This window comes from Callorhinchus milii, unplaced genomic scaffold (assembly GCF_018977255.1).
Source record: "Callorhinchus milii isolate IMCB2004 unplaced genomic scaffold, IMCB_Cmil_1.0 Scaffold10, whole genome shotgun sequence".
In the NCBI taxonomy this organism is placed as follows: Eukaryota; Metazoa; Chordata; class Chondrichthyes; order Chimaeriformes; family Callorhinchidae; genus Callorhinchus; species Callorhinchus milii.
This window is the reverse complement of record NW_024704751.1, coordinates 3534196-3650920: the sequence shown is the minus strand read 5'-3', so window position 1 is coordinate 3650920 and position 116725 is coordinate 3534196. Positions and strand designations below refer to the sequence as shown.

Sequence of the window (116725 nt, the reverse complement as noted above, 5' to 3'; positions counted from 1 at the left end):
CCCTCTCTCTCCTCTCTCTCCCTCTCCCCCCCCTCTCTCTCTCTCTCTGACTTCCTTCACTCCTCCCTCTGCTCTGTCTTCTCCCCCCCCCCCCCCTCTCTCTCTCCCCCCTCTCCTTTCCCCCCTCTCTCTTCTCCCCCCTCTCCTCTCCCCTCCTCCCCCCTCTCCCTCTCCTCTCTCCCCCCCTCTCCTCTCCCCCCCTTCTCTCCCCCTCTTTCTCCTCTCCCCCCTCTCTCTCTCCCCCCTCTCCCCTCTCTCCCCTCTCTCCTCTCTCCCCCTCTCTCTCTCCCCCTCTCTCCTCTCCCCTCTCTCTCCCCCTCTCTCTCCCCCCTCTCTCTCCCCCTCTCTCCTCCCCCTCTCCTCTCCCCCCTCTCTCTCCCCCTTTTCTCCCCCTCTCCTCTCCCCCTCTTTCTCTCCCCCCTCTCCTCTCCCCCCTCTCCTCTCTCCCCCTCTCCTCTCCCCCTCTCTCCCCCCCTCTCTTCTCTCCCCCTCTTCTCTCCCCCTCTTCTCTCCCCCTCTCTCTCCCCCCTCTCTCCCCCTCTCTCTCTCCCCCTCTCCTCCCCCCCTCTTCTCCCCCCCTCTCTCTCCCCCTCTCTCTCCCCCCTCTCTCTCTCCCCCCTCTCTCCCCCCTCTCTCCTCCCCCTCTTCTTCTCTCCCCCTCTCCTCTCCCCCCTCTCCTCTCTCCCCTCTCCTCTCCCCCCTCTTTCTCCCCCCCCTCTCTTCTCTCCCCCTCTTTCTTCTCTCCCCCTCTCCTCTCTCCCCCCTCTCCTCTCCCCGCTTTCTCCTTTCTTCGCTCCCCCTTTCCTACCCGCCCTGTCTCTTCTCTCCCCACTCTTCTCTTCTACCCCCTTTCACTTCTCTACCCCCCCCCGGCCCCTCTCTTCTCCTCCCGCTCTCCCTTTGTCTCTCCTCTTGTTGTTTTGCAAATCAAAAGAATATTAAGATAAAATCAAACGTAAAAGTATTAGCATCAGTAATAAATATATTATTCCTCGCATTTAAAATAGTGTGTTACACGTAAGGATGACGTCTCAAAGTGTTTTGCAGGATTCACTGTAAATGTAGTGACTGTATTTTTGTAAGCGAACTCTCCTTGTATATTGTTGACCTGGATCACTGTAGTTTCTGAATTATTATGACATCCTTGCATTTCACGTCAGGAAGAGGTCTCCAAGCGCTTCGCAGGATTGACGTTAAATGAAGTGACTATTATGTGGGGAAACAGCAGCCAATTTGCCTATATGTAAATCTGCATCTAAATGCACGAGGGAAGCCTCGGGGACATAATCCCAAGCAGTGCAGCTGCTTTGCGACAGCGTCTCGGATCTACTGCACGCTGACGTGGAGTGCGCTTTTCTAACTCGAATAAGTAGTTTGAAAACTAACAACACAGGTCACAGACCACCTGAAGGCTCCTCGTGTTATTAACCATTCGGTGCTCTCAGCTGTTAAACAACTGTTTTCAAAAATTGGACATTTTGGATTTAGGAGACTTCTATATTTTTTGCGCTCAGTGGAGCTCTCATACATGGCCTCAGCTTTGAGTGATGTGGAGTGGGCAGAGAAACTGCAGCTTTCCAGCTCCTACTGTGTAGTAAAACTGCACGTCAATTATGCACAAGAAAAGATAATATCAGACCTCAAGCCATGATTACGCCCTCTGTCTGTTTTTAGATTTGGCAGAAGGCGTCAGCTCTTAAGAGTTACGGGTTTTTTTTTTTCTTTTCTGCACTTTTCAAGGATGAAAAAGGTCTCATCGAGAATCTCTGTCTGTGACGTCGCAAGCCGGGGAAAGATCTTTTGCAATAAGCTGTGTATGAAGTTGGAGAGTGAGGTTGGGTTTAATACGTGTTGCTGAGTCACAGGAGAGGGAGCTTTACTGTGGCAGAGCCTTAGGACTGGGAGTGCTTAAATCTGAGAATGGAAAGGGCCTTCTTCACCCAAAACAATCTTATTTACATTTAGTGCATTTCGCAGCTAGTACCAATTTGGTGTCTGTGAAAGTATGGTTTCTGTTTCTGGTTTACTTTCTCGATCCCTTTTAGGACCTTACACGTCTTCTGTAACAACCCCTTTAACACTTCCTTGTTCGTCTTGTTCCTTGCTCGTGGCTCACCATCTGTTGTTGTTGATTAAACATCCTCTATAAAAAGGAATAAAGGGCCTATTTCGCCCACAAAATACACAAGTCAATTCACTTTGCAGTATATTCTGTGAAGCGCTTTGAGACGTCTGGAAGACTTGATGAGGCGCTGTATCAAAAGGATTATTGTAATTACTTGTTGCTGAGTCCAAACCGAGAAGCAGTCGATATAAGTGAGCCAGTTCAGCGGGTCTAACAGGTAGCTTAGGAGGAATTTGCAGAGAGGTTGGTGAGGATGTGGAATTCGCTGACGGAAGCTGTTGGTGAAAACAAAAAGCGTTGATGTATTTAAGAGGAAGATTGACGTTTGCACGAGGGTGAAGGGAATAGAGGAGTGTTGGAAACCACAGAGCTTCTTGTGAAGTAGAGACTAGTTGGGTCGAATGGCCTCTTTCCACGCCGTACAGTTCAGTGTAATTCCACATAAAAAGCTTTCACTAAAACCTCGCAGAAAATGTTTTTTGATATTTATGTTACCGCCATCCACTACCTGGGCAGGACACAGACACCGAGAGGGGTGGAGCCCCTTTAATGAAAGACAATGTGGGGTTAAGCCCCTGTGCACAATTGGCTGCTGCGTTTCGCCCACAAATATACAGTCAATTCACTTTACAGTATATTCTGTGAAGCGCTTTGAGACGTCTCGGAAGACGTGATAAGGCGCTGTATCAAATGCAAGGATTATTATTATTTATTTTTATAGTAGCAAATAATTCACAGGCGGAGGGAGGGAGATCCCAAGAAGTTTTAGCGAACTGCCTGTTTTCTGCCGATCCCTTATTTCCACAGCACAGTCTCTGTCCGTCTCAGGCCCGGCAAGGCCAATATATACAGCACTCTCAATAAAAGCGGTTCAAAACAAAATGCCAGGGGGTTAGAACTTCTGAAACTATTTTCTTTTTGTTTTAACTTTAGCTCCCTCGCTCCTCCCCAGAAACACCAATTTTATATTGTCACTGAGCCACAGCGCCTCTGAGACTCTTAGGCTTTTGCTAAATTGGATTACAGTAACGGCCCTACCTCCCCACTCCCATCCCCTCCCCACTCCCATCCCCTCCCCACTCCCATCCCCTCCCGCACTCATAACCCGGTCGCACGTATCTGGAATTCGTACTGAGCCAAACCCGGCTTGGGCTTTTAAAAAGATTCCACTCGTAGCCTCCCGCCAGCCCACTCTCTGGCTCTCTCCCCCACCGTGATCAGGGATATCCACTTTGACTCCGTTTGAATCCCCTGAGCAGCAGGCAGCTTCTCCTTTCTGCTCACAAGATTCAAACAATTAGACCGCCAGTCCCGAACCCCTCCAATGAGACATTAAACCGAGGTCCCGTCTGCCTGTTCAGGTTGGACGTTAGAGATCCCACCTGAGAAGAGAATGGACTTTCTCTCTCTCTCCCTATGTCCTGGCCAACAGTCTCCCCCAAATAAAATTGGTCGCTCGCACTGAAAAAAGGCCAAGTCGATAAATGCCGATACCGGCATTGTAATTACACTAAGTCAGAAATACCAGCTTGCCAGACCCCCCCCACCACCCCCCATTGGTCTGGCCATTCGGGGTTTTAGTGTAGTTTTTAATGCAAACACCCTCCCCCGCACACACACACACACAGACACAGTCTGCACTGCCTGCTGCATTCATGTTCTGCAGCTACTCAGTGTAAAGGCTGTGTTTTTCTTGGCTCGGCTGCAGGTTTCAGTTATAAATGCTAAGCGCTCGGGCCAGTTACAAACCATTCACAGCCTTGGCTCAGCCTGAATTCCTCGAGGCTGCATTTTTTTGTTAAAATAAAGGAACAAAACTTTCCATGTTAGGGGGAGGGGGGAGGGGAGGAACGGGGATACGGGAGGAATAAGGGCTGGTCGTTTTCTCAAAGCCTCTCGCTGGTAGCCTGGACGGTGTCCGTGTTCCGGGAGAGAGGAAAATAGCCCGGAACGGTTAAGACATGACTTGTTGTTGAGTCCCTGGTTGTCTGCTGTTTGCACGGGGCCATGGATGAGAGTTTTGGGCGATTAGCACTCGCTTTCCCTTTGCTCGTTGCGTAGGGAAGGATTTTTTGTTGCGGTGTTTGTGTGCGTTTGTGTGTGTGCGTGTGTGAAATAATAATTTCCACTTGATGCAGCAAGTTTCACATCAGGGGGATGTCCCAAACCATTTCACGGGATACACTGCGGATGTGCAGTGACTCTACTTTTACTATTACAATAATAATCCTTGAATTTGATATAGCACGGACCCGATCTCAAAGCGCTTCACAGGAGACACTGTAAAGTGTAAAGCCAGGTTGCGTTGTGTTGGTTTTGATAAGTGACCTGCAGCATGTGGTTCATTCTCCTCCTCCCTCCCTCCTCTCTATCCCCACTACCACCCCCCATCCAATGCCCCGCCAGCTCCCCTCCCCGATCAGCCCGTCCCATCGCAGCTAATTAACCCGGATTTCCAGAATGCGAGCTGGCCAGAGCAGTGAGGCCACTTCCTCCTAATCCTTGGACTTGACTCAAGAATTTGGGGTGTGGGCACATGGAGAGGGGTGGGGGGGGGGGAGGGAGGGAGGCCCGGGGAGGGGAGAATCTTTCAAAAAGATGATTGTTCCTTTTATGACGATTGTTACACTGGAATTGAGAACAACTCCTCTGAAAAAAAATTCAAACATAACAACAAATTACATTTGTACAGTGCCTTTCACGTCGGGCTCGGCTCAGTTGGTAGGACTCTCGTCTCCCGAGTCATAAGATTGGGGGTTCAAGCCCTACCTTGGAACTTTGAACTCACATAGCCTCCACTACTGTAAAGTGTAGTGACTGTATTTTGTAGGTGAACACAGCAGCCAATTTGCGCTCAACAGCGTCCCACAAACAGCCATGAAGTGAATGACCAATTTTTATTTGGAGAATTGTTGGCTGTGCGATCTTCAACAGGCAGTCGAGGGCTTGGTTCAATGTCTCATCCGAAGAACAGTAATCCCGACAATGCAGCACGGACCCTAGACTATGAACAACAACAAATTGTATTTATGTAGCGTGTTTTAGGTCGGATGGACATCCCCAGGAGCTGGGAAACGACAAAACTCAGCGTTGAGAACACAGCTCAGTTGAAGAGAAATTCAAACATCACAACAGCAACAACAAATTATGGCGTCAGCCTAGACTATGTGAGTTCAAAGCCCTGATGTGGGGCTATTCTCTTTGGCGTCTCAGCCGGGTGTCTGACACTCGCAGGGAAACGTGCTTAAGAGTTTCCAGACCAGACTGACAGGTCCATGCATTGCCATGCATTGCCCCTTCCCTCCCCGCCCTGAGACGTATCATTTCTGCCTCGCTTTTGTCCAAACTCCCACTACTCTAACATCCCACCACTTCTCGCCCAGCACCAGCTTGGATGCCCAGTCCTCCGTGCTGTGAAGAGCTTTGGGAGCCGTCCGTCCTCCCGACGTGAGAGGCGCAACGTAAACGTAAGCTGTTGCTAGTGGCGAACGACCATGCTTTTTATAGCTTTGAAGCAGAAACGTGTTGCATCTGTTTAACAGCTCCCAGTGAAGTCTCCTGAGTTTCCAAAGTTTCTACTATAGTTCTCTCCTCCACCCCATTCTCCCCTGAGAGAGAGAGAGAGAGAGAGGTCATCGTTCTGAAGCATTGCAGTGCAGCATGTAGGTTGCGTGCGGGATGCTGTTTGGATAGAGGGTTTAACCTAGTTAGAACAGCAGTTTGTAGCTGGGTTTTGGCCCCTGTCCAAGCTGGGAAAGATTTCCAAGCCAGCTTTGTTCCAATTATTACATCAGTGACACGTTCAAATAGGATTGCAACTGCTCCTGTGTCTGACCGTTTCCATGCTGCAGAGAAAAAAAAAAGGAAGGGGGCACTTTTGTCCATTATAAAAGATTATTATTGATAAGAATTTACGGCCATATTATTGCTGCTGCGAAAAACATAATACTCTTCGCGATTGATATAATAATAATCCACGCATTTGATATAGCGCTTTTCATGTCTTCGAGACGTCTCAAAGCGCTTCACGGAATATATTGTAAAGTGAATTAACTGTATATTTGTGGGCGAAACGCGGCGGCCAATTGGGCACAGCAGCGTCCCAGAAAAAAGCCATGTATTGAAATGACCAATTCTTTATTTTTTTTCGAGGGATTATTATTGAAGGCTCATATTCGCCCCTTTGTTTTTTAAACAAAAACAATTGTGAGATACTCTGGAGACAGGGAGGGAGGGAGAGAAGGGTGAAATATTCCTGCTTTGATGCAAACAATTTCACAGGCAGTCTTTTTATTTTTTTTTTAAAAAAAAACACCTCTCCTGAATGCAAAGCAGCAAAATTAAAGACTGCGGGAAAAGGTGAGAGTTAACCCTCCCCTCGGCTGTCAGCTTCCATCAGTGACGCCTTAGTGAGCGGCCGTTACTGTAGAAACATCATCCCCTTTGTTACCATGGCATCAGGCAGAACTGTAGGCAAGTGTTGAAGCCAAGGCACTGTGTATTAGAAGGGGTGTTTCCCCTTCTCTTTTCCCCTCCCCCACCCTCTTCCACGCGCGCGTCGCATACACCCCCATCCTGCGCATACGTATATGTGCAGACATACTGTAATAATAGACGCCCTCTAAACACACGCTTTTACAGACATGCTCTCTGATAACATATAGACACACTAACACAAACGCTGTATACACACACGCGCACACTTTATACGCACAGCCACACTTTGGATGCAAACATTCTGTATATACCCTGTGTACATGCTTCATAGATGCACTCTATTTACATTCACACTAGCACTCTACATACAATATACACATACATACACACACGCACATACATACATACATACATACAAGCTTCTTAAAATCCTATCCCTAGCTTTTAAAAAACCCCATCCCACTTAAAAAAAACGTAAGAATATAATTTGTTCGCAGAAGCATCGATATGAAACTACAGAAACCGTGTGCAAAGTGAAAAGCCCCTTCCTTGCTAGTTCCGTGTTTCCTTTTTGTATTTTTGATCTCAGTTGAGATGAGGCAACTGCCAGGATTGGCCAATGGTTTCGTTTTTGGAAATCGACCAAATAGGAGTACGAGCCAGAGAGCGAGTGTATGAGCCACATTTGCCTTCCAATGTTACGCACGCCTGAAGAATTAGTATTTTAACAGCACCAATAGTGTGGGATCATCTCAAAGCTCTTAACAGCGACTTCCACCCTTAACCTCTGCAAATTCCTGTCTCTGTCCCCCTCTCTACCTGCCTTTAAATCTCGTCTTAAAACCCACGGTCACGTCCCCCTTGCTCGCCGTCCAACCCCACCATTGTGAAGCGCTCTGAGACATCACCCTATGTGAAGGCTGGTATGTGTGTGTGTGTATAATATATATATATGCAAGTTGTTGCTGTTGTTTACTGTATCCACAGGCAGACTAGATTGCTGATTTCTGAGCAGCAAAGCCTCAACCAAACAGCCCTGGGTTTGACTGACCATTTTATTTGGAGGATTGTTGGCCAGAAGAGTGGGAATTTTAAGCTGCATCTGAACAAGCAGATGTGACCCTTGATTTAAGGGCTCATCTTAACGATAGCATCTCTGAAAATGCAGCACTGCATTACAGAGGTCTGTTTCATAATATCACACGGGATGTGCTCGTGAAACTTTTATTGTGTATGGTGGGGTGGAGTGGGGTGGGGGGGCGGTGCATGACTTTTATCACCGCAATACTTCTCCCTCCCTCCCAAATCACATGATGGTATTTTGTGCAACACTCCGCTCAAAAAACATTTTTCAGCGCATCTTAAATTCTTTCCAAACCACTGGTTATTAAACATCTGTCTGTGGCGCCCCTCCACATATTCCCTTAATGTAATTTGCTTGTTTACTCATTCTTTATGTTGGTTTTCCTTGCAAGGGGGTGGGGGGGGGGGAGACTTTTGCATTCCGAGCTGTGTTGGAGGCAGTGTTGCGACTCCCAGCTCCTTATTTGTTGCGCTGTTTAGATAATAATCCTTGCATTTGAGACAGCGCCTTTCACTTCAGGAGGAATGTCTCAAAAGCGCTTCACCGGATTTGACTGTAATGTGAGGCGCCTGTGTATTTTTGCAGGCGAACGCAGCAGCCGATTTGCGCGCAGCAATTTGCCACAAACCGTCATGACCAATTTTATCCGGGGGAATTTTTGGCCAGGACACCAGGGGGAAATTCCCTTCTCTGTTTTATTAATAACGACATAGGGTCATTAACATTTGGCTGAAGAGGCAGATGGGACCTCGGTTTAAAGTCTCGTCCAAAGTACAGTGACAATTGTCGCACAATACACCGTCAATTCAGAATTTACAGTACATTCTGTGAAGCGCTTTGAGACGTCTCAAAGACGTGATAAGGCACTATGTCAAATGCAAAGATTATTATTATTTTTATTATAATGCTGCACCTCATTGGACTGTGCTGCTGTTTGGAGGCATTTTGGGCCAAACTCGGGGACTTTCAAGTTGGGGAAGTTCTTCTTGTGATGTCCTGTGTGTTGTTGTTCTGTGGCAGAAGGGAAGGGAATGAAGTGGAGTGCTGGTGAAGCGCTGCTCGTTACGTCAGCTCTGTGCTGTCTGACTAGCTGCTAGGAGCTGGGCGAGAGAGAAAAGCCTTAACGTGAAACATTTCCTGTGTTAGAATTCCCCTCCCAGTGGGGACGTGTCTCCTCTCACTGTCTATCTGTGGCTGAGGAGCTGTCGGGTTGGGCGGGGCGGAGGAATCGCAGCAGCAATAACAACTCCCAGTTATACAGTGCGTCACGTGGGATAAGTGTCCTTAAATCCCACCTAAAAACCTACTCTCCGAAGAGCTAGGATTTCAGGCGGGATTTAAAAATGGATAGAGATGGGGGCGTCGAACCATAGGAATTTACAGCACAGAAGAAGGCAATTAGGCCCATCATGTCCAGTGCCGACTGCTTCAAACCCAAACACTGTACTCCAAATACTATACTCCAAACAAATCCACGGGTCCTGCCCTCTCTACCATGATAATAAAATAGTAATCCTTGCTATTTGATGTAGCGCCGTATCACGTCTTCGAGACGTCAGAATATACTGTAACCTGAATTGACTGTATGTTTTGTGGGCGAAACGCAGCGGTCGATTGAACGCGCCCAGCGTCCCACAAACAGTCGTGGATTGAGTGACCAAATTTTTGTTATTTAACTATTACTATTCCAGCTGTTTATTAGCCTCTGCGTGAAGAAACACGACCCGGTGCCTGTCCTAAAGCAGCCTCTCACAGTCATTGCGCATCATAATGTGTTTGGAATGACTGGCGACGGGCCACAGCTACAGACTTGCTTTGAGAACTGCCAATTTTGGCGTGTGAGCCACTATGGCTTCGCAGACGAGCTTGGACTCTGCAGAGACACGTGTTTCCGTTCCCAATTTAGGAGCTGGGTTTCAATCTTATCTCTGTGGTTTTTGAATGTGTCCTTTATATATATATATATACATATATATTATATATATTTGTTTGTGTGCACGTATGTGTGTGTGTTTGTATGTGCGCGCAGGCCTTCTGCCGGTCTGCCCCCACCCTCTGGAACTCCATCCCGCAGCCCCTCCGCCTCGCCCCCTCCCTTGCCTCCTTCAAGACCAGTCACAAGACCCTCCTCTTTGACCGTGCCTTCAGTCACCCTCCTTCCCCCCCCCACCCCGCCCTCCACCCTCCCCGATCCTGATCCCGACCCCCAGCTCAGATCCAGAACACTGATTGTCCAGTGGCTTGGGACGTCCTCCCGACGTGAAAGGCGCTGTACAAATGTAATTTTGTTGTTGTTTTGTGAGTGTGTGTGTGCGAGTGTGTGTAAAACCAGAATGCAAAGAGGTTCTAGAAGGCTGGCAAAATAACAGCGTTCCAGAGTAAATGTTCGAGTACAATTCTGGGTCACAGAGTCACAAAAGTCACCTGTGACCCGGGCTGTTGGATTCGTAGTGTGCTTTGAGATAAATTTTGGGGCAAGCTTATCGCTCATGTGGTTTTACTGGCGGGCATTTTTGTGCCGATTAATCACAATTTCTGGCTTGCACACAGTTAAACCTGCAAGAGTTTCTGCCTCTAATGCTGAGTTTGGTGACTGCAAGGGGTGTGCGTGCGTGTGCACTAGTGCAAGTAGAAATGTCACAGCCATTGAATGTGCATTTGCAGATCAGCAGGCAGACTGTGTGTGTGCAATATCACCAGGATTCCGCAACTTTGATCTGATACGAGCAGTTATACTCTGTGTCATTTCCACACAGATGACTGTTTTGCAGAGCCACCTGTAATCCTTACACTTGAACAATCTTCGCGTTTCGTTTTAGCGCCGATATCATTAAAATGTCTAAAGTGCGCTGACTGTGTTTTTGGCGTCAGCCTGGGTCTGTTGCCTCTGAGTCAGAGGATATGGGTTCGCTCTGGGACTTTGAACTCTCAGCCAAAGTTGACTTTCCAACACAGCACCGGGGTAGGTAGGTGGAAGGGGGAAAACTGCATTGTTATACACACCGTCCTTTGTATTAGATGTTAATCTGAGCTCCCGTCTGCCTGTTTGGGTGGGCGTTAAAGGTCCTGCAGCACTATTTGAAAAGGGAGGGAGTTTTGTCCGGTGTCCTGGCCAACAATCCCCCAGATAAAACTGGTCATTCACTGCATGGCTCTTCTGAGAGACCTTCATGTGCACAAATTGGCTGCTGCGGTTTGCCTGCAAGTACACAGTCACTACATTTTAAGGTATACCCTGTGAAAAACTTTGAGGTGCTATATCAAATGCAAGGATTGTTATTATTATTTATAGGCCAACGTGGGAGTCAGTGTGAGCGCAGCAATGTCCCACAAACAGCCATGAAAGTGAGTGACCAACTTGTAAGGGACAAGGGCTCTGTTCGGGTCAATATTTATTGCAACTGATCGAAGGTTTCCATCCCAGATTTCCTATTTTTTTCCCCAGTAGATGCTGCACGACGTTTAGTGGGTGAGAAAGATTAGAAACATCAGATAAGTGCAAGATAACAGAGACAGGTAGCCTGTGTGTTCCCCTCACCTCCTGCCCCCCCCACCCCATCACGCAGCACACCGTATAGCACCTGGTATGAAAACGCACAACAATAATAATCCTTGCATTTGATATAACGCCTTATCACATCGTCGGGAGGTATCAAAACGCTTCACAGTGAATTGACGGTATATTTTGTGGGTATAAAGCGAAGAAAACAAATGACGTCTGACATCCCTGACATACCTGAGCCAGACACACGGTCAGCGGCCTAACCTGTGGCATCTGTTAGATTTTTGTGTCAGTTCCGGAGCAACTTGGAACAGGATAAACTGTTGAGGAAAATTCCTTCTCCTGTTGAAATCCGGACAACCTTCGATTGCCCTGTTTTTTTTTGTGTGTGTGTGTGTGTGGTATGTGTTGTCAGTGAGTGGCAGCTAGTTTGAGATATATATTACAACAAGATTCCATTCATAAAATATATCATGACCCTTGCGTTTGATGTAGCGCTTTGTACATTCATTGTCGAAACGTCTCAAAGCGCTTTGTGGGATTTCATTGTCCGGTGACTGCGCGTTTTGCGGGCCAACACGGCGGCCAATTTACGCACAGCTATGTCCGTAAACCGTTGTGAAGCAAATGGACATTTTTATTACGCAATGCAAAATTACAATTGTATAGTGCGTTTCACGTCGGGAGAACGTCTCAATTATCCGGGTGTGGAGTGTGTGCGGGGAAGCGGGCGGGCGGGTGTGTGGCGGAGGAAGAGGGATTCCTGACTGTTGTCCAGGACTCCGGGAGAAACTCGCTTCTCTTTTCGATCAGAGCCAAAGGATCTTTAAACGTTCGCCTGAAAGGGCAGACGGAACCTCGGTTTAACGTCTCGCCCTCATTGACAGTATTGATGATGAACCTTTACTCGCGGCGCTGCTCCTGTGTGCAAGGTGTCGGAGGGCAGAGGTACGGTATCATTTGCTCCGACCCGTGTTCGAGGAGTGGCGCAAGGTCAGGTGCTGCACGAAGGGACATCTTGTTAATCTGCAGCTCAGCACAGGACATGGCAGCCCGACTTAGCACTTCTAGGAAATCTGCTGCAATCTGATGCCTGGGTGTAGCAGAAGTAGCACAAAGTGGACCTTGGTGACCGTGAGCTAATGGGATTCATTTTGTGTAACGTGGATGGTGTGGAGCTCCTCCCAGTGCTCTCTCTCAATGGCAAGCTCTGTGGCTTTAGCTGGTCAGACTCCAGCAGTTACCTCTGGGGTCTCCAAGCCATCGCTCCTGATAACCCGCACCCAATACTTTCTGGAATTAGATATCGCTCCTTCCTCTGGTCTTTTTGATGGCGCGGGGGTGAGTGCGCCACCCAGCGGCGCCCCCCACCCCCGACCGGTTGGAGACCCCCTGGCCTAGACAGTGAGCGAGCTCAGCATTGGGCCTGAACCCACAAACCTTCTGACTCAGAGGCCAGAGCAGCTAGCAGCTGAGTCAGGCCGACCAAACTCAGCTCTTTGTAAGGTTAATTCCGGTCAAGGCCGCCTCCGTGCCCCCTGAGGACCGCGACCACAGGATTCTTTCATGTCTCTCTTCCGCTGAGGTTTGAAGAGGCGGTTGGTCAGCTGGTACGTCAGGAGGGGTTTCTCTGTGGTTCCAGCTTTGCCTTCCTGTAGGAGGGGGGAGAGTGCCGGGAGGCAGACCTGCGCCTGGCAGGATGTCTTGATTACGCTTCCCAGCCTTGGCTGGTTTGTGACAGCGAAGCTGTAAGTGTTAACGCAGGCCTCGTCCGTCAGGTGAGACGTTAAAACCGAGGTCTGGTGGTTCCTGCTCAGATGGACATTAAAGAACCCATAACACTCTGAGGGAAGACAAGGGTGTTTCTTCCACATACCAGCCGTGTGGCATATACGACCAGTTTATCTGGAGGTTTCTTGGCCAGGACACCGGGAGAAATTCCTTTCTCTCTTTGAATAGTGTCATGGGTCTTTAACTCACCCCATTTCCCCCTCCCTCCCACCCGGCTGACGAGGCTTAGTTTAATGTCTCATCTGAAGCACGGTATCTCCCTGACAATACAGCACATCTCCAGCACTGCACTTATTTGTGAGTTCAAATTATAATAATCATAATCCATTCATTTGACACAGCACCTCAGCCGGTCACCGAGCCGTCTCAAAGCGCTTCACAGAATATGTCATCGAGTGGAGTGACTGTGTATCTCGTGGGCAAAACTTGTCAGGCAGTTGCGCACAGCAGTGTCCCCGCACAAACAGTCGTGGGCTCGTAATGTGGGGCTTGAACCCACAACCTTCTGCCTTGGAGGAGGAGGAGGAGGAGAGAGAGAGAGAGAGAGAGAGCCAGGCTGGCCAACATGGTATTAGCAATAGCTTTGTAGCCAAGATGGTGACACCCTTGTGCACCTCACCCTCACTTTGCACAGCGTGCTTGTCACACACAGAAAGTGGTGTGTGCGGGGGGGCGGGGGGGGTGGGGGGGGGGGAGGAAGAATAGTGAACAAACAAAAAGACACCTGGAAGCTGGCTTCTTCCTGTGTACAAACTGGTTGTTACTAACTACTACTGTGCTGGTTAAGCGTGGGTGTGGTGGCGTCTCAGCAGTGAGTCACAGGTCACCAGCCGCCGAACTGAACACAGACCAGGTCTCCGTGCGTGCGAGGCTGGCAGATATTTTTTTTTTTTTTGGCGGTGCTGGTGTGGGGGGAATTAAGCAAAGTGCAAAGGTCGGTGCGGAAGGATTGCGCAAGTCAGGAAGAAAGCACGAGACTGGCCGGGCATTTAGCAGCTCTTAAATGTTCCTGTCCAGGGCAAAGCCCCTCTCCCCCTCCCAACAACTTGCGCCAATCACACGGTTTAACGGAGCGACCGAGCCCCCTCTCGCAGATGATTGCTGTTTCCTGACAATTTCGTACGTCAAAAGGACAGCTAAACCCTTTAGCTGGAGGGGACAACTCTCGGCCCAAGACGTGTAATTATGCAACGCGTGTGGTTTAAAGGGCAGCTTCCGTGCAGACATTGTGTACAGAGGAACCTTCCTGCCATGATCAGCGTCGCCCACCCGTCAGTCAGTTTATAATGAGAATAATCCCTGTATTTTGATACAGCGCCTTTCACGTCGGGAGGACGTTCTAAAGCGCTTCACAGAATATACTGTAATGTGTTGTGACTGTGTGTTTTGTGGGCGAAACGCGGTAGCTAATTTGGGTCTTGGTTTAACTCCAACCTCCCCTCCCACCCCCACCGCGACCCCCCCCACAACTCTTGTCCTCCCATCAGTTACCTCACGACAGACTAATAATGGATCAATCGTAATTGAACCTGAGAGCTTCCTGGTTAGTATGGCTTAGTGCAAGACTGGGCTTGTGTAGAGCTGAGGAGGGAACAACTGGCTATGGTATTATTGTAATTACAACTCCTTATTATCTTTTAGAAGATGGTGGTGGGGGGTGTGTGGATGTATACAGTCAGGAGAGATGGAACCTGTCTTTTTTCCGTTCCAATCTCCTCCGTAGGTTTAAGTAATAATAATCCTTGCACTTGATATAGTGCTTTTCACGCCTTCTCGACGTCTCAAAGCGCTTCACAGAATAGACTGTAAAGCGCATTGACTGTATGTTTGTGTGTGAAACACGGCAGCCAATTGCGCACAGCAGCGTCCCCACAAACAGTCGTGGATTGATGTGACCAATTTTATTATTGTTGTTTTTTGAGGGATTACTATCAGGCGTGTGGAGTAGGGCAACTTGACCAAGGTTTCACCCCCTGCCGGGAATCGAACCCAGGTCTCTCGCTTGCAAGGCTAGTGGTCTAACCACTGAGCTACAGGACACCACCAACATTGTGCCTTATCACGTCTTCGAGACGTCTCAAAGAGCTTCACAGGATATCTGGTAAAGTGGAGTGACTGCGTACTTTGTGGGCGAAACTTGCTGAGTTCAGCTGCGATCTCAAAAGCCCCGTTTTCTGTAAGTTTCGTAAAAGAACCTTTCTTGGCCCTTTTGTTTTTTGCAGAGAGGAGGCTGCGAACCCATCTTTAGCATTTGGCCTCAGGCAAAAGCAAAAGTGGGCCAGGCTGGACCACTGCAAGCTCCAGAGCTTAAAAGAGAGGGAGAGAGAGAGAGAGCGAGAGGGAGGGAGTGTGTGGCGTGTGTATTGATTCGCACCATGGCAACATTTTTGGTTCCTAAACCCGGCTCTTGATCTTTAAGCAAATGAGGGCGATGAACAGGTGGAATGGGATTCTCTTTACGCAGGAGGGCGGGAGGGCGAGGAGCCACGATGATTCCTTGTTTGCAGTTCAGTGAATCAACCGTTTATTTTTTTTGCTTCCCCCACCCCCAAGGTTCGAGGCATCGAGGGGGTGGGGGCAGGTGGGTGGAGGTTGGGGAAAGGGAAACGTTTTTAGAAAAAAACATGCATATGTTTATCGGACGCAACTAATTGTGGATCGGTTCGAATGGGGGAGGGAGAGGCGGATAATCTGAGAAGATTACTGTGGAGGGTGCTGTGTGTGTGTGTGCGTGTGTGTGCGTGTCCAGGTGTCACGCTTGTCCTCCGCGTCCCCTGGGTTCGGGGGTGGTGGGTGGGTGAGGGGGGTGTGTGGTGGAAATCACTGAGTTCTTCAGGACATAAACACTCTGCGCTGTCTGTCCCCCGCTGTAAGCTTTGTGCGTCTTTGGGCTGGTGGGGGGGGGGGGGAGACGTGGGGGCCGGTTGCCTGACCCCCCCCCCCCCCACCGCTCACTGCAGAGGCTTGAACACTCCGAGACACCACCCTGCGTGAAAGGCGCAATGTAAATGCGAGTTGTTGGTGTTGTTGAACGTAAGATGAAAAAATTCCTGACTCCTTTTGGAAAAGCTCCAACACCCCCCCTCCCCTGCCCCCCCCCCCCATCACCACGAACCCCCTCCTCCACAATGCACCATTCCCTCCTAGAAGCTGGAAAAAGGAGTCTCAAAAACACGTTAAGAGGCAGAGGTGTAAAAATGGGTGGGGGTGTAGGTGGCGAGAGGAGGTGGGGGGGGGGGGGTCGGGGGGGTTAAGGGAAGAGAGAAATCTGCTGCACTTGGAAAATCCGTTGAGCCAGTGCCTCCTCGTACATCAGCCGCTCTGTTTTTGTCGGCTTGGAGCGAGCGGGAGAGGCAGAGCAGTGTTGGGAGGGAGTGTTCCTCTGTGCTGAGCCGCTCGTGTGCAGTCATTGTGCGTTGGCATCGGACCAAGTGGTTTCCTGTAAGACGAGATCGACCCGCGGACACGTGCTGTGTGTACGATAGCAGACTGGCGACGAGGAGGTGGAGAGAGAGTGTGTGTGTGTGGGGGGGGGGGGGGTGTGGGGGTGGGGGGAGGGTGCGGTGGGGGTGGGAGCGAGCGAGAGAGAGAGAGAGCGGAGGGGGGCGGAGGGGGGCGGAGGGAGGGGGTGGCGAAGGGGGAGGGCAGAATTAAATAATTACTGTGTTTGTCAAACTGAAAGTGCAAGGGATTCCTGGTGCTACATGAAGCCGGGAGGAGGAGCTTCTTAAAAAGGAAACGCAGCCCTGTAAAAAGTGTCGGTGGGGTCTGCCTGCTTGCCTGCCCTGCCCTGCCCTGCCCTGCCTTGCCTTGCCCTGCCCTGCCTGCTCGCCGCTGCTGTTGTGTTTTGCGCTTTTGCCTTTTTGCTTTTATTTTATTTTCTCCGCGCTTTACATAAACATCGCAGGTTTCGATTCGTGATCTCGGAGTGCGTGTGTGCGCCCGTGCATGTGTGTGCGCGCCTATGTGTGCACGTGGGCGCGTGTGTGCACGTGCGCGTGTGTGTACGCGGGTATGTGTGCGCGTATGGGTGTGTGCGCGCGGGTGCGGGCGTACGTATATGTGTGCACGCGGGTGTGTGTGTGCGTGGGTGTGTGTGTGTGTGTGTGCACGTGCGCGCGCGTGTGTGTGCACGCGGGTGTGCGCGTGCATGTGTCTGCGCGCGCGTGTGGCTCAGACTCGCCTCGCTCGAATCGCAGCAATAAAGGTTGAAGGAGGGTTTGGTCGAGTTTTAATGAATGAGCTTTAATCAAGTTTAAACGTGTATCCACATCTCATCCCAAATTATTCCTTCGCTGTGCATTTCCCCGACCGTGTTGGTTACCTGGCTTTCGGGTGTCAGCCTGGCACCCAGTTGGCAGGTCTCTTGCGACTGTGAGTCAGAAGGTTCGTGGGTTCAAACCCCCACGGGTGGATTTTGATCTCGCAGTCTAGACTGACACACCCAACAGAGTGCTGAGGTGGTGCTGGTGGGGGGGAATGTGGAGCTGTGGTATTGGGATGCACCGTCCTTCAGATGAGACGTTAAACTGGGGTCCCCCGGTCAGCAAATAGATCCCGTGGCGCAATTCAAGAAAAAAAAGACTTTTTCCTGGTCTCCTGGCCAACAACCCCCACCAAGTGGAATTTCATTTCCTCCCTGTTGTTCGGGCGCTGTCGTGCGCAAATTGGTCCCCGCGTTAGATTTACTGCGTCTCCTGTGAAGCATTTTGCCACATCCTCCCGATGTGAAAGGTGCCGTATCTAATGCAAGGATTATTATTATTATTTTTAGTGTTGTCTTGGTACTCGCTTTATTCACTGAGCGTCATCTGGAGATCACCCTTAAGTCTAGAGACGTAAAGCAGCTTACTCCTACCAGGAACAATTGAGATCAGGCGTAAATCCTAAATCCGGGGTTTGTAGGGATGAACCTCAGCGGTTTGTTTCTCACTCCCACCCCCTCCCCTCCCCCCCCAACTCCCCACCCCCTGTGATAATTATCGGTAGGAAAAACCTGTTGCATTTCAAACAACGCCTCTAACGTGTCGGCACTGTTTGCAGGTTGTTGCTGTCCTGTGCAGCGACTCTGTATTTGCAGGCGAACCCGGCAGATGTTTTGTGCCCCACATTGAGCTGTGAAGTGAATAATAATTAATAATAATAATAAAAATAATAACAATCCTAGCATTTGGTATAGCTCCTTGCCATCAACAACAACCGATTGCATTTGTATAGTTCCTTCCACGATGGGAGGACGTCCCAAGGCGCTGGGCAGTTTGGGATTTGGACCTGAGCTGGGGGTTGGCATCAGGAGGGGTGGAGGGCAGGGAGGGTAGGGGTGGGGGTAGGAGGGTGACCGAAGGCACAGTGGAAGAGGAGGCTCTTGAGACGTGCCTTGAAGGAGGCGAGGGAGGGAGAGAGCGAGGCAAAGGGACTGTGGGATGGAGTTCCAAAGGGTGGGAGCGGAGAGGCTGAAAGCCCGAGCACCGATGCTGGGGTGGGCCGGGCGGGGGACGTGGAGCGTTGGAAAGACGCCTCAAAGCCCTTCGCAGGATTTACTGTGAAACAAAGTGACTGTGTATTTGTAGGCAAACGCGGCAGCACAAATGCGTACTGCACCGTCCCACAAATAGTCGTGGAGTGAGCGATTTAGTAATATTTGGGGTGTTCTTGGCCAGGACACTGGGAGAAACTCGGGAGTGTGTGCGTGTGTATGCGAGTGTGTGCGTGTGTATATGCATGTGCCCCTGTTTACACGAGTGTGTGGGTGTATACGAGTGTGCGCGTGTGTCTACGAGTGTGTGCACGTGTATAAGAGTGCGTGCATGCATGTCCGAGTGCGCGCGTGCGTATACGAGTGCCCGCGCGCATCAGACGAGGCTCAGTTTGGACTTTGCTGTGATCACCCGTAAATGAGCCCCTGAGGCTCCCTGTTTGCTCAGGTGAAGATTAGCCACTTGGGTGGGGTGTCGGAGGTGCCTGGCCAGAGCCTGTACGCCAACACCCTGCTCTTTCTTGGGTGGGAGGGGGGAGGGGGGGGGGGAATTAGATGGGTGGACGGGGGGGGTGGGAGATGTCTAATTAGTAGCAGTTATGACATACTGTACCTTCCGTTTGTAGAAAGTTAAACCGACGCATAAAAGACATTTTCTTATCAAATACTCGGTGTGACCGGCTTCTCACTGTTGAGTCCAGGCCTTGCCTGGCGGAGGGCAAAACACTTTCAAACCTTCAGCTGTGAAGCGTGAACTTCTCCCCCTCTCTCTATCTCTCTCTCTCTTTCTCTTTCTCTTTCTCTTTCTCTCTCTCTCCCTCTCAAAGCTGCGGACTGCTTTTTCCTTTCCTCCAGTACTTCACAGGCTGACGCACGGCACCAGACCACGCCGCGCTCATAACTGGGTAGGGGTCAGGGGCAGACACCCGGCCCTGGCTGCGATTTGCCACCCTCCCTCAACACATCCACCCACACCCCCACAACCCCCATCGATGCCCTGACTGAGATCAGAGGTTGGGTTCAGCTCCGGCGTTGGCTGGTTCTCAGCTGGGAGTTAGTGGTGAGTCAGTGGTAGGCTGCAGTGACTCTCCTCTCTTGACTCTCTGTATTTAGGGCACTCAGATAAGAGCTCTTTGTTCGGTGCGAGTAATTGCGTAATACGCTGTCTTCTTTTTGTCATCTCAACTCGAGCTAAATCTCCGCCAGCTTATTTTTTTTTTTTGCTGTCGTCGTTTTGCTGGAGAAATTCCATGTTCAATTTTGTTTTGGGAATCTTTCAGCTATTATGCTCTCGGAAACTCTCTCTCTCTCTCTCTTTCTCCTCTCTCTCTTTCTCTCTCTCTGATCTCCTCTGTCTCCTTGAGCGTGCACCCAACCTTTAATTCTACGTCCTCTCTTCTCCTGCCCGTTTCCCCCCCCCCCACACCACCCCTCTCTCCGCGGAACACTTCAAAGAACGCCTATCCTACGTGAAAAGCGCAGCGTAACATAAGCAGTTCTTCTTGTTCGCCAGTTGGCTTTCACTACAAAACACACAGTTTTTATGGTAAACCCCGCAGAGTGATTTGAGATGTTCCTCTGTATTTCCTCTTCCGCTTTTCCTCTCTCTCTCCCACTCCCCCCACTCAAACCACTCCCTCCCCACCTTCAAATCCAGCCTAAAGTCCTTCCTTTTTGATCGTGCTTACGGTCACCTCCCCGCGATGTAAGCGCAAGTTGTTGCTGCTGTTCGTTACGCGGAGGGATAGCTGAACGGTAACGTGGCGCCTGTCCCTAAACGAGACTCAAAAAGTCTTGTCCGAGTCGGTCCTCTCTTGTGACGACCGTTGCACCTCAGGATCTCCCCTCACCAGAGGACACGGCCCGCGACTGACGGGGGTAACTTGTGCGGAGTACGCTATTTCGGCGTGAGCGAGGAGTGAACGTGTGGAGCAAGCTCCCTCGCAAGACAGTGGAAGCAGAAAGTTTTGATTCTCTCGAAAGCGAATTAGTTAGATTTCGGTTAGGAAACAATATCTCGGGGATACAGCATTTAGTTTGGGACGTGACACCTATACACGTGAGGGATGGCGGAAGGACCTTGGTCTTCTTTCGCTTAGCGTTTCTTAACGTGTGTGTGTTTTTGTTTTTTTCTCTCTCTCTCTCTCTCTCTTCACCCAGACCTTGAAGAGGAAAGAGAAGGAGTACGAGCACGAAATGGAACGCCTGGCGAGGGAGAAGATCGCCACCCAGCAGCGACTGGCGGATCTGAAGAACGAGATGAGCCAGTGGATGGATATCTTGGAGGTGGATCGCATCCTGCGGCAAACAGTCCAGCCGGAGGACGACCAGGCGTCCACCTCCACCGCGTCCGGTGAGAACAACAATAACAACTTGCATTTTACCCAACAGCCGCCTCCATCTTGACAATTGGAATGGATCCAAAATCCACAGCCTTTTGGGGCAGAGAGTTCCGGATTCCCACTACCCTTTGGGTGAAAAACTGCCTCCAGGTTTCACTCCTAAATGACCTCGCTCTAGTTTTAAGATTATGTCCCCCCCCGCCCCCCATCAGAGGAAACAGTTTCTCTGTATCTACTCTGTCGAATACCTTTATTATGTTAAAAAATAAACCTTAAATTGGATCACCCCTAAACCTTCTAAACTCAAGGGAAGGGAAGGCAGAGGGGAGGTAAAAGTGTCTGAAAGCTCACCCGCTGATTGCAGATGGGAGGGGGCCGAGGAGGGAGGGAGAGAGAGCGACAGAGGGGAGCGCAGGCGGGATATGAAGCAGGTGTGAGTTGGCTAAGTGGAAGGAGTAGGGCTGCAGGAGATCACAGAGGTGGACAGGGCAATGTGGGGGGCAGAGGCACTTTGAGAGTTAGAACGAGGAAGGGTCAGCTGGGGCTGTGTGGGTTTCATTTTGTTTTAATCAAAAAAGTAACGTTCTGTCTTCGCCGTGACAACCTCGTTGGATGACTTGGAGACGGCAGAGGTTTTGTGTCGCCAGCTGTGTTCGAGGGCATTAGCACCTCCGTGCGACTGTGCAGTGTGCGTCCGTTTGCTCGGGAAGCAAGAGGGGAGGCTTTGCAGCTCGTGAAATGGAGAGCGGGATTCGGACATTCAGCAAACGCTGAAAACAAATGCTGCCCTGTATCTCGGTGGAAGGTGCTCTCTGCCATCCGTCTCTTAGTCTTCAAGGGAGTGATTAAATCCCCTCCCCCTCCCCTTCCTCCACCCTCCCCTCCTCCTCTCACGTTAGTTCCCATTACTTTATGAATTGGTAACCAAGACAATCCTAATGGAAGCTCGAGTTAGTCATCCAATGGCTCAGGTGGTGTCTTGGTTGGTTAATGGTCCATATTCCTCCCCCCCCCCCCCCCCCCCCGCCTCCCACCCCTTCCTCCCTGAAACAAACCCAAAGTTGGGATTGGATTAAAAGGTGTTCTGCTATTTGGTTGCTATACAGTTTGTGTTATTCGGTGTTTTTGCTGCCAGCTGGGCACCTCTGGAGGGTGCGGGGACTCGAGTTTAAATTGCCTGTAACTCTTTGGTGCACCTGGCCCAGCGTTTCACGGCCTTTCCCACACCGGGCATGTTTTCTTCCCCAGCTGTGACCACAGACTGTTTTGGCAAATGAGCCTGTGGACTTATGTTGTTCGGGTGTGTGCTGATGTCAGCGGTGCTGTGTGCTGTTTGTTTTTTTCGTGGCCGTTTCTCTATGGGTGCTCATTCTTCTACCGAAACAATGGGCTCCCACCAGCAAATGTCACGCTGCCCCTGGGCAAGATGCACTTTGCTGGCTTTTCATGCTTCTATTGTTCGGCAATGAGAGTACATATTCACTGTGTGTAATGCCGTGCCGTGCCAGAAGTCATTGCTAGAGATGTACAGTGATCTGGTTTAAGTCCTGGAGACCATCTGCCCAAGTTCTTGGGTAATTGCAGATAAGAGAGCATTGATGTCTGTCACCCAGTATTGGAGGGGTTAGCCTTCGAGGAACAACGAACCTCTGATCTTCAGCCTTGACACAAGATATCTCATGGGGGGACCTTGTGGAGTCCTGCAGCACATTGGTTAGAGTGCTCGCCTCACAAGCGAGAAGCCCCGGGTTCGATTCCCGGGCAGGGCAAAACCATAGGCAAGATTCCTGACTCTACACGCCTCCGTTTACCTGGCAGTAAGTAGGAACCCGGTTGTTAGTTGATTGGCGGATCGTATTTCCAAGGGGGTAACAATCCCTTCAAAAAAATAAAAAGAATTCGGTCACTCAATCCGCGACTGTTTGTTGGGGACGCTGCTGTGCGCGATCGGCTGCGGGTTTCACCCACAAAATACGCAGTCAATTCACTTTACAGTATATTCCGTGAAGCGCTTTGAGACGTCTCGAAGACGTGATGAGGCGCGAGGCCGGGTGCAAGCATTAGTATGATTACTACGAGCGCATGTTGCTGTTGGAATGATCCCCGGTCAAGCCTAACCCGTGCGGGCAGGACAAGAGCAGCGAGTAACGTTTGCCTTGCATCTCCCTTCATTTCAGAGGGCGAGGACAACATCGAGGATGACATGGAAGACATGCGGCCGATGAACTCTTTGGCAAAGGCGCCTCACCGCTCGCACCAGGACGTGCTGAAGGCCGTGTCGTGCGCCATCGCCCATCAGCCGCCGCCGCGCTTGTCCATCCAGCAGAAGCCGCCCCCGAGCCAGGGGCCGACGCACATCCAACCCCACGCGTTGGTGCCCCCTCAGACGGCAGTCCCGTCCCAGACTCACCTCGTGACTGCGGCCCCCATGCAGCCCACGGTCATTGCTCATGCGGCCCCCGCCTCCCACGCCTCGGTCATCCACACGGCCGTCAACCACGTGATCCAGGCCTCCCAGGCCAAGCACGTGGCCCACATCGCACCTTCCACCTCCTGCTCCGCGCAACCTATCAGCCACATCACTGTGCACCCAGCCACCTTAAGCCACATGGCTCACCTCGGGCAGTCGCTGCCCGCCATCTACCAGCAGCCCATGACGGTGAGCCAGCCGGTGGTCAGTCACCTGGCCCACAGCATCGCCCACCACCAGCAGGTCAACGGCACCAGCCCCGCGATCAACCCGCAGGCCGTCCTGACAAAGCAAGCCCTAGGGCCTCAGCTGGTCCACCAGCAGATCGTGGGCTCCACCGTGCTAAACCCTGTCACCATGGTGACCGTGCCATCGTTTCCCGTCGGCACCCTCAAGCTAACCTGAGGCCTGAGCCAGACAGACCGGACACGGCCCCCGGAGATCAGGCAGAACATTGTCACCGAGACCCGCTTTCCCTTGAATCCCCGACACATTCCTGGTCCGCAACGCGAGGCTCCTGCCAAGGGGACAGAGTGCGAGACAGAGAGAGAGAGAGAGAGAAAGAGAAAAGATGGTGGCTTCGGAGAGCTCAACAGTGGAAACGAGGGGAGGGGGAAGTGGGGGGAGGGGGAGAGGCTGGCCACCGTCGGGCTCGTCCAAAACGTCACCGAGGTCGCCCTGGGGGGGGGACGAAATTGCAGACGTCCACTGCGCTAGAACCGTGCTTTTATCAGAGGAACCTGATTTGACGGCTGTCCTTATTGACCACGCGGATGTGCGCGGGTGGGAGCGCGAGCGAGTGAGCGTTTCCCTTTGTAACCCGTGAATTTACAAGTTGTCGGTAAGACTTATCTCCCACTTCCTTCCTTCCTTCGCTCGCTCGCTCGCTCCCATCCCTCGCCCTACCCCTCCCTCCATCCCCACCTTTCTCTTCCCCCCCACCCCACCACCCCCTCCCGCCACCTTTTCGCGCGCGATTCCCTCACAGGGAAATGAACCGCTGGAGGGGTTTGCCGCAGTAACTGGATGGGGACGGCGTTTGAGGAAGGACGTTCGAGCTATTTTTTTTTTTTTTTGCCGGACGGCGTTTGACGAACTGAAGTGGAAACGAAGGCGGGAAAAGGAGAGGCGCCTTTTTCGTGAGCCTAAACAGCAACAACAACAACAACAACAAGGCCTGCTGGAACAGGCCCGGGATAAACGCACCACGGGCCCAAGATGGAGCCGGTTGCTTTTCCCGCGGGCGTTTTGTTTCGCTTTTTAATTCACCCTCCCAGAGGACTCGGAAGGAGCAGAATCGTTCTTTTTTGGGGGGGGGGGCGGGGTGGGAGGGGAGGGGAGTGGGGGGAAGAGGGAGAGGAGTTTTTTTTATTATTCAGCACGCCTTTTGGAAAGGTCTCTAAACTATCGACAGAAGAAGAAGAAAAACAAAATGACTCCCGACACTGTAATCCAGTATATGAAGTGCTGTGCAAGATGTCTAGACGTTGATGGTTTCGGGGTTGGGGGTGGGGGGGGTTGGGGGTAGGGGGGGGTGGGGGGCGGGGGGGGGGGCAATTGATGTGCTGCAGTTTTGTTTGTAGCTGTCTGTCTCTCTGTTGGATTGAGTGACTCCCGAGCTTAACGTGAGTTTTGGAGTCAAGTGTGTGACGTGTCTTAAAGTGACCATAATCTCTCTTTTTCTTTCGCGCTCTCTTTCTCTGTCTCTTCTCTCTCTCTCTCTCGCTCTCACTGTGCTGCGGAGAAGTAGTTAGCTAACGGAGAGGGGGGGGGGGAGAAGAGGGGAGTGGGAGGGGGCGGGGGGGAAATCTCTGTTCTTTTTTTTTAACTACTTCTGAAAACCTAAATCGTTTTGCAACCATTTATTTTTCCTGCTTTTGGTTTGATCCGTGCAAACAAACCGTCTGATGGATAAACTATCAGTCACTGATTTGGGAGGAGAGAGGGGGAAGAGGTGCTGGGGGTGCTGAGATTGAGGGGCAGAGGGGCTGCTTCTAAGATTCAACTCAAGACAAGATCACTTAAGTATCTGTCCATTTTTTTTTAGTCTATATAAATATATATATAATATAAATCAACATCTCAGGTATTAAAATTAAAATCGTGGATCAAAATCGTAATTTCTTTCCCCCTGAAAAGCAAACGGCAAACATGGTTTAACTGCGGTAAACCGATAACTTGTCACTCCAAGAGCAAAGGGCTCGAGTGATGTGTTATCCCGAGTGACAAATTCGGCAAATGTATAAACACCCACAAAATACACAGTCAATTCACTTCACAGCACAGTCTGTGAAGCGCTTTGTGACGTCTCAAAGACGTGATAAGGTGCTGTATCAAATGCCAGGATTATTCTTATTATTATTACATATTATAAATGCGACCACGATATTGACAGTAAGTGGTCGTGACAAGTTAAGCCAGGGTCGAGTTATGGGGATTTTTTACGGTACCTAAAAGATGTGAGTAACATCCTGTGTGGAGGCTGTTCGTGGGACGCCGCTGTGCGCAAATTGGCTGCCACGTCTTCCCACGACACGCAGTCTCCGCACCGTACAGTACAGTCAAACCCTGCAAGTCGCTTTGAGGGAGATACAAATTCTGGGATTCTTTTCTTCGGTGAATTCTCGGTGGTGTGACCTCGCAGTCTGTTCATTCAAACCCCGATGATTTACGACCCCGGGTGTAAAGCCACTGTGGGGCGAAGGATGCCATCAGTTCAGACGTTAAACCGAAGTCCCATCCGCCTGCTCAGGCGGACGTGAAAGCTCCCGTGGCGCTATTGGTAAAGAGAGGGAGCTTCCCCCGCTGCCCTGACCAACAATTCTTCCCACCCCCCCCCCAAAAAAAAGTCACTCACTTCACAGCTGGATGGAGGCAAATCGGCTTCTGCATTCACGTTCAAAATATGCAGTCACTACACTTCCCAGTAAAATCCCGTGAAGCGCTTTTGAGATATTTCTACGATGCTTTAAGGCGCCGTATCATTCGCTGTGACTCTCAACTGTCGCTCTTAAGCGTTGGACACCCCGGGTTAACCAAAAAAGAAATAGATCTGACCGACACGAACAGCCGTCCTCCCTATCAGGCGCTTTACGCGTTTGTGTATGTGCAGTCACTGTCTGCAAATGTATTTAAAATCTAAATTGCACTGCTGGGGAATTCTATACTTAACAGTCCATATCATTGATGCAATAGTAGACCAAAGTAAATTACCTCATGTTCACAACCCATTGTTTGCTTGCGTCAACTTGTTGGAACCTTTTTTTTAATATATTATTGACCGAATGTTTATGTGCACCTTTTACTCACAGCGTTTAAATCTTAAAATGCGAGACACACACACACATCTCGGGCCTGGATAGAAATGGGTTGGGTTTCGTTTTCTTTCGGTAGCAAGTCATTTTTATTTTTTTTTGCGTTTTTTTTTAAGGTAAATTCTTTTTTAGTTACCGTTATTTAAGCTTCGAAATCGGAAGACAAATAACTAGGAATGTGTTGCAAGGGAGTAATAATTCCTTTCAAAATAATAATAAATCGGTCACTCAATCCGCGACTGGCTGCCGAGTTTCACCCCAACGAAATATACAGTCGATTCACTTTACAGCGCACTCTGAGAAGCGCTTTGAGATGTCTTGAAGACGTGATAAGGCGCGACATCAAATGCCAGGATTATTATATAGTAATATAGTAAAAGGGGTTCAGGCAATGTGGTGAAGCACAGTGGGGTGATGGGGTGATACAAAATAATTCATTTGCTTTTATCCGGACTCCCCAAGATTGTGGTTAACTCTGTTTCCCCTCATACAGTCAGATTGAAGTACGTGGTGAGTTTTGAGCTCCCGTTTTACACGATGTCCACAGGTCAGGTCATACGTTGTACTTGTTGGGTCTGTTCCAACCTCCATCATTGCAATTAATGTCTCTCAACTGAGCAGCTCAGTGCATTTGTTTGCCTTTTTTTTGTTTAAACCTGCTCCTGGACACTTGTTCCTTGTTCTGTTCCTTATTGGGGAGGAGACGGTAGTCGGGGTGCACGGCGGGGTGGGGGAATCTGGATTTACCTTCAGTGGAGGAACCTGCAGGCTAACATCCTGGATGATCCCCATTTCACACAGACTGAGTGAACCCCATAAAATATACAGTCGATTCACTTTACAGATTATTCTGTGAAGCGCTTTGAGACGTCTCGAAGATACGATAAAGCGCTATATCAAATGCAAGGATTATTATTATTATTATTATATAACCCATCTCCACATCCCAGACTGGAGCTGCCCGTTACCCCATGTGTCAAAATTGTCGAGCCTTGAAACTATTTTTATGTGACCATTAAATACAAATCGACGAGGCAAAGCCTTGTGCTATTGTACACAGGTCGTGCAACTATGTGGGGGCGTTTTTTTTCCGGTGACGATGAAATGCACTTGGGGTGATTGTGAGTTTTTGGTAGATTTGTACGTTTCGATTAAGCATTCATTCGCTTGAGACTGAAAGGGCCTGTTCCTTTGTGAGAAATTACTACATCCCTTTCCTCCACCCTCTCTCACCCCATTTCCCTCCTTCCGCCCCTACCCGCCATTTCTCCCCCCCCCCCCCCCCCCCCCCCGCCCACCTCGAATGATATTCTAAGGAAAAGAATGAACGGTTGCAAAACAAAACACGCGATTCACAGGATTATCCACGTTTTACACTGTCTCGAGGGGAGAACGGACATTTTGGTTCTGTGTTTTGTGCAGAATTGGCTGCGCTGAGCTGAGGAAAAGCGCTTTGAGACGTCTCGACGAGGTGATAAGGTGCTATATCAAGTGCAAGTATTATTATTAAGAGCTGAACAAAAGTTGGAACCAAATCATGTAGGCAAAGCAAGATTTAAGTCCGCCACCTCCTGAACACAATGTGAACTACAACAGATGCAGCATTTAATTGTGTGATGTGTCTGTATAACCCCCTCTCTCCCCCCCCCCCCCCCCCCCCCCTCTCCGCCCCCACCCCCCGGAATATGGCCGTTCTTCGGATGAGACGTTAAACCAAGGTCCCGTCTGTGCCTGTTCAGGTGGACGTTAAAAGATTTCCATCGCACTATCGAGAAGCAGAGGGAGTTTCTTTCTTTCTGTCGGTCGGCTGCCCCACCCAAATGAAATCGGTCGGCCACTTCACTTCAGGGCTGTTTCTGAGACGTTGCTGGGCGTAAAATCAGTTGCCGGGTTTTGCCGTCAAGCACACGGTCACCACCGTCGCCAGTAAAATTCCTGTGACTCATTGACAACTCGCAGACACGATAAAGCAAATGCAAAGATTATTATTATAAGTGCAGAAGGAACACTCTTGGGATTTAACAGCAGAAATGAGAGAAAACAGATTAAAGTGTGGAATGTGTTCACCCCCCACCTCCCCCCCCCCCCCCATCCCCACTCCCAAAATAGTATTGACTTTTTATGTTCACAGTGATATCCTCACTGTGCAGTGGTTTTGTTTAATCTATTGAAACCTAAAACCTCTTTCTCTATCTATCTCTCTCTCTCTCTCTCTCTCTCCGTGAAAACTTTTCAAGTGTTTTGGATGGAATCAGGTGTGTGGAAAAAAATAATATTAGTGGATTTTTGTATATAATGTATTTTTACTATTTAGCTGTAATATAATGGCTTTCATTCAAAAAAAATCTCAGTATCAATGTGTATAATATCCGCATATCCATCTATGAAGCAAGATGCACTTGCCTGAAATACTATAAAATAAAGATACACCTGCACTGATCTCCCACCTGTTTGTGCTTGGTTCATTCCTGCTAAAGTGTGCAGCAGCAACAGCAACAACAAATTACACCTGTGTAGCGCCTTTCACGTTGGGAGGACGTCCCAAAGCTCGGCTATGCCAGTCAGAGATTTGGACCCGAGCTGCGGGTTGGGATCGGGAGGGCAGGGAGGGTGGGAGTAGGACGGTCTTGAGCCGGGACTTGGAAGGAGGCAAAGGGAGGGAGGGAGCGAGGTGAAGGGACTGCGGGATGGAGTTCTGGAGGGTGACGTGAAGCCAGTTAAAAGTTCCTGTGGCTCGATTCAAAATGTCGAGGGAGTTTCTTCTGGTATCCTGGCCAACAAATTTGTGCGGCGGCTGTTTTTAAAATCGATTATAATAATAGTCTTTGCAATTTGACAAAGCTCTTTATCAGGTCATCGCGACGTCTCAAAGCACTTCACAGCATCCACTGTAAAGTGGATTGACTGTCATTTTGCGGCCGAAACTCCATTCCAAGTCGTGGCTGTGTGCAAATTGGCTACCGGGTTCACCTACAAAATGCACAGTCACGAGACACTACAGTGAAGCGCTTCGAGGCGTAGTGACGGCGATTTGATGTGACGCTGTTAAGAAAAATAGTAATAATCCTTACATTTGATAGAGCGCCTTATCGCGTCTTTTGAGACATCGCGAAGAGCTTCTACTTCAAACGCACAGATTTATTTGAAGTGGAAAAGCATCAGTTGCTCCCAACAATCGGGAGGAAATCCTATCATGTAATGTACACATTATTAATAATAATCCTTGAATTTGTTACAACACCTTATCACGTCGTCGAGCCTTCTCAAAGTGCTTCACAGGATATTCTGTAAAGTGGAGTGACTGTGTCTTTTTACCTGATTAAAAGACCAGCAAGTACCCCTAACGCACACTCTGGGGTCCCTCAGGTTTGGCTCTTGCCCACTCACGCCTGATACTCTGCGGAATTAGGAGAAAGAGAGTGAAGGAGAGAGAGAGTGAGGGGGAGAATGCGCACACGTGTAAATTTCCATAGGCAGCACAAACTCTCTCTCTCTCCCCATCAGTGAGGTTTGGGGAATTCTAAGCCTGAGATTAATAATATTACTATTAATAATAATGTTATTATTCGGCGATGGGTTTCCGCGCGTGTCGGACTCCGGGCCTGAGCAAAACACAAAGTGGATGTAAAACGCTGCTTTGGAAGAGCTGAACATGAGATTCTGTCCCCGTTAAAAGGTCAAACCGGCATTCACAGCAAAGCACAATTAAACAAACCTCTTTCACAGTCAGTGTGTATCATGATACAGTGAGTTCCCAACCAGCACAGCACAGCACCCGCCCATCCTCAGAATGTGCCCCCAACAGAAATATGATTCACGCTGTTGTAATTACAGCCTCTTGTAATTGTCACTGTGTTCCTGGGGGTTTTACTGCTCTCTCTCCACTGAGCTGCCATACAACAAGAAGCCACAGAACATGTAAACACGAGTTAACGTGGTTCGTGAAGCAGAAACAACAACAAATTACATTTACGCGGCGCCATTCGTGTCGGGAGGACGTGCTGAGGCGCAGGGACATGCGCTTGAGCTGGAGGCGGGGGGGGTTAGGATCAGGAGGGGTGGATGGCAAGGGAGAGCGGGGGGGTGGGGGGGGGGTAAGAGGATGACCGAAGGCGTGGTCGAAGAGGAAGGTCTTGAGATGGACCTTGAAGGAGACAAGGGTGGTGGGGCGCGGGGAGGGAGGGGGGGGTGGGGTTGCGGGAGCGAGGCGAAGGGAACGTGGGGGGGATCGAGGAGCAGACCGGAGCCCACTGAGCAGAACTATCAAGTTGGGAACTGTGCTCAGCCATGACGCGAAGTGCTCTGTTATCTGCGGTGATGCTGACGTTCACATGGCAAATGTCAGTAACTGTAGCTGGTAATAAAACCCAGCTCTGTAGCCGGTGGGAATGTAAAGCCGGGGCTCAGTGACAACATCAGGCTCGCGCTTCAGCGATACCGGCCCGATACTCTCACCAGCATCGTTGCAGATTACAGAGCACGTTGTTAGAATGACTGAGCTGCAGGTTCCGAGCTCGATGCGACTTGTTACTCTGACCCCCTTCGATAGCACAAAGAGATTTGGTACACGCACGTCGAGAGAGAGAGAGAGAGAGAGAGAGAGTTCACGCACCAGCCACTTTCATAGCAGTGTTACCGCCGGTGATTAATTTATCAGCCGAACCTCACAGTTAATCCAGCTGCACGTATCATATTCCTGCTCCGTGCACAGCACCTCAGCGCTGCCCCAATCTTGGAAACCTTATTTGGTCGCTCAACCCACGACTGTTTGTGAGACACTTCTGTGCACAATTGGCTGCAGTGTGTTGGTCACAAACATATACAGTCGGTTCACTTTGCAGATATATCCTTTGGGACGTCTCAACAATCCGATAAGGCACGATATTAAATACAAGGATTATTATTATTATTATCCTGTTAAATCAAATTGCATAATAAAGTAGTCATACTGGGACAAGGCACCACAATACTGATCAGGACACATCGTACACGCAGTGAGCACAATAACCCTCTTTTGTTTCCCAGTCGTGAAATAGTAATAATAATAATAATAATCCTTGCATTTGATATAGCGCTTTTCACGTCAGGAGGACGTCCCAAAGAGCTTCACAGAACGCACTGTAAAGTGAATTGACTGTATATTTGTGGGCGAACGCGGCAGCCAATTGCGCACAGCAATGTCCCACAAACAGTCGTAGATTGAAAATGACCAATTTATTATTGTTTTTGGTTTTGGAGGGATTATTATTAGGCTCTGTGTGGAGTAAGGAAACTTGCCCAAGGTTTCGCCCTCTGCCTGGAATTGAACTCAGGTCTCTCACTTGCAAAGCGAGTGCTCTAACCACTGAGCTGCAGGACTCCACAAATGTTTAATCGGTGCAATGAAATCATGGTTCATTCGCTCTCTCTCTCTCTCTCTCTCTCTTGCTATTTCCTCTCTTCCATCTCTTCTGTATATTCCACCTGCACAAATGTGACATATCAAGAGCTTTGCAGCATCTCATCTTCTGATCAGACAGTGTTGTGTGTAAGTCTGTTCAAGGCTCCAGGAGTGTGGTACCAGATTGCCACCTGATGGCGAAATTAAGAAGTGCTGCCAATCTTCCAGCTGAATAATCCTTGCAGTTGACGTCGCGCCTCATCGGGGCTTCTGGACGCTCCCCGAAGCGCCTCGCAGGATATCCTGCACGCTGAATGGACTGCATATCTTGCGGGCGAAACGCGGCAGCCGATTGCGCGCAGCCTGTGTGCGTCCCCACAAGCCGTCGTGGATTGAGTGACCGCACTATTAATAATCTAATCGATAATCTAATAAGTTTGTCCTTGCCGCCAACCAAAACAGAAGGCTGAATGTCTTTGTAGAATCGAATCAGCCGCAATGTTTTTAAAAGGCAAATTTTCAACAGCGAGTTACTTGGAAGGTTAGTGACTGTTGCTAAGTTGGGCAGCTAGTAGTCTTTGCCAGCAAACAGCGATAACATGAACGGCCAATTCCTCTTTGTTTTGTGCATTCTGCTGAAGGAGAAACATTGGCAAGAGCACCAGCCAAATGCACTGCTGTTCATTATACGAGTGCGGTCCTCAGCATCCATTGAGCCATCGGAACAAGCAGGCGCTCTGGGACGCTACGCTGTGCACCGAGGCACTATTGAAGAGCAACCTGGGCCCTTAGCATGACTTGGAGGAGCAGACCAGTCACTGGGATCTGGTATTCTTCCCACTCTGCTCCCATTAACCCTGCAGGACGAAACTCTAACCTACAGGGTGGTCACACACTGGGAAGCTCGCCAGCGTTCACAGTGGTTAGGTTGTGAGGAATAACACTCGTCTGGCCCAGGAACTGGCTGCCAAGACGGTCACGGAGGATTGACTCACTTTATGAGCTAGCAAGACTTGCTTTCAGCCATTCTGCCTCCGCAGTGCATTGGGACGTCCTCCTGAAATACAAGAAGCTTCACAAATATAATTTGCTGTTCTCTGGAACGCCATCCATCAGCTGGGGGTTGGATTCATCAGCTGGAGGGGTGGTGGGGGGGGGAAGGGGAAGAGTACCTCCGACTTGCTCCTCTGCCCCTACCCCACCCTGTTCAAGGCCTATTTCAAAACACACCTCTTTGACGGTGCTTTTGGCCATCTCTCTCCTCCCCCACCCCTTTCAGCACGCACCCCTTAAATACAAAGAAAGAAATATAAAAAGACATGCAAAGGTTGGTGGAAATCTGGAATAAATGTACTCTCTCCCCCAAAAGGCTGTGGTGCTGGATCCATTCAAATTTTCAAGGCTAAGGTGGATAGATATTTAAGTCAGGGTATAATAATAATAATAGTAATCCTTATCACGCCTCAAAGCGCTTCACATACTGTAAAGTGAATTGACTGCTTGTTTTGGGGGTGAAACGCGGCGGCCAATTGCACACAGCAGTGACCCACAAACAGTCGTGGATTGAATTGACCCAAATTATTTTTAAAATTGATTTATTTTGACAGCATTATTACCCACAGAATTTTTTTTTGGGGGGTGGGGGATGAGGAGGGATCATTACCACTCCATATCAAGGGATACGGATCAAAGGCGGGTGTTTGGAGTTGAGGTCCAGATCAGCCATGATCCAATAGAATGGCGGAACAGGCTCGAGGGGCTGAATGGCCTCCTCCTGTTCCTATGTTCACTGCCAAGCACGGACTCCCAAGCCAGCAATGCCAAACGTTTTAAGATATTCTGGTCCAGTGAGAGCAGTGATTCACCAACACTGCGCAGATTCTCAGGTCAAAAGAAATCTAACCGTACAGCAGACACACAAGTGGTGCAGAGATGCAGGAGCAACTTTTAATTGATAACATTACATTCTGGGTAGTGGTGGGGTTCGGGGGTGGGGGGGATGGGGGTGGGGGATGGGTTACATAAGTTAACGGAGGAGAATAAATGTACTCGTATATAAAAAAATAAATAATGCATTCCACAACATTCAAAGACACAGCGTAATGCGTACAAAGGTGACAGAGTGAAGAAAAGTTACACAAGTCGATTTACATTGTTAGGAGTTCCAATACCTTCACCCCCACCCCACCCCCCACCACCCACCCCCCCCCCCCCCCCCACCACCCGTCCCCAACCTCTCCCCCACTGTAAATTCCCAAAAGGCAGCACAGGTTTCAATTCCATTTGTTCCCATTCAATAATCTCAGACAGTGAGGAGCAAAGAAACACAAAGCTGTGCAACGTTCTTTCAGCGAGGTACAACGGCTGTCACACTGGGGCGGACAATGCACAGAAACAAAATAGTTTTGTTCCCCGTCTCTCTCTCTCTCTATCTCTGACCCCTTTAGTGCAGAATCCTTTCCAGTTGTAACAATAATCCGGCGATTGAATAACTGTTGTTGGTGGTGATGAGGTGTTTGTGACACCATATTTATATATATATATACTATATATATTAAAAAATAATATATTTAAAAACCCTAAATAGTGAAAGATTGCTTTGCGGGTCTTATTTTATCATTCAACTCCTCTGGCTGCAGCTCAGAGCTGGACGTCACCTCTGGGGATTTTTGCTGAAGACGTTTCTGTTAATAACAACATTCGTCTCAAGACACGCTCTCTACCTGTTGCGCGGAGGGTTTAAAGTCACGAGAGAGTCACTGACTGACCCCGGGTTGCGTCCACCTCTGTCTCCGACTGTGCAAAATGCAGCAACGTAATAGGGAGTTGGATGAGTAAAAATATTTTCTCTCTCTCTCTATATATATGTGTGTAATATGTGTATATATATATATATGGTTTTTAGGTAACGCTATTTTGCAAGCAGTCATGCCAGATAACAGACATGTTATTCCCATTCCTTTATTATGGGAAAACAATACTTTTCCCATTTTCTCTGGCTCAGCGTCTCTCTCTTCCCTCCAATTTGCGGTGTGAAAGGTTGCGCAAATGTGGTTTCTCTGCACTGAGCCAGACCAGAAATGCTCAGATAATATAATAATTATAATATAATTCACAGCACGTCAATCAATCAGGTCTCAGCCTGGCTTTCCCGTTCAGTTGTTGACTGAACCTGGCGAGGTATTCGAAGAGAAGCAAAAAAGCGGAGCGAACACACAGGGAATTGGGAAAATACCAGTGACGGAATTAACACTAGTTCTGTGTGTGTGTGTATGTCAGTTTGGCTCAGTTGGTTGTGTTTCATCGCAGTGTGTCACAAGGTCATCAGCTCAAAGCCTCCGCTTTGGTGTTGTGTAAAGTGAATTGACTGTATATTTGCGGGCGAAATGCGGCAGCCAATTGTGCACAGCAACGTTCCCACGAACAGTCCCGGATTGAAGTGACCAAATTGTTGTTTTATTTCTTTCTTTCCTTGAGGGATTATTATCATCGCGTGGAGTAAGGAAACTTGCCCATGGTTTTGCCCTGGCTGGGAATCGAACCCAGGTCTCTCGCTTGCGAGGCGAGTGCTCTAACCACCGAGCTACAGGACTCCATCAATGGGCACAAACGGCTGCCGTGTTTGCCTTAAAAGAATTCATTACGGTTTTTTTTTTTGCTTCGTAGGATTTACTATGATGTGCGGCCACTGTGCACCTTGCGGGCGAACTCGGCAGCCAATTTGCGCAAAGACACAGCCTCGAAGGGAACGGATGATTTTAATCTGGAGGAGCTGTTGGCCAGGAAACCAAGAGACCGAGACAGATTCCCTTCACCTCCCCAATAGTCTCCATAAGCCAATGGTCCATTGTTGCTGGTGAGGCACACACACAGAGGATGGATGATCACTTTGGGAAGTTGCAGCAGAACTAACCAACTAACTAACTAACTAACTCGCTAACTAACTAACTAACTTTTGGATATGTGCCTACAGTGCTGCTGTCTTCAGGAAGAAACAGAGAGACAGAGACAGAGGGAAACAGAGCTCGTTGCTCACCAACCTTTCTCCCGTTCGATCCGCGAACCAGCATCCAAACACGCCCAGCGACGCCAGCCGGGAATCTGGCCGATCGTTTTACGTTCTGGCCAACGGACGTGGCTAACTCACTGGCGGCAGTTTTTTGCTCGCGCTGCGGCCTGGACACGTTAGGGTTATCAGAAGAGCCCGTCGTGTAGAACGAGAGCATCGTATCGTTCATCTGCCTGGTTCCCAGCTGCCTAGCCTGCTTATCAGATACCAGCTTACATACCAACAGCCACATGCACAGATTTGTCACCGGTTTCTAAAGAGAGGTAATCGGAGATCCAAGGTTTTCTTGTCGACAGAGGAATACAAGAGATATCGGCATATATATATATATATTTATGTACATACACACACACACACGCACGCACGCACGCACGCACACAAGTCAATGCATCCGATCATTTGGCATTCTTAAATAACGGAGGGAAACACGGGAATAAAAATATACAACAGTCAGATATCTCGGGGGGGGGGGGGGGAGGATTAGGGATACATCATGCTCTAGTTTCGCCGTCTGCATTTGGCTCCAAATCAGAGGACATCGGGCTGGGTGTGGGATCAGGTCTCAACAGTCAAAGGTCACCAGTCCGTGGCTGGGCCAACAGTGACTCCCCACTTGGTACATCTGACCTCACACATTCACTCCTTCCCTCACCTCGTTCGAGGTCCGACTTGAGGCCAACCTCTTTTTATAGTCACCCCCCCCCCACCCCTCCCACCCCACCCCCGTGGCTCGCATCCCCAGCTCGGGTACCAAGCCAGTACCATCAAGCACCTCGGGGCATCCTCCCAGCGTGAAAAGGTATAAATTGTAGTACTCTAGAAATTTACAGCCCGGAAGGAAGCCGTTCTGCCCATTGAGTGCGCACCTTTACTCTCAGAGCAAGATAACTGTTCAAACCCACTGCCCAACCCCATTCCCACACTCTTTATCCTTCATAGACCTGTCTACTTCCCTCTTGAAACCCACAATGTACTCTGCCTTGACCACCTTTCCTTGTCCACATCCCAACAATTTTTGTGACGACCCTATAACTGTGGGCCACAGTCACTGATTTGCAAGGGAGAAAAATAGCAAGGCCCAAAACTTGTATTGGTATTGTCCACATATACCGAGATGCACTGGATTCCATTTACCATGGTTATTACTGAGGTTAACCCTCTGGGCACTGAACTTCCCTTTCCACCTTTCACACGTTGTGATGGTGTGTGCGCGGGAGTGGGAGGGGGAGCGTGGAGTGGGCGGGCAGAGGTGGTGGGAGATGTTGGGGGAGTCTCCTCACTGTTTGGCAAGATCAAGCATTGGGAACGCCAAAAAGCAGACCAACAAGCTAACTGAACAGAACCTACTGAGGTATCATTTCCAAAAAAATAAATTACCGCCTTAACCCCCCCCCCCACCCATCCCCCCCATCCACCACCCCGCAAAAGAAGAAGATACACCCATTTCAGTCGAAGGCATGCTAACTTAGTGCTGGAGGAGAGAGGCAGGTGGGTTGTGTTGGGGGGCTGGCGGGTGGGGGCTGGTATTCAAAAACACTTGCTCACTAGGTTCCCGTCTGTTTCTGTCGGAGTTTCAAAAAGTCGCGACGGGAATAAATGTGCGTTGGGGGGAAAAAAAGACGAGCGGATTCCGAAAGTGTCAAGGATTAACTCCTTCACTCAATGTTTCCTTGTCAACCAAAGCAGCGGGCACCGCGGTGGTGGGGGTGGGGAAGGGGGGACCCATCGCAATCAGGCACTCGCTGAGACAGGCAATAGATTCGGCATGACTGGCAGGCGGGCGGGCAGACAGGCAGGGACGGTGGTGGGGTGGGGGTGTGGGAGATGAACAGCGATGGGGAAGAAGATGGAATGGGAGAGAATTAACGTAGACAGTTAAAAACCTATACTGTGGAGGAATAAAATGGTTTGCCTGAGGGAGAGATTGTGGTGGTGGGAGTGGTGAGGAGGGGGGGGGGGGAGGGCAGAACGGGGAGAGGGGAGGGGAATGAGGGGATCATAAGTCTTTCTGGCTTCTTGGCTACCGACACGTTCTCTGAGCGTGTGTATTCCCGCAGTGTGTGAAGCCCGTCCTTTGGGATCATCGTTCTTCAGTGCACGGGCAAGGAGAGGAGAGGAGAGGAAGAGTGGGAGTGGGGGTAATGGGTGGGGGGGAGGGGGGACAATCCTGCCGGGGTTACAGAGATGCTGAGACTCTGCCCGTCTCCCTCACGTCAGTCACTTGTTCTCAATCAGCGTCTGCACCTTGTGGACCAGGTCTCGGGCGATCCTCAGGATCTGCTGGGCGTCGTGGCGCTCGGCCATTTCTGCGTGTGTGGGGGGGGGGGAAGAGAGAGAGAAGCGACGTCAAGTGAACATCTCAGCACTCGCTGCCCTCTCCCTTTAAAGCTTTGTGTTTACACACACTACATTGCATTTGGAACTCCATCCCACATGGCCTTCGCCTGGCTCCCTCCCTTTCCGTCTCAAGACCCTCCTCCTCGACCATACCTTTTGGCCACCCTCCTCTACCCCCGACCCGCTCTGCCCTCCACCCCTCCTGATCCCAACTCCCACCCACCTGCCCCCCCTTGGGACGTCCTCCCGACGTGAAAGGCGCTTTACCATCGTCATTTGACTTTGTATTGTATGCAGACAAATGACATCATCCTGAGTGCAATTTGGAGATTTCCCCTGATAATGAATTGTAAGGCACATGAGTGTTTAAGAAAATCAGAATTATTATTATTACAGTTTAAATGACTCTGTAACGGTAGCTTCTGAATGGCTTTCAGTGGTGGCTCAGCCAGACCAACAACACTGCCACATGACATATGAACGGATGTTACATTTCTTAGTACATTTGAATTTCCCAAATTAGCTATTTTTGCAGGAGGTGGATATTTTGTGCACCAGGTGTTTTGTCAAGCCGTTTCTGAATAGTCTTATTAGCAGTCCCAGTTGCATCGATGATTATAGGAACTATCTTTGTTTGATACTGACAAATACGTTCGCATTCAAATTGTAGATCGATATATTCCCTGATTTTCTCTCGTTACTTCTTTTTAATGTTGGAGTAATAATAATAATAGTAATAATCCTCGCATTTGATACAGCACCGTAATATGTCGTCTCAAAGCGCTTCACAGAATATATAACTTATAATTATTATTATTAATACTTGCATTTGACTTAGTGCATGTCACACCGGGAGCATGCCTCAAAGTGCTTCCCAGGGTTTCATCGTGAAGTGCAGTGTCCTGTATTTGGAGGTGAACACGGCAGCCAATTTGCTTACAGTGATGTCCCGCAAACAGCCATGAAATGCGTGACAATTTATTTTTTTAATTTGGGGGAAATCAGGGAACGCAGGTCAGGCCACCAGTGAGTGGTGAGGGTGAGGGTAGGGCTGAGGTTGTGTGGGAACGGGGTTGGAAGGAAAATAAAAGAGTTTGCGCATTCTGAGAACAAAAGCAAAATACGTACCATTGAAGAATTTTATAATATCGGTGAAATCCATGTTGTTGTCACGAATGATCTCCCGATACAGCTCCACCAGAGACAAGGCAATGAAAAGTACAAAATGCTCGGAGGAGATGTACTTTGCTGCCCAGATAACCTCCCACACGGCAAAGACATCTTCGTATAAGAGTTCTGGGTCGGGAGAGAAAGAGTCAAATGAAACCAACTTCCTCTGTCAGAGACTCGCATGAATTCGCACCAACCTGCATCAAACCCAGCTGAGCTCCACTAAAAACAACCACATTTTTACAGTCAATAGAAAAATGAAAGTCTTGCTACCTCTGAGAGAGTTTAGGAGGCAGAGTTTCCGTGGTGAAGGAGACCTTGCAAAGTCCAGACTACGCTAACTCCCTGCTCGTCGGACTTCCCAAATCTTTGCTCCACAAGCTGCGGATTATTCAGAACTCTGCAGCTCATGTCCTCTCCCGCTCTAAGCTCCGTGACCTGGCTTCAATGGCTCCCCATTCCTCGGAGAATCAAGTTCAAGATCTCGTCCTCACCTGGTCCATGGTCTTGCTCCACCCTAACCCTGCGACCTATTAAAGCTTCACTAACCTGTTCGCTCCCTCCGCTCTACAGGCACTGGCCTGCCTCATGCTCTCCGCCCTGCCTGCTCCACTATTGGCACTCAGGCCTTCAGCCTTTCTGCCCCGACCCTCTGGAACTCCATCCCAGAGACCTTCCTTGCCGTCCCCTCCTTTGCCTTCTTCAAGGCCCCTCTCAAGACCTTCCTTTTTGACTGTGTCCTTGGTCATCTTCCCTCCTCTAACCCCCACCCCCCCACCGCCTTGCCCTCCAACCCTCTCTGATCCCAACCCGCAGCATGGGTGCAAACCCCTTCGTTGTCCAGCATCTTGGGACGTCCTCCCGACACAAAAGAGCTATATAAATGCAACTTGTTGTTGTAGATGAGAGAGCTGTGAGGGAACAACGAGCTAAGGCTCTTCAAGCTCAAAAAGGGACATCTCGGAGTGTGTGGGGGGGTGGGGGGGCTGTTAATTCTTGTTCAGAAAACTAAGTCTGTGTGTTTTTTTTTACCTCTTTTGAAATCCAGCAAGAACCAGCGGTAACAAAAGTAGAAATGTGTGTAGTCCCCGTTTTGGTGCATGAGCTCAAAGACCTCGGAGTCCAGAATCTGAAAGAGAATTAGGAATAGGTAGCGGGGCGAGGGGTGAAGAGAAGGGGCGGTTGGTTGGATGGGGGGGAATAAATAAAACAGGGAGTTTCAGTCCGTTACAAAATAATTCTCTGCCGCTCTGTGTCTGTGGATCGTTAAGATGGAATCGGAGGCTAACAGTGCATACTTATTGCCGCTCCCAACTCTCACCCCCTCTTCCATCTCTTCCCCTCCTCCCCCCCCCCCCAGAAAAGGGTGGGGGGGGAAATATCTGAAATTGAACAATTAACATGAGGGAATAGAGACAAGAATTTGGATCTCAGCGTTGGAGACAAACAAGGAAAGAGGGGAAACCGTGGGGCAGGAGCACAATTTAACATCCCATCCAAAGCACGGAAAAATTAATCTAATGGATTTTACCCATGAGTCAGGATCTGTGTAGACTATAATAATAATAATCCTTGCCTTTGATACAGCGCCTTATCGTGTCTTCAAGGCGTCTCAAAGCGCTTCACTGAATATACTGTAAAGTATAGTGACTGTGCATTTTGTGGGTGAAACCCGGCAGCCAATTGAGTGGCCAAATTATTATTATTTTTTTATGTATTTATTTATTTTTCGAAGGAATTATTACCCCCGGAAAGCGATCTGCCAATCAACTAACAACTGGGTTCCTACTTACTGCTACCACTGTTACGTAGAGAGCGACAAAATACTACAGCCTGGGTCATGAATAAAATCTGAAATTTTATTTGAACACGCCAGCACAGAGCCAAGAACTTGGATCTCAGCGATAGGGACAAGAAGGAAAGATCAGAGATACTGGTGGATCCATAACAGGAACAGACGTGGAGAAATGCAGGAGTGATTAAACCCCAAAAATTACCAGATTAATGGACGGACGGATGGACCACGGTAGTAAAGTGGAGCAACTGTGTATTTGTTGACCAACCGTGTATTTGTGGGATATGGTCTGATGTTAACAGCTCTGTCCCAAAGCCTCGCTGAGCTCTGTCTCAGTCTGCCGTTACCTGAATCAGGGATCTCATGTTGGCAAAGTGAGTGTCCATGGCTCCTCCGTTGGGAAAATTCTGAGTCATTCTCTTCATGAGCTGAGTGAAGCAGCTGTACGTCAGTGGCTCTAAAGGCATAAGAAAAAGGAAGAAAAGGAGTTTATTAATAGATACAAAGTGGAGCATTCACACCTGTACTGGAGTTGTCACCTCTGTGATGGCAGGGATGCAATTATAAATAATAATAATAATAGTCCTTGATTTGATATAGCGCCTTATCTTGCCTTCGAGATGTCTCAAAGCACTTCAGAGAATATACTGTTAAGTGAATTGATTGTGTGTTTCGTGGGCGAAATGCGGCAGCCAATTGCGCACTGCAGTGTCCCAACAAACAGTTGTGGATTGAAGTGACCAAATTATTATTATTATTCTTTTGAAGGGATTTTTACCTCCGGAAAAGCGATCCACACAATCGACTAACAACCTGGTTCCTACTTACTGCTAGGTAAGCAGAGACGTGTGGAGTAAGGAAACTTGCCTAACGTTCCCCTCTGCCCGGGAATCAAACCCAGGTCCTCTCGCTTGCGAGGCGAGCGCTCTTAACCACTGAGCTACAGGTCCACCCAGGATCTCGGCCACATGACTATTCTGATTCCATAAGCTTACACAGTGAGTTTTAACAGGCTGTCTGTCTGATGGGTCTGTCATCCGCGTGTGTATCCAACGTCCACCGACAGGGACTTTCACTGGAGCGATGGAGAACTGGAACCGCATTCCTCCCCAACTTCCCCCAAATCCGATTGCACCACCACCACCACCAACAGCAACTTGCCTGTGGGGCAGGGTCTCGGAGCGCTTGTCCAGTGATAGAATTAAAATTTAAAAATATTAATCGCAATAATATGGTCACTCAATCCACAACTTTGTGGGCACACCCCCCCGTGCGCAACTGGCTGCCGCGTTTCTCCCACAAAATATAGTCACTACATTTTACACTATATTCTGTGAAGAGTTTTGAGACATTTTGGAGATGGGATAAGGCGCTACATGTAATGCAAGGAATTATTATTACTATAGCGCCTCCACCCAGGCTTGGATAAGTATTAACTCGGTTCCTGCTATTTGCCGATTTCCAAAGTGCCCTCTCCAACCATAAGAAAAACAGCCCCGAGTACATTTCTGATCCTCTAACTAAGAAGGTTTCTCCACATGGTAATCACAGCGACATTAACACTGAGTGCTTTGTTCACGGAATTCTCCGCTAATCCATCCAGTGCTCCACTCTGACATCCCGACAATGATGCCAATCATAAACCAAAGAATACGGGCAATGTTCTCCAACTGCAACAATCATTCGGTTATATTGAGACAGTGGTATGTTCTGCAATGAGTACAACAACAGTAACTTTCATTGATAGAGTGCCCTTTTGTGCAGCATCAAGTTTCAAGAGAGCTGGACTCAAAAAGCAGAATACAGAATGAAACTGGGTGCATTTGCTTATAACAATAATAATAACAGTAGTAAGCCTTGTGTTTGATACCCCACCTATAAGATTGAAATGCCTCAAAGCACTTCAAGGGAAATCGCAGTTAAGTGTGGAGCTCTGTGTATTGGTAGGAAGATATGGCAGCCAATTTGCGTACAATGACATCTCTCAAACAGCCATGGCGTGATTAATAATAATAATAATCCCTGCAATTGATAAAGCGCTTTATCACGTCTTCGAGACATCTCAAAGCGCTTCACAGAATATACTGTAAAGTGAATTGACTGTGTATTTTGTGGGCGAAACGCAGCAGCCAACTGCGCACAGCAGCGTCCCACAAGCAGTCGTGGATTGAATGACCAATTTTTTTTTAAAAATCTGGGATTGTCGGCCAGGAACCCGGGAGAAACTTTCTACTGTTTTCGAATAGTGTCGTGGGACCCTTAACATCTACCTGTGTGAGTTTGGGTTAAAGGGCATCATGCACAGGCTGTTGACTGTTCAGCCGTGACTGCTATTCATCTTCTTCAACCACACCAGCGTAACAGTTACCCGCACGGCAACTAACCACATGTCCATTCATCCTCATCACGCTCCAATTCAGTGGCTGTGGTTTGTACGCGTGGGGGTGAGGTTGCAACCCTTGCGTCCAATGCCTTCCATCACTAACCCACAGCTGCACTCCCTCCGCTCATTGCTGGGTGAAAGCTTCGAACAATTAAAGTATTTATCCCAGTCTTGTTGCTATCATATAAAGCTAATTGCTTACCATTGTCCAGGATAACCATAAGAGGTGCTAAGAGGTCGCACATTCCCTGCACGTATCCTATATCCAAGTGCTCCCACACGTAGCTGCAAGGCAAAGGGAATAAAACTTTAATAGGAGGAGAAGAACCAATGTACAGTGGCTTGTTTTCAATGCTCATCTAGGAAATGAAGATTCAGATCTGTACCTGCACATGATATTCTTTAGTTTTTCGAGATTGATCGTGGTAAAGTACCAGTAATTTCTGTCACAGCGCTGTACATCCTTATCAATCCGGTGCCAATTGAGTGAAACGGCATCCATCAGTTCTGTCTATGAGATAAGGAATATTAAAGTTGCTCTACCTGTTATAGTCAACAGACTCACGATAAACTCACAATAATCCTTGCACTTGATGTATCGCCTTCATCATGTCCTTAAGACATCTCAAAGCGCTTCAAAAGATTTTACTGTGAATAGTAACGATTGAATTTGTAGGCGAAAGCTGCAGAGGTCAGTTTGCTCACACAAATGCCCCACGAACAGCCGTGAAGTGAATGAGCGTTGAGCAGTTTTATCTGGGGGATGATTGGCAAGGTCACACGGAGAAACTCCCTTCTTTTTTCCAAAAAATGCCACGGGATCATTATCGTCTACCTGAACAGGCTGACGGGACCTCAGTTTAACATCTCGTCCGAAAGACGGCACTTCTGACAAAGTTGCACCCCCCCAGCACCGAGCTGTAGTGTCAGCCTAGACCGTGACCTCGAAGTCCCGATGTGGGGCTTGAAACCACAGCTTTCTGACTCAGAGGCGAGATACAAGCACAAACCTGACCCAAGCACAGAACTGCAAGTAACATTCCCGTTATGCCGAAGTCCTAATACAGGCACAATGTTTACTGGCTGATTAGTCGCGCTCTTATTGGGGTTCAGCAGTAGATTGGATGAGCTGAGCCAATATGAATGAGTAACTAACGACTAGAACTGTAGCAACTTAATTTAAATGGCTTTTTCGGTGCTCCTCTAGTTACGGATCTGAAATCCCAACCCTGGGAGTGCATCATCTCCTCATGTTAACAACAGGACGTTCTCACCTCTGCCGGTCTTTCCTTCCTACCACAACCTACAGGCTCTTAGAAGCCAAACTTGACATCAAACCGAAGCCACGTGATTTATCTCATATTTATTCCTCCTTTTACAATCAAAGCTTTCCTACACTTCACGTTGCTCCTCACAGGTGTCACTAACATTAAAAAAACATAACCACTGTCCATTGTAGTCCATCTAAGGTGGACCATTCTACCATGGATATATGAGGTGAAAGTTCTCAAGTATCAAGGAGCTTGTGGGTACCACGGGGCTAATCATCAACGACAATGTGAAGAGCTGCTTCAAAGAACACAGAGTAAAGAACACAGATCGCAACAGTAAAGATAAGCCACGAACATGGAAGTGAAAGATGGAAAGTGGAGGAACATTGAGACGAGAAGATGCCAAACAAGGTCTTGACGATGAGATGAGAAGGCAAAATAACAACTGATTTGGGGGAGAAAAAAGCCACGACGGTGATAGTTTGAACAGATTTAAAGAGGACGGTCGGCAACAGAAGCCGAGACAAGAGAAAATAAACGACTGATGAGCACAGGGGGACAAGGGAGTGGGGTGGGGTGTACGTGATCGAAGAAGATCACAGAAGGAGTCAAGACAAAGAGCGGCTCATTGTAAATAAGCAGGAGGTCAGGGTGCAATCACCCCATGTGACGACGACAACAACTTTTATTTATATAGCGCCCCACATGCAGGAGAGCGTCCCAGAGCACTTGACTGTGGTGGAGCACAACTCCGTGCTGATGGTAGGGGGTGGTGACCGTAGGTACGGTCAATTAGGAAGATCTTCAGGCACGACCTGAAAATGGGAAAGGAAGGGGTAAGGCGGAGGGATAGAGGAAGAGTGTTCCAGAGTTTCGAGGTGAAGTGGCTGAAAGGGCGGCCACCAAAGGTAAATGTAATAAAAGCAATGAGCGCAGACGGAGGAAGACAGATCAGCTGAGGGGGACAAAAAGACAGCCATAAAGTGACAATAACGAGGGCAGTCACAGACAAGTGCACAAACATATGGTTTCAGCATAAACATGGCATGAATGGTGAGCAGGGTGACTGAGGAAAAGCAAATTCACTTTATGAAATGACTACGAGAGCAGTGTATGAAAATTCAAAACCAATTACAAATCCAACACATTTCAGGCTACCTTTACATTACGGGATCATTTACACGGGAAAAGACATTTGACTCCCAACGGAGACTTTCAAAGGACACCAAAGAGACCAACAAGACCTTCATTCCCTTTTCCTGGAGGAATTCGAATCCAAATTCCCGAGGAACGAGCTCAATGTTCTAGCACAAGGAGCTATGCAGCTGTCTACTTTATCTCAATTGCTTTCTCTTCAACACAGGATGGAGGCACACTGACCGTATATGTTGTGGATGGCAATGATGAGATATAGTCTTCGGGCAGTATCGAATCCAACTGAGCACACAGCTGTTCTTCCGAAAAACAGCTCTCAGAGCCTGTCTTTTGCCGAATGCTTAGCCCTTGAGGACCGGACTCCATGACAATATCAGTCCGTTCCGAAGTTTCACCCAACTCAGTCTTACTTTCATCCTCCAGCACGCCCTCCTCCATGCACAGGCTCTGACCATCATCAGTACTCGAAAGGATTCGCGAGTGTCCCGATGCAACCGAATAATTCCTAGAGGAAGGCAAGCCCGAGTCTGGGGAGTCAAACTCCATTGACGGTCTTTCTTCTAGCGCTACGGTTGGGGTGCCAAGGCTTACTATGGTTGATATTGGGTCATCCGTGGCTTTAGAGTCTTTGCCTGGCTGGTCTCCTTCGTCAACGGAAATGAAGACCTGAATGAGATATGAAAGGGATTGACACTGTGAATAAGGACATTCATCAGAATCCAGGAGCACAGGCATCTTACTAAGGAGGCCCTACGGCAAGCAGAAGATGCCAGGAGCCCAATCGCTTATTAATAATAATAATAATCCTTGCATTTGATATAGCGCTTTTCACTTCGGGAGGACGTCCCAAAGCGCTTCACACAACACACTGTAAAGTGAATTGACTGTATATTTGTGGGCGAACGCGGCAGCCAATTGCGCACAGCAATGTCCCACAAACAGTCGTGGATTGAAAGTGACCAATTTATTATTATTTTTGGTTTTGGAGGGATTATTATTAGGCTCTGTGTGGAGTAAGGAAACTTGCCCAAGGTTTGCCCTCTGCCTGGAATTGAAGTCAGGTCTCTCACTTGCAAAGCGAGTGCTCTAACCACTGAGCTACAGGACTCCACAATTAAAACTGCGCAATAAATGGAACCTCAATTGGTATTAACACATGCAGCCGGTTTTTAGGATCAGAAGTGCAACGCAACTCTCAGCCCAAGACTGAGGCCAGTGACAAGAGTTTCAATAAAAAGCCTGTTAAACTGTACAGTGTCAGGACTCATTAATGCTGCCCAGTTTTGCTCTGTTTTGCGACCACTCACTCGTGTTATAATATCTAGCACAGAGTGGACAATTTGTCTGATTGACCAAACTGCCAAATAAAAGCAAGCGTCGTAAACAGTACAACCAAACCGCGAGGTGTTAAAATTATTGACTGAGGAAGTGAAAGAGAAGGAGGTTTATTTTTTGTGGTCAGCCGGGTGTCCGACACATGCAGAAACCCACCACCATGCTTAAGAGTATCCAAACCAAACTGAGGATTCCATTCATCCCACCTTCACATGGAAATCCCAGAGATAAGATTGTTGGAATGGAATGCGCTCTCTCTCTCTCTCTCTCTCTTTCCCTGGAGCGACGCATCCTGCTTACCTAATTCTGGAAAAAATTAGGCACAGCCTGGCAAAAGACAAGAATTGGGGACTAGAGTCCTTTGAGGTCCTACTGGAGTCTAACCAGCTAAAACCACATTGATTGCACTGTCTGGCAACCTTTCCCGCTGCTTGTCCAGCTAAGACCCATTAGGGCTTTGGTTTGCAGGGTTAACAGGAGTTGAGTGGGAAGATTTCCTGCCCTCAGTGACTGGCTTATAAACAGGAGGAAGTTAAGGTCTAAAGAAAACAGTCTGCTAACGCGTTGTAAGTTCTCAACTAGGAGGAGACATTTTTTACGTCGTTGCTGATGGTGGAATCACGATGGATTAGCCTCTGTACGTGGCTGTCTATGCTACTGCCGGAGGAGAGTTTGGCCAGGATGGCAGAGTGGGTTTCCCGTTCCCTTTGCTTGACGACTATCTCACAGGTTTTCCATTCTGTCATCACATATCTGTACTTGGCTGCAATAGCTTCATCCACCTGCAGTTTGGGGATGGTGGGGGTAAAAAGACACATGACTTAGTATTATTGCTGCTCAGACCTCTTGCATGTCTCAGCTTTGAACTATTTTTCCGTGGTCCGCAAACCTTTTCATTCAGGCCAATTTTTATTATTATAAAGATGCTTTTTTTTATTATTTTAAGGATTATTATTATGATTTGCACGGTCAGCATCAGATCATGTACGCCTGCTCTTTCTCTGTCTGATTACTTGGAGGTAACTCTCTTCAGTGCTTTCAATTCTGGGATTTGGATTCAGTACCAAGTTGAGCAAAAGAGAAATATCAACAGACTTACATGATCCATGTCCTGTTTACTCATCCCAAACTTGTAGTGTCCTAGAAGGAAGGGCCACACATCCTTCCTTATCTCGTGCTGGACGCCTCCGTAGTAAACCAACCGGAGAAGCTCTAACTTTTTGTAGTTCTGAAATTTGAAACAAATTATTAATCTGAAACTGCGTCGATACTTATTAATTACAACGACAAGTTACACTTGTATAGTGTCCTTCACGTCGGAAAGACGTCCCAGGGCGCTGGACAATGATGGGTTTGGGACCCGAGCTGGGAATTGGGGTCAGGAACGATGGAGGGTGGGTGGGGTGGGGTGGAGTGGAAGTTAATTAACCATTAAATGCCCCTGGCAGGAGTTGGTACTGTTCCACATGTCTGACACTTACGCTGTCTGTTCTGCTGCCAGCCAAATAATTATTCCGTGATCAAAGCAGAATGAAACATAGATTCGTTGGTCACTCTTCCCACTGCTGGTTGTAAGATGCTGCCCAGATTAGCAGCCGCTTTTGTCTATACACTGCATCACATAACAAAGTATCTCACTAAACAAAGGTCTCTTGTGAGATGTTTTGAAATGTGGTAAGACGTTTCAACAAATGCAACTAGTATCTTGGTATTGGAGGAAGAGTCAGTGAACCGAGGTGAAGCAATCGAGACGTGCTGTCAATCAGTTTAAGGAGGGTGATGTCAATCAGTTTAAGGAGGGTGCTGTCAATCAGTTTAAGCTGTGCAATGTACAATAAAGAAACTTTCTTTTATAGCACTTATAACCTCAAAGCTCATCTCAAATCTCAAAGCATGCGACACAGTAATCGCTGTCCACGTCTATTGACTGATTTTTGAAGGCAATTTTATCATCAGACTCCTGAACGCTTGTATTTCAAAGCATTTTCATGCTGGTGAAAACTTCCTTTGAACTACATAGACAGCTCAGAATGGAATCAGGCCATTCAAACCAACTAGCCCGTGCTGGTGTTTATACTGTATCTGAACCTCCATCTAATCCCTTCTCCCATAGCACTCTATTCCAGTTTTTTTTCGTACTTACACAGCGCTGTTTAGTACCATTGTGTGTATTTTAGGGCTGCACAATCACATCCACTCGTGAGTGAGTGACTCATTGAGAAGTCAGTCAAACCTATTTTGTTTCAATTCTTTGCAATCATCTAATAAGAGACTTGGGTCACCCAGCACTTTACAAGATCAAAGATCCTACCCAGCACTTTACGAGATCAACTCTGGTGAAGAACATGTCAACATTGACAGGAACGTGTGACTTCACTACACAAACATCCGTGCTGAATGACATGAGCTCTGTTGTGCTAAAGGGCAGCAGCATAGACTCATCTGAGCTACACAGTCATAAAATCAACCCACCTAGAATGCTGAAACACTGAATGGAGCACACCGCCAATGTGAATAACAAATAATAAATAACGATAATAAAATTTTCTTTGGGGGACTGTTGGCCAGGACACCGGATGAAACTCCCTTCTCAATTTCCAACAGTGCCACGGGACATAGAAGGGAACTCAGTTTAACGACTCATCCAATAAATGTCAGCCGAGTTCAAAGTCCTGACGTCAGGCTTAAACCCACAACCTTCTGCGTCAGAGGTGAGAGAGCGTTACCAACTGACCCGGTCTGACACAGCAATGAATTCTTGCAGGAGGTTTGGTTAGTGTGATGGCTACAATCCCTGAACCCTCCGTGTCCTACCTTCCTGTCCTTCTGGTATTTACTCCACACTTCGGAAGTCAGGCCGCCCGAGGCATCGCAGGGCTTGTCTGGCGGGACGATAGCGTGATTCACAAGCGCCGACAGGTGTGTGCGGACCGTGGAGAGGTGACGGCAGTACGCGAGCCCTGGGCACAGAAACCAAACCAAAGACAAATAAGGGAAGACTTTCGGGAAAAATACATTAGCAAGTAGTCAAAAGAAATTCTTAGCCAAGCCAATTTGCAGCCAAGCATCTCATCGACCTGGAATCACGTCCTATGGCTTTCAAAGTGCCTTACGATTAGGGTTAAGTGCATTACAATTGGACGCAAACACAGCTGGGCTCTAACCCATTATCTCCGTTCCCATTAAATAAAATATCTTGGATCAAAACAGTTTCAGAGCCTCTTTCTCTTAGCCGTCCGGAAAAGATTGCCTGTTGCATCGTACAGCCGTATTGTATCGTATTGTACTTACAGCCGTAAAATGCTCTTGAAACAATCTGTCTCTTCATACTCTCACACAGCATCTTCAGTGGGGTCCTACAGCAAAGCAACCAAACAACAGTTACCATTTTCCACATGCTTAGTATTGCAGGACTTTACAGTGGTGGGGATGGACAGTGAGCTGTGTGTGTGTGTGTGTGTGTGTGTGTGTGAGGGGTGGGGGGTGGTGGGGGAGTGGAAGCTGGTGACCGTAGACACGGCAGAACAGGACTTGAAGACAGAGAGAGAGAGGGTGAGATGGAGGCGGTCGAGGAAAGGAGTTCCAAGAGGTATGTAAACTCAAGTTGTTGTTGTTGTTAGGAGAATAGAATCACAGTGATGGCAAGTTTGGCACATAAAGAGCAGAACGTGGAATCAAGTCAAAAAAGTGAAAACGCAGGACTCCAGGCACAACCGAGCACAAAAAAAACGAATGGGAAATCCCACTCGAAATACATCACTGTCGAAACATCACTGGTTTTGGTGAACGGCGTCTGTCCATCTTCTCTCTCTCTCCTCTCTTTCTCTCTCTCTATGAAATCAGTATCCCTTCCAAACCCACTGTCTCTTTGGCAGAACGATTTGCTTTCTCAACAATGCAACAACGTGCTGACGCAGTTGGCGCAGAAGCAGAAGCGGATCTGCTAGAAATTCTCGGCAGGTCAATATTGGCGTCTGAAACTCATTAGTGCACTGGCCAGGTGACCCAAAGATTTGCAGCAGTTCTGCTCGACTAGACATCAGCATTCACAGTCTTCCTTTCCCTGTTTATTGCTCTATTGGGTTTTATTTCTTATCTATGTCTAACAGTGCAGTGCTGTTTGCGGTGTGCCATCCCATAAAACACCCTCCGATAAATGAAGTGAATCTATTTGCTGAAGAGGCACATTGTACCGAGCTACCTAAAGTCTAGACTGTACGAGATGTAATTTATGCTGCATTATCAAACTGGGCAAATTCCAAACCCCGCCACCGCGCCCTCCCACCCGCCACTCCCCCCACCACTATATTTCAACTATAACTCATTCTTATAACATAAAAAGGATTGCACGAAAGGAACCTTTGGAGACACTTCTAAATCAACCTTTCTGCAGAGAAGAAACCTTCTATTGCTTCTTTGTAAGTTTCAAGGACATTGAGATAAATTTTACAATAAGACACCTCTGGGTGTTGCAATCACATCAAAGTGTCTGCACAGAACAGGCGTTGAACGGTTACGTAACAGCGTGGAACTCGAAGACAATTTTTTCCCCCAAAGGATACAATTTGTAAAGATTTGTTTTTTTCGGCCAAACTTATTTTTACTTCCGTGTTTGGCTGTGCCACAGAAAGCAGTGATAAAGATAATAATCCTTGCCTTTGATACAGCGCCATTCACATCATGAGGATGCCTCTTTCACCATCGTGGCAGTCACTGTGCATTTGGTGGGCGAACTGGGCAGCCAATTTGCGCACAGCAATGTCCTGCGAAACAGCCGAAGTAATGCGGATCTATCTAGGTCCCTTTGCGCATGGATCCAAAATGCTAACATTGGACACGCAGTGTAGTTAAGATATGTGGGAATAAGGAGCCAGTTTACGGCAGAACGGTTGAGTGCTGAGTGCCTATTTTCCTTCCCTTTGTTAAACGTAGACAAGAATGTTCATGTCCAAATGTCCGAACAACAGTAAAAGTGGCAGAAGAGATCACGGGACTCATAGATCTCTTTGAAACACGTTACTAATGATGAACAAGCCAGAGATTGGAGCATTTGGTAAGAGGCTGTTGTTGTATGAGGCACCCCATGAACCACAGCCTGAAGTTATTAGTTCCATTAGTTCATCGGGGTTTTGTCATAACAGTTTGTTTTAATGAGGGGAATAAATCAGATTTGATCCCCGTTAATTGCAGCGGCCCTGGGAACCAGAAGGCTCTCGAGGGAGCAATTCAACTCGATATCTCCAGAGCAAAGATGAGCTGTTCACAATGTGCAATGAACAATTACAGCACTGTAATTATCACACTGTTTCGGCAGCCATCTCATTACAAATCCTACACACAGCTGACTTGCTTGGTGAAAGCCAAATTCACTGCCGTGCTAACTCACAAGATCACAAGAGTGGTCTGGATGAAGAAGCCCCTTGGGTCCATCCGATCTCAGGAGAAATCCCCATTACACAGGTAGCACACCTCATTACACAGAGGAAATCCCCAATACACAGAGGAAATCAATGGCAAGCCTTCAGTTTCGTCCAACAATACTCATCACTCAGATCATCAGCTGTTCCCCCTCTCCCCCCCCTCCCGGAGGAAAAATTTTCTGACAAACCAGTGGGGGAACCTCACTCCCTGGAGCTGACAAAAATGAGCAATGGATCGTCAGGGAGCCTGAGACTGGAACTCACAATCACACCCTGTGACAAATAACGTTTCAGCTACAAGGGACCAGTGTAACTGCTCAATCACACGTGTGATGGTTAAATAGGTCATTTCTTCTGGTTTTGGAACACCATCTTCCCCCCCACCCCCCTCCACCGACCCCTCCAACCACACTCACACGTACTTGAATACAAACCACCTGCTCGTTCTCTCAGCCACGCTACAACAACAATAACAACTTGTATTTATATAGCGCCCCCTCACACAGGGTAGCGTCCCAGAGCGCTTGAAGGTGACGGAGCACGATGCCGAGCCGGGGGACGGGGGCAGGTGTCCGTAGTCCCGGTCGAAGAGGAAGGTCTTCAGCTGCGACCTGAAGATGGGGAAGGAAGGGAGCAAGGTGGAGGGATTGAGGGCGAGCGTTCCAGAGTTTCGGAGCGCGGTGGCCGAAAGTGCGGCCGTCGATGGTGGACTGGAGGTCGCGAGGGACAAAGCGGGGAGGGGGGTGTTGTGGGGGGGGGGGAAACAAACGACAAAGCCAGATCTGATGTGTCTCCTTACCTGTCATGGCCACAGGTACACCAGGTGGGCAGGTCATAAGGGGAGCCGCGGCGGGAACACGATTGGCATGAGGAGCCTCGGCTACAGGCGTCTCCCTGTTGCCACGGAAACTGAGCCGAGCAATATCCGTGCAATTCCAACAAGTCGCCGGGATCTGAAAGGGAAGAGAGTGCTCAGCGGGCTGCAGTTTGGATTTTTTTTTCCCCCCATAGAAACAGTAACTTTTTCATGGAGGTAATGGACATATCCTCTACAATGTGGTAGGACAGGGAGGTTCTTGTGGAGGGTCCAAGTACTGATACCCTAATGGTAGGGAGAAATCATTTGAGAATATGAATGTATATAAATAGACTCTGGCTCACTTGTTTCGTTATTGCTGAGGCCGGGTTGGGGTGGTGTGGGGGGGAGTGGGGGGGGGGGCGGGGGAGTTGGACAGGGTGAGGGGCAAAGGAAGACGAGAGGATTCTTTGTCGGGTCTGATCCATTTGCCTGTTATTTCATGATTTTTTTTCCGAGTGGGTTTTGAGGGGGGGAGGGGCTTGATATGTAGTAATAATAAGTGTTGTATTTGATACAGCGCCTTATCACGTCGTCGAAACATCTCAAAGCGCTTCGCAGGATTTTTACCGCGTGTTTTGTAAGGCAGCCGGTTTGTACACCAGCAACGTCCCACAAACAGCCATGAAACGAACGACCAATCTTATCACCCCGCCTAGACGCAATGTGCCGTCACCAATTTGGACACCGAAGAAAATTGTTCCCAATATACGAACTCTGAGCCAACCATGTATTTGGGCACTAATTTATGGATGATGGACGGCCCTGGGTTCAGACTAGGGTGGGGATCCCTGACTGTCCAGCGCCTTGGGATGTCCTCCTGACGTGAAAGGTGCGCTACAAATTTGTTGTTGTTGTTGTTGGGGAAGGAAAAGCTCATCATGAGCTCAAATCACCAGCTCCCTGTGTGTACACAGGTGACCTCGGGTCAGGAAGCAGGTAGGGCAAGCAGAGGCTGGGACGCTGGACGATTGCCCTTTCCGGGCAGAACAAAATCGGACCAAATCCACACTCAACAGCCCTGACATACGATGAGCAAAGGGCACCCAAGGCTCCAGACACACAGTGCTGAAGACAGGAGTCGTGATTCTATTAAGAGTGACTTGCGGACGTAAATAAGGATGGATGGACCTGCGACTGAGGACAGGCTCTGCTAATCACATCCCCACTCCCCCACTCCCACCCACGGATCATCACTCCTAGAATTGACAGACGCAATTATTTAGGATGTTGGACCTAAAATCGAAAGGTGTAAAATTACCAGTGGCTGAATTTTAAAGCTTTTAATTTGAGTTACATAAAGATTTATCGTGGGTACTGAAGGAAAAGTGTTTAAAAAAAAGGCACTGAATGGAACTGACCAGAATTTTATCCTCACTCGCTGCTTAATTTTGTGAGATAATTTTATATGTGAGACGTGGAATTTCTCAGAGGTCAACTGCAAATGGACCCTCGACAGGTTGATTTGAAAAATAACCCGAAAGGGTGGTGGAAACAGATTCAATGGCAAGTTTCCAATGGGAATCGGATAGGTACTTGAGGAGGAAGAATTTGCAAGGATATAGGGTAAGAGCGGGTGAGTGGGAATGATCAGGAAGTTGTTCCAAAGAGCCGGCACAGGCAAGATGGGCCGAATGGCCTCCTTCTGTGCTGTAATAGTCTATGATTCTATGATAGGCTCAGAGGGACCGTGTGGCAGACAGCAGTCCTCTGTCGGGGTGGTGGGGGGTGTGGGTGGGAGGGGAGGAAGGGATCGGTGCATACAAGCACTGATATTACTGAGGGAGCATGAACCATAATGCTTCTTGGTTCATAAACTGCATAAACCGTCTCTGCCGACAGAAACAAGCAAGCCAAGTGCCGAACGAGACCGCCTGCGAGAAATTTACATTATTATTGAATGTAAATCCAGAATAACTAACACCCTGGAGTGGTAATCTATTTACAATAGCTCAGAGGAAAGCTAATAGTAATCCGTATCCTTGCCTCTGGTACAGCGCCTTGGGAGGGCGTCTCAAAGTGCATCACAGGATGTAAAGTGGATGTACTGTGTTTTTGCAAGCCAAAGCACGAGCCAATTCGCACACAGGGTCGCCCCCACAAACAGCCATAAAGTGTGACCAATTTTATCTGGGGGCTTGCCGGCTAGCACAGCCGTATATCTCCCAGGCTGTTGGCTCGGAGGCCTGATCGATTTGCTTTTCCTCTCTATTCTCCCATCGATTAACTATTTACATCGATTAGATTATTTCCCTTCCCAACACTCCCGGGTGTGCATGTCAGGTTATTTCCGTCCAAATAGAAAAAGGAAAGCGAACATCTGTAAAATACTGCATTCAGTCCGACACTGGTTCGAGCAACAAAGAGAACGAAAAAAGGGAACGGGAAATTAAACAGATAAACTGAAGGGAACGGGGGAGAAAGAGGAGCGAGGAGGGTCAATGCCACATCCTTAAATGCAAAGCAGCGGAGGCAGCCATTCAAACGAAAAAAAAGCGCAAACTCACGGCAAGGCAGAAAATAACGTGGTTTTTAAAAGAAAGTAAAGTTACGGAAGGCAAACGAACGAACGAACGCAAAGAAATCATAGCGACTTAAAGCAAAAGCAAAACCCAGAAAAATAAAAATATAAAAAATGCTCTTCACATTAATTCTTCAAGAATCAGCCGACTGATGTAGTATTTACCGAAGTTTCTCGTAAGACTGAGATCCGAAAAAATAAACTAGTGCGGAATTGAAATTTTTTATTCATTATTTATCTTTAAGATATATATATATATGTGTGTATATATAGATAGATAGATAGATAGATATTTAAAAAGTAGAAAGAACAATTCAGTGGAAGAACTTGGTAAAGTCAGAACCTCACAGAGCCTAAATAAATAAAAAAAAACTAGAATAAAAACTTGATGAAAGGTAGCCCGGTGAAATCTCGGAACCAAATTTTCCTTTTAAACACGCTGAAGAATTTCAGTGAACAGCATCTTGAGGAGTCTGAATTGGTGGCCACGTGCACATTTCAAGCATGTCACAGAAAACTAAAAGCAACAATGAGCGTATTAGCAGGAAACAACAGTGTTGCCATCACCTTCAAAGCGACTGCTCATGTACCTACACATCTAATGAGCTTGAGAGACCCGGGCGTGAAACTAACAGGAGTTTGTTTCCACTTGAAAAACTTTCGTGATCTTTTAGTACACACCGAATGGTTGCAAGTGAGGTTTCCTCTCCCTCCCCTCTCCCCCTCTCTCTCTCTCTCTCTCTCTCTCTCTTCCCCTCCCTCCACCATGTCTCACCTCGCCTCTCTTTCTCTCGCTCTGTCTCTCCTTCGTACCCTACCAGGACTTTAGTGAGAACCTCTCGTTAGCGATTCTTACCAATGGGGGCAAGGCGCCAAGGGTTTCTCTAACCCTTTCCTTTTACGGGTTCTTGTTCCTTTCGGGAAGGATCGAAACTGCTAAGTTTAGAGAGATTCGAGGAGTGTGGGTTCAGTTTTATAAAGAGGGAGCTTGTGTATTATATGTGCACAGCACATGCTTGGGTGAGTTGGAAGTGGCTGACTAGCGGCGGTGGGAAAAGGGGTGGGGAGTGGAGCGTAGGGGTGGGGTGGATGTGGGGGGGGTGTCCAGGGGAAAAAGGTATCTGCATTGCAAGCAATCTTTTGCCCTTTGCAGGAACTTTAATAGTGATTAAAATTCATGTGCAATTTTCATGCATGTCACAGCCTTGTCCGGGTGGGCTTGCAGAAAAAGGAGGAGGCGCAAAGAATGATCCTTGCGTTTGATGTGGCGCCTTTTACGACGAAAGGACGTTTCAAAGCGTTTCATAGGATACATTGCGAAATGCAGAGGGTGTATTTTATAGGCAAAAACTAAAGCCAATTTGCACACAGCAATGCCCTCATAAATAGCTGTGAAATGAACGACCAATTTCATCTGGGGGAGGGATTGTTGGCCAGGACACCAGGAGAAACTCCCTTCTCCTTTCGAACAGTACCGCACGATCTTTAACATCCACCTGAACCAGGCAGTCAGGAACTCGGTTTAACATTTCACCCTAAACACAACACCTCCAACAATGCAGGGCACCCCCACAGCACTGTATTAGGGTGTTAGCCCATAGAGTGTAGGAGACCTGACGTGTTGGTGGTGGTGGGGGCGCGGTTGAGCTACAATCTTCTGACTCAGAACTGAGCCAGGCTGAATCGTGTATCAAGTCCTGAACAATATCCGCACGCATTGCGAGGGGAGTGTACTCTCGAGCCACTGACTCAGCAGCCCTAGCTATTGTGACGTCCTTCGAAATATTCATAGCTCTTTTACTTCTTAAGACGTGACTCTCTCCCAAGCGAGACGCATCAACCCAACCGTGTGAATGAATCGAGATGAAGTGTGGGCTCAAATGGGTGAAAAGTGTGTCATGCTTGAAAATCCGAATGGTAATAACAGCTTTGTGATAAAAATAATGCCAACACTGTTGTTCACCCACCGCCCCGCCCCCCCTCCCCCCCCCCACCCCACCCCCACTGAGATGAGACTCTTTATGGGTGCACTGCGGCTTGCGATATCACTTCAAAGTGTGATTAGGCCAAACTGCATAAAAACCTTTCATCATTTTAGGAGCTGTGAGGTTCCGTGAGCAGATCATAGAAATCATTTCATGTAGCCTATCCTCTTCCTCCTCGTCATCCTCGACAGACACAGAACGACTGGCAGCTAAGTGGTGGTAGTTAATAGTGACTGCTCAAAGAGAAGATTGAAAGGGCTGATGAGGAACAAGCCTTCACTGTACAAATCACTCATACACTTGCCCTTTGACAGCGCCGTTAAGGCAACGACCAACATTGCTCAGTGACGTACCCCCACAAACCACGACCGCTTCCGCCATTAATCACCTCTACGTTCTAATAATTTTATACCACGACAGAACGTGGTGGGGAGATGTTTTTTTTTGGGGGGTTGGGGGCACGGGAATTAACGTTCACCGCCACGCTCGCAAAACGCACCAACGCGCTGGCAAAGTGCACAAGGCACGCTGGCAAGGCACGCCGACACACTTGCAAAGTGTACGAATGGCCTCGCAGAGCGCTCGCTCGTGGACAAACAGTCTCACGAGCCCACTCACCCACGGCTCAGTCATAAGGCGCACACACTCCTCGAGTTTTAGATTGAGCGGTGAGTGCTCTCGATCGGCTGTGAGGAACAACACCAGCAAAAGGCCAACCCCTCGGCATATTGTTTGGACGCGTGTCAATTGTGCTGATAGCAATTCAGTGACTGCGGCCAAACTGACTAAACGAGAAGTGTGGACTGAAATCCGATACTTCTCGTGTCAAAGGACGAGGAAGGCAAATAAAGATAGGACTGTGATGTTCATGTCACAGAATGCCAGGAGGCTGTGGGAGAGAACAGGTAACAGGCGTCAGAGAGACGCTGGAAAAGGACTTACTGTAGTCGTTCTTCTGGCCGGGATAAATGATTCTAAACACGTAATCGGTAGCTATTTCTTCCTCCGTCGGCTCCTCTAGGTCCACGGATTTGGTTTTGCTGTTTCTTTTCCGAAGTTTCGGGAAGACTTTGCCCTGGGAACCACAGCCATTGCTTGTTAACAGAACTCCAACCACGTCAACAACAAAGCGCTCCTGTCACTAAGGTACTCAGTAGAGCAACGGAACAACAACTTGCATTTATATACGGCAACGGAAACAGGCCATTCGGCCCAACTAATCTGTGCGTTGTTTATAACCCTACCCACACGAGCCCCCCCAACCCTCCTGTTCCCCTCATCTACACCCGTGTCTTCCCTTCTCCTTCACGTGCCCGTCAAGATTCCTCTGAAACACAGCGTGGGGGAGAAACCCATTTGCTCCAATAACTTCCTGACGGAAAATGTAGCCTTGTGTTTTACATTACATCTTGTGCCTTGGCAGAGACTTGAAACGATCGGAAACAGAACAGAGTAATAATAATAATAATAATAATCTTTGCATTTGATGTAGCGCCTTATCACGTCTTCGAGATGTTCCAAAGCACTTCACGGAACATGCTGCAAAGTGTAGTGACTGTGTATTTTGTAGGTGAAGCATAATAGCAGGTCCGACTGGATTGGATAGAGGCAAATGGCAGGCGCGATTCCTCAGAGCTGAGTTCAACAGTCGAGTTTGTATCCCTCAAGCACTCTGTGTGCCCCATGTTCTCAGTCACTCACACTCTCGCCTTGATGGGTCAACTCACCTTTCCTCGCTGCGACCACAGGGGTGGGTCGAGCTGTCCCCGGGGCAGGAGCCCGTTCTCCAGGCAGGAGAGGAAGGCCAGCAAGTGGCCACCTTGGGGAAAGTGCAGGGGAGGCCTCTGGATTCCGTCCTGGCTGACCAGAACCAAGGTACCTCCACAGTCCGCTGCAAATGGACGTCGAGAGAAAGAGAGAGAGAGAGAGAGCGGTTAGTCTCCTCATCACTCCGCCACTCACGCTGTCTAACAAACTCTTAGGCCCATGTTATAAATAACTACATTTTAATAGACACTTGCAATAACAACAATAATAATAAAAATGCACGTATGTGGCAGCATAAAACAAAGATAGTTCCTGTAATCATCGTACAACTGGGACTGTTAAGATATTCAGAAAAATCTTCACAAGATACCTGGTGCACAACAGCATATCAACCTCCTGCAGAACGTAGCTATTTTCGGAAGCTCAAAAGCATACTAAGGAAAGTAACATCTGTTCATATGTAACGTGGCAGTATTATTGATCTAGCTGACCCCTCACTGAAAGCCACTTAGCAGGGATTTAACCGTAACCACATAATAATAATAATAATAGCAATCATTCTTGTATTTGATGTAGTGCCTTGTTACGCAGTTGACACTTCTCAATGTGCTTTCTAGGATTTACTCTGAGGTGTGCGCGGCAGCCAACTTGCCCACAGCAATGTCCCGCAAACAGCTGTGAAGTGAATGACTAGTTTTATCTGGGGGACTGTTGGCCAAGGCACTGGGAGAAACTCATTCCCTTCTCTTTCCAAACAGTGCTGCTGGTTCTTTAATGCCTACCTGAACAGGCACAGACAGGAACTTGAGTTGATGTCTCATGCTAAGGACAGCACCTCAGACTGCAGTACTCCCCCAACACTGCAATGCAGGGTCAGCCTCGACTAAGTGAGTGCAAAACCCCGAGGAGCTTGAACCCACGACAGTCAGAAGACTCGAGAGGCGAGAGCGCTGTCAATTAGGCTGGACTAACACTCAATTACACCCGATTATTATTAACTTCAGTTCCGATCGAGTCAAAATGGATTGTAGTGGGTGGATCAGCATTTGTCAGAGAGATAATAATAATAATAATAATATACAGCGCCTTATTACGTCGTTGAGACGTCTTAAAGGGCTTCACAGAATATTCTGTAAAGTGAATTGACTGCATGCTTTGCAGGTGAAACGCGGCAGCCAATTGCACACAGCAGCGTCCCAGTGTCGTAGATTGAGTGACCAATTTGTTTTTGAGGGATTATTACCCCCAGAAATCGTTCTGCCAATCAACTAACAACCAGATTCCTACTTATTGCTGGGCAAACAGATGCGTGTGGAGTAAGGAAACTTGTCGAAGGTTCCTCAGGAGACAGAGAGACAGGCAGAGAGAGAGAGAGAGAGAGAGATCAGTGTCTCAGTCGTTGATCTCTCTCAGCTATCAGGACGGTATAGTTGCTGTGGGTTTGCTGGTGTTATTTCAGATCCCATAATTCTTTTACTCTACTGTCAAAGAACCAGCTACCAGGGGAAGGAACAAGAGTGAATAGAGACTTGAAAAGGAACTTACGTTGCTGGTGACAGTGGATGCAGACTATCTGACTCAGCGGCACAGTCAGAGCGTAATCCCAGTACACACTGGAAATTAAGCCAGAAACAATTAGCAAGTTTGTGGGTTTGTTGCCAAACTACTCTGCAATGTTATTTTATCATTCACTTTTCGTTTTCCTTCCCTCCCGGCCTCGCTCGGCCCCACCTCGATCACAACAACAACTTGCACGTATATAGCACCCTTCACGCAAGATAGTGCTTTGGAGCGTTGCGATATAGACATAAATCGTGCAACGCCTTTTTCCCCCCCTCTCCTCCTCTCTGAACCTGGGAGATTTGCACAGGTTCAGTCGCCCTGTGGCCTCTCGTCCCAGTGTCCTGGCTTCAAACACCCTTCCTGATAACCCCGCTCCAGTCCGTAATAACCCTGCGTGAAGAGATACGTCCTGGTATCTGTCTTGAGATTTCCCTTAGCTCTTGTTCTGTCTCGGTGCATCTGAAAATGACCACTATAAATACCAAGAAGGTCCCAGCTACAGAGGCTGCGGAGAGGGAGAGTGATCTCTCCAGCCCATGGACATAGAGCCATTCCCAGGCACCTAAAGAAAATAAATTATCCTTGCATTTGATTTCGCCCCTTCTGTGTTGGGAGGACGTCTCAAAGGATTTATTGTGAAGTGTAGCGACTGTGCAGTGGGCATGTCTGGTTTTACATCACATTTCACAAAGGCTGACAGCGTGATTTACTATGTGCGCAAGATAAAATCAACGGGGCTTTTGTTTCTCCTCTGCAGTTAATAATAATAACAACAATAATCCTTGCATTTGATATAGCGCTTTATCAGGTCTTCGAGACGTCTCAAAGCGCTTCACAGGATTATACTGTAAAGTGAACTGACCGTATTTTTTTTGTGGGCGAAACGGGGCAGCCAATTGCGCACAGCAGGGTCCCCACAAACAGTCGTGGATTGAGTGACCAAATTATTATTATTATTATTCCTGGTCTGTCCCTTCGCTTTTGGGAAGCCGTGAGCGCATAATAATCATGATAATAATCCTTTGCAATTGATATAGCGCCTTATCAGGTCGTTGAGACGTCTCAAAGCGCTTCACAGGATATACTGTAAAGTGAAGTGACTGCGCATTGTGGGTTACCTCTTCTCCAGCTCAGAATCTCCCAGCGTTCCGTTCATGAGTTGATTCGGGGTCCACTTGAGAGTCAGGTGTTCCGCGGACTGATGGAGCGAGAGGTAACCAGGCACAGTCTCCACATTCTCCTTCTGTCGAAGAAACGCAGGGAAAAGCCTGTATGTATCTCACTCCAAGCTTGAGCTGCAGCTTCAGATGTTGGTTAAGACGACAGCCAGAGCCCTGGCAGTTCTCAGACTGGCCACTAAGTGAAGCAAGTGCAATGGGTGTCCTTTCACTGTACAAGTGTTAAAGGAATTTTTTTTCTCTCTCCCTCGCGCTCTCTCTCTCTCTCTGTCGAAGGCAAAGGCTCCAGCTAGGGTAGGGTCCCACCAGAACCTTACCCAAGTGAGGGTTCTTCATCCGCGAGCCTCGACACCGAGCGCTAGCTGCACAGTTTTGTTTAAGATATTTCACCCACAAAATACAGCGCTATTCACTTCACCGTAGGTTCTGTGAAGCGCTTTGAGACGTCTCAGCGATGCGATAAGGCGCTATATCAAATGCAAGGGTGACTGTTGTTATGATTGCTATTAAGAATTTGGAACCACTGAAATTTATAGCACGGAAGAAGACCATTCGGCCCATCATCTCTGCTCCTTAATAATAATAATAATCCTTGCATTTGATATCGCGCCTCATCGCGGCTTCTAGACGTCTCAAAGGGCTTCACGGGATATACTGTAAAGTGAATTGACTGCATCCTTTGTGGGCGAAACGCGGCAGCCGATTGCGCACAGCAGCGTCCCACAGACAGTCGTGGATTGAGTGACCAAATTAATCCAGCAGGTCCTCTCGCTTGCGAGGCGAGCATGCTAACCAACATGCTATACTGGACTCCATACCTATTCCTTTACAACAACAACAACAACTTGCATTTATAGAGCGCCCTTCGCCTGGGGTAGCGTCCCGGAGTGCTTAAACCCTGTTTCTACGTGCGCAGAAGAATAAAAGTCTATCAGAGCAAAATGTGATCTGCCCACGAGGGAGAAAGGAATAGAAAGTTTCAGAAGGGAGACAAAAGTTACAGATTGGATGGAGACTTATGTGGAGTACATAGGTAGGTATGAACTAGTTGGACTGAATGGCCTGTTGCTACGCTGTACGCTGTACAGTCTATGTAAATCTGTATAAAATGCACACAAAATCTTCTTCTTATATTGCAGCCACTCCTCTGTCCTGGGAACCATAGGAACAGGAGTGGGGCCTTCAGCCCCTCAAGCCTTTTTCTGGCATTCGATTTAGACCATGGATCGCGAGGATACATCTCGTACACTCAGCCTAGCTCCGGTGAACATCAAAACCGACAGCTGAGCGAATCAAAGTATTAGCTGTGAGCCCACGCCTCAGGGCGCTAAAGCAACAAATATTCTGCAGTGCCTGTTATGAACCCTGTTAACAGCGATAGCCGACCAAATAGAATTAAAGTCCGTCTGCAACGACCTGAATGTGCCCAGCTCTCGCATTGCCCCAGCGACACGTTTTGTCCACAAGCAGCAGCTACTCAGGCTGTTATTAAAGCCAATTCATTGCGCGCAAATTCAACGTGGCAGCTGTGTTCGAGTGGCTGCGATCGGCTCATTGGCATTCAGCGCTTCAGTCCTGTTCACTCGGAATCACTTATTTTATTCTTTGTGATTCACGCAGCTTATCGATTTTGTCAGGACTTGTTCAATTGAGCTTTGATTTTTTTTTCTCTCCCCACCTGCCCTTGTGTAAGATGTCAGGCTGTGTGTCAGCGTATTAAAGGTTAGATCGTCCGATTGAAATATCTATATATAATTCTATATATGTGTGTGTGTATATATATATGTGTATAATCATAATAAATCATTAATATTTGTAACCTCTTATAAATTGAAATTCTAACTCTGGCTGCTTAGAGGGCAAGATTGAGATGAGAATTAATATTCAGCCTCCATCTCCCTGTAAAACGTCGCTGTCCACTCGGGAGTGGGAATCCCGTTGAATTTGGTTTCCACTTCTAGCTCGGAAGCTGCTAACCCTCAACCTATCTGTTCAACCAAAGTGGAATTTCAACAGAGCACCACTCTTTAATTAAAAAAGAAGAGTGTTTAATTGAGTTGGATTAAAAGGCACTCGCGACTTTAAAGGGTTTAAGAAGACTTTGCGACATATTCAGAGGGACGTGGCAATCTGTGAGGGTGACATCAACGGGAATGTTACCTGCAGCCCCGGGTGGGTCTCGCCTGTGCTTCTTGTATTGGCGTTTCTCTATTTACAGTGGAACCAGAGGACACGGCTTGCGATTGAAAGGAGGGTAAACTGAGAACAAATCTTCAGGAAGCACCGCTTCAGTGAGCGAGGAGTAAACGCATGGAACAGGCTCCCCTGGGGAGAACAGACGGTGGAAGCAGAAAGTCTCGATTCTTTCGAGGACAGATTAGATAGATTTCCGTTAGGAAATAATATCTCGGGGACACAGTATATAGTTTGGGACATGATGACATGTGCAAGCGACTGCCAGGATGGTGGAAGGCGAACTGGATGGACCTCGGTCTCCTTTCGCCCGGCGAATTCTTACGTTCTTACCGGCTGCACGAGCACGTTGTTCTTCCCGTACAGCAGGTGGGTCCTGGAATTCTGATGGAGCGACTCTACGTACTCCCTCGCTGAGGCCGCAAATTTATCCTCGGACATGCTCCCACTGGAGTGACGCTTCTTTATCTGCGGGGCAAAGTCTTAGTCAACAGCGGGAATCTCGCTGCGAGACAAAACAACACACTAACCTGGCCCGTCACACGCCCCATTGGGAAAGGTTTGCCAGTGCATGTGATCAGCACGAGGCAGACCCCCATATTAATCTCACAGGTCTTTAAGTGTAATGACTGTATTTTGTCGGCGAACATGGCAGCCAATTTTGGACCGAATGGCCTGTTTCCGTGCTCCAAGCCCTCCTACGTCTATTAATAATGATAGTCCTGGCATTTGATATCGCGCCTCATCATGTTTTCAAGACCTTTCAAAGCGATTCACAGAATATACTGTGAAGTGAATTGACTGTATATTTTTCGGGGGAATCGCGGCAGACAATTGAGGACAGCAGCGTCCCGCAAACAGTCGTGGATTGAGTGAGCAAATTATTATTATTTTTGATTTGTTTTTACAGGGATTGTTACGTCCGGAAAAGCAATCCGCCAATCGACTAACAACCGGGTTCCTACTTACTCCTAGGTAAACAGGCGTGTGGAGTAAGGAAACTTGCCTAAGGTTTTGTCCCGCACCCAGGAATCGAACCTAGGTCCTCTCACTTTGCGAGGCGAGCGCTCTAACCAATACGCTACAGGACTCCGCAAGTTGAGCAGGTTTCTGACTTTGCAGCTACTTACACCCAGTGCCGGGCGTTTGGACGGTGAATCCTGGCGTCCGTGTACTCCGTGTATCCGGTGTCTTTGTACCAGCTCGTCAGCAGACGGATCGGTCCAGTAGTGGTCAGCGGTTTTGAGCTTCGTGTATTCCAATGCACAAGGGCCAACTATGGTAAGAGAAGCAGAGAGAGAGAGAGAAAAATACTTGCTTTCACAGCAAACAGAGGGCTAGCACCATCACACGCATGCTTTATATGAACTGTATTAAAGCTGTTGTGGTTACACTGTGCTCAGAGTTGCCCTCTCTGCACTTTGCTCTGGTGTAAGATTGGGGTTCAATTGACCTGGAGTTAACTCAGTTAATCTGCTCAGTTAACTAACCTCAGTTAACTGTCCGTCCACTGTGCTCCGCTGCTTAACTCTGGAACCTCTCAACAACACAAGAGCTCCTGACATCACAAAACCAATCGGTCAGTCAGGGTATTATGACACCTTCTGCCTTGTGCTTGGCTCTGTTTCTCTCGGGTCGACTCGGGTTATCTATCACAGATCAATACCGAGGGAACGCAAATAATAATAGTACAATGGTTTTCTCGTTTGATCTAGTACCTCTCACGTTGAGAGGATATCGTAATGGATTCACTGTAAAGTGCAGGGATTGTGTCCTCTTGTAGATAAACACCACAGCCAATTTGCACAGAGCAAAGTCCCACAAACAGCCATCAAGTGAAATGACCAATTTTGTCTGGGGAGATTGTTTGGCCAGGACATTGGGAGAAACTCCCTTCTCTTTTCGACCAGTGCCAGGAAATAGGGAAGAAAGAAACAACCACTGACTGAGAGATGTTAATCCTCCACAGGTTTTTATACAACCTTCCTCGGCTTATATAATTCATAAAGAATTCAGATCTTGATGCAAAGTCCTTACCGAGCAGAGAGGCGAGAATTGGACCACAGACTCGATCTGACATGAGAGCTTCTTGTTCATAATATTTACTGTGAGGGGGGAGGAGGAGGAGGGAGGGAGACAATGATATCATTTTAGGTTAGAAAATACACGTCATTTCGTTTGGAACCCCATGCCACATTCCCTTCGCCTCGCTCCATCCCTTGCCCCTTCAAGTCACGTCTCAAGACCCTCCTCTTCGACGGGTCTTTCAGCCACCCTCCTGACCCCCACCCTCCCTGCCCCCCCACCTCTCCTGAAACCAACCCACTACCCCCACCCCACCAATCCTACTCGGGTCCAAATCCCTGACTGTCCAGCACCTTGGGACGTCCTCCCGAAGTGAAAGGCGCTTTACAAATGTAATTTTGCATTGTATTGTAAGACAGTAATTCAGAGCTACAACGTCACAAGATCAGAAGATTAGTTCCGATGAAGAAAGCCCCATTTTATCTCATCCCTCCAAAACATCCACCCTACCATCCTCCCATCACAGCATCGAGTTACTTTTTAAATGATTCCCAGGGTCCTGGCCTCAACCACCCTTTCTAGCAACCTGATCCAGTTGTTAATTACTCTATGTGTAAAGAATATCTGGTATCTGTCCATGGACTTGCCCTTTGCACCTCTAAACCTACATCCTCTTGTTGTACTGGAAGGTAGAAAGTAAAGAAAAAAGAAAAAAACCCTGTAACTTTCAGAAGAGAAAGGGAGCAGAAATAAATGGCGAATATTGTGCTTACGTACCTGGAATTATCAACAAGGTGCTGCACTATTCTGTCCAGCACCTTCTCAAACAAGGCAGTACGCACCCAGATGTGTTTAATAGCTTGAGGCGTAAGGATCGGGTTCTTGGATACAGATCCCTGTCGTTTCAGAGATTCCTGCCCATTGTTCTGATTCTTCCTGCAAAACGAATGATAATAATAATCCTTGCATTTGATACAGCGCCTTATCACATCTTCGAGGCGACTCAAAGCGCTTCACAGAATATATTGTCAAGTGAATTGAATGTATATTTTGTGGGTGAAACGGGACAGTTAATAATAAAGAGACTTTAGGACTAAATGATTAAGTTTAGACCCTTGGAATTTCTCCCCCTGCCTCCCCCACGCCTCCTCTCAATTGGAGTACAATTTTTAATAATTTTGTTGTGGAAGGGTATCAAGGGATATGGGGCAAAGGCGGGAATTTAGAGTTGAGTTACAGGTCAGCCATGATCTATATAGAATGGCGGAATAGGCTCGAGGGGCTGAATGGCCTACTCCATCTAGTTTGCCTTCCACCATCCTGGCAGTTCGTTTGACATGTCGTGACCCAAAGTATATACTGTATCCCACACAGTCTGTGGTTCTGGATGCAAGTGGCCGATTGTGCCTCTGATCTGACTTTAATAATGCGTCTCCTTACTTGTCCACTTGCTGCAGCAGCTCTTGAACCTTCTTGCACACGTCTCCTGCGATCGGGTAGGTTTTCCCGACCTTTGTGAAAAGTGCAGCAACTTTGTCGCTTCGGAGGAAGCCGGCAGCTCTACGCTTCAGCGTGTGGAGCAGGCAAGCTTCCACGACACCTGGGAGAGGGCGAGAGAAAGGACGACTGGGTCAGTCTGTCTTTGCTTTCTATTTACATCAGCTTCCCCCAGCAACCCCCTTCAATTAAACAAGTGTCAGCCTGGCTCAGTTGGTAGGAATCTCGCCTCGGAGTCAGAAAATTGTGGGGTTCAAGGCCCACGTAGGGAATTGGAATCACATAGTCTAAGCTGACACTCTGTGAAATTTGTGTGAAGTGTTAACAGTACACAGAAACGGGAGGAAAAAAAAGAGATTTTATTTCCGACTTCTGCTCCCCGAATAGAGAGCTGTGAGATTTTAATGATGTTATGGGACTTTACAGCTTTTGTGAATTCAGAAGAAAATGTTCTTCTGTTCTTCTGTTCACAAAGTATAGACACATGTATATGCCTGTATGTATATAACAACAACAACCAAATCGGGAGGACGTCCCAAAGCGCTGGACAGTCAGTGTTTCGGACCTGAGCTGGGGGTCGGGATTGGGGAGAGTGGAGGGCACGCGGGGGTGGGGGGAAGCAGGGTGATCGAAGGCACGGTCAAAGAGGAGGGTCTTGAGATGGGTTTCAAGAAGGCAGGGGAGAGGGCGAGGTGGAGAGACTGTGCGATGGAGTTCCAGAGGGTGGGGGCAGAGTGGCAGAAGGCCCCTACCTATGGTGGGGCGGGCAAGGCGGGGGACCTGAAGCAGGCCAGAGCTTGCTGAGTGGAAGGAGCGGGCAGGATGGTAGGGGATTAGGAGGTCGCAGAGGTAGGGGAGGAGGAAGGCCATGGAGGGCTTTAAAGGTGAGGACCAGGATCTTAAACTGTATTCTCTGTGTGATGGGAAGCCAGTGGAGTCGGGCGACGATGGGGGTGATAGGGTCACGGAGCCTGGTGCGGGAGAAGGCATGGGCTGCAGAGTTCTGGATGATGTGCGCATAAGGACACATATGCATGCAGACACATGTTGCATTGCATATACACACACACATCATAGACACATGCACTTACGTGCAAATACACGTATGCAAACACATACCAACCATTACATGCAAATACACACACACATACATGCAATTAGATCCACATATACGAACCCAAACACACGTACACAGTATACACACATGCGTGCATAATTGCCAGCCTGATGCAGCACCGAAAGGGTTAAAAAAATGGTCACATTCTGGTGTAAAATAATCCAGGGATGTGAGGTCTCTGGAGAAAGTAGAGTACTCTGTGTTTATCTAAGTATTTCCCAGCACCATTTAGTAAGCAACATGTCCACATTACAGGAAACACTGTGCATGCGTTGATCTGATTTTCTGGCATGTAAAACGTCTTGTGCTTCTCCAATTCCGAGTCGGAGGGAAAGCTATAGTTGAAATAACTCTGCAATTGGTGCATTATATATAAAATACATGCTTGCCCAATCTGATCACCTAACTCAGGTTTGCTGCATGTCCCCCGCCCGACCATTGGAGGCCGAGCTTTCCAATTTTATACTCCTAACATCTCGAACTCCCTCTCTCTACCTCATCCCCTCATCTCGCACCGCCCCTCCCCACTCCCCCACCCCCCATCCACATCTGTCTTCAAATCCCAACCTTAAACCTACTGCTTCAGCTGTGCTTATGCTCACCTCCTTCCCACTTCTCCCCCGCCCTCCGGCTTGGCGTCCATTCCACCATTATAAAACGCTCCGAGACATTATTCGACATGATGAGTGGGACATAAATACAAGTTGCTGTTGTAAAACCCAAAGCTTTTTTTTAAATAAGGTGCTGTATTTCAAGTTCTGTTTTATCCTCAATCCTCAGGGTGACTGACTGGTGAATGATTGAGAGGCACTGGGGAAATCTCTCCAGCAGACAACAAACAACAATAACTTGCATTTACATCTTGTCTTTCACGCAGGATAGTGTCTCGTTGCTCTTTATAATGGTCAGGCAGGTGCCGAACAAAGGAGAAGGGTGACCACAGACATCGAGGTCCTCTTCACCTTTCCAGAGATATTGATTCCAAAAGGATTCCATGTGAAAATATTACACTGAATATTAAAGCGAATGGATTGACCTCCAATTAACAGCGGGCACTTGGAATATCGATCTGGCCTTTAAGCACGTTAGGACATTTCACGAGCAAAAGCACTCCATTCCTTCTGGTGTTCGACGGGGTTATCTCTGAGGGTTTGAGCACTGGGTAAGTGCTGTTTAGTGTCGCTGGCTTCATTTTAACGTGCGTTAAAAATCAACAGTGAAGATCTCCCTCAAGGCAGAAAATCCATAACGACCTTTAACGGGGAGTGGAGTATAAACACTGGCACAGACTAGTTGGACCAAATAGCCTGTTTTTGTGCTGAGCAATCCATGTCAAGTTGGAAGGGTCATGCCCCAAGTCGCAAATAATTTATAGGCAAGGTATTTGGGGGGGATAACAGCAAATTTTCTCTCAATTTTCTTCTCTCCTCTCCTGAAGATGTTGAAACAGCCTGGAGGAACAGTTCACAAATTGCCAACATAAATTAATAATAATAATCCTTGCATTTGATATTGCACCTTATCACGTCATCGAGAGGTCTCAAAACTCTTCACAGGATATAGTATAAAGTGGAGTGACTCTGTATTTTGTGGGCAAACCTCAGCAGCCAGTTGGCGCATAACAACGTCCCACAAAGGGCCTTGCAGTGCAGTGGACGACCAATTTTTTGTATTTGATGGATTGTTGGCTAGGACACGGGAGAAACCTCCAACAATGCAAAGTACTCCAGGACTGCACTGGAGTGTCATCTTGGACTTGGTGAGCAACTCACCTTATGTATGAACCTAGACAGCGAACGACAAGTCCAGAGGGACCTCACAGCTAAGCCTGTCCGACATCCAAACACACGGCTTTTTCCTCCAGTGGTGGTTGCTGACTGGACAGTGATAAGGAATGTGATTCCTCACCTCCACAGGGAGGATAGCTTGTTGGAAACTGGCATTGAGTTAGTTACAGATTATCAACGGGAGGGGGGGGGCGGTTGATTTCCTCGTGCTCATTCTGTATTCTGAGCGGTAGCAGAGCTAAATTTGAAAACCTCTCACTCGAGACAAAGTTAATCAAGCAATAATAATTTAATAACACCATCAACACCTGAAATAGAATAATCCACATCTAGGCGGATAAATTTAATTACCGGTGACATAACTTGACTTCGGGTGACGGAAACGGACTATATTTAATTGATTCGCAATGAGAATTATTTAACAGACTGGTTTATGAGGCTTCTTCTTTTTTTAATAGCAATAAAATATACCAGAAGAGACCTTGAGTGGAAAAGCCATCAAAGTCAAGGCAAGTGCAATTTACCTTGTCCTATTCAGGTGCTCAGCTCCCCATTGCCTTCGATCCTACTTCACAATAACATTTACATTTATGCAGAGCCTGTTCGTGTCTCAAAGCGCTTCACAGAACCGGCTCGGAGGAGCCTGGTATGGTGACCAAAGGTTTTAAGGCTGGCTTTAAAGATAGGAAAGGAGGTAGGGCGGGGCGGTGGGGGGCGGTGGGGAGTGGGGGAGGCGAGGCCGAAGGACTCCAGGGCGAAGCTCCAGAGAAAGTACGTGATTGGGACACCTCAACATACACCTTCCTCTGTTTACCTAGCAGTAAGCAGGAACCCGGTTATTAGCCGATTGGCGGATACCTTTTCGGGAGTAATAATCCCTCCAAAAAAATAATTGTAATGTGGTCACTCAATCCACGGCTGTTTGTGGGACGCTGCTGTGTGCAATTGGCTGCCGTGTTTCGCCCACAAAATACACAAGTCACTACACTTTGCAGTGTATTCTGTGAAGCGTTTTGAGACGTCTCAACGACGTGATTAGGTGTTATGTCAAATGCAAGGATTGTTATTATTATTATTATTATTATTATTCAACTAGACATTGGAAGCCATCTGCCTTCACCGAGTGGTGAAAGATCCCCTTTGCCCTACACACAAACACTATCTGCTCGGTGAGCCTAAGTCAAATGTTTGCACACACAAACACACACGCGCGCACACACACACACACTCTCACGCATACACACGCACACACATACACACACACACACACACGCACCCACGCACAAACTCAGGCGTTACGCACAACGTCCACACAAAAATTAGGACCAAAACACACAGGAAAACATTCACAGCCTGGCTTCCCTCAGAGCCAGACGTGCAAGTTCACCCGCCAGTCAATCAGCTGGTGTGAATCCATGAACTGAGGCCAGATAAGGGCACCGGGAACTCGGAGTAAACAAGGCATCAGTCAAACACCACTGATGTGGTGAGAGAGCCAGTTGACACGTTTGAAGATGAAGCGTGTTATTATATGTTGTCTTGGGGCAGCTTCTGAGGCCAGGGAAAAATGGACAAGGAAGAGAACTCACTCCGATTAAACACCTACATACAACCAACCACCTGAGGGTTTGGTGTTTCGCCAAAGAAACCTTTATCTCCAGCGTAATATTAGACAAAATCATGCTCGCGGCCAAGGATGGAAGGCAAGACTTGTACAAGACTAACTAGTAATACAGTAGACTATATTTCATGGAATAAAAATGCCAGGCGAGATTTTACAGTCTCAGGGGTTACTTCAATGACTACAACAACCACAACTTGCATTTATATAGCGTCCTTATCTAGTCTTCCACCAACATTGTATTTTTCGGTGCTCCTGTCTGCTTAACCCTCTCCAGAGTCCCCAACCCGGGGATTTCAGCTCACAGTCTAGGCTGACGGTCCAATACACCTGCTTGAAGTGCGCTGAATGGTTGGAGGTGCCGTTCTTTGGACGAGACGTTAAACCGAGCTCCCGTCTCGCTGCTCTTTAAAAAATCCCATGGCACTATTTGAAAAGAGAAGGGAGTTTCTCCCGGTATCCTGGCCAAGAATCCCCCAGATAAAATTGGTTGTTCACTTCATGGCTGTGTTAGTAGGACATTGCTGTACTCAAGTTGGTTCCTACACTGGCCTACATAATACAGTCCCTATACTTGACCGTAAATAATGTGACGTGCTTTGATATGGCCGTCCGAGGTGACAGGCACTATATCAAATGCAGGATATTATGATGATTCTGTCACCGCTGTATTTTCCAGTGCTCCTGTCTGCTTGAACCTCTCCAGAGCTCTCCTTTCAGCACCAATTTGAATCTGTGTCTAACTGTATCATTGCCTCTGCTCCTTGACTTCATTACAACACTGACGCTAATTCCAAACAATCACTAAATCCAAAGTGTTCGCCATTTCCAATTTACTACGCCCAGGTTTCCGCCCAAAGAATACGCAGTCAATTCACTTTACCGTGTATACTGTGAAGCGCTTTGAGATGTCTCGAAGACGTGAAAAGGCGCTAAATCAAATGCAAGGATCATTATTATTATTATTATTGTTACAACTACGGCGAGAAGACGGAGCCAGCAATCTCACTCCATACAGCAACAGACACAGAAGGTATCACTGAAACCAAGACATGTGGAAACCTCAATCAGTCACATGTATCATTTAGATAAATCACACCCAGGTTTCCTCTGACAACATGCATTCATCACAGGCCGCTCCACTCCACAGTAATTCTGATACTAAAGCATTGAAGGAAACAGTGGATCCAACAGCTGTCGACTCACTCGCAACACATCACTTTTTATCATAATCCTTATATTTGGTAGAGAGCCTTCCTCGTCGGGAGCTCAGCCGGGTGGCTGACATATGTGGAACCCCATCACCGTGGTTAAGGGCATCCAAACCAAACTGACTTCTCTGCATCGCACCTACACATGGACATTCCAGACATTTATTGGAATGGAATGCTTTGCGCCACTCTCTCCCTGGAGGCAACACTTCCTGCTTACCTAATTCTGGAGAGTATTAGGCGCAGGTTGGCAAGAGCCAAGGCTTGGGGCACCCCAGAGTGTGTTGGGGGTAACTGCTGGAGTCTAACCAGCTAACAGCACTTTACAGGACCGATTTGAAATGGAGTGACTGTGGGTTTGTAAGCGAAGACAGCAGCCCAGCTGGGCACAACAGTATGACCCAATTCCTCACCTTCGTTAATTTGTCCACATTGAAAAAAATTGTTTCTGGGGGCGTGGGGGGATAGTCTTACACAAATAATAACAAATAAACATCAGCTGGCGAAAGGTTACATTTATACCCCTGCGGGAAATCATTCAAAAGACTTGAGCTCTCCTGCTGGCTAAAACAAATGCAATTGATCCATTGATCGCTGACAAGAGTGCTTTTCCCCCACTAATAAGGTCATGTTGAGATTCCAGAGGCGGCAGCGTTTCCGAGTGATATTCTTTAGCTTGTAAACGGCAGGACAGCCCTCGGCATCACAAAGCCAGGTACGGCAACACTTGGCGATCGGCGAGAGCCAACCCCAGAGATCTTGGCGCTGTGGGTCACTTATCCTCTGAGGAGCCGCACTCAGGCGCTTGCTTTGCTCTTCAACGATTTTCCTTCTTCTGATTCACTTGGTTCCGTCCGCTGAAGTCGCTTCACGCTGTGTAACCCGTCGTGTTCAGTCTTCAACTACCTTAAGTGACCTCCAGTGATCTGTCCGTTCACCAGAAATTCTCAACAGCCCTGCAGGCTGCCTGGTACAAGTGGGGAATTGATTCCACCTCTTATGTAAAAAAAAACATTTGCCAAGATGGAATTATTGGAGTACAGAATTTATTCTGGTTTATTTCTCCCTTACACACCCATCATCCCGGGTGTCATTTTTCCAAACTAAATTTCTGGGCGTTCAACGATCTCAGCAAGAGTTCAATTTACATGGAATAAATACCAAACTGGATTGCAGAAAGTTAATAAGAGAATCATTTGTCAGACCTATGGCTGACGAATCGTATTGAGCCTTTGGAGTACAAACTTTTTAGTATGATTTAGGTGCCTGATATCAACAGCGATGGATAATTTGTCACATTTCCTATCCTGCCTTTTCAAGGCATGCAGATCCATCTCTCTCAGAGACCAGTTACAGCTCTGGTCGCTCGATGCATTTCGAACTACAGGTTGTTCTGAACCATTGAAACGCTCGCAAATCCCTGCCTGTTGAAAAGTTACCTGCAGCGGCTTTTAAAGTCGTCTTAAAGTTGCTGCCAAAAATACGCGTTAACCAGAACGGAAAACTGTTCTTGCGGGTTTTCTTTTGTAAACGTTTTATTTCTTCTTCTCCCCCTCCTTTTTCCTGTGCCAGGCATCGTTCTTTAGCCGAGAGGAGTGGGCAAACAGCCTGCTCCCTGGGCTTTGCCAACGCTTTTCTGGAGTCGGTTATAAACCCTTGGGAAGCATATCCTGTGTGTGAGGCACTAAGTGGGCTGGAGTGTTACTTTCCTGGGACTCGATCCTGCAGAGGTGTGAATGAAATGCTTTTAGCGTTGCTTCATTTGCAACTGAACAAGAGACGCAATTGCAAAAAGAAAAACAGTCGCAGTTAGCGGTGCGAGCAGTTCACTTTGTTATGGTGATTTTTATGTGCGTGAGTAAAAAAATATCTTTTTAATACTTGGGACTACTTGGAGCCATCTTTAAAATTAAAAGATATTGGAAGTTTATTCCCCCCTTCCCAAGATACAGACACACACACTCTCTCTCAACCGAGCAGGTTTGTCTTGAGAATTCTTTCGAAAAAAAACTGGATGGCGAGGCTTTTTTAATTAGACCCGGTGCGCATACGGCACATTTTTTTGGTAGCATTTCTGCTTCAGAAAAGGTTTTCTCATCGGCCACAGGACAGTTCACATGATGAGGCTTCTGCCTTGCCTACCCTGCTGATTCCCAGCATCGTTAACCTGCTTAGCTTCCAGCTGCAGGACAAACATTCGGCTTTGATACGCTCCCCTGACCTTCTCCCTTCTTACTTTGATTAACGGTTTGATCTGTCTAGCTCGGCTCGCTGGTGTTGAGGCAATTTTCGCTGTCTTGCCATTGGACATCCTCTCCCGTTAACCCACAGCAGCTTTCCCCCACCGCTGTGCTTTCTTGCTACTGATGCATGACTTTCATTATCTCTTCCAGCAGCTAGGTCCATATATCACTTCGTTGACTGCTTTTCTGCCTTACCAGTTGATTCATGTCTGTATTAGTCTTGTACATGGTCTGCGAGGCAATCCAATGCTACACTGCCTCGCGCTCAGCAAAGCTGATGGTTTGCCCCCCAACGAATCGAATTTAAAAGGCGAGCGATTCTGCTGAACGCTTTATTGCGTTATGTTGCAGGAACTATTTAAAAGCACTTATCGGGCTCCCTGTTAACAGGAACGGTCGCTCAAACATCCGGACTTTGAGCTCACCGGCTAGGCTGACTCTCCAGCGCAGTGGTGGGGTAGTGCTGCATTGTCAAGAGATGCCATTCTTTGGGTGAAATGTTAACTCGGGATCCCTTTTGCCTGTCCAGGTAGATGTTAAGGACCCCATGACACTACTCATTAGGAGAAGGGAGTTTCTCCCGGTGTCCTGGTCGACAAACCCCTAGATAAAATTGGTCACTTCGCTTGATGACTGCTTTGCGGGACACTACTGTGCCGCCCTCAAGATACACAGTCACTACACTTTACAGTAATGCATATAAAGCTCTTTGAGAATGTCACAATGAGGTGATAAGGCATTATATCAAATACAAGGATTATTATTATTATTATTATTATTATAATAAGGTATCTATGAAGAAGGCCCTTCGCGTGTTCAAACTCATCATTCCAGAATGTCAAACCTGAGCATCTTCCCATTAAGGACATCAAGCTGTTTCCTTGGTAGCCAATCCTGATTGATACTCAGATGACAATTGGACTGGAAGCTAAACTACCATTTAGACGTGTTGATGAAAGCCTGGTTTATATGCTCGCTCCATATCACTTTCAATCGTGCTGAGGGCAACAAATCCACCTGATTTATTGCACGCTTGTCTTGGTGCCCACAGGTAATTTGCTACGTGATGTCCTTATTAGACTGTTCCCTGGACTTTGCTTCTGCTTTAGTATTAGACGTCCTTACTCCTAGCCACTGTACCTGCCCTAGCCAGAAAATAAAGTCTCAGCTCGAATTATTGTTCAAGAGAGCCATAGAGAAGGAATTAGTCTGTGGCCAGTTAATTGACACATCCAGTCTAGCCGGTACCCTCTAATGAACTGATGGCCAGATCCTGCAGTGATACGGTAATGTTACTGAAATTACATTTACATCAGTGTTCAGCCAGCGAGAGGAATAGACTAATAGATCGAGATAAAAGGCAGGAGTGAGATTCTTACTGATCTGCGTGCTTGTGATGGAGATTTATGAACATAAGTGTAAAATTATGTGGTCCTCAGATGTGCCAAGAAGATAAGCAATCTGCCTTAATACCAGTTCTGGTCTGTCTATATACAGAACTTGCTGTGCGTTTCATGCCTGCAGTCACTGACACTTTGGACAGACCCCATATGAACCTTTACCTATAGATCATGCCCAGTTATGTGCACGCATTCTGTCTGTACATTATCCAGATGAGATGTTAAACTGAGGTCCTGTCTGCCTGTTCCTGTGGACTTACTAACTTGAAAAGAGAAGGGGGTATCTCTCCCGTTGTCCTGGTCAACAATCCCTGAAATAAAATTGGTTGTTCGCTTCATGGCTGTTTGCGTGTTGTTGCTGTGCACAGAGCGACTGCTGGTTTCACCCACAAAATACACGAGTCGATTCACTTCACAATATATTCTGTGAGATGTCCCAATGACGTGATAAGTCGCTATATCAAATGCACGATTATTGTTATTATTGTGTAATTCTATGCGTCTGTTTCAGGTTTTGTTTTATGGTTATACTTTGCTAACATTGTTGAAACCAATTTATGTTACCGTTCAGAATTTGGCACATGATTTTCCATCGTGATAAAGCACACGCCTACTTCGCCAAGCAGGGAAGATATATTTTTCCACTGGAGCTTGTTTAATCATTGATTCGATGATTTAATCAAAAAAAGACCACATATAAATTTTAATCAAACACATCCGTCAGCAAAAATATCTGCCATCGAAGCGAAGGCTGCAGTGAATTAATTAGCTTTATAATACCTTAATACAGTCAATTCACTTTGCAGTATATTCTGTGAAGCACTTTAAGGCGTCTCAAAGAGGTGATAAGGTGCTGTATCAAATGCAAGGATTATTATTGCTAATAATGAAAAAAGAGCATTTCACATTCTGGAGTAATTTGTCCTCAAATGTAGCGCTAATATTTGGAATCTGCTACTACACCATTTTAGTCACAATCATAGTATTTGACACAGCGCCTTTCAGGTCAGGAGGACGTCTCAAAGCACTTCACAGGATTTACTGTAAAGCTCTGTGACTGTGTATTTTTGCAGGTGAACACGGCAGCCAATTTGCACACAGCTCACGTCTCGCAAACAGCCATAAAGCAAATGATAAATAACATTACAAGCTGAGTAACTTTGCTTTGTTGCGGTTGACCTTTTAGAGTGATACCGGAGCCGTAGAAATAGCCATCCGGCCTCGCTGGCATGACAGAGCTTTGGCTGACATTACCGCTGTACAAATTAATAAAACTCAAGTGAAACAAGCCTCCTAATCTGCATCTTCAAAAGACCCAAATCTGCTTCCACTCCTGATCTATTAATTACAGTGTATTACGTTCCTTGCAATTGAATAAAAAGCACTCAACTCTGCATCAATGAAACCCAAGCATATATAACTCTGGAACACTCTTCCTCTATCTCTCCAGCTTGTCCTTCCTTCCCCATCTTCAGGTCGCACCTGAAGACCTTCCTCTTTGACCGTGCCTACGATCACGTTCCCCCTTCCCCACTTCCCTCCCCCCCCCCCCTCCGGGGTTGAGCTCCTCCACTGTCGAGCGCTCTGGGATGCTACCCTGCGCGATAGACGCTGTGTAAATGCAAGTGGTTCTTATAATGAGAAAAAGTCAACCGTCAGCCTCAGAGAGCGCTACAAATGTCACTGAATTCATGACGCCGACGGCGGAGTGTTGATCGGGCACATTCATAGATAAATTATTATGGTGTCAGAAGGTAAAAGAGACGACAGCGTAAACCAGTATTTACTGGTTGACAGTATTGTGTCCTGGGACATTTACTTGGCTTCCCCCACCCCCCGCCATTACCTTACAGAGTGCTGCTATATAGACTTCTGACCTCCGGAACTCTCTGCTCAATCCCTTCGCACGTTCCCCTCCCACCCCACAACCGAAGGCCGCTATGTACACGTTCGGTAAAAGTTATTGTTGTTGTTGCTGCTGTTGAACATGAATCCTCAAAGTTTCAATCACGAACGACTCCGTTCCACCCCCCCCCCCCCCCACCCCAAAATCAGACCATTTCTAGCCAGGTTCCAGTGGGTTCCTATCGCCGAAAGGATCCATCTCAAGATCCTCACTCGTTTTCAAATCCCTTCGTACCCTGGCACCTCCCCTCCTCTCCCCTCTGCCCCCGAGACTTAAACGTGGAACTCCTAGTGGAACTCTGTTGTGGATGATAATAATCAACCGAACAATGGAGCTCTTGGCCCACAGAATAACGTCAGTTATATTCGCCTGAGCATCTGAGGTAGACTAATGATTGCAAGGGGGTTGCGGCAGCTAAGCACTGGTAAGAAGCTAGGGGGCGCTAAATCTCAAGAAAACTCGAGAAGCCTTTGCCGATTATATTATTCTCTTTCTTTGGCAGCTTTCAGGCTTCAGGAAACCAATGTGAACCAAATTACCGACACCCGCAGAGCTCAGAGAGCAGTTAAATAGAATGCCCCCTCCACACCCCCCGCCATCTGAGATGGAATGGGTCTCGCAGATATTTGTACATTTGGCAGTGTAATAACTGAGTAATAAGCACGGATCAAATCTAACAGATTGACAGAGGGGCGGAAAAATTGGAATACCTACAGATTAATGTGCGATCAATACCCGAGATTGTGCTTTGCAGTTGAGGTGGATAAGGTGATTTCAATGGGGAACGTGCATGAATTCGACTGTGCTCCTGGGTGCATTCGCAATGGTTTGGTTCTGATTTTCTGACAGCCTCTTCCAGTCCAGTATATGTAGCCCGAATGGGTAGGGTGGTCCTAGCTGGACAAGCAGCGTGATAGTTTGCCACGCAGCGATATCAGTGGCAAGCTACGTGTTTTAGCTGGTCAGACTCCAGCAGTTACTTCCAATGCACACTCTGGGGTCCTCAAGCCATGGCTCTTGCCAACTTGCGCCTATTACTCTCCGGAATTAGGTAATCAGGGTGCGTCCCTCCGGGGAGAATTCCATTCCGACAATCTATCTTCTGGCATTTCCACGTGTAGGTGATGTATGGAATTCTCAGTTAGGTTTGGATACTCTTAAGCATCGTGATGGGTTTCCGCACGTGTCAAACACCCAGCTGACCCGCCAACGGTTTCTTTTGTTTTGCTTTTCTTTTGCCAACGTCAAAAGCACCTTCAAAAAATGTGTTCCCTGACGTGAACGATCCATTAACACGGCAGGCACTGAGGCGGTCTAATGGGAAGCAACTGAGTTGACACCCGAGGTATACTGTTCCACTTATGCAAGTGCGACACAGCAGTTCCGCTCCTCCGTGTTAATCAATCAATTACAGGGCTGTTACTGTGCGTTTATCAAGTTTTTTAAATTAGAATTAAACGTCCTGTTGATTTCTCAAAGCGAAAAAAAAAATGGCAGCAGCGATCTACCCATCCCTGGACGTGTCATTCTTGAGGATCCAATTTGCCTGTGTGTAAATGTCACCTGTGGGACGTTCTCTAATTGGTTATTTAATGCATTAACATGGTCCACTGGCTCTGAATGCGGGTCTCTAATTAGACGTGCGTGTCAAATCTTCACAAGAATCAGCGGCGGTTAATAATGAGCCTTGTGAGAAGCGAGAACGTTGATGACTCATTACTATCTCTGAATAAGGACAGCGCTGGGCCAGATGAGATTAAGCAGGAAAGGGGCACAAAGGACTTCATTTTAAAAACGTCTAAACCTATTTTTTCTTCTCTCTCTCTCGGCTGCGAAACCTGAAACGGTGGATCCCTGCTCAACCGCACTTTCTGCTTGCCAATCATTAAACGCTCTTTGGAAGTGTGAAGCTGTAGCCTGACAGTCAAAGTTATGGCAATTAACACCTTCAAGAAAAAGACAGAGAGAGAGAGAGAGAGAGAGAAAGAGAGAGAGAGACACACACAGAGAGAGAAAGAGAGGGATAGCTGGGTAAGTATCTGCTTTACAGTGGTATTGACGTTCTGAAATGAAAGGTTCGGGCAGGAGGGAGGGAGGGAGGGAGGAATTGAGCAATGGTTGAATCATTAATAACAATAATAATCCTCGCTTGATATCTCGGTTTAATATCTTAAGGACGGCACCCGCCCCTCAGCATTAGGCTGGAATACCAGTCTAGATTCAAAGTCCCGACGTGAGTCTGGAACCCACAATAATAATTGCATTTGATACAGCGCCTCATCACGTCTTCGAGCTGTCTCATAGCGCTTCACAGAACACACAGTAAAGTGGAATTGACTGTATATTTTGTGGGCAAAACAACCTTCTGGTACTTAAGAGGCGAGAATGTTACCAACTGAGCCAGGCTGACACACTGCACATTACAGAGTGTTTGCCTGAATGATTTTGGCAGCTCAGAGAAATCACTGCGGCTTTCGTTCACGATAAATGCAAGCCCTGTGAGGGTAGCAGGAAAGAGTTTGATGTTTCTCATTCCACGGGTCTGCTCTTAACTTCCCAAACTCCAATGTTGTGGTTTAAATTATTGTGTAATCCCTGGAATCAGATTTCAGTCTTGCACCCTTATTCTCTAATGATAATCATCCTTGCATTTGATATAGCACTTTTCGCGTCTTCGAGACGTCTCAAAGCGCTTCACAGAACACACTGTAAAGTGAATTGACTGTATATTTGTGGGCGAACGCGGCAGCCAATTACGCACAGCAATGTCCCACAAACAGTCGTGGATTGAAAATGACCAATTTATTATTGTTTTGTTTTGGAGGGATTATTATTAGGTGTGTGGAGTAAAGAAACTTGCCCAAGGTTTCGCCCTCTGCCTAGAACTGAACCCAGGTATCTCGCTTGCAAGGCGAGTGCTCTAACCACTGAGCTACAAGACTCCACTTATTCACCAAAGGCTGTACAGGATATTCAGGTGGAGGAAATATGCAGAAAACGAATGGTTGTATATAAAGTAATAATCCTTCCAAATTGATATAGCGCCTTACTTTGTTGTCCATGTCAAGTGTATTGACTGTGTATTTTGTGGGCGAATGAGGAGGGGATGACAGAAAACTAATATATACACAGAAGTGTCACTGATACTTAGTACCAATGCTTCCATTTTATCCAGTGCCTTATCACATCATCGAATTGTCTCGAAGCACTCAACAGGATTTAATAATCCTTGCATTTGATGCATTGCCTTTCACGTCTGGAGGACTTTTCAAAGTGTTCCGCAGGATTTACTGTAAAGTGCCGAGACTGTAGTTTGTGATGAACGTGGCAGCCAAATTACACACAGCAACGTCCCACAAACAACTGTGAAGTGAATTCGATCGTGGTGGTGGTGGGGGGGATTGTTGGCCAGCGCCTTGGGATGTCCTCCTGACGTGAAAAGCGTTTTATATAAATGTAATTTGTGGTTCTGACATCAGCCTTTGATATAGTAAAGTTACTGTTAATATTTGTGCACGAGTTGAATAATTGACTATTGATTCAAGTCCAACTCCAGTAGGAGATGATGGATGACAAGAGAACCTTTGCAGTTAAACATGTTGACTCTTCTCTCCTGGAGAGGGTTGAGTGTCAATAGACCCTGGGGAGTAAATCATCTCTTCAATTTCTCTTGCAACCTATTAGGTACAGTACGTATGATATATATATCCTGCAGCTTATACCACACTCATTTAATTGCCATGTGATTGGTGTGCAGATGTAATAGAGGCAGAGTAATAGGGAAATGGGATAATATGTCCTGTAGCAACAGTGGAAATGACAATTTAAAAACCACAAATTACATTTATATAACGCTTTTCACGTCAGGAGGACATCCCAAGGCGCTGGACGGTAGAGATCCGCACCCAAGCTGGTGGTTGGGATCAGGAGGGGTGGAGGGCGGGGAGGGGAGGAGCTGGAGGGTGACCGAAAGCATGGTCGAAGAGGAGGGTCTTGAGATGGGTCTTGAAGGAGGCAAGGGAGAGGGCAAGGTGGAGGGACTGTGGGATGGAGTTACAGAGGGTGGGGGCAGAGAGGCTGAAGGTCCGCCCGCTAATTTAAGGTTCAGCCTTTAATCAAAGTTAGAGGGTCAGCCTGGCTCAGTTGGTAGCACATTTCCCTCCGAATCAGAATGTAGTGGGTCCAAACGTCACATAGGAAGTTTAAACTCACAGTTCAGGCTGACCCTCCAGTGCAGTGCGGGGGGGAGTGCTGAATTTTGCTGCTGCCGTCATTTGGGTGAGATGTTAAAACAAGGTGCAAGGTTCTGTCTGACTGTTCAGGTGGATGTTAAAGATCCCACGGTGCTATTCATAAAGAGAAGGGAGATTCTCCTTGTACCCTAGCCAACAATTCCCCAGATAAAAATTGGTCAATCGCCTTCCCGGCTGTTTGTGGAACATTGCGGTGTGCAAATTGACGGTTTCATTCGTCTACAAATACACAGTGACTACACTTTATAGCAAATCCCTGTGAAGCACTTAGAGACATTACAACAACAACAACAAATTACATTTGAAAAGCGCCCTTCATGTCGGGAACATTACAAAATTATAGGTACTATATCAAATCTAAAGGTTATTATTACAGTATCATATTCCTGCTCGCTAACTGCTTAGAACTCTTAAGAGACCTGTTTATAACAGAAAAGTCGCTTGTCTCATAACAGGAATAGAAGTAGTTATTAATTATCACATCTTGAAAATAATGATAGCAATTACTGAGCAAAGGCATGAAGCACAATAGCTCGGAAACAAAGTGCAAGATTTCAGAATTCAAAGGACAAGAATAATAATCCTTGCCTTTGATATAGCGCCTTATCACGTCGTTGAGACGTCTCAAAGCGCTTTACAGGATATATTGTAAACGGATTTATGGGCGAAAGGACATAATGTATATTTCTCAAAGTTCTCAAAGCAACCCAGAGAAGCCCCAGTTTTGCAAGCGCAGAAATAAACATGTAAAACACAACATCACAGAACAACAGCTCGCAATAGTCTCCACAAAATACAGGCAGCAAAGCTGAAGGGAAGGGATTTACGACAACAATAATAATAAAAATCTTTGCATTTGATAAGGCGCCTCTCACGTCAAGGGGATGCACCAAAGCACTTCACAGGATTTACTAGCAACGTAATAGTGACTGTGTATTTCAGAATAATAATAGTAATAATGTCAGTGTCCAGGAAATAATCCCCTCCCCGCCCCACCCCAAATAATAATAATTTGGTCATTCACTCCATGACTGTTTGTGGGATATTGCTGTGTGCAATTGGCTGCCTCGGTTGGCCCACAAAATACACAGTGAATCCACTTTGCAATACATCTGAACAACGCGATAAGGCGCAACATCAAATGCAAGGATTATTATTATTATTATTAATATCGCACATCTAACTCAGCACTGGCATTTCTTCGCCATGGTGCTGTAACAGCGCTGCGTTGGTCTGCCTTGCTCCTCTTGAACAATTGGACCACGGTCCAAAAAACAATGATCTAAAGACTGAATCCATCTCTTTGCAGGGGGAAAGTTTGCAGTTACCTGTGCGGAGAGGACTAGTCAGCACCACTGAAGCCATTTAGTCAGTGACATTCACACAGGCAGCAGATGATCTTGCGTCACCGCATGGAGTCAATTGCTCCTGTGGACATTGTGGTCAGGGGCTTCATTTCACGGTCTAAAAATAAGGCTTTGGAGACACTGATGGGGAAAAACAACTGTGGAATCACTTCACATTCAATTACTCTTTCTTCATAAAAATGTCACCTTCTGTCTCGGGAAGGCAGTGAATGGAGCTGGGACGCCAGCTCCATTCACTAAGGTACCTCCCGTACCTTAGTCGACAGGATGGTAGGGATGTCGAAAGAGCTCTCCGTTTAATCCCGTTCTCCTGTTTTCTCGCTTTGCCTCCCACCGCAGACACCCTCTCGCATTTCTCCTGTTCAGGTATTCATTTAATTTCCTTTTAAAAGTTCATTTGGATTCGGTCTCCTGCTCAAGCGCTCCGGGACTCTTACCCTAACGTGAGGGGCACTACATACGTGCATGTTGTTGTTGTTGTTGTTGCTGCTCAGTTCTAAGGAAAATACCCTCAGTTATTCCAATCTTTCCTCAAAAATAAAACCTCTCATCACTGGTAAATCGACTTCAAGGTCCTCACTTTTGCATGTAAATCCTTTCATCCCCTAGCACCTCCCCATCTCTCTGATTTGTCCGGTTAACCCACTCTGCTCATTTTAACAAGAATTCGCTCCACGTCCCTCGACTTAACAATACCACCATCGGTTGCTGAGCCTTCAATTCCTACATCCCTAACATCTAGAACTCCCTTGCTCTATCACTCTGTGTCACCCTCTCTCTATCCATCTTTAAATCCCACCTTAAAAGCTACCTCTTCATTCACGCCTATGGACAGTTTCCCTTGCTCAGCATTCAATCCCATCGCTTGTAAAGTATTCCAAGTCATTAACATCAACAACTTGCATTTCTATAATACCCTTCACGCCAGACGGCATCTCGGAGCGCTTAACCTACGTGAAGGGCGCTGTATAAATGCAAGCCGTTGTTGTTGTTTGTCCAGCGCCTTGGGACGTCCTCCCGACGTGAAAGGCGCTATGCAAATGTAAGCTAAACAAGACGTACGCAATGGCTCGAGTACAACTTTAAAGTGCATTTTGGACTTTAGTTGAACTCTGAAGTTTGGGGTCTCAGTAGACAAGACTGAAGGCAGAGATAGTAAAATAGATTTGTGGGCCTTTTTATTGCCAGACACGACAGAGATTTAAAGCCAATCAATACTCTGTGGAGATCTGTTACCACATTTTTGGCTTAACTGAAAACTTTGATATATGGAGACAATACTTTCTCCAAACACACCAAACACGGAAGAACATAAGGATTTGCTAGGAGAAAGAAGACTAAGGTTCATCCAGTTCGCCTTCCACCATCCTGGCAGTCGCTTGACATGTCATGTCCCAAACTATATATCATTTCCCGAGATATTATTTCCTGCAAGACCACAAGCACAACTCTACGTTCCAGACAGAGAGAGATTTCCCCCTGTAATGTGGTCCGCTCGAGTCTCTTAACCCGGCGATGGGTTTCTGTGTGCGGCTGACCAAAAACATCAACTAAAAAATATGCCGACAATACAATCCCCTGATATATGTGTGCCACACAGCCCTCGGTGTTTAATCAGTGGAATGAAAGAAACGGAAAATAATGGATTATTTTGGACAGAATTGAGTGTGCGTGTGAGTTTAAGCAGAGTCAGCAGGCTATTACAACAACAGCAACAACAACGTGCACTTATACAGTCCTCTCCATGCCGGCTAGTCCGTGTCCACTCCCGCCACCAGGCTCCGTGACCCCGTAACCCCATCCTCTCCCGACTCTACTGGCTTCCAATCACTCAGAGGATATTATAGCTCCTCACCGACACCCAAACTTTCCTGCAAAGCCTCACTGGGCAAATACGAATCACAAGCAAAAATCACTCCAATGATTTCTCCACCCCTCCCCTTCTCCTCCGCAACTCCCCAGCTGATGACCTCTGACGTCAACTGTGCTGTGCTGCCTCTATGTACGTGCAGCCCTAGCCAAACCCAATGTAAAGCAAGTCAATGCTCTGCTTAATGGGTGGAAGCAACTCCTTGTAAAAAGCCATCAGTGTAGCATGCCAACTCATCTCCTGCTCCTGCCAACAGCGTGTCATGTTCCCTGTTGACGAGGCAGATACAGGAATCAAAGCAAGTGCTTAAGAGCGTGCAAAAGCTTCATCTGACACGTAATCATTTAACCCGCCAGGTCGACAGTGGGTTGTTCCTGAGAGATTCTTAAACAAGTGTCTATCTCAAAGGCTGGCTTCCGTCTCTGCGAATACCGCGAGTAATTATTGCATTAAGGGGCGCATGCACCTCTGGCAAGTACGCTTTCTCTGTGTAACACTGACCCAGGGAACAACCAGCTTAATGACTGCGCGTTCAAAACAACAAAAGGATTTCATGTAAAAGCAGTGAAAACCCATTATCTTTGTTAATAAATAATAATCCTTGCCTTCGATCCAGCGCCTGATCAAGTCATCGAGATGTCTCAAAGCGCTTCACAGGATATACTGTAAAGTGTATTTACAGTATTTTGTGTATATACTGTAGTATGGCTGTGTATTTTGTGGGTGAAACGCGGCAGCTAATTGCGCACAGCAATGTCCCGCAAACAGCTACGGAGTGAGTGACCGATTAAAGTTGGGGGATTGTTGACCAGGACACTGGGAGAACCTCCTTTCTCTCTTCAAACAGTACCATGGGATCTTTAACATCCACCTGAACAGACAGACGGGACCGTATTTTTTGCCTCATCTGAACAAAAGGCATTTCTGACAATGCAGCTGTCCTTGATTGGTTCAGATCGTACCTCTCACACCGCCTGCACTTCATCTCCTCAAACGGCTTCTCCTCCAGCCCCTGGACGGTCTCATGCGGCATTCCTCAGGGCTCTGTCCTTGGTTCCCCTCCTCTTCAATATCTATATGCTCCCTCTTGGTGACGTCATCCACAGACATGGGGTCAACTTCTACATATATGCGGATGACACCCAACTGTATCTCTCTGCCTCCACCTTTGACTCCCAGGACCCACTGCCGTCCTGACAGAGTGTCTGTCAGACATCAAGTCCTGGATGAGAGCTAACTTTCTTCAGTTGAACGTCAACAAGACCGAGGCTCTCCTGATTGGCTCCCGTCAGCACCTCCACGCCTCGAGCGCTGACAGCATCACCATCCATGGTTGCACATTCCACCTCACTAAGCCAGTCCGGAACCTTGGGGTCTTGTTTGACCCTCAACTATCGTTTCTACCCCACATCTGCGTCATGACCCGCTCTGCCTTCCCCCATCTCCGCAACATCCCCCGGCACTGCCACTGTCTCGCACCACAGGCCTACGAAACCCTCATACACGCCTTCATTACATCGAGGCTCGACTATGCAAACTCACTGCTTGTCGGCCTCCCCAACTCTTCTTTCCACAGGCTGCAGATCATCCGGAACTCTGCAGCCCGTGTCCTCTCCCGCACTAGGCTCCACGACCCTATCACCCCCGTCCTTACCCAACTCCACTGGCTTCCCATCACACAGAGGATACAGTTCAAGATCCTGGTCCTCACCTTCAAAGCCCTTCATGGTCTTGCTCGCACCTACTTCTCCGACTTTCTAACCCACTACCACCCTGTTCGCTCCCTCCGCTCAGCGGGCTCCGGCCTGCTTCACGTCCCCCACCTTGCTTGCCCTACTATCAGCGGGCGGGCCTTCTGCCACTCTGCACTCACCCTCTGGAACTCCTTCCCACAGTCCCTCGGTCTCGCCCCCTCCCTCGCTACCTTCAAGATCCAACTCAAGGCCCTCCTCTTCGACTGTGTTTTCGATCTCCCTGCTTCCCCCCCTCCCCTACCCCGACCCTCAGTTCGGGTCCGTAACTCTATCCAGCGCCTCGGGACGTCCTCCCGACGTGAAAGGCGCTATACAAATGTAATTTTGTTGTTGTTGTTTTTGCAGCAGCACACCGCAGCATTGGAGTATCATCTTAGACTACGTGATTCCAAGTCCCGATGTGGGGCTTGAACCCACAACCATCTGACAACACACTTTCATTTATCATGACTGCATTTAGAATAATAATAATAATTTCTGCATTTGATATAGCGCCTTATTACACCATTCAAATGTCTCAAAGTGCTTCACAGGCTTTTACTGTAAAGGGAAATGTGCATTTTGTAGGCTAATGGGGCAGCTAATTTATGTGTTGCAATTTACCACAAACAACCAGTGAAGTGAAAGTGAAATGAACAGTTTTATCTGGAGGAATGCCACCAAAACACACAAAGGGGTTTTAGTGCCAATGGAATCTTGGAAGTCCTAATGAGGGGTTTTTCACCACCAATTTCCGTTTTTTTCTTCAATTAAATATATTATACATTCTATGCACTCTACACAGCACACACCCACACACACACATATATATATATATAGAGAGAGAGAGAATCATAGAATTATACAGCACAGAAGGAGGCCATTCGGACCATCGTGTCTGTGCTAACTCTTTGAAAAGACCAACCCAAATCAATCCCACTCCCCCACGCTCTCCCCACAGCTCTGCAAACTTGTCCTCCCCAAATAATTATCTACTCAGAGAGATGTATATAACTTCCATGCTGGGCAGACAGATTATGAAACATGGAGCCTGATGCACATCCATTAGGTTTCAGAATGCAAACTACACAGAGAAGATATCAAAAAGGTTAATGCTCAGTATTCCCCGACCTCCAAATAGAAACTCGAGAGTTGAGTGGGGACAAAGAAATCCCATTAACATGAAATAGAATATTTTGGAATCGGACGACAGTTTCAACAGACTCCAGAGGCTCCGCGTAATATCACAAGGGCTGCGGAGACAGAATTCCCTTTATAGACAGCGGGGAGAAGAGCAGCAGAACATGCGAGTGCTGATTAACAAGTTATCTCCATGACAACACTCGCTATCCAAGTTGCCCGTCAAACCCTCTGTGTAATTTCTGTTGAATGTTCCCCACAGGGTTAACTCTTGATATCCGCTCAATGAGTCTCACTGAATCACGTTACAAAGCTGCAATGTGAATCACAGCGATATAACAGCCTGGAATATATATATATATGTATAATTTATATAATATATAATAAATAATATATCAGAAATATAAAATAAAAAATAATAATAATTCGGTCCCTCAATCCGCGACCGTTTGTGGGACGCTGCTGTCCGCAATTGGCCGCCGCATTTCGCCCACAAGATATACAGTCAATTCACTTCACAGTATATTCTGTGAAGCGCTTTTGAGACGTCTCGAAGATGTGATAAAGTGTTAGATCTAATGCAAGGATTATTACTATTATTATAATTATATATATATAATATATATATTTAAGCTTAACGGCAATCTCGTGGACACGTTATGAACAGAACCCAGGGTAGCTTGGAAAGGCTCGGTTCTACATGAAAGGTGCCATCCAAGTGCAAATTGTATAATTAAAGGGGAAGGCAGGCCTTTGAGGAAAGAGTTCTTTTCGTAAAAGAATTGTTACTGAAATAGCTGGACACATTTCAAAGGTTCGAATTGCACTGCAGCTATAATTTCCCCTTGCGAACACACTTGCATTCATACTTTAATGAGGCTTCGCTATGTGACTTGGGCAACACATGCCTTCTGCAGGTCTTGCTTAGTTAGGTATTCACTGGGAGCACTGCACTAAAAGGCATTGTGTGGATTAGACTCGCGCAGCTGGCAGGTCATTACCGCCAATACTGTCATCTTTTATGTTTCGGCGATAAAGCAACCCAGCAAACAAAGGCTGAAATGTTACACACTGTATGGGAGGAAACTGAAAGCGAAGGGAATAATCATAAGAATAATAATCCTGGCATTTGATGTAGCGCCTTAACGCGTCTTTGAGACGTCTCAAAGCGCTTCACAGAATATGCTGTAAAATGAATTGACTGTGTACTCTATGGGTGAAACGCGGCAGACATTTGCGCACAGAAAAAACCCACAAAACAGTTGTGGATTGAAGTGACCAAATTATTATAATTATTATGTATTTTATTTTTATTTAAACTATGGCGAAAACACGTGAAAGGCTTGGAGTCTGTGATACACAGACACAGCACTGGCTTTGCTTCAGAAGTGAGCTTGTTTCATTCATTAATCCTTGAAATCTTTCCTATGTCGCCTGCTGCAGAACACTTAATGAAATCTTGGTTCATTTATCACAAGGTGAAGAGGCGGAATTAAGTGCACTATTCACATCACAGTTAACTCAAGGAATGAGGAATCCATTGGCAAGTACCAGGCAAGGGAATAACATAGAGCAATGGAGTATCCATGATTGGCTAAAATTCTCTTTGCCCAGTGTTTGGAGTTAGTTCCCAACTGTGCACAGTCTTCTCTGCGAATCTAGTGGGATCTTTAACCCTATAATATAATAATATATAATCCTTGCATTTGATATAGCACCTCATCACGTCTTTGAGACGTCTCGAAGCGCTTCACGTTTGACCTGAAAAGACCGTGGATTAAGGTTTCATCTGAAGGACGTCACCTCTGATAAATGTGGCTCAGTTAAGGCACTACACTAGAGCATCAGCCTCCCTAGGCTATGTGAGTTCAAAGCCCTGATGTGGGGCTTGAACCCACAGCCTTCTGACTCGGAGTCGAGAATGCTACCAACTGTGCCAGGCTGACAGCTCTGGATTTAGAACATTTCCAACAGAATCATAGAAATCCTTGACAGTAGGTGACCATCTTACCCACTGTATCAATCGTGTTGATGTTTTACTCCTCTAATGAATCCACCTCCCCTAATCTCAATTCCCGTGCTCTCCAAAACATTTCTCCACATGCGTCTGTCTAAATCCTCTTTGAATACCCTTGTGAATGTGCACCTGAAGTGAAATGTCTCAGCGGGAGGGAGGCTGGGGAGATTAACACCACTTGAGTACTTACAATGCAACACAATGTTATCGCTTTGAACCATAATAAATGAGTTGGTGAAAATGACATTCTCGCTGTGTTAGAATTAAAAAGCTCCTTCCACTTACATCGCTTGGTCGAATTCCAGCTCAGTCCTCTCGAGGTCAGAAGAGAATGACCCAGTACTTTATGCCTGCCGTTGGCTTTTCCCTATATTACAGCTCATCTGGTTTCATTCCCCTCCTGCCCCCAAACTGCCTGGTGAATGTTAATTAACCCAAATGATCCACGAGCAGAATTAACTTGCACCTTACTTTTGCGAAAGCTTTGTTAAAAAAAACATTTATGAGCCGTGTTATGAGTCTAAAGTGGACCACAATTAAAATGCCCTTTTCACCAGGTGGGAGGGCAGAATAAATAATGCTTGAAATTGATAAACGCATCTTTCAGGTCGGGAGGACGTCTCAAAGGTGAAGGGTTTAACATCTCGTCTGAAGAACGGCACCTCCGACAATGCAGTGCACTGAAGTGTCAGCCTTAGTTCAAAGTCTAAATGTAGGGCTTGAACCCTACAACCTTAGGACACAGAGGCTCAGTATATTGAAGAAGGACATCACTAACTGCTGCGTCAAAATCACGCTCGCAAAGCGCTTTAACCCCCACCCGAAGCACAACAACGAACAACGACGTGCATTGATTTATACAGTGTCCTTCACGCAGAGTGAGGTTGCTTAACAACGGTGGAGTAGACACCGAAACAGGGATAGACCGTTGGCACAGTCGAGAAGGAAGGTATTCAGGTGCGATACGAAGGCTGGCGAGGAGTGGGGCAAGACGAAGGGATGAGACAGGGAAAAAAAAGAGACAGAGAGAGAAAAGGAGATTTTTTTTGTGCAAGCAGCTTCTTTGACAATGCTATCGACAAAAACAACAACAAAATGACATTTGTATAGCAGGGAGGACGTCCCAAGGCGCTGGACAATCAGTTTCGGATTAAGATATGCATCCACTTGAGGCTTGCATTTGTAACAAACCACCAATTTACAAGGGTTTCAGGCTGGTGTGAGAGATAAAGCCGTCTACTCCAAATGAAAAGAGGCGCAGGATTATTCATGTTATCTGACAGTAATTACAGTATGACTAAACCGATAGCTCCTGGTATCAGGTCCTAATGGTTACGCTCACTGCATCAGTACCTGTGCTCGCAGAACGCACTGACTCATCCCCCATTAAAAGACGATGAGAGGAGAGATCAAAAGGGGGACGTTGGCTGATCAATAAAACAAAACTTCAAATGAAATCAAATCAGTATTAAAAACTTGCGCACTGAATCTCTTTCAGTATACAGAGGGAGAAAAAACAGGCCCATCCCTTCCTCATCTTCAGGTGGCCCTTCCTCTTCGACCGTGCCTTCGTAGCGTGACCCGTGCCTCTTCCCCCCCACCCCCCCCACCACCCCGGGCTCGGGTCACTCTACCCCACTGTCAAGCGCCCTGGAACTCTACCCTGTGTGAGGGGCGGGGCGGGGAGGGGGGGCACTACAGACATGTTGTTGTTGTATTTGGTGGCAGAAACACGGCAGCCAATTGCACACAACAGTGTCCCACAAACGGTCGTGGATTGAGTGACCAAAGTAATATATATTTGGTTTGAAGGGATAATTATCCCCGGTAAATCAATCCGCCAATCGACTAACTACCGGGATCCTACTTGTTGCTAAGTAAACAGAGGTGTGTGGAGTGAGGAAACTTGCCTAACGTCTCGCCCTGCCCAGGAATCGAACCCAGGTCCACTCGCTTGCGAGGCGAGTGCTCTGACGCTACAGGACTCCTACAGAAATAATTGTGCAGCATTTCAGTCAGTCAGTCAGTCCTGCATGACACTGTGTACTGGGCAAGACAGCAACCTGCCCAGTACCTTATGGCTCAGCCACTGACCCAATGAACTCACTGATGAACTGAAGCTTATTATAGAGCCCAACTTAATCCCTGACCACGGGTTTCATGTCGGAGTTGCCACTTACTGCACAGAGCAATGATGTGGCTGCTGTCTTCGTGCACGAACTTCTTGGTGACAGCTTCCTCCATGATCTGTTTCACCTGCAGCGACAAAGACCAAAAGAAAAGGTTGTTGGTATGTTTCCTGTGGTTTCGCTCTCCCGCCCGGTGTGCAGCGTTCTCGAGAACAAGCCCCAAACCCGCGGTGAGCTTTATTAATGAAATAGAATTTAACAAATAAAGAAAATGATACAGTCAACAATAACAACAACAAAAATGACATTTGTATAGCCCTTTGCACGCCAGGAGTGGGTCCCAAGGCGCTACACCTGCACAAATTACACTGAAATGATTGCAGTGAGACTGGTAATAATCAGGGTTTGGGCCAGTCAACTCTTTGCTTAAGTCAATTGACTGATTGTTACCGACATTCGATGAGAGTTCGATCCACACATCTTATAGCATGTATCTCATCTCCCAGGAAGACTGTCAGCCTTATATTCAGACACACTATTTGCATCCACATTAAATTCCATCTGTCATTCTTAACTACGTCCACTTCATTGGCCAGATGTCTTGTCAATGAATTTCCCCTGCATTAGTCATCTGGCCACATAGCTTTGTGTCTACGGAAAATTGCACGATGTAATTAGAAGCCACCACCTTCATACCACGTATAAACAGTATAACCAACAGAGAGACAACAAACCATGTGCAACTCTATCGTCTGGAGCCCTGTAGCTCAGTGGTTAGAGCACTCGACTCGCAAACGAGAGACCTGGGTTCGATTCCCGGCAGGGTAAAACGTTGGGCAAGTTTCCGTACTCCACACGCCTCTGTTTACCCAGCAGTAAGTAGGAACCCGGTTGTTAGTCGATTGGCAAATCGCTTTTCCAGAGATGATAATAGCTTCAAAAAAAATTGAGTCATTTCAATCCACGACTGTTCGTGGGACGCTGCTGTGCGCAATTGGCTTCCGTGTTTCGCTCACAAAATATACAGTCAATTCACTTTACTATATATTCTGTGAAGCTCTTTGAGACGTCTCGAAGACATTATAAGGCGCTACATCAAATGAAAGGATTATTATTATTATTTTCAGCACCAATGAAGGAACATTTCCAATGGATGGGATTTAGTGCAGAGAATGTCGCAAAATGATTGCTGGAGCTTTTAGATTGCTAGATCCATAGGTTATAATAAAATCTTAGAAAGTTACAGCACAGAACTTTCTGTGGCCTCAGGTGGAGTTCTGTGTCCGATTCTGGACACCACACTTTAGGAAGGATGTCAGTGCCTTGGAGAGGGAGCAGAGAAGATTTACAAGAATGATACCAGGGATGGGGGACTACAATTATGTGGAGAGACTAGAGAGGCTGGGATTATTCTCCTCAGAGCAGAGAAGGCTGAGGGAAGAATTAATAGAGGTCTTCAAAATAGTGAGGTGTTTTGATGAAGTAGACAGGGAGAAACTGTTTCCTCTGCCAGGTGGGTCGGTAACCAGAGGACACACATTTAAGATAATTGGCAAAAGAACCAGAGGGTAACGAGGAGAATATTTTTTTACCCAGAGAATTGTTATGGTCTGGAATGCACCGCCTGAAAGGGTGGTGGAAGACGATTTGATAATAGCTTCCAACAGGGAATTGGATAGGAAAAATGAGCAGGGCTATGGGGTAAGAGCGGGGGAGTGGGACTAGTTGGTAGCTCTTCCAAAGAGGTGGCACAGGCATGGTGGGCCGAATGGCCTCCTTTTGTGCTGTAAGATACTATGATTCTAGAAGAATCTTCATTGAGTCTGAACCAGCTATTTCATTCAATCCCAAGGCCCCCGCTCTTAGCCCCATAGCCCTTCAACCCTCTATCCTTCAATAAAATCCTTCACTTCACAAATGTTTGCGGAAAACATTGCTGTGCACAAATTTGCTGCTGGCATTCGCCCACAAAATGTGCGGTCACTGTATTTTACAGAATATCCTGTAAAGAGCCTTGGGACACCCTCCCACTGAGAAGCACTATACCAAATGTAAGGTATATTAGTACAGTAAATTCCTGTTAACTCCTCATTACAAGGGAAAAGGGCTCAGTGACGAGTTATCCAGAGGCAGGTTAGTCATATGCATAAATACATAAATAAATGCAGCCAGGATATTGACCACATGATGATTTTTTTGGTCAGCCAGGTGTACTGACTTCATATATTGTGGGTGAAATATCTGCATTGGCTACAAAACCATGCTTTTTTGAGTTAGTGCAAACAGAGATGACGTAGTCAAATATAATTGGCAAATATCCGATTTTAATATTACATCTGGAAACCCATAATGAGATGCCCACTGAATAATTGCAGACTTCAATTTGGACACAATGAAATTTGGAGTCAGTTTAATGAATGGTTAGGCTTCACGTCACCATACTCTCCGGACATTAACGTTAAAGGAACTAATTGAAATCCTTTTCCTTTTCCTTTTCCGATCCATAACACAAGTTAAAAAAGAAAATGGCTTCTAATGCACCCTCAAATCACAATCACCAGATTACATTTGTGAGACACTACCGTGCTCAATTGGCTGCCGCGTTTTGCCCACAAAATACACAGTCAATCCATTTAACGATACATTCTGTGATGCGCTTTGAGACTTCTCAACGTCGTGATAAGGCGCTATATCAAATACACTTTCCCTTTTCCACCCTCTTCGACTCCCACCCACGAGTATCAATCGCTTTGAGACATCTTTCCAACATGATGGGTTCCGTATATACAGGGCGATCAAAAAGTCGTGATATCTACCCTATCATCTTACAAAATCATCATTTCTTTAAGACGTATTGGACATTATAATGGTATCATGACTATTTGGTCACCCTGTATATAAATTATATTGCATTGGTCGTAAGGCTTGCTTCCAAATACGTCCAATTTCAAAAATCCTTTTTGCAATCAATGTGGAGAGCTAGGATCAATATCAAAGGCTGTTGCAAGTTCACAGCTGTGTGGTCCTGTGTGATGCATGTCCCTGCTGGCTGTAAAGTTTACAACATCCATAAAACCCTTCTGTTCAATAAAGAAAAGCCAACAAACCAGAGGCCCTGAAGCCTCCAGTTACAAATAAAGAATATTTTTGTACAAATGTTTACTCTACAAACTAACATTAGGTGGAGGCAATCGCCGTGTTGCTGTTTTTTCGTATCTGCAGTATGTGCTGAAGGGTTAGAGCAAAAGAACATGAGAATTTGTAGGCGAAAGAAGACTAAGGTCCATCCAGTTCGTCTTCCACCATCTTGGCAGTCGCCTGACAAGTCATGTCCCAAACTAGATACTGTATCCCGAGATATTATTTCCAAACAGAAATCTATCTAATTTTTTTCTTGAAAGGATCAATACTTTAGGTTTAGGATCACAAGATTAGTTCATATCACGAAGGCCCTGATCTCATCCTTCCTGGATACCCATCCCCACTCACCCATCCTCCTCCCATCATAGCATCAAGCCCCTCCTGGTGACCTGTTAAGGGAGTAATAAGATCCTGGGATCCCGTTCTGCTTAGGTCGGAAGATGATTACTATGTTCTGGGAATCACAGGCTGCGGAGGACGTTACGCATTGGATTGACTTCATTCATAAAAACCTGCGCCTTGTAACGAGTCGAAAGAGCATTTCTATCTTGTGCCGAGAGCATCAAAAGTGATCTATTCATTAAATCTTTACAATGGCACTTCTCATTTATTAAAAAGGGTATTTTTAGCAACGAGAGTATGACAAGTCCCTGAGCTTCTGTGAAGTTGTCAGAGTGAACTCCATAATCCACTGCAGAATGTCATTCATTTGTCACATCAATTCTTCATGCTCAAGTGACCTCATAAGCCTTGACATTGAAATCGGAGCAATTCACAAGGCACCTCAAAATAAGGTACTTAACCTGACAGAGAAAACAAATCACTAGTCGCATACGCATACATCAATGGACAGACTATTCTATTCATTGATACTTAATAGAAATGAAGAGTAGTAATTATAACAATAATAATCCTTGCACTTGATGTAGCGCCTTATCATGTCATTGAGACATCTCAAAGCGCTTCACAGAATATACCGTAAATTTGTGTATGAGGAGATGGGGGTCGAGGAGCTATATTTTGCTGGAATCAAATAACTACCTAGATACCCAAGACTAACCTTAGCAAGCAGGGGTTGTACTTTCTTCAGGGCAGAGGAACTGAATATGGGCCTAACCCACTAAGGTGAAAGAAATTAAAGGACGTGGAACAAACACTACAGATGGAACCAACTCAATTCTCCGGATGATTCAAACATCGTGACTGTATTCTCCATCAAGCCTTGAAGTTAAGAGAGGCTGATAATCAAGTCCTTAAAACGCTGTTTCGAGAACATTCAGCATAAAATCTTTCCTAGGAATTAAAGCTCTTTCTTCTCCAACTAACAAGTTCGCTTGAAAGCCGGCAGTTTACATCCACTCGTCGGTTTCCCGTGGGAATTCATTTTTTTTTTATATAAAATATTTTTTATATAAAAACTTGATTTCTAGGCTGGAATGAGGACCCGAAACAGAAATGTAGCATAAGAATCTTCTAACTGGATGTGGGACAATGCCTTGGCAGCTTGCATTAGTATATGTTATTATGTGTTAGAGCAATAGCTCTGTCTCAGTTCCTCCACTTACCCCGTCTTCAGATCGTACTTGAAGACCTTCCTCTTCGACCGTGCCTGCGGTCATCTCCCCTCTCTCGTTGGCTCGGGAGAGCCAGGGGGAGAGGGGAGATGATGGCAGGCACGGTCAAAGTCACTGAGGGGAAATCATCCAATGACTGGTGATGGGGGGAAAGAGGGAAAGAATTGCTCCACTGCGATGTCCAACAAGCAGCCAAGGCTACGTGCAAATTGGCAGCCGTCGTTTGTCTACAAAACACGCAGCCACTGCACTTTACAACGGATTATGTGAAGCGCTTTGGGACATTGCGACAATGGGGAAATGAAACAGATCAAAGCTCGTTATTAGTAATATTATTCTATTAGGCCACATTACAGTTCCAGGGTGGACACATGCAACTATGTCAGTCAGAAGCACTATAAAAGGAACAGCTTCGGTTTTGAGTGCACTCTGGGTACATTGAGACTGAGTCAGCATATCATCATTGCGAACAAAAAATCTCAAATAAGGCTGTTGCAGGTTCAGTACATGTAGGAAACTATCACGATGCTTGAATCACACAGCCTCCTGTTAGTTTTGTATAATGAATGTAAATTGCACTGTAATAATCCATTGAATCAAGCTAAGATAAGCAGAAGAACCACCTCATGGCCCACTCAAATGTCTTGTAATTAGAGGCTTATTGACAAGTGTCTCTGGACAAGTACCGGAAAGGAAAAAAGATCCAATTGTTAATGTTGTTCCTCTTTTCAGTCATTATTCTTATGGATGTGTTCCCTAGAATTCCCTCCTTCGGCCCCTCTGTCTTGCCCCCTCTTGATCCGTCTTCAAGTTTCATCTTCGAACCTACCTCTTCAACCCCACCCAAGTCAGCTCCCCTTACACCCCTCTCCCCCTCTCAGGATCCATCCCCGCCGCTGTAAAGCACTCCAAGATGCAAAAGGCAGTAATCACTTGCGCACAGCAGTGTCCCACAAGCGGTCATGGATTGAGTGACTATATTTTTTTGGTGGTGGTCGGTTGGGGGAGAGAGATTATCATCCCCGGAAAGTGATCCTCCAATCGACTAACAACCGGGTTCCTACTTGCTGCTAGGTAACCAGTGGCGTGTAGAGTATGGAAACTCGCCTAAGGTTTCTCCCCGCTCTGCCCGGGAATCGAACCGAGCTCTCTCGCTTGCGAGGCGAGCGCTCTAACCAATATGCTACAGAATTCCATAGTAACAGCACGGCTGAGAGACTGGACTGGTCCAGCTGACATTGACCAGAGTTGCCCACACTGCCCCTGCAGGGAGCATCACTGTGTGGCCTTGTTCTCTGCTCCGTACAGCGTCCCAGCTGAACGCTACCTATCATGCAAAGTGCTCTCGTTAGGGAGAAATCAACACTCAAAGGCGGCTGAGACTCCAACTAAACCTCTCACTCTTCAACCAGGAGACAATACGCCAGTGTTGGAGAAAATTAGTCAGTTGGTAATACTCACAGCTCCTGACTCAGAGGACTGTGGGTTCAAATCCCACATCAGAGCTTTCAGCTCCCTGTCTAAACCCAGACCCCATCTGCCTGTTCAGGTGTAGCTGCATAAGGTGAACAGGACACTTGGTTCAAACGTCTCGACCAGAGGAGGGCACCTCTGATAATGCACTGCTTCCCCCCAGTGCTGTGAGCTTAAGTCCTGACAACAATGACAACAAATCACAGTTGTATAGCACCTTCCACGTCAGGAGGACGTCCGAAGGCGATGGACGGTCAGGAATCGGCACCCGACCTGGTGGTTGGGATGTGGAGCGTGGGGAGGGTAGGAGATGTATACACTAACCCATGCAGGCAAACAAAAATGGGCTAATTTGTTCTAACACCATACAAACAGCAGTGGGAATGAGACGTTAATGGGGAGAGGAGCATAGGGCAGGTTGTGGTAAATTGGGATCAGGAAGGGATATTGGCTTGCACAATACAACAGAAGCAGCTACAATAAGTCCCAGGACTGGTTTGCAACAAGGTAAATACACACTCTACACTCCTATCAACAGCCCAAATTAATTTTTAATTTCCTCTGCATAAGCTTTTGGCGAATGCCACGCAGGTGAACAAACAGAACAAAGTGATTCAGTTCACAGTTGAGACCTCAGGCACTTTCCATCTGCACTTTCCATCTTTTATCTTTACAGGAAATGAGCACAAACCGATGAAAGGTCTCGCTGCTTAAACAGGGCTGTTCATTTGTATCTGAGGCTGTGAATCAAAGGGTTGATTCACCCCTGACTGTCCAGCACCCTGGGACATCTTTCCGAAGTGAAGGGCGCTATCCAAGTGTAATTTGTTGTTGTTGGTGTGGGTTCAACCCCAATGCTGGAGCTTTGAACTCACAGTCTCAGGCTGGCATTCCTGTGCAGTGCTGAGGGAGTGCCGTAATGTCAGAGGTGCTGTCCTTCAGATAAGATGTTAAACTGAGATCTTGTTTACCTGTTCAGGTGGATGTTAATGATCCCGTGGCTAATGATTTGTTAATGATGTGCGTTTCCTGGATAAGTTGCACAGCATGGCTGCAGATGGCTGTTGTTTTTAGTCACCACTCCATCATTTTTGTAGAGTGTTCTGTAGATTTGTTGCTTATTTTGTATTTTTTTTCTTATTGTAGTTTATCATTAACTGATTACCTGATTAAGTTGAAACTTTGCATCCCAAGTTGAAATTAATTGTGGAGTACTGTAGCAAATTGGTTAGAGCACTCGTTTCGCAAACGAGAGGACCTGGGTTCGATGCTCGGGCCGGGCCAAACCTTAGGCAAGTTTCCTTACTCCACACACTTCTGTTTCCCTAGCAGTATGTAGGAACCCGGTTGTTAGTCAATTGGCAGATTGCTTTTCCGAAGTCAATAATCCCTTCAATAAGTAAATAAAAATAGTAATGATTTGGTCACTTAATCCACAACTGTTTGTGGGACACTGCTGTATGCAATTGGCTGCTATGTTTCGCCCATAAAATAAAGAGTCAATTAATTTACATTATATTCTGTGAAGGACTTTTGAGACGTCGCAAAGACGTGATAAGGCACTATATCAAATGCAAGGATTATTATTATTATTACTATTTAAAACAAGAAAGGAGTTTCTCCCAGTGTCCCAGCTAACAGTCCCCAGATAAAGCTGGTTATTCACTCCATGGCTGTTTATGAGATATTGATGTGTGCAAATTGACTGCCACATTCACCCTTCAGAATCCTGGACCCTGAAGCACTTTGAAATATCTCGATGAAACGATACGACGCTATATCAAACACAAGGATTTATAACTGAGGCTGGAAATTGTGCAGGGAACAAATGTAGCCAAGTATTTTACACAGTTTTATTATCTATATACTAATAAAGGCGAAGAGTCTGCGGGTCTGTCTGACCGCCAATAATGCAATAACCCATTGACGTAGAGACATGATTTATACTTCATCAGAAAGGTCTTGCATGGGGGAGTGGCATATGTGTATCGGTTTGGGGAGATCGCCTATCGTTGATGAGCTATGATCTAAACAAGCTCATCACACATGTATGGCAGTTTTGCTTACGGTGTACCCACAGTGTTGATGGCATGTTAAATGGTTTGCGAGTGAAATCTACATTCAATATTGGATCCTTTAGTTGCAAGCGTAACTGCAACAGGTACAGCTAGTATATAATAATAACCCTTGCAACTTGATATGGTGCCTTTCATGTCTCAAAACCCTAAACGTGATTTACAGTAAACTGTGCTGTTGTAACCAAATGCAGCAGCCAATTTGTGCACAGCAAAATCCCACAAATAGCCATGAAATGAATGACCAATACTGTCTGGGGCGTTGTCAGCCAGGACACTGGGAGAATCTCCCTTCTCTGTTCGGATATTGAATATCGGTTCATTGATGACCAGGCAGACAGGATCTGGATTAATATTTAATCTGAAGAATGGCACCATCAATACTACAGTGCCGCCCTCAGCGCTGTATTAGAGCTTTAGCCTGGACTATGAGGTTCCAAGCATTTAAGTGCAAGTTATTGTTTGTACGTCTGCTATGACCACTTGAAACCAGGGCAGTTTACATAAGGAATACACTAGAGAAGGTGTTCCTATGGTATTGTAATGAAACAAGCTACTACACTGGTGGAAACACAAGAACAATCTGCTTAACTTCGCAACAAATCAAATGCAAAACAGGGATGGTTACATCATTTACAACAACAACAACTTGGATTTATATAGCGCCCTCCACGCCGGATGGCGTCTCAGAGCGCTTTACAGTAATGGATCCCGGGACCGAGCCACGGGGAATGGGGGGGGAAGGTGACCAAAGGCGCGGTCGAAAAGAAAGGTCTTCAGCAGAGACCTGAAAATGGGAAGGGAGGGAGCGAGGAGAAGGGAGTGAGGAAGGGGGTTCCAGAGCCTCGGGGCATAGTGGCTGAAGGCACGGCTGCCGAGGGTGGAGTGGAGGACTCGGGGGACAAGGAGGAGACCAGACCCGGAGGAATGAAGGCAACGGGTACTGTGCTGAGGAGAGAGGAGGTCAGAGAGGTGGAGGGGGTGCAGATGAGTGCAGGGACTTGAATACAAGGGTGAGGATCTTGAAATCGAAAGATCTTGAAATTTAAAGATCTGAGAGCTGCTTTTGCATTGAAACACCTGACGGCTCTGACTTGGATAAAGGTAAACACGTTTACGAACATCAAATTGCGCTCTTGATCTCCGCTTTCATCTCCTTTTTTTGTGAAAGATTTCCTTTCCCTCTCTGCAATCGAGCATTATTATTTATTTGTTTCAAAACTCCTCTGCTCAATAAATGGAGCCAAGCCAACAGGCAATGTCAGGTCGCTGTGCTGCAATTATTTCGAACCGATCTGCTGCATAAAGTCCCCATCCAGAACAATTTAGTTAAATTAATCCGATGTCGCTGGCTGACTGAATCAAGTAATGCCTTATTCACCCTCGCAGATGAAACCCAATGGCATCCAATTACATCTTCTGATTTAAAGAGCAGCAATTAAACATACAAGGAATTCTTATTTTCATCTGGGAAGAATTTGCTCCAAGTTCCGTTGCAAACTCTTTAGCGAGCGGACGGAATGCCCCTCAGCGAGTGTACTCGAGTTCGAGATTGCTTGTAATTGCGCTTGTGCAACGCTGTAGCAGACGGATGCATTGTGCGCACATTTTTTCCCCCTGCTTTCATTTGAGTCCAGTTATTTCCTGGAGCTGGCGTTCGCTCACACAGCGATCAGTTCCACAGGTCTCAGGTACCTGCACTACCAAGCTGACACCAGGCTGCATCTTCGAGCTCACAGTCTAGGCTCGCGCACCAGTTTCGGGCTATTTTTCCTCGCCTTACTCTATGGCAACCGCACCAAACCTCTCCTCGGGGAAAAGTTAAACAAATAAATGGTCAACAAGTACCTCAGGTCTGTGCCACTTGCTGAATAATGACTTTAATTTGGTGCCCATCACACTAGCTCTTCCTCCTCCTTCCCCCTGGGCTCAGCTATTACTGCGCTCTCTCTCTCTCTCTCCGAACCAAATCATGTCATAACACCATAGAATCGTAGAATTATACAGCGCAGAAGCAGGCCATTTGGCCCATCGTGTCTTTGTCGGCTCTTTGGAAAGAGCTGTCCAAATCAATCCCACTCCCCCACTCTCGTCCCCTAGCCCTGCAAACTTGTCCTCCCCAAAGTACATGTCATAATCTTTGCATTTGATACTTCCTATAAGGTCAAAACAGACATGTAGTGAATGTCTATTTTTTAAAAAAATTCTGTGGGCGAGGACATTCTCTTTTCAAATAATGTCATTTGATCTTTAATGTCTAAGGACCATAGAAACAAGATTAGACCATTCAGCCCCAAGAGCCTGTTCTGACCTTTCTTTTCTTTCTTTTTGACCGCGCCTTTAGTCACCTTCCTCCCCCTCCCACCGGCTCGGCCCCGGGATCCGTTATTGGTGTGGAGGACGCTATATAAATCCAAGTTGTTGTTGTATAAGACTATGGCTATAAGATCCGTACCTCAAGTCCAATTGCCCGCCCCTTGCCTCGTATAATCCTTAATATCCTGACCTAACAAATGTCCTCCTGAACATGCAGATGGGATCTCAGTTTAACATCTCACACAAAGGAGAGCATCTCTAGCACTGCTCAAATTTTGCCTGCGTTGGGAGTGTCAGCCTAGACTGTATGCTAGACTCTGAAGCATGTTGTGATGAAGTGAGAAGGCGCTAGAGCAAACGCAAGTATTATTATTATTAATAATAATAATAATCAAATGCTGGAGATAAAACCATGAAAGCCAATCTGAATAACCTGAAGCCAATGATTAGATTGTGGGCTTCAAATCAGATCCAACGTGGGTTGTTTGCAATGTGGATCTTTTCAGTTTTATGTGTGGGCGTCTTAATTGTGCCAAGTAACATCTGTCGATGCAGACAACATCCTTGAAGCCTGATGATGTTCGTTAAGAGGATTAGTGACTGTGACAATAACTACAGAGCTATTCCCAGATAAACTGCAACTGATTACCCGACAGGATGTGCAGAGTCACAGATTAAAACAATTATTAAAGTTAAAACCTTCAACTGAGTTTCATGTGTCAGCTTGGCTCAGATGGTAGTGTTCTCGTCTCAGAGTCAGAAGGTGTTGGGTTCATGCCTTACACCGGGACTTTGGACTCACGTAACTCTAGGCTTATGCTCCAATGCTGTGCAGGGGGAGCACTGAATTGCCAGAGAACCATCCTTCAGATGAGAACTTAAACTGAGGTCCTGTCTGCCTTTTTTCAGTGGAGTGTTAAAGAGACTATTTGAAAAGAGAAGTGAGTTTTTCTCTCTCTCTCTCGGTGTCCCGGGCAACAATTCCCCAAGTAAAATTGGTCAGTCACTTCATGTCTGTTTGTATGATATTGCTGGGCCAGTTGGCTGCCCCATTTGCCTACAAGATACACAGTGAAACATCTGACAGTATATCTGGTGAAATGCTTTTGAGACGTTCTCTCAATGCGAAAGGCGCTACGGGAAATGCAAGGATTAGTATTACACACTCAGCGATACTGAAGCACATCACGAGTCGGAAACAACAACAACAACAACTTGGATTTATATAGCGCCCTCCACGCCGGAAACCATGCAGAGCTAAGCTCACAGCGGCACAAACCACGTTCTACGTGTCGCAAAGAAATCCGCCGAATGGAAACCGTTACTAATGTACAAAGAACGTCGAAGCGGGGACATGCGGCGATCAAAGCAAAGCAGAAGTAAGTAAGCTGCTGACAGAACTATTTGCGGTTCCCACAGGGAGCAAAGTGCGGCAATTTGCACCTCACCACCTGGAAAGGAAAAGGCGGAAATGTGATACACTGCTGAATAAATACCACGACACAAGCAACACCATCAAACCGGTGGGGGGGTTAGGGTTATATTCAGCGTTTATATAAATGGGAATATAAATTCCCATCGCTACGTTCTTCCTTGCTTTATCCAGCAACCCAGCTGAACGCTACTTAGTGACCTGTGCCTTATCACTCTCTGTGTAATTCTATATTATTGAATTTTACATCTACTCACATATTGTTCCTGGGTTTAACACTCATTTATTTATGTGATAGTTTGTGCTGTGTGAAAAAACACCTGCTGATTAGTTTCCATGCAATCTTTTGCACCCAACACCCATCAGGGAATCACTTTAGAGCATTTTTCCTGGCGAGGTCAAATCAATAGCAAATCAACATCACTCTGACTGTGTGGCATCAGCTTCTCACCATTTCCTTCTTATGTCTCCATGGTTTAAATCTCTCGTAAATGCCCCTTGTGTTTATTCCCACTTCTCAACACCAGCAATTCTCCTGCATTTTATTCCCCTTCTTCTTCCCCCAAACCCCTCTCCCCTCCGTCTTTTAGATGAGACACTAAATCAAGTTCACCTCGCAGTGAGTAGGAACCCCACTGTTAACTGATTGGTGGATCACTATTCCAAGGGTAATAACCCCTTTTTTTAAAAAAAATTTGGTCACTCAATCCATGACTGTTTGTACGCAATTGGCTGCCGTGTTTCGCCCACAAAATACAGTCACTACACTTTACAGTATGTTTTACGAGGCGTTTTATGCATCTCGAAGATCTGATAAGGCGCTAAATCAAATGCAAGGATTCCTATTATTATAAGTTTCATCTGCCTGTTCAGGTGGACGGCATGAGATTCCCTTGGGACCATGCGGTAGAGCAGGGCATTTTACTGTTGAACTGTGTAAAGAAAATATCCCTTCTTCATCCAAATTCACCAAACCCTATTCATGTTGCTGGCAACCATGAGCTACTGTGTTTGCTGGCCTAACGCTTCGAAGCTCTAAGATGCCGTATCACATCCAAATATTGCTTATATTTTATTATCATGTTAACAATATCCACTTGGCCACGGCAGCAATGAAACTTGGCTTTGGTGGGAGGAGGTGAGCGGTGTGCGTGTGTGTAGACTATTACTTTAATGCAGAACTAATGTCATGGATTTGTCTAATAAGCGTTGGCCTCAATCAACTGCAGTCAACTGTACTTTGTCCCGCTATCAGGGATGATCATTTCCAATCAATACGATACCCTGAGTAAACAGTAGCACACACTAGAAATGCAGTAATAGCATTATGGTCACGGCAATGGATACACACAACGTACATTATTGTTGCAAGGCAGCATCTACTCCCAGTATTACAATCACAATCATCTCGTCTCGTGCCACCTTCAACTCCCATCTAAAAACCTTCATCTTCGAACCATGCCTTCGGCCACCCTCTCGTGCACCCCCCCCCCCTCCCAATGACCCCAACTCCCAGCTCGGGTCCAAAACCTCTGATTGTCCCTGGGACGTCTTTCCGATGAGAAAGGGTGCTATACAAGTGTAATTTGTTGTTGTTGTTGTTTATATCTGTGTGCAAATTGGGTGTCGAGTTTGCCTGCAAATACACATTGACTCCACTTTACAGCAATTCCTGTGAAGCGCTGCGAGATTTCTTGAAAGCGTGTTGACCCGAGCACCAAAATCCCTTTTTGGAAATGATATTTTTTTTAGTGTGTGTTTGTTCCCCCGAGATTGACAGAGGAAAGGCTGAAACGCTGAGAATACAGGGGAGGGCAAGCACCGGGTGGGGCAGCCGGTCATCCAAGCTGGAGTAGGATGACTGAGGCTTCATCCAACTCCGTGCAACTTAATAGTCGGGAAGGGACAATGATGATCATTTCAACGAGGGAAAATGCTGGCTCTGTGACACACAGCCGCGAGCAGGAATACCTTCTCTCTGCCGCTTTGCACAAGGTTCACAGCACGATCTTGGCACCAGAATTACTTTATTACCCGATCGGCTTTGGCTGTGAATGTGAGGGTCGAAGAGGCTGCCAACACTCGGAATGCCAAGGTTACATCGTAGAATCAGCTTGAGTTACTGCCTTCAGGAGAGGAAAACAATACGACTCTGGAGCTGAAATCCACCCAGGTTCCAAGTTTCGCCTAAAAAAATACACAGTCAACTCACTTCGCAGTATATTCTGTGAAGCGCTTTGCGAGTCTTGAAAACGTGATAAGGGTCTATATCAAATGCAGCGATTATTATTATTATAATTATTATTATTAGGTGTCAAATGAACAGCAAGCAGTCTGTAGTGGGTGCTTTCCTTATTAAGAACATCAGAACCACGTGACCTTCACATTCCAGGGAGCGGGAACCGGTCAAACTTGATATAGGTGTTGAAATGTGCCGCAAGCTTTCCTTGCACTGAATTCCACTGCATTGGCGCAGAATTCAACCCAGCCTTAAGTTTGCTTGGAAAGTGCACTTGATTTGAATTCGTTGTGACGTGTTCAGAAACTCTGTACACACAGGTTACAATAACCGGGAACGAATAATAAGTATCTCGCAAGAGGTACGTGCTTGCTGCACGTTGAAACATCAGTGGCTTATCGACGCGTCTGAAAAATGTATTGTACAAGACGCTAGACACCGCGAGCTGAACCGACGCGGAGTGAAAGAGTCCAGATTTAATGAGGCTCTGTGCAAACAGCAGATAAGCTGCTGCATAAATAGGGACAAATGAATTCACTCGGCCTAATTATTAATTTCCATTAAAGGAAAACATTTAATTTTCCTCACGCCACACAGATTTGCAATTTGCAATATCGGAAACAAAACCTTCTTATTAACCACTCGATCACCTTAATTCCCAAACCAGGGCGAAGTTCGGACTCTACGGACTTGCAAAGGTGGGAGCGATGGGAGCTGGTGGAACGTTAAGTTACTGTCGGTTTCTCAACTGCACTCAGCAAACGCCAGGCTGCTTCACAGCAACAAATTACATTTGTACAGAGCCTTTTCACGTCGGAAGGGCGTCCCAAGGCGCTGGACAGTTAAGTATTTGCACCCGAGCTGGGGTTTGGAATCAATATGGGTTGGAGGGTAGGGGGGGTGGGGGTGGGAGTGTGGCCGAAGGAGGCGAGGGAGGGGGAGGGGCGAAGGGATTCGGGGAATGGAGTTCCAGAGGGTGGGAGCAGAAAAGCTGAAGGCTCGACTGCCGATGGCGGGGTTCATTTCGTGGTGCTGCGCAGACGGGGCGAGTCTTGAGTCCTTCTGCCCCACTCTCAAAACTCCAGGTCCCAACTTTCCCCCCTCCCTACCTTACCACCTTCTAAGATCTATCTTTTCAACTGCGCATTGCGACGCCTTCTCTCCCCCTCTCTCCTCCCCACCACCCCATGCCATAGTGCAGCGATGAAGCGCTTTGAGTCGGCCTCTTGACGTGGAAGATAGAAATGCAAATTGCTGTTTGTCGATGTTGTTGTTGTTGTTGTTGTAACTGCTTTGCTGAGTAAGGTCAGATTTGGACGGCCTTCACTGTGCAGTGCAGATTGATCACAATGGAACGAAAGCTCGACCCTAACCCTGAAACAATCAGTCAGCACGAAGCAGATCTTTAGTTCCTTAGTTTATCTCTTAAAAGAGCTGACAAAAGCCGTCAGAAAATCCTGCGAGTCGTATCTCAGCACAACAGGAACAGAGACAGGCTGAAACGCTGCGGAGAGAGGCAGGATGTTACTGCTGGCCGGGACTGAGAAGACTGATGAGTCATCTGTGTTTCGCATCAAGTTCTCACCAGGAACTTAGTCAATGGAAGCAAAGCAAATAAGAGCACATGAATGAACTGTGGAAAGACTGACATTCTCAGCTGCACGGCACAACGGTAAGGCTACGACCCACTGAGACGTACACCGGGGAAGTGGTGAAGGCAAATTTATTTATAAAAATTAGTAATCCACCTCTCCCATTGCTCCCATTCATTTAGATTTAAAAAAATGAAATGGCATCTTGGATGCATAGATGTCAAAAGGTGAAAAAAGCCTCCAGGGCTCATCCCTCCGCCCCCAATAATCCTTGCATTTGATACAGCACCTTATTACCTTGTTGAGCCATCCCAAAGTGCTTCACATGAGCTCACCTGCTTCACACCACACACCTACACATCTCTACAAGAGTATCCAAACCAAGCGGAGAACGCCACACATCCCGTCCACGCGTGGAAATTCCAGCGATCGACTGTTGGAATGGAAACTAACCATTTAAGATATCCTTAAATATAAAATATTTATTAAATATAAAAGTAACCAAGTCCTGCCAATGAGCCAGGCTGGCTGTGCTGTTATCAGCATCGCCCTGGACAGAGAGGTATAGAGCACCTACACTTCCCAGACAGGAGGATTTCACATACAAACGCATCTCGTTATTTAGCACTGTAATGAAAGACATTTTATTTATTCAGAAAGACATCTGAGTAAATAGCTGAAAAGATACAGGGAAAGTGGGATAGAGGGACGTACCTTTAATGGAGCAGTTGGTATCTGCATTAGCTCAATGCGTTTCCTGCTCTGCAATGTCTATGATTGTTAAAACCCTTTCAACTTAATAAAGAAATAAGCTTTACGTTTGGTAGAGTGCCTTTCACATTGGGAGGATATCTTAAACTGCTTTATTAGTATACTGTAAATAATAATAAAATACTTGCATTTGATACTTGCATACTTGCAATAGCGCCTTATCAAGGTCTTTGTGACATCTCAAAGTGCTTCCTCAAAGCGTAAAGTGTAGTAACTGTGTTTTGTAGGCCAACGTGGAAGCCAATTTGCGCATAGCAATGTTCTGCAAACAGTCATGAAGTGAGTGACCAATTTAATCCTGGCGGATTGTTGGCCAGGACACTGGGAGAGATGAATTGTGAATGAAAGTTTTGGCGCACAGCAATGTCCCATGAAAAATCCTTTGCATGATAAATTATACTATTCATTTTTTTAAATTCAAACAAAAGGGTTGTAAATTACTCTGCTTCTTTTTTATATCAGCGTCAGCCTGGCGCAGCGGGTAGAGAGACAGATGGATGTTAAATATCCCATGGCGCTATTTGAAAGGAGAAGGGATTTTCTCTCTCCCAGTGTCCTGGCCAACACGAACCCAAAATAAAATCAGTCACTGTTTGTGGGACATTGGTGCCTCGTCGGTTGGCGGAACTCTTTCTGTGGCTGATAATCCCTCCCAAGAAACATTGCCTCGCGCAACTGGCTGCTGCGTTTCACCCACAAAAATATACAGTCACTTCACTTTACAGTACATCCTGTGAAGCACTTTGAGATGTCTCAACGACTTGATAAGGCACTATATCAAATGCAAGGATTATTATCATCATTTTATATAGAGCAGCTATCAAAGACAAGCTCACTGGGAGCAATTGTGAGCCTACGATATGTTGTTTGGAACTCAATATTCAGCTGAGCAAAAACAACCTGGTTATCTCACATTGACAACTCTCATCCCTGTCAGGGGTTATATGAGTGACTGCTCTACTTCAAATGATTATTTTTAAACAACACAGAATACCTGGGCTTAACTGCAAGACAGCGTTACCACAAAGAGAATCAGATGATATTGTGGATTATGAATAATGAAATTTGAGGCGTTTGTGAGAGATAAATTTAACTCTCAGATGAGAAAACAGATTAAAAATCACTCCAATGGGTCAGATATTCCTATAACATATTCTCTGGGTCTTGGCTGGGTTGTATTATTACATAGTTATTGTTGGTATCATTTTAATCTTGTAATAATAATCCTTGCATTTGACATGCTGCCTCCACACACAAAGATCTTCACCGGATATACTGTATGGTGATTGTATATTTTGTAGGCAACCGTGCGTCTTACACATTTAAGTTCTTACAACAATAATAATATTAATCATTGCTTTATCACTTCATTGATACGTCTCAGAGTTCTGCACAGAATATATTGTAAAAGGGATTAACTGTAATTGTGGGCGAAATGCGACAGCCAATTGCGCATTGCATTGTCTCACAAACAGCTGTGGATTGAGTGATTGAGTATTTGAAGGGATTATTACCCCCTGGAAAGTGATCTGTCAATTAACTAATAACCAGGTTCCTACTTACTGCTATGACAATTAATTAAATATTAAACAATTTAATTAAATATTACAATGATACCAACACTGAGAGATTACATGGTTCCCCTCCACCTCCGACAAAGCAAACAGCTTGTTTACCACCAGGAAACAGCACGATCAGGAGGCAGACATCAGTTATGTGCAGGCAGATTGACGGTGGAGAAAAAGAAAATGAAATCCCAGAGAAGGGAAAGATCAATAAGGTAAACGGAAAATGAAAAAGCCTGAAACATTTGTCGATCTGACTAACACCCGTGTTGGCGAGGAGGCAAATGTAATCAAAGCAGAAGCCAGATGGAAATACTGTACATGCCAGAGTATTCGTGTTGTAAAGCACGGATTCCCAGCACCTACAGTTACAAATGTTCATTCATAAACAACTCTCAGCGGGCGTGAGTCTATCACGGGGTTGGATGTTCTTTCACATTCATTCAGTCATTTTGTTTCACCCACAAAATATACAATACACAGTCGGTTCACTTTACAGTATATCCTGTGAAGCGCTTTAAGACATCTCAATGACGTGATAAGGCGCTATATCAAATGCTAGTATTATTATTGTTGATTCAACATAAGAGTATTTTTTTTCAAAATAACGCAGTTCAATTTAAAAAACATTTTTTTCATGTGATATAATCATTTGGCTATAGATTTGGACTTGGACTTGACTCCAAATCCCTGACTGTCCAGCGCCTTGGGACGTCCTCCTGACGTGAAAGGCGCTATATATACAAAAGTAATTTTCTGTTGTATTGCATTGTAAGATAAGTAAAAAAAAGGGGGAAAAAATGATTTATCTGTTTATTTTCTTTGAAACTGACACAACTTACGGGGAAAAAAAAACACCTCAAAGCAAACCTACAAGATAAAGCTAGATTAAATGATGCATCAACCTCAATTAAAGGCCTTCCCTTTACTCTTGTCATCGACATGTTTCCCGCACAGAAATCAACTCAGAAAAAGCTCCTTAAAACCTCAGCCACAGAAACCCCACCACCCTGAGCTCTTCTGTACTGAACCAAGCGACTGAGATGACTTGGGTTCGCACTGTGATTTGACAGTGAGCTGTAACGTCAATGGATACATCATCGCAGGTTAAAAATAGCACCAAAACAAGCGCCTGGTGCTTTGGGGGCGGTTGTTGGGGAAAGCTGTTTGTTCTGATCAAAAGCTCGGAGTGACCGAGTTGTCAGTGTGGTCAATCACGACTTCTGTATATGTATGCGTGTGCGTGTGTTTCTATTCCTGTTGTGCAGGTAGATTGATGTGTCTTGCTCCTTGTGTGTGTATGTTGCGTGTGTGTATGTATGTTGTGTGTGTGCGTGTGTGTGCACGTGTGTGTGTTGTGTGTGTGTCTATGTTGTGCGCGTGTATGTCTTTTGCGTGTTTATGTGTTGTGTGTATGTTGTGTGTATGTCGTGTGTGTATGTATGTGTATATGTTGTGTATGTCTATGTTGTGTGTGTGTGTACGTGTGTATATGTGTCTATGTTGTGTGTGTGTGTGTGTGTGTCTATGTTGTGTGTGTGTGTATGTGTCTATGTTGTGTGTGTTTCTATTCCCGTTGTGCAGATAGATGGCTATCTCGCTGCGTGTGTGTGTGTGTCTCTCTCTACAGCTGTTTATTTAATCGGAAACCTATTGCAAATCCCCACTCCCTCACAACCAAACACTGCAATCTTGTTCTCAAACAGAAACCCCATCAAGGAACACATTTGTAAGATTCCTTGAGCAGATCGAGACCTCGCTGCTGCGGGGAGTGGGGACTGTGTTATATATTGTATATATATATATACAGTATCACTCGGTGGCTTCAGAAGGAGATCGCAACTGATATCCTTATTAAATAAAGCAACACGTTATCGTTATGACATAATTATTATAATTATTACCATTATTATTAAGGAGAGCAGGGGAGGACAGAGCAGGGAATCCATGCAAGGCACAACGACTTAGTATTCGTTTAAAAAAAAAGCGAGAAATCTGACTGGGGTTTAATTAATAAATAAATTTGTAAATGTTTAATTACAATTGTTTGTAATCTTTGATTGCGAACAAACGAGCCGAGACTGATCTCGTGCCCCTGTGGATTTGTTCTCCGCCATCGGGACGGAATTGGGAGAACATCTACAACACAACAACGATGTCTTACAGAGAGCGGTCAGTTACAAGGATGGATTGGAATTGGGGAGTGGAGGGGGAGAGATAGGAGAGAGAGATAGGAGAGAGAGAGAGGAGAGAAAGGCAGGAAAACACACAGAGAGAGGAGAGAAAGGCAGGAAAACACACAGAGAGAGGGAGAGAGAGAGAGAGAGAGGGAGAGATTGCAGTTTTCAAATCTTTTTTTCACCCCCATGCAAACAGAGCTAAAGACAGGAGGACACACAGAGGAGAGGGGAGAGAGAGAGATCATTGCAACCGGTTGTGCACAGGTAGTTCAGGGCACAGACAGAGAGAGAGAGAGACAGAGAGACAGATGAGGAGTGGAGGTGGACAACAAAACAACTGAAAGAAATAAAAAAAACCCTCATTGCAAACAATGGCAAATGACATGACGATGATGTAGTATTTTTATTGCAATTGTCATCATTATTATTATTATTATTATTGCTCTTATTATCACCATTGCCATTATTCTAATAAACGTGATTATCATTATCATTATCATTATTATTATTATTATTAAATGCAAAGATTGTTAACCACATTAAGTGTATCTGCACAGTTGGAAGCGGATCGCAGTCTCACTCACAGCGGCTGATAAACAGTCAGTTACCTCTCTCTTCACGTTCCCCAAAAGCTTCTGCCTGAGGTCCTCCTGAGAGCAGCTCATGGTCCCCGGAGCAGACATGGTCCTCTGGGGGGGGGAGAGGGGGCGAGGGGGGCTGAGGGGGTCTGGGGGGGAGAGGGGGAGAGGGGGTCTGAGGGGGAAGAGAGGGGGGAGAGGGGAGGCTGAGGGGGTCTGGGGGGGGAGGCTGAGGGGGTCTGGGGGGAGAGGGAGGTCTGGGGGGGAGGCTGAGGGGGTCTGGGGGGAGAGGGGAGGTCTGGGGGGGAGAGGGGAGGCTGAGGGAGTCTGGGGGGGTCTGGGGGAGGCTGAGGGGGTCTGGGGGGGAGAGGGGAGGCTGAGGGGGTCTGGGGGGAGGCTGAGGGGGTCTGAGGGGGTTGGGGGAGAGGGGAGGTCTGGGGGGGGGGGCTGAGGGGGAGTCTGGGGGGGGGGGGAGGCGGGGGGGGGGGGGGGGGGGGGGGGGGGGGGGGGGGGGGGGGGAGGCTGAGGGGGTCTGGGGGGGGAGGCTGGGGGGGGGGGGGAGGCTGAGGGGGTCTGGGGGGGGGTCTGGGGGGAGGCTGAGGGGGTCTGGGGGGGGGAGGGGGGGGGGGGGGAGGCTGAGGGGGTCTGGGGGGGAGGCTGAGGGGGTCTGGGGGGGAGGCTGAGGGGGTCTGGGGGGGAGGCTGAGGGGGTCTGGGGGGGAGGCTGAGGGGGTCTGGGGGGGAGGCTGAGGCTCTCAGTAACTCCCCTCTGCTGCTGCCTCTCTGGTGCAGATTAAGGGCTCGAACCTCTGTCAGACGCCATCTTCAGAGCCAAACCCATCCACAACTGACGTCAAGAGAACCAGAGGAGGGACTCCCGAGTGTGTGTGAGAGAGTGAAAGAGAAGGGAGAGAGAGAGAGAGAGAGACGTGGACCATCCGTAGAGAGAGAGAGAGAGAGAGAGAACTCAGGGAGAGAGAGAGAGAGAGAGAGACACACACACACATACCATTCATCGGGAGAGAGAGAGATATGGACCATCCATAGGGAGAGAGACCCACACAGAGACCACTCATAGAGAGGGTTAGAGTCCATCCATAGAGAGAGACACACAGATCATTCATAGAGAGAGAGACACACACAGAGACCACCCAGAGAGAGAGAGAGAGAGAGAACTCATAGAGAGACACACACACACAGATCATTCATAGAGAGAGAGAGATGGACCACCCATAGAGAGAGAGCACCCATAGAGACACAAAAAAACCCAAAGAGAGAGACAGCTCATTAGAGAGATCACCCATAGAGAGAGACACAGACCAACCATAGAAAGAGACCACCTATAGGGAGAGAGGTGACCACCCATGGAGAGACAGAGACCATCCTTAGACAGAGAGAGAGAGAGAGAGAGAGATAGACCACCCATATGGAGAGACCACCCATAGAGAGAGACCATTAATGGAGGGATAGAAATAAACTCGCAGAAGAGAGGCATAGACATCCACAGAAGGTATTTTTCCTATGGTTTTGTAGGCATGAAGACAAGTAGCAAGGC

At 46.9% G+C, this 116725-nt stretch overlaps 2 protein-coding genes across 3 annotated transcripts in view; one reads left to right on the top strand and one right to left on the bottom strand.

Annotated features, from left to right (window-relative positions):
• LOC103183304 (max-binding protein MNT) overlaps positions 1 to 23790 on the top strand; it is a 62696-nt gene extending 38906 nt beyond the window's left edge. For both annotated transcript variants that reach the window (XM_042338596.1, XM_042338595.1), the window contains exons 5-6: positions 20576 to 20768; positions 22935 to 23790. In XM_042338596.1, the coding sequence (XP_042194530.1) occupies positions 20576 to 20768; positions 22935 to 23632 (891 nt within the window). In that variant the 3' untranslated portion in view covers positions 23633 to 23790. The remainder of the gene's footprint in view (positions 1 to 20575; positions 20769 to 22934) is intronic.
• A 13676-nt stretch (positions 23791 to 37466) lies between these two features.
• On the bottom strand, positions 37467 to 115276 carry sgsm2 (small G protein signaling modulator 2). The gene is made up of 24 exons (XM_042338555.1): positions 115202 to 115276; positions 94287 to 94362; positions 68385 to 68544; positions 67722 to 67880; positions 66957 to 67024; positions 66050 to 66195; positions 65253 to 65387; positions 62667 to 62791; positions 61531 to 61598; positions 59946 to 60109; positions 59161 to 59293; positions 58317 to 58451; positions 53656 to 53809; positions 50728 to 50792; positions 50251 to 50396; positions 48536 to 48664; positions 48036 to 48218; positions 46327 to 46767; positions 44062 to 44186; positions 43878 to 43960; positions 41640 to 41749; positions 40530 to 40626; positions 39456 to 39623; positions 37467 to 38296 (listed from the first exon to the last, which is right to left on the bottom strand). Exons 1-24 carry the CDS (start codon positions 115274 to 115276, stop codon positions 38208 to 38210), a joined length of 3234 nt encoding a protein of 1077 aa, XP_042194489.1. The 3' UTR covers positions 37467 to 38207.
• Between the last annotated feature and the right edge of the window lie 1449 nt (positions 115277 to 116725).

Excerpts from the sequence above, each read along its gene's own strand:
- sgsm2 (XM_042338555.1), bottom strand. The coding sequence starts at position 115,276 with ATGTCTGCTCCGGGGACCATGAGCTGCTCTCAGGAGGACCTCAGGCAG. Across the intron at positions 58,452-59,160 it reads CGGCCAGAAGAACGACTACA|TCACTATTAACTACCACCAC; the intron begins GTAAGTCCTTTT and ends CTCTTTGAGCAG. Across the intron at positions 48,219-48,535 it reads GTAAACAGGACATGGATCAT|GTGGATGAAGCTATTGCAGC; the intron begins GTAAGTCTGTTG and ends CCCAAACTGCAG.